This window comes from Eurosta solidaginis, chromosome 2 (genome assembly GCF_040869045.1).
Source record: "Eurosta solidaginis isolate ZX-2024a chromosome 2, ASM4086904v1, whole genome shotgun sequence".
Lineage (NCBI taxonomy): Eukaryota > Metazoa > Arthropoda > Insecta > Diptera > Tephritidae > Eurosta > Eurosta solidaginis.
The window spans coordinates 147,641,301-147,785,479 of NC_090320.1; the positions used below are offsets into that span (position 1 = coordinate 147,641,301).

General features: G+C 37.2%; 1 protein-coding gene across 3 annotated transcripts; it reads right to left on the reverse strand.

Moving 5' to 3' along the window:
* Window positions 1-16,554: 16,554 nt before the first annotated feature.
* Window positions 16,555-89,038, reverse strand: LOC137240273 (uncharacterized). 3 transcript variants are annotated; one of them, XR_010949672.1, is made up of 6 exons: window positions 85,997-89,038; window positions 82,595-82,777; window positions 62,161-62,490; window positions 56,154-62,094; window positions 28,769-29,112; window positions 16,555-26,529 (listed from the first exon to the last, which is right to left on the reverse strand). XR_010949672.1 is itself a non-coding variant. In XM_067766318.1 (6 exons), the coding sequence occupies exon 1, from the start codon at window positions 87,443-87,445 to the stop codon at window positions 86,438-86,440; it is 1,008 nt and encodes a 335-aa protein (XP_067622419.1). In that variant the 5' UTR covers window positions 87,446-89,038; the 3' UTR covers window positions 27,823-28,632; window positions 28,769-29,112; window positions 56,154-62,094; window positions 62,161-62,835; window positions 82,595-82,777; window positions 85,997-86,437. The 3 variants fall into 3 exon arrangements, 1 of the variants encoding a protein (XP_067622419.1); XR_010949671.1 differs by lacking the exon at window positions 16,555-26,529 and adding an exon at window positions 26,666-28,632; XM_067766318.1 differs by lacking the exon at window positions 16,555-26,529 and adding an exon at window positions 27,823-28,632 and having other exon boundaries at window positions 62,161-62,835.
* Between the last annotated feature and the right edge of the window lie 55,141 nt (window positions 89,039-144,179).

Genomic DNA, 144,179 nt, shown 5'->3' on the forward strand with positions numbered 1-144,179 from the left:
TTAGGCATTTACTCGATGTAAACTGTAAGGTAGTCGCTACTCTTTTTTTGAGCGAGATGTATATAAATGTGTTTTATACATTTTCATGGGGTATTTGTGTTTATTTTTCCGACTGTATTTAATTAATTATTTAATTCTCTTTCCAAAAATCACGTTTGCATAAAGTAAAAAAAAGTAGCGACTACCTCACAGTTTACATCGAGCAAATGTCTTAAAATAACAAGTGACGGCTCTTATTATATTTATCCTCTTTGATAACACAGCTAGACCGATATGTCAGCTCTGGGTTTATAAACTATGTTGCCTGGTGGTCGATACCATACCGAGCATACTCCTCACGATTGATCGGCCACTCAACTTCATTACTTCAAAGCGACGAATTGCCTATTATAGTACGCGATTTAAATTTGGACATACTGCAGTCGAATGCAACGTCTGAAGTTACCTTACCCTAATGACTAGTCACGGGTTTTCTATCTTTTCTTTGTTTCTCAATTTACTAAAATATTGCATAAGATCCACTAGTTACATTTATAAATAACAAAAAAAAAAAAACATTTATACTCGTCGTAAATCTAAGCCAAACTCCAACCGTGGATTAGTTCCGATCTCATAGGTAAAATTAAATTTAAAAATAAACTCGGTGGAAAATGTCGTAAACATCCACCTAATCGGAATATTCGTCTTAGATATAAAATTTCTGTAAACAGATTAATAAAGATATTCATTCTCAGCGTGATGGTTATTTTAAAAATCAGTTTTTGAACTGTCGGGGCCTTTCTCAGGTTTTGAAATTTTGAAAATTATTAAAAACCTAAACAGTTCTAGTTCCTGTGGCTATGATGACATTTCTAATTGAATGCTAAAAACATCGCCTTTGAAATTTTGGATATTGTAATACATCTGTTTAACTCCAGTGTCTACTCTGGAACTTTCCTAGAGGATTTGAAATGCGCGATTATGGTTCCATTATTTGAAAAGGGAAGCAAGAGAGACAAAAAAAACTGGAGACCAATTTCCTAGCCGGTTTGAAACCGGTTAAAGCCTAATTATGTCGTTCCTTGAAAGGAAATGCTACTTTAATTCAAAACAGTATGACGTCTTAGAAATCTGTTGTCATTTATCAAAAATTGGATAATAAAAAAAAAAAAACTGCGCGGGTCTTTTCATAGACATCACCAAAGCATTCGACAGGGTTAACCATGTCATCCTAGGTTAGGTTAGGTTAAGCGGGCGTGCGTGGGTATTACCCACACTTCCATTCGGAGACATTTTTTTCAATTGTGAGTGCCCTCAGTAAGTGCAGGGTGGCTGCACATTAGTTTAACCCCATTACCTCCTAGTGGTCCTCAATGACCCACTTGCTTTCCCTGATGAACCCAAGAAGAAGCGAGACGTCCGCCTTCCCAACCTCTACTAGGCTGTCGAAGACCCTGAGCCTTCTTGTTTGAAGCCCCAGACATCGGCAGAGAAAGTCGTAGATCGACTCCTATTCCTCCTCATCCTGACAGCTTCTGTAGAGGGAGCTTGTTGTGATGATAGCAAAGGGAGACATTGAGATGGCTTATAGAAGCCAAAGAGTCTCTACACCCCCGCACGATTTCCGATTTGATCATGTTAGACTCGAAGGCCTAAGTTTTGGCTCTTTGGCTGTCAACAAAGATTGAGAGATATTGAAGCAGTTTTGCTGCTCTGACTATGTCATAGACCTCGGCCTGGAATACACCGCATGTGTCAGAAAGTCAGAATGATTGTCTAGACCTTCCTCCCATTCCTCTGTTGAAGGATATCGTATGTTCTGAACCTGGAAGTCCAAAACCGCTTTGATGTTTTCGGTTTTGGATATTAGGTCGGTTATTCTCCCTTGGTCATATCGGCCAGAATCGTCGCGTGTCCGTGCTTAGCTGATTTCCACATATTGGATTCTCTTAGTATAGAGTTCCTCTTGCGGCTAATCCCTGCACGAAAACTTGTAGAGGCGTCAAGTAAAAGACTGCATTTAGCGCTTCCTGAGGAGCATGCCAGCATTTGTACTTTCCCGATCGTCTGTTGATTTTTCTTTTTGTTTAACGCCTTCTACTAGAACAGAGCTCCATATATTAGTATCGGTCAATGACTGTGCTGTCCATGCCATGAATAACATGTGGTGCTAGTACACAGTTCCGTCCAAAAGCCCCTTTGCAGGTGTAGCATGCTGCTAGAGCTTTCTTTGATCCCATTTCAACGTACCTTCTACATCTTAATTTGGAATCGAACATAATGCCAAAGTACTTGGCTTCCGAAGATAGGCTTAACGTTGTGCCGTTGTGACTGGCTCAGGCAGGGCACTTTGAACTGGTTTGCCTTTTCGGTATGCGTGCTGAGCTTGGTCCATTTGCCAGAGATTGGAATTGCTTCTAATATGTAGATCGATTATTCTCTCCAATGTTTTAAGGATAAAGAATGAGAGGCTTATTGGTCTATAGCCTTTGGCTTCCGAGTGGTTAAGTTTTCTTGCTTTGGGAATGAAAACCACCCGTACATTTCTAAAGGCTTCGGGTACATAACCATCTTGTAGGCATCTTGAGCAGATGCCGTGTAGATGTGGTATCAATCCGTCATAAGCGGCTTGTAACATAGCCGGTATCACACCATCCGGCCCGCCTATTCGTAGGGTTGAAATGATTTTATAGCCCATGTTATTTTATCCCGGTCAACGATGTCCGTGACGTCAGCTTCCGGAGGATATGTGCGAAAAAAAATTGTATATATATATTTTTATATATTTATTTATTAAAACTATTCTTTTCAAGAATATTTCTTTGAATGTAAATTTTTGATACATAAAATGAAAATCTAAAATCATTTTTTCTGTGAATATAAGAAACCATTTCTCATACAAATTTCTTTAAAGTTTATAGCAGCAATTAACTAAACATGTACAATTAAAATTAGTTATAATATAATTTCTCCCTCATTTAAATTAAGATACACCTGTACTTTATCAACTATTAAATAATACGTTTATAATACAACAATTAATAAATAAATAATAACAATAAATTTGAAATTAATAAATTCAAAAATTTATTAATCTCTATCTATTTCTTTGGTATGAATACTTTAAAATTTAAATTTCCTTTTTATATTCGAAGGGTGCATGTTATCTAATTTGTGAAATTTATTTTAGGTTCTTGCTTATGTCTAATCGATTTTGTATAATTTTCATTGGCACAGCACTGTATCAATAAACAGAGGGCACACGGGTTTCAGTTCTATGGGTTTTATTCAAAATTTAAAACTTTTAAATTACAAAACCACGGGCGAACGGTGCGGGCACGATCGGTACGTGATGGTAGTTTTAAGTAAACTGATATATCAAGAGAGAGGTCGGGTGTTGCCAGACGGAGGGGGGTGGACTTAGTCCGAAAATTGAATGATGTCTTCAACATGCTCCCCCCAAAAAGTTGATGCAGTACCGGTGGTTCCTCGCGCACTCGTAGCGCTCCTCCGGCTTCATTGCGAGGAACGCCCGGCACTGCCTTAGCATGTGTCGCTGCCCACATAGCCGGCACTTTTGAATGTCTGTAGATCTGCGGGTCCTATAAATACAAGAAAAGAGAAAAAATATTCGTATTTTTAAGGCATGGGTGAGGGTAGCTTATATATCTTTTCAGATTGCTAGGGGGCATGAAGCAGAGGGTAGGTACCACAGGTAGAGTTGGCATGGCTAGGCAGTTGTTATCACGCACAGTTTTGCAATATTTCGGGTTGTTAGTCCGTTTTGGGTTTTGAGTTCCACAACTCGAACATGGTTATCCGATCCAGGGTGTAAAGTTCGGTGGTAGTAAATCATCCTTTACCACGACTAAATCTTCAACTTGAATATTGCGTTGAGGGCATTTCCATTTGTACCGCTTGTGCAGCTCCTTGGATTACTCGTTCTTCCATCGTGGGCTGCACTGGTGGTGAAGCGTTTTTAGTTTCTGCCATTTATTGACCAGGTTGAGATGCTCTACACTTAGCTCCGGCAATGATAAGAGTGACGCCACGTAGGAAATGCCCTGGGTTTAGGACTTGGGGATCCATTGGATCTTCGGACATAAGGGAGAGCGGTCGAGAGTTGAGGACCGCCTCTATGCGTACTAAGAGGGTAGTGAGCTCTTCTGGTTTCCTGCTACCTTCGTAAAGTGTATCTTGAAACTTTTCACAGCCGCTTCCCATAGTCCACCCATGTGTGGAACGTATGGTGGGATGAATTTCCATGAGAATCCGTGAGTTGCATACTTTTCGGCGACGTCTGTAGCAACTTCCTTGAGGAATGTGGTAAATTCCCTTTGTTGTACGCGTTGTGCGTCGACGAAGGTTTTTCCGTTGCCAGAAAATATCTGATGGGGTAGGCCACGGCGGCCAAAGAAGCGAGCAACGGCTGCGTTCAAGGCGTTCGTTGTGAGGTCAGAGCACACTTCTAAATGAACAGCTTTTGTGGAAAAACAGACGAACACACAAACGTAAGCTTTCACATACGAAGCTCGGCGAAGGGGAGAAGATTTTACCAAAAATGGTCCAGCAAAGTCGACTCCTGTTGTATGAAAGGGTAGGGACTATGTTGACCTCACGGGTGGCAAGGCTGTCATTATCTGCGTTTTCATCTGCTGTTTGTGGATGGTGAAGGTTTTGCAGTGGAAGATGAGCTTTTTGACCTATTGCTTCAAACGTGGAATGTAATACTGTTGCTGTACCATTCGCATCATCAGCTTTTTTCGGCGTGCAGCAGGTTCGAATGAAGGAAGTCCAACAGAAGAGAACAAAATCGAGAGTTTTCGGGTATGATAATTGGGTGCCGCTCATTAAAGCTACATGTGGCATAGATTTATCTTCCGGAAACTTACATGACTCCTGAGTCATCTAAAATGGGGTTTAATATCAGAAGGGTGTTCTTTTTGGGTAAGGGTCCTTACGTTTGAAGCAGCTCGTATCTCCGTAATAATTGCGTTGAGTTTGAATGATGATTTTGATTTTGGCAGCATTCACTTCGGCGTGGGTGAGTTTGAGTGTGGCTGGAACTTTCAGTTTCTTTGATTTCCGGATAAACCGCAACATATAAACCACGACTCTAAGCGCTCGAGAAAACGATGAAAAACTGTGGAGTATATCTTTCTTTTCTTCCTGCAGGCTGTGGAATACCTCCACATGTCGTTGTTCGGGGGAACTGGGTGGTGAGAGTTGTCTTTCGCCACGAAGTTAATGGATTGATAACCCAATTGGGTCCTTCCCACCATAATGGACATTCAAATTAAGTCCTGAGGCTTGCAGCCAAATCCGCTGGGTGGTCATTGCAAAGCCTCGAGTACCCAAATCCGCTGGGTGGTCATTGCAAAGCATTTTGTGCCTGTGTATATTTACGGGTACAAACCCATGAAAATAGGTTTTCATCCCATTTGGTAGCTGCTAAAAGCAAGAACGTTGACAATGCCACTTGGAGGCACGTGCCGGATGTCCTGTTGGCGACATACGTTTTCCAGGTATGGGGTGGTTTTTCTAACCATGCCAGGACGATGGCAGAATCGCACCAGAGAATGAGTTTGTGTTGGGGCAAATTTAGCTCATTTCAGAGCAGTTTCACTAATTTGGAGAGTAAGACTGCTCCACAGAGTTCTAACCATAGAAGACTCACGGTTTGAAGGAGTGCTACTTTGCTTTTAGCAGCTAGCAAATGGGATGAGAACCTATTTTTATGGGTTTGTACCCGTAAATATACACAGTCACAAAATGCTTTTTCCGAAGCATCTGAAATTATATATGTTTGAGATTTTGATGTGAGTGGATCTGTCGTGGGGTGCGCGCATTTATTTATACATTTTCTTTCTTTTTCAACACTAACAAAATGCAATGTTCAGCGTGTAATTCAAAAATCGATCGCGCGAAGGTGGCTAAAGTCGCGTGTGTAGATTGTGGTGGCTTTTTTCATGCTTCTTGTGCCAAGGTCACGGCCGCTGATCTGGATTTTATGAAATTGAACAATATAAAGCATAGATGTGAGCCGTGCATTGTTCTGCGCCGTAAATCGCTACATCAACAGCCATTTCCTGGTGCTGCTTCTGGGCTCTGTTCGGGTGATATAGCGGACGCATCTGCTGTGTCCGGATCGAGCGGTGCGACCACAAAATCGACAAAAACAACACTTAGCCAACCAAAAATAACCACCAACAGCAGCCAAAAAAAAAAACAAACACACAAGATACCCAGCAATAACAGTGACAATATACGTGCAAGTGCAAGTGAACAAAGCAATGTCGTAAATAACAACAACACAAACGCATACGAAACGGAATCAATCCAGCCGTCACAGCAAATACATATTGATGGCGACATAAATAGAAAGGAAATAACTTTACAGTTGCTTTATGACGAAATTGTGAGTCTAAAGGAAGTGAATACCGAGTTTCTAAGCACGGTGAAACAACTCAAAGAGGAAAATCACAAACTGAGCGAGAGAGTATCGAGGCTTGAAAGTGTATTAAACTGGCGTGAACAACAACTACTAAGCAGTGCAGTTGATATTGTTGGCGTACCAGCGCTAACAAGTGATAATGCGAATGAATGCACAAAGCAAATTTTAGGCGCTGCTTTGAACAAACAAACGTGATCCATATTCATTTTGCCTCTACTGAGTTGAAGAGTAAATTTATGTCCCAAAAACGGAGAGAAAGGGGAAATTAAGTTCTCAGCTTTTTGGTGATGGACAGAAAAACACCAATATTTACATAAACGATAGTCTCACTAGCTACAACAGATCTTGATGTCGGAATAACAGATCCCACTATGACTGGTGTATTACTAAGCAGGGCTTGTGCCAAAAACAATAATAACAAGTAAGGAAAGCTAAGTTCGGGTGTAACCGAACATTACATACTCAGTTGAGAGCTATGGAAACAAAATGAGGGAAAAACACCATGTAGGAAAATGAACCTAGGGTAACCCTGGAATGTGGTTGTATGACATGTGTATCAAAGGGAAAGTATTAAAGAGTATTTTAAGAGAGAGTAGGCCATAGTTCTATGGATGGACGCCATTTAGGGATATCGCCTAAAGGTGGACCAGGGCTGGCTCTAGAATTTGTTTGTACGATATAAGTATCAAATGAAAGGTGTTAATGAGCTTTTTAAAAGGGAGTGTGCCTTCGTTGTATATGTGAAAGCGTTTTCGAGATATCGCCATAAAGGTGGACCAGGGGTGACTCTAGAATTCTTTTGTATGATATGGGTATCAAATGAAAGGTGGTAATGAGTATTTTAAAAGGAAGTGATCCTTAGGTCTATAGGTGAACGCCTTTTCGAGATATCGCCATAAAGGTGGAACAGGGGTGACTCTAGAATGTGTTTGTACGATATGGGCATCAAATGAAAGGTGTTGATGAGTATTTTAAAAGGACATGGGCTTTGGTTCTATAGGTGAACGCCTTTTCGAGATATCGCCATAAAGGTGGACCAGGGGTGACTCTAGAATATGTTTGTACTATATGGGTGTCAAATGAAAGGTGTTAATAAGTATTTTAAAAGGGAGTGATCCTTAGTTCCATAGGTGGACGCCGTTTCGAGATATCGCCATAAAGGTGAACGAGGGGTGACTCTAAAATGTGTTTGTACGATATGGGAATCAAATGAAAGGTGTTAATGAGTATTTTAAAAGCGAGTGGGCCTTAGGTGGATAGGTAGACACCTTTTCGAGATATCGCCATAAAGGTGGACCAATGGTGACTCTAGAATGTTTGTACGATAAGGGTATGAAAAGAAAGGTGTTACTGAGCATTTTAAGAGGGAGTGGGCCTTAGGTCTATAGGTGGACGCCTTTTCGAAATATCGCCATTAAGGTGGGCCAGGAAGACTCTAGAATGTATTTTTACGATATGGGTATCAAATGAAAGGTGGTAATGAGTATTTTAAAAGGGAATGATCCTTGGTTGTATAGGTTGACGCCTTTTCGAGATATCGCCAATAAGCGTGGGCCAGGGGTGACTCTAGAATGTGTTTGTACGATATGGGTATCAAATTAAAGGTATTAATGAGGGTTTTAAAAGCGAGTGGCCCTTAGATGTATATGTGAAGGCGTTTTCGCGATATCGACCAAAATGTGGACCAGGGTGATCCAGAAAATCATCTGTCGGGTACTGCTAATTTATTTATATATGCAATACCACGAACAGTATTCCTGCCAAGATTCCAAGGGCTGTTGATTTCGGCCATTAGAACTTTTTCATTTTCTTCTACTTAATATGGTAGGTGTCACACCCATTTTACAAAGTTTTTCCTAAAGTTATATTTGCGTCAATAAACCAATCAAATTACCATGTTTCATCACTTTTTTCGTATTTGGTATAGAATTATGGAATTTTTTCTATTTTTCGTAATTTTCGATATCGAAAAAGTGGGCGTGGTTATAGTCGGATTTCGGCCATTTTTTATACCAAGATAAAGTGAGTTCAGATAAGTACGTGGACTAAGTTTAGTGAAGATATATCAGTTTTTGCTCAAGTTATCGTGTTAACGGCCGAGCGGAAGGACAGACGGTGGACTGTGTATAAAAACTGGACGTGGCTTCAAGCGATTTCGCCCATTTTCGCAGAAAACAGTTACCGTCATAGAATCTATGCCCCTACCAAATTTAAGAAGGATTGGTAAATTTTTGTACGACTTATGGCATTAAAAGTATTCTAGACAAATTAAATGAAAAAGGGCGAAGCCACTCCCATTTTGAAATTTTCTTATATTTTTGTATTTTTTTACATCATATCATTAATGGAGTTGAATGTTGGTTTAATTTACTTATATACAGTAAAGATATTAAATTTTTTGTTAAAATTTGACTTAAAAAAATTTTTTTTTAAAAAGTGGGCGTGTTCTTCATCCGATTTTGCTAATTTTTATTTAGCACATATATAGTAATAGTAGTAACGTTCCTTGCCAAATTTCATCATGATATCTTCAACGACTGCCAAATTACAGCTTGCAAAACTTTTAAATTACCTTCTTTTAAAAGTGGGCGGTACCACGCCCATTGTCCAAAATCTTACTAATTTTCTATTCTGCGTCATAAGGTCAAACCACCTACCAAGATTCATCGCTTTATCCGTCTTTGGCAATGAATTATCGCATTTTTTCCGTTTTTCGAAATTTTCGATATCGAAAAAGTGGGCGTGGTTATAGTCCCATATCGTTCATTTTAAATAGCGATCTGAGATGAGTGCCCAGGAACCTACATACTAAATTTTATCAAGATAACTCAAAATTTACTCAAGTTATCGTGTTAACGGACAGACGGACGGACGGACGGGCGGACGGACATGGCTCAATCAAATTTTTTTTCGATACTCATGATTTTGATATATGGAAGTCTATATCTATCTCGATTCCTTTATACCTGTACAACCTACCGTTATCCAATCAAAGTTAATATACACTGTGAGCTCTGCTCAACTGAGTATAAAAAGTTTAGTTCTTGTTTAACGCAAATAAATTTCGACGCTCTAAACGAACTACTGTGATTTGAGTCATGGGATGAATGTTACTCTGAAAAAGACGTATCCAAGGCATTTAATATTTTTCTGAACATTTTTAACAGACACATTAAATCTGATAGCTTTTCTTTTATCCCTCGCAGATCTGATTTTAAGTTAAAACCAAGGATTATCAAAAAGTTGCTCAAAAAATTCATCTATAAAACAAGCTTGGAAAAAAGTGCAAAAACCACCCATCAAGAGTGCAAAAACCACCCATGTAGAGAACTGAAAAAAGTACACTTTGAGCGTGATAATTTCTATCGAAATGAGTTTAGGTCTTCCTATGGCAATCCAAAGAAGGAATGGAATATCATTAACGGTCTTCTGAATCGCAGTTGTAAAGCTATTAACACATCAATTGTTTTATGTGATGGTAGCGTGAGATTTTCTGATCCTCCAGCAGTGGCAAACCTTTTCAATGATCACTTTCTATCAATAGGGCAATCTGCTGTTTTCGAATCCTCCGCTCTGATACCTGAGTTCTCGAATTCGGGAAATAGTTTTTCGAGCCATTTACTGGCATTGAAGTTTTAAAAACAATTAATTCTCTGAATAACTCTAGATCATGTGGATGTGATGGAATTTCGAATCAGACTCTTAAATATGTGGCACTAAATTTATTTGATATCCTAACGCATTTGTTTAATATGAGTATTTGAGGTGGATCATTTCCTTCAGATTTAAAATGCGCTATTGTCATTCCTTTATTTAAAAGGGGTGACAAAACGGATATAAATAACTACAGGCCTATTTCATTACTGTCTTCAATTCCAAAATTTTTTGAAAAACTGGTTAAAGGTCGAATCCTATCATTTCTTGACAATAATAACTATTTCAGCTCAATGCAATTCGGGTTCAGATATGGGCGGTTAACAGAAGATACCTTGCTGGACTTTTGTTCTTAAATATATAGGGAACTAGACAATAAAAAGAACTGTGCTGGACTGTTCGTTGATATCACTAAAGCATTTGACATGGTTGATCACCAAATTTTATTAGACAAATTGTATTGTGCGGGCTTCCGTGGGTTTATATATAATTGGTTTAAATCTTATTTGTCAGGAAGAATTGAAAAATTAAAAGTTGGAAGTAGTATAAGTAACCCAGTTACAATTAGCTTAGGTGTACCTTAAGGATCTGTATTAGGTCCTATACTATTTTTGATTTCCCTAAATTCAATATTCTCGCTGTCATTGTATGGAAAAGTAACACCCTTCGCTGACGACCTTGCTATCGCTTATGGTTCATCGAACTATTTGGATTTGGTAGCAGGAATGAATAAAGATGTGCATTTGCTAAGAGTGTGGTTTGCAGCACATAAGCTCCCTGTCAGCAAGAAAACGAAGTTGATGTATTTCAATTTGCATTCAAAATCCTCACCTGACATAGCCATTGTATTCCATGCTACTGACTGCAAACGTTTTGTACTAAATAATTTTCTGTTCTGTGTATCGTTTAAAGCTGAAGTAAGCTGTTGCGATAAGTGCTTCACTATTGAAAAAGTAAGCGACTTCCATTATCTTGGTGTTATTGTTGACCAAAACTTGAGTTGGTCTACGCATATTTCTCATTTGAAGTCCTACTTGCGATCTTCCGTTCATTATTTTTACAATTTAAGAAAAGTTTGTTCAAACGAAACACTTAAAACTATTTACTACGCTTTAGTCCACTCCAAGCTCCAATATAGTATAACCTGTTGGGGTGGCGCTTCAGGTAATAAAATCCAGCAGCTTCTAACTATTCAAAAATGGGTCATAAGAAAAATATGTAATGTTGATCGTTTTCACCACTCTATGGAGTTGTTTAGGGATCTGAAAGTTCTTCCTGTTAAGCATATGTACTACCATAAAACCTTAAAGATATTTTTCATTCGCTGTGGGTATTGACATAGCCTGGTCTCGGATAGTTATAACTTGAGGCAAAACTAATATGGACTTGTGTATGTCCCGACCTCTCGAACAACCAACTTCAAAAACTTCTTTACGATCGTTTCTTGTAAAAATTTTATTGCGTTACCTGCATGAATACGTGTCACTAGAAATCTGAATGAGTTTTTGGGAAAGGTTAAATCTTTTCTACTAGAGAAATCACACGAAGACATCAAAATTTTGCTGAACCCTAGCATTTAAAAAAATATATGTACATATTGAATTAATATAATTTATTACTTATTATTTTTAATCAAACTTCACCCCACGCACTATTTTACATTTTTTAAATTCAATTTTATTCGGAGATGGCATTCGATACTAAAATACATATATTATTACAGAATTCCTTACTTTCCTTTCTGTAATTTTGGTTAAGTTAATTTAAGTCGTTACTGTAACATATATGCTGTTTTGAAAGAAAATGAATAAAAAATGAAATAAAATGAAAAGAAATTCCATGCAACTGGATGAGTTTATCGGGGGATATTGCACCTACCTAGGGTTTTTAATTTCTCGGATGTGAGGTAAATTTTCATAGATTGAGGTCTATTTTTGGAGAGTCCCGCGCTTCACGTCTTCGTCCCAATCCATTCCTTCCATCCAGAGTTGTTGCAGCAACATTTTCGCAGAATTTCAGAGTGATTTGCTGACATGTTTCTCAAAGGGAACCTTGCCGATTTTAAAGTTTCGATAACTTGAGTCATGGAGTTCAAAGTTATATTATGACCGCCTGACAAAATATCGTCAACATAAGTTTCATTCAATAAAATATTTTTTGAGAGCGGATATTCGTCTTGACAGTCGTGGGCGAGTTGGTGTAGGGTTCGAGTAGCCAAATATGGCACGCAATTTACACCAAAGGTAACTATTTTTTGTCGAAAAACTTCTATCGGAAGAGTTGGGTGTTTTCGAAAAATGATTCTATGAAAATCTTTATCTTCTTCATGGATGAGTATTTGGCGATACATTTTCTAAATATCGCCGTTGGAAACGAATTTATAAAGTCATTAAGTAATTTTGTAGTATAGGGCCGGTATGAAGCACGTCGTTCAACGAGTTGCTCGTCGCTCGTCGTCCGTTCTCCTAGGGGCTTGGGCATTTTGAGCTCTGGGGTTTGGTTGTGATGGTTGGGGTTTGGGCTGCAAATGGAGTAGTGAATGATGACGCTTTTGGCAATATACACACGTGAAACTAATTTTACATTCGTTCTTGGGGTGTGACGTTGATAAACAGTTTTCGCAATAACTATTTTCTCTCACAAATTTCATTCGGTCTCATACCGATAAATTCCTAAACCTGACGCAAGATTTGACTGCGCGGTATTATAATGTATAATTTGATTACATATTATTGATTACATAATCTACACGAAGCCGTTCTATTGAACTTCGTGTGATATGCATGGGTTCTATTATTGTTAGATTGGGTCGAGTTTTGATTCACCGTTCGTGGTTTAAAACTCAAAAATTGGGTTTTGGCCTTGCCTGGTCGATAGGTCCTTAATCTTTCTACTAACTCGTATCTGCTGGTGACGAATTTATTCATATCATCCCAAAGTGGGAGTTCCTTTCGGGAGCTGAGGGATTGTTTCCATAGTGAAGGCTTTCACTTGGCAGCTTTGATAAGCACAGATAAACGAGGATTGGGTTCCAGTCCGTTGTCGAGATTCCTAGGGTGTTAAGGGTTGACATGCAATTGTTGATTGTGGTCTGCATCTTTTGGATTTGCTCTCCGTTTTCGGGGAATATTGTGGGCAGATTTAACAGCGTCTTGAAGGATAGTCGGTAGCTTGGGAGGGTGACCATCTTGAGCAGTAAACCTCTAATTGGTTACCGTCATATACGAATTCCTGCAGGCATTGGTCGGCAGTGGTAAATTTTTGGGTTTCGTTCGTTGATTTTGGCATTATAAATTAATTTAATTTATCAAAAATGAGAACTTTTATTAAGCTGTGAAATAAAAACAATTTTCCTCAAGTGTTTATTGGGCAAAAAAATTTTTTTTTGGTTTTGAAACCAGCCTAATGCACGATTGGTTCTTTATACGTTCTTGTCTCAGCGCTTCTGAATACAAGTAATATCGGTATATAATGGGTGTTCACTGGGGTGTTTTTTTTTTGGACCAGCCTAATGTATGCTTGTTTCTTGTTATATGTACGTCTCAACGCTTCTGAGTACAAGTTATATGGGTATATACGTATTGCCGGTAAACTGGGGTGTACCAACAATACCTTTTTGTTTGCAAATGCCAATGCACTTGATCTACTGACAAAGTAAATGTATGCAAATATGTGACAGACTATCTTCTTTGGTTGCTTCTTTCATGATGTAGCTACATATGGTCACGCACTTTCTTTGTTGAGGGTGGGTTTTTGGCTTATGCAAAAAGATATACAAGTGCGTGTGGGTATTATGGGTTTATATACTTGTAGATTTGTAAGCAAAAATCATATTGGGTGCACCGGTAAAATAAACTTTAGGAAAAAATTTGGCAAAGTTCGTTGCTATGGGTTTTTTATAAAATATATTTTATGTAATATATGTATATAAGGGTAAATTGGGCAGCGGTGAATTTCACGCTGGAAAATATATATATAGCTCGGGGAATATTACCGAACTAAATGGGTATATACATTAAATATGTATATACGTATATATTTTGATTATTACGTCAATATATGTTTGGAGCAACGAACTTTTTTTTTGGGTTTAGAGCCGGGCAGTAAATTTTCCGTTGATACGGGAGTAAAAATGTATGTATTGAAAAAATAGAAGGGTTTTTTGAAGGGACTGTACCTTTTGGTACCAGTGGGTAGGAAATTGAAATTGTTTGCCGTTTACGCTATATGATGATGGGTTATATACCCAGGGTCCGGATCTTTAGATCGGAGAGGTATATAAATTTTAGATTTGGGTCCGTATTTTAGACGGAGGGAATATATATCTAATATCTAATCTAATATATATTATAAATGGGAAAGTTTGGATGTTTAGATGTTTGGATGTTTGTCCAGACGTTTGTCTTTGTGACTCAATCACGCAAGAAGGGCTGGGCCGATTTGAATGAAATTTTGCACACATATAGCCTAGAAGGATCTACTAGCTATATATTTTTCAAAAGGGGCGTGGTCCCCGCCCCCTAGGAGCAGTTATAATTTAATTATTATATTTTTTCGTCTTTGCGACTGAATCACGCCAGAATGGCTACACGGATTTTGATGAAATTTGGGACACAGACGTAGTCTACTAGCGAAATTTTTTTCGAACAAGGAAAGAGGGGTGGGGGTCCCACGACCCCTTCGAACAATTACTTTATAATAATTTTGACACATTATAACTTTACGTATACTGGCCTTCACCAATATCACAGACTCAAGGGGTCAAATAAATCGAGGGCTTACAAAGTGAGCAGTGACACCCTCCGTCCCCCCCCCCCCTTTATCTCCCTCTGGTGTAAAATCTATAAATTGTTATAACTCAATATACATTTTCTCCTATATCAATAGTTTTTGGTATCTGGCACATACAGATCGAGATCTAGACAATTTTGGAAAAAAAGAGCAGCGGTATTTCTCCTCCCGCCATCCGCCCTACTTCAATTGTTTTTATTAGCACGCTTTTATTAGCTTTACCTGTATATTTTTTTGTAACTCTTCATTCGCTCCAACGCGCCTGCTGCCTTATTAAAATGGTTCTAAAATTAGATTCGCCTTATTTGTAATCCCGTTAGGGTCATATCGAGACCCTTCCGGGATCATTTCTGGATGGTTTTAGGTATCCGTCCGGGATCCCTTCGGGGTAATTTCGGAACTTTTTCGCGACTAATACGGGATTATTTGGGGACCCTTTCGGCATCATTTCTGGATGGCTTTCGGGATCCGTCCGGGATTCCGTCAGCGTCATTTCGGGACTATTAGGGGATAATTTGGGAACCTTTCCGGCATCATTTCTGGATAGTTTTCGGGATCCGTCCGGGATCCCGTCGATGTCATTTCGGTACTATTTTGGCATCATTTGGGGTACCTTCCGGCATCATTTCTAGAAGGTTTTCGGGGTATTTCGGAACTTTTTCTGGACTAATACAAGATCATTTGGGGACCCTTTCGGCATCATTTCTGGGTGGTTTACGAGATCCGTCCAGGATCCCGTCGGGGTCATTTCGAGATTTTTCGCGACTAATACGGGATCATTTGGGGACCCTTTCGCCATCATTTCTGGATGGTTTTCGGGATCCGTCCAGGATCTCGTAGGGTCATTTCGGGACTATTTGGGGATCATTTGGGGTCCCTTCCGGCTTCATTTCTGCATGGTTTTTCGGGATCCGTTCGGGATCCCGTCGGGGTCATTTCAGGGCTTTTTCGGGATCATTTAGGGTACCTTCCGTCATCATTTCTAGATGGTTTTGGGTATCCGTCCGGGATCCCTTCGGGGTCATTTCGGGACTTTTTCGCGACTAATAAGTGATCATTTGGGGCCCTTTCGGCATCATTTCTGGACGGTTTTCGGGATCCGTCCGGGATTCCGCCAGCGTCATTTCGGGACTATTAGGGGATAATTTGGGGAACTTTCCGGCATCATTTCTGGATAGTTTTAGGGATCCGCCATGATCCCGACGGGGTCATTTCGGGATCAATTGGGGTACCTACCGTCATCATTTCTCGTTGATTTTCGGGATCCGTCCGGGATCCCGTTGGTGTCTTTTCGGCACTATTTCGGGATCATTTGGGTACCTACCGGCATCAGTTCTGGATGGTTTTCGGGATCCGAACGGGATCCCGTCAGGTTCATTTCGGCACTTTTTCGAGATCGTTTAAACAAGGTTTTCGGGATCCGTCCGAGATCCCGTCAGGGTATTTTCTGGATTTTCCGAGACTATTTCAGGATCATTTTGGGACCCTTCCAAGATCATTCCTGGATGGATTTCGGGATCTGTCCGTATCCCCTTAGGGTCATTTAGGGATCCGTTCGAGATCCCGTCAGGGTCATTTCGGGACTATTTCGGGATAATTTTTGGATGGTTTTCGGGACCCTTCCGGCATCACTTCTGGATGGATTTCGGGATCTGTACGGGAACCCTTCAGGGTAATTTCGGGACTATTTCGGGATCATTTCGAGACCCTTTAGGGTGCATTTCATGACTTTTTCTGTATTATTCCGGGATCATTTGGGAACCCCTCCGGCATCAATTGATGGTTTGCCGGATCCATCAGGGTAATTTCGGGACCATTTTGGGATTTGGGGACCCTTCCGAGGGTATTTCGGGATCCGTCCGGGATGCCGTAGGAGTCATTTCGAGATTTTTTTTTTACTTTTTGGGGATAGTTTTGGGACCCTTCCGGGATCATTTCTGGATTCGTGCGGGATCCCATCGGGGTCATTTCCGGACTATTTCGCGACTAATACGGGATCATTTTGGGACCCTTTCACCATCATTTCTGGATGGTTTTCGGGATCCGTCCGGGATCTCGTCAGGTTCATTTCGGGACTATTTGGGGATCATTTCTGGATAGTTTCTGGGATCCCTCGAGGATCCCTTCAGGGTCATTTCGGGACTATTTCGCGATCATTTTGGGGTACCCACCGTCATCTTTTCTGGATGGTTTTCGGTATTCGTCCGGGATCCCGTCGGGGTAATTTCAGGATTTTCTCGGGATTTGTCCGTTATCCCGACGGGGTCATTTCGGTACTATTTCGGGATCATTTGGGGTACCTACCGGTATCATTTCTGGTTGGTTTTCGGGATCCGTTAGGGATCCCATCGGGGTCATTTGGGACTTTTTCGGGATCATTTGGGTCCCTTCCGGCATCATTTCTGGAAGGTTTTCGGGATCCGTCCAGGATCCCGACGGGGTCATTTCTGGACTTTTTTGGGATCATTTGGGGTACCTTCCGGCATCATTTCTAGATTGTTTTGGGTATCTGTCCGGGATCCCGTCGGCGTAATTTCGGGACTTCTTCACGACTAATACGGGATCATTTGGGGACCCTTTCGCCATCATTTCTGGATGGTTTTCGGGATCTGTCTGGGATTCTGTCATCGTAATTTCGGGACTATTTGGGGATCATTTGGGGTCCCCTACGGCATCATTTCTGGAAGGTTTTCGGGATCCATTAAGGATCCCATCGGGGTCATTTTGGGACTTTTTTGGGATAATTTGGGGTCCCTTCCGGCATCTGGAAGGTTTTCGGGATCCGTCCAGGATCCCTTCGAGGTCATTTCAGGACTTTCTCGGGATCATTTGGGGTACCTTCCGGCATCATTTCTAGATAGTTTTGGGTAACTGTCCGGGATCCCGTCGGGGTCATTTCGAAACTTTTTCGCGACTAATACGGGATCATTTGGGGACCCTTAGGCCATCATTTCTGGATAGTTTTAGGGATCTTTCCGGGATCCCGTCGTGGTCATTTGGGGACTATTTCGGGATAATTTGTGGTACCTACCGGCATCATTTAAGCATGGTTTTCAGGATCCGTTCGAGATCCCGTCAGTGTCATTTCTGGACTTCTTCGGGATTATTTCGGGATCATTTTTGGATGGTTTTCGGGATCCTTCCGGAAGCCCGTCTGGGTCATTTCGGAACTTTTTCAGGGCTAATATGGGATCATTTGGGGACCCTTCCGGCATCACTTCTGGATGGATTTCGGGATCTGTACGGGAACCCATCAGGGTAATTTCGAGACTTTTTCCGTACTATTTCGGGATCATTTTGAGACCCTTTAGGCGTCTTTTCATTTTTCTGTATTATTTCGGGATCATTTGGGAACCCTTCTGGAATTGAGATGGTTTGCCTGATCCATCAGGGAGATTTGGGGCCCTCCCGGGGTCATTTCTGGATCCGTGCCATAGGAGTAATTTCGAGACTTTTTTGTTACTTTTTCGGGATAGTGTTGGGACTTTCCGGGATCATTTCTGGATCCGTGCGGTATCCCATTGGGGTTATTTCCGGACTATTTCAGGATCATTTTGGGACCCTTCTGGAATCATTTCTGTATGGTTTTCGCGATACGTCGTGGGTCCCCTCGGGGTCATTTCGGAACTTTTTCTGGACTATGTCGGGATAATTTATTAACCCTTCTTGGATATTTTCTGGATGGTTTTTAGGATCCGTCCGGGAGCCCGTCAGAGTGATTTCGGAACTTTTTCGGGACTATTTCGGGATCATTTGAGGGCCATTTCGGTATCATTTCTGGATAGTTGTCGGGATCCGTTCGGGATCCCGTCAGGGTCTTTTCGGAACTATTAGGAGATCATTTGAGGACCTTTCCGGCATCATTTCTGGATAGTTGTCGGGATCCTTTCGGGGTCCCATCAGGGTAATTTCGGGACTTTTTCGGCATCATTTAAGATTGCTTTTCAGGATTCGTCCGGGATGCCGTCAGGGTAATTTTGGGACTATTAGGAGATCATTTGAAGACCTTTCCGGCATCACTTATGGATGGTTTTCGGTATCCGTTCAGGATCCCGTCGGAATAATTGCGGGACTTTTTCGGGATAATTTGGGGTCCCTTCCGGCATCATTTCTGGATGGTTTTTGGGATTCGTCCGGCATCCCGTCGGGGTCATTCGGGACTTTTTCTCGACTAATACGGGATCATTTGCGGGCCCTTTCGGCATCATTTCTAGATAGTTGTCGGGATCCGTTCGGGATCCCGTCAGGGTCTTTTCGGAACTATTAGATCATTTGAGGACCTTTCCGGCACCATTTCTGGATAGTTTTCGGGATCCTTTCGGGGTCCCGTTAGGGTCATTTCGGGACTTTTTCGGGATCATTTAAACATGGCTTTCAGGATTTGTCCGGGATCCCGTCGGGGTTATTTCGAGACCTTTTCGGGGCTAATACTAATAATTTGGAAATCCTCTAGGGGTCGTTTCGTGACTTTTTCTGTATTATTTTGGGATCATTTGGGGACCCTTCCGAGGTCATTTCTGGATCCGTCCGGGATGCCTTAGGAGCCATTTCGTGATTTTTCGTTACTTTTCCGGGATAGTTTTTGGACCCTTCCGGGATCATTTCTGGATCTGTGCGGGATCCCATCTGGGTCATTTCCGGACTATTTCGGGATCATTTTGGGATCCTTCCGGAATCATTTCTGTATGGTTTTCGCGATCCGTCGTGGATCTCATCGGAGCCATTTCGGAACTTTTTCTGGAGTATGTCGGAATAATTTAGGGACCCTTCCTGGATATTTTCTGGATGGTTTTTGAAATCCTCCCGGCAGTGTCGTTGTCATTTCGGGTTTTTTGGGACTATTCCGGGAAATTTTGGAGACCCTTCCGGGGCATTTCTTTCTTTCTTTTTTTTTACTCAATTACAAAAATAAAATGCATTAGACAGAAAACAAAATTTTAAACAGATAGCTTGATAAGCAGGCTAACGTGAATAGCACATATATTTTATTTTCTCCTTGCGGACGGGGCCGCGGGTATAGGCTAGTATATATTATAAATGGCAAAGTTTGGATGTGAAGATGTTTGTCCAGACGTTTGTCTTTGTGACTCAATCACGCAAGAACGGCTGGACCGATTTGGATGAAATTTTGCACACATATAGCCAATAGTCTAGAAGGATCTACTAGCTATATATTTTTCAAAAGGGGGGAGGTCCCCGCCCCTCGGAACAGTTATAATTTAATTATTATATTTTTTAGTCTTTGCGACTGAATCACGCCAGAACGGCTACACGGATTTTGATGAAATTTGGGACACAGACAGTAGTCTACTAGCGAATTTTTTTTCGAACATGGAAAGAGGGGTGGGGTCCCACGACACCTTCGAGCAATTACTTTTTAATAATTTTTACACATTATAACTTTACGTATACTGGCCTTCACCAATATCACAGACTCAAGAGGTCAAATAAGTCGAGGGCTTACAAAGTGAGCAGTGACACCCTCCGTCTCCCTCCCCCCTTCTCTCCACCTCTGGTGTAAAATCTATGAATTGTTATAACTCAAAATAAATTTTCTCCAAAATCAAGAGTTTTTGGTATCTGGCACATACAGATCGAGATCTAAACAATTTTGGAAAAACGATCAGTGGTCCTCTCCTTCTCCCGCCATCCGCCCTCCTTCAGTTGTTTTTATTAGCACGCTTTTATTAGCTTTACCTGTATGTTTCAATGTAACACTTCATTCGCTCCAACGCGCCTACTGCCTTATTAACATGGTTTTATAATTAGCTTCACCTTATTTGTAATCCCGTAAGGGTCATATCGAGACCCTTTCGGGATCAAGTCTGGATGGTTTTCGGGATCGGTCCGGGATCCCGCCGGGGTAATTTCGGGACTTTTTCGGGACTATTTCGGGATAATTTTTGGACCCTTCCGGGATAATTTCTATATAGTTTTCGGGATCCGTCCGGGATCCCGTCGGGGTTATTTTGGGACATTTTCGGGACTATTCTGGAATCATTTCGGGACTATTTCGCGATCATTTGGGGACCCTTCCGGCATAATTTCTGGATGATTTTCGGGATTCGTCCGGGCTCCCGTCGGGGTCATTTCGACACTTTTTCCCGACTAATACGGGATCATTTGGGGACGCTTTCGGCATCACTTCTGGATGGTTTTCGGGATCCGACCGGGATCCCGTCAGGGTCATTTCGGGACTATTTCGGGATCATTTGGGGTACCTTCCGGCATCATTTCTAGATGGTTTTCGGAATCAGTCCGGGATCCCATCGAGGTCATTTCGGGACTATTTCGGGATGACGAGGTACCTTCCGGGACCATTTCTAGATGGTTAGCGGGATCTTTCCGGGATCCCGTCAGGGTCATTTCGGGACTATTTCTCGACTAATACGGGATCATTTGAGGTACCTTCCGGCATCATTTCTAAATGGTTTTCGGGATCCCATCGGGGTCATTTTGGGACTATTTCGGTATTATATGGGGACCTTCTCGGCATCATATCTGGATGGTTTTCGAGATCCGTCCGGGATCCCGCAGGGTCATTTTGGGCCTTTTTCTCGACTAATACTGGATCATTTGATGTACCTTCCGGCATCATTTGTAGATGGTTTTCGGGATCCGTCCGGGATGCCGTCGGGGTTATTTCGGGACTATTTCGGGATCACATGAGGTACCTTCCGGCACCATTTCTAGATGGTTTTATGGATCTGTTCGGGATCCCGTCAGGGTCATTTCGGGACTATTTCTCGACTAATACGGGATCATTTGAGGTACCTTCCGGCATCATTTCTAAATGGTTTTCGGGCTCCGTCCGGGATCCCGTCGGGGTCATTTTGGGACTTTTTCTCGACTAATACGGGATCATTTGAGATACCTTCCGACATAATTTCTAGATGGTTTTCGGGATTCGTCCGGGATCCCGTCGGGGTCATTTCGGGACTATTTCGGGATCATTTGGGGTTCCTTCCGGCATCATTTCTAAATGGTTTTCGGGATCCCGTCGGGGTCATTTCGGGACTATTTTGGGATCATTAGGAGCACCTTCCGGCATCATTTCTAGATGGTTTTCGGGATCCGTCCACGATCCCGTAGGGGTCAATTCGGGACTATTAGAGGATCATTTGGTGTACCTCTCGGCATCATTTCTAGATGGTTTTCGTTATCCGTCCGGGATCCCGTTGGGGACATTTCGGGACTTCTTCGCGACTAATACGGGAACATTTGGGGACCCTTTCGGCTTCATTTCTGGATGGTTTTCGGGATCCCCTCAGGACCATTTCGGGACTATTAGGGGATCATTTGAGGACCTTTCCGGCATCATTTCTGGATAGTTTTTGGGATCCATCCGGGATCCCGACGGGGTCATTTCAGGACTTTTTCTCGACTAATACGGGATCATTTGGGGCCCTTTCGGAATTATTTCTGGATGTTTTTCGGGATCCGTCCGAGATCCCGTCGGGGTCATTTTGGAACTATTTCGGGATCATTTGGGGACCTTCTCGGCACCATATCTGGATGGTTTTCGGGATCCGTCCGGGATCCCGTCAGGGTCATTTTGGGACTTTTTCTCGACTAATACTGGATCATTTGAGGTACCTTCCGGCATCATTTCTAGATGGTTTTCGGGATCCGTCCGGGATGCCGTCGGGGTCATTTCGGGACTATTTCGGGATCACATGAGGTACCTTCCGGCATCATTTCTAGATGGTTTTCGGGATCCGTCCACGATCCCGTAGGGGTCAATTCGGGACTATTAGAGGATCATTTGGTGTACCTTCCGGCATCATTTCTAAATGGTTTTCGGGATCCCATCGGGGTCATTTTGGGACTATTTCGGTATTATATGGGGACCTTCTCGGCATCACATCTGGATGGTTTTCGAGATCCGTCCGGGATCCCGTCAGGGTCATTTTGGGACTTTTTCTCGACTAATACTGTATCATTTGATGTACCTTCCGGCATCATTTCTAGATGGTTTTCGGGATCTGTTCGGGATCCCGTCAGGGTCATTTCAGGACTATTTCTAGACTAATACGGGATCATTTGAGGTACCTTCCGGTATTATTTCTAAATGGTTTTCGGGCTCCGTCCGGGATCCCGTCGGGGTCATTTTGGGACTTTTTCTCGACTAATACGGGATCATTTAAGATACCTTCCGGCATCATTTCTAGATGGTTTTCGGGATCCGTCCGGGATCCCGTCGAGGTCATTTCGGGACTATTTCGGGATCATTTGGGGTTCCTTCCGGCATCATTTCTAAATGGTTTTCGGGATCCGTCCAGGATCCGGTCGGGGTCATTTCGGGGCTTTTTCGGGATCACATCATCATCATCATCATCATCATTTATTGCAAAAATAGTATTAGTGCAATAAGATCTAGGATCTTTTATAGTACAACAAAAAGATATATCGCAATGTAAAAAAGAACAAAAGTCATAACAGAGGGTTATGTATGTTAAATAATCACATCAAACATAGAGACTTATCGTAATTCAATAACAAAACATTGTATACACTCCTACATATTGATGGCGAAAACTCAAGAAGTATAATGGTTTCAACTAAAATGAGCATAAAGAACATTTTTAAAGTTGCTTTTATTTAGACTACTACGTACGGATACTGGAATAGAGTTCCATAGGCGAATGGCATTGACAAAGAATAGCCGTCCAGATGTTAGATAGTTATAAGTTGGTACTATTAGGTTGTTGATTCGAGCAGACCTGGAGAATATTAGCTTATCATATAGGTAACTAGGCTCCTTATGCATGATAAGTTGACAAAGGAAAATGCTGTTCCTAGCTTTCAGATATTCGAAGATTTCACAGCCCAGTAGACTCGCTCTCCAGCTGGATATATGATCAAATCTGGCTAAGCCGAATACATAACGTGTAACATGATTAAATGCTACATCAATTTTATGAGCAGACTGGGAGCTCAGTTTACTGTACACTAGCTCAGAGTAGCAAATGATCGGCATAATCAATTGAAATGCAAGTTTTCTTCTAACATTGACCGGAGTATAAATAGCAGACATTCGTAAGTTTCTTAAGATATAGTATACTTTCTTAACCACCGAATTTACATGATCATCACAGGACAGCGTCGTGTTAATAACAAAACCAAGATTAGTCACTTTTGAAACGAGTTTGAGACATTTACTGGCAACGCGCAAGGGCGGAATACTTGAGAAACTTATTCGTTTTTTAGATATAGGCAACACGTATGATTTCTCACTGTTCATGCATAAGTCATTTTTCCTAGCCCATTCAAATATGGATATTAAGTCATTATTCAATCTTGAGCATAAATCGTTTGTCCCCTCATGATTTCCCGACAAATATAGTTGGACATCATCAGCATATGCATGCATATGAGCATGCTGGCATGCATTAAATATGTCATTAATAAAAATACTAAAAAGTAGTGGACCCAAGATAGAGCCTTGGGGTACCCCTGCCAATAGTGGTTTTAGACCTGAAGTTTCGGAGCCGACTTTGACAAGCTGGGATCTACCCGTCAGATAACTTCGCATGAGCCGCACTGCGGAGTCATCAAAACCAAAATAATTTTTTAATTTTAAGCTCAGCAGGTCATGGTTCACAAAGTCGAAGGCTTTTGAGAAGTCAAGCAGGCATAATAAAGTCAACTGGTTTTTGTCAAAGGGTGCCCTGATGTCGTCCAAAATTATTATGATAGCCGTGGAACAACTGTGCTTTGATCGGAAGCCTGACTGGAATGGTGATAGCAGACTATGTTTGCAAACATGGTCTTGAATTTGTTCCGACAACAATATCTCAAAGACTTTCGAGAGTGCTGGCAAAATGCTGATAGGCCGAAAGTCACTAGGACAATCTGCAAACTTAGTTTTTGCAATGGGTATAACCGTGGCAATCTTCCACATATCAGGGGAGCATGAGGTACCTTCCGGCATAATTTCTAAATGGTTTTCGGGATCCGTCCGGGATCCCGTCGGGGTCATTTCGGGACTTTTTCTCGACTAATACGGGATCATTTATGGTACCTTCCGGCATCATTTCTAAATGGTTTTCGGGCTCCGTCCGGGATCCCGTCGGGGTCATTTTGGGACTTTTTCTCTACTAATACGGGATCATTTGTGATACCTTCCGGCATCATTTCTAGATGGTTTTCGGGATCCCGTCGGGGTCATTGCGGGACTATTTCGTGATCATTTTTAGTACCTTCCGGCATCATTTCTAGATGGTTTTCGGGATCCGCCTGCGATCCCGTAGGGGTCAATTCGGGACTATTTTGGGATCATTTGGTGTACCTCTGGCATCATTTCTAGATGGTTTTCGGTATCCGTCCGGGATCCCGTTGGGGTCATTTCGGGACTTCTTCGCGACTAATACGGGAACATTTGGGCACCCTTATGGCTTCATTTCTGAATGGTTTTCGGGATCCCCTGAGGGCCATTTCGGGACTATTAGGGGATCATTTGAGGACCTTTCCGGCATCATTTCTGGATAGTCTTTGGGATCCATCCGGGATCACGACGGGGTCATTTCAGGACTTTTTCTCGACTAATACGGGATCATTTGGGGGCCTTTTCGGAATTATTTCTGGATGTTTTTCGGGATCCGTCCGGGATCCCATCAGGGCCATTTCGGGACTATTAGGGGATCATTTGGGGACCTTTCCGGCATCATTTCTGTATAGTTTTCGGGATCCCGTCGTGGTCATTTCGTGTCTTTTTCGGGATCATTTGGGGTCCCTTCCGGCATAATTTCTGAATGGTATTCGGGATCTGTCAGGAATCCCGTCGGGGTCATTTCGGAACTTTTTCGGGACTAATACTGGATAATTAGGGGAGCCTTTCGGCATCATTTCTGGATGGTTGTCTGGATCCGTACGGGATCCTGCAAGGGTCATTTCGGGACTATTTCGGGATTATTTGGGGTACCTTCCGGCATCATTTCTATATGGTTTTCAGGATCCGTCCGGGATCCCGTCGGGGTTATTTCGGGACTTTTTATCGACTGGTATTGGATCATTTGGAGACCCTTTCGGCATAATTTCTGGATGGTTTTCGGGATCCGTCCGCGATAGCGTCGGGGTCATTTCATAGATTTTTCTGTATAATTTCGGGATCATTTGGGGATCCTATCAGGTTATCAGCTCATTTAGTTCTTTTTTTTAATCAATTACAAAAATAAAATGCATTAGAGAGAAAACATTTTTTAAACAGATAACTTGATAAGCAGGCTAACGTGAATAGCACATATATTTTATTTTCTCCTTGCGGACGGGGCCGCGGGTAAAGGCTAGTATGGTATATATATTGGGTAACAAAATGCTTACTCAGACATTATTTTATGTGAGCTGTGTGTTACTTGTGGGTTCTGTTGTCGTTTAGCCTATTTGTAATGTGCTCCTCGTTGATATGTGTTTTAATGTTGTTTTGATGTATGTATGTTTATGTAATTTCCCTCAAAATTTTTTTCTCAAACCAAAAACTTTTTTTCAAAAAACTTTATTCTTTAGTTTTTTCCAACTTATCTTCCTTTTTTTCTATTTATATTTTCCAGTTTTTTCTCATAAATTTTCACTTTTTATCGTATATTTTTTTTTTCTTTTTTTTTTGTGCGGGGCTTTTTCAACTCTAATTTTCACCAAGATGAATTTATTTTCTGTAAAAAACGGAATTACCAATCATATTAAATTTTTTTTTTTTGTTTTCAATTTCAAAGAAATTTTTATTTTCTTTTTAAAATGTATTTTTCCTTTTTCTCAAAATTTCCAAAAACTTTTCCTTTTTCAAAACCCTTGTTTTTTTTTTATTTCTTGGCACAAAACTTTATGCTTTGTAAAATTAATTTGTTGCGTTTTTGTCACACCTTAATGTGTTTTAGTTATTTTATATATTTACTAGCAGACCCGGCAGACGTTGTTCTGTCGTAAATTTGGTCTATCTGCATACATTTTAATAAGCTTTTTCCGTCTAACTCTGCCTTCGCCCCTCTACACTTTTTCCTAATCTTTGTATTCACTCTTTCCTCCGTATTTTTCGCTTCGTCTATCTCCATCTTCGTCTCATTATATCTCTTTCTTAGTCTCCTTCTCCTTCTCTCTTTTCGCTTCTCTCAAGTTTTTCTCATTCTTCTTCATATCTTATTGCCAGTCCCAGAGGGTGGTATGTATTTTTTTCCAGTCCCATTTCGAGTCTCAGTCCCAGTCCCACTCCGAGGCTCAGTCTCAGTCACAGTCCTAGTCCTAATCCCAGTCAAAGTCCGTCCTGGTCTACTTCCTGAAAAAAGCATCGTAAATACTAATATAGGCAAATTTATATAACAAATTTCAGGCAATTCAATTTGAAACCCATAATGTAAAAACACTATCTAACCGTTCACGAGCCCACGTTTTGGCCTATATATCTAGACCCTAGTTACCCAGGGGTATGAAAATTACCCTCTACTAAAGCACTTATCAACAACTTTCATTTCTTATCCATATTCTGTAAACACATTCTAGGGTACCCGGGTCCACGTTTTGGCCTATAGCTCGAAACTCTAATCACCCAGGGGTATGAAAATTACTCTCTACTAAAGCACACATCAACAGCTTTCATTTGATATCCATATTGTAAACACGTTTTGGCCTATATCTCGAGACCCTGGTCACCAATAGGTATGAAATCTACCTTTTACTAAAACACTCATCAACAGCTTTCATTTGATACCCGCATTGTATAAACACATTCTAGGGGTGCCCGGGGCCACGTTTTGGGCTATATCTCGAGACCCTAGCCTCCCAGCGGTATTAAAAATACATGTTGGCCGATTTTTAGACCTACTCAATATGTTCATAAAATTTCGTGAGAATCGGTCAAGCCGTTTCGGAGGAGTACGGAAGCGAACATTGTGACACGAGAATTTTATATATAAGATGTATGGGCACTCCCTTTTGTTAAATTTTTAAACCAATTTTGTTTATTTGCTTAAGCACTTCTTTGTTCTTTTTTGTGTCCGTACCGACCGCGTTTTGTTTGTTATGTATTTATATAAAATATAAGTTCTTGTGAAAAATTTTTGTTGTTTGTTTTTTTTTTTTATTTTTACTTTTTTTTTGTTTTTCTTTTGCCGCTGGTTACCTTTTTTTGGCACAAAAGGACCATGTATAATTTTCACTAGCACAGCACTGTATCAATAAACAGAGGGCACACGGGTTTCAGTTCTATGGGTTTTATTTGAAATTTAAAACTTTTAAATTACAAAACCACGGGCGAATGGTGCGGCCACGATCGGTACGTGATGGTAGTTTTAAGTAAACTGATATATTAAGAGAGTGAGCGCGATGGTGGTTGCAGCCACAGCTGAGCTGCACTGCATGCGTTTGGCCCCACTGGGCGGGTGTTGCCAAACGGAGGGGGCGGACTTAGTCGGAAAATTGGATCTTGTCTTCAACAGATTTATAATTTTTAATAAATCCATGTTTGCTTCTTTCAACGCCGTTTTCTCTTTTTTATTTTTTTTTATATAATTTTTTATTTTTTTAATATATTTTCATGTATTGTTCTTATGTTACTTTTTCCAATTTAACTATTATAAAATTCAATTGATTTACTTATTTTATTTTTAATATTAAGAGCATTATGTTCAATGGACATCATTTTTATTTCCTCCAAAACCGGACTATGTAACCCCTCTATATCGGCATTACCTGTATGGTTATTTGATGTAAATAAATGTAACTCAAATAATTTATCTTGGCCGGGCCACAGCTCAGTGATGGTGCTGGTCAAGATATCGTACAGAGAGAAGAAAAAATGTGGTATTAGAATTTAATTTCATACAAGTAACTTTATTAGAAATAAAGATTAATCGCAGTAATTAATATATATATATATATATATATATATTTACAGGTTACCTTGATTTTTGGTGAAGTTGGAAACTGCGGCGGGATACGTCCTTTTTACTTGATTATAGAAAACAAGTGAAGAAAAATAAGATAATAGGTCAATACCGCTTGCCAGTCAAACTGTTTCTTTATTCCAGCGATGTTCATTTGTATAGTTAACATAAACAGTTTCACTGGCACTGTTGACCAATATAAGAAAATATGCAAGGGAGACCTTTTAGGTTTGTAGTTTGGGCTAACATGCCGGCCCTTTGCTACACGCAAGATCGGTTTGGACATATTCCGCCTCTGGTTCGCAGAATTTGCTTAAATAAGCTTAAAATTGGTTTCAGCTCAGGTTCCGTTTGCATTGCCTGAAGTCGAAAATTGAAGAATAATAAATAATAGATACACATGGTTAAATCTCAGTGGCACATTCATTTTTATTATTATGTATATGCATAATCAGTATTTAAAATATTTTTTTTTTTTTTGTAAAAAATATATATTGTATAAAAAAGTATTTAAAATTCATAAATTTTTGTAAAAAATGTATGTATACAAAAAGGTATTTTAAAATACTTTTCGGTAAAAATAGGTATGTAATAAATTCAATTTACATTTGACTTTACAACAAAGTATTCTAATTTATTTTTGTATGTTTATTTAATGGTGTGTTCAGTTTATACTTATATTTAAGAATTCTTTAACACCGGCATATTGCGATGGAACCATTTCGAAAACCGCCAACGTAATCATAATCAGGCAATTTTGTAATGTTATCAAAGGTTTCACCGGGATTCGAACCGTGAATCACATGTTGAAACTGCAGTTGCCTTTAACCACTAGGCTATCCTGCTGGTATTTGTTTTCATGCTTAATTCGTTGTTAGTGTAGAAATGAGAAAAACTGAATTAAGCATGAAAACAAATACCAGCAGGTTGAGCGCCGACCATATGGCCATAGTAGTATAGCGTCATCAATCACAAGACGAACAGACTACATGATTCCCTATCTGCGCTTCGAGGGAGATCTTAAGGCCACAATAGAGGTGGACGGTTGGCGCAAGTGTGCGCAAATGGCGGACGAGGCGAAACATGTGTACACCGATGGTTCCAAAGTAGTGGAAGGAGTAGGGTCTGCGGTATACTGCGCTGATCCGGAAATAAGCAGATCCTACAGGCTGCCGGATTACTGTAGCGTTTTCCAAGCGGAAATATTAGCCGTAGCCAAAGCAGTAGAAACCCTGGAAGAGAATAGCTTAAGCTGCAACCGTGTTAACTTTTATATTGACAGTCAAGCAGCAATTAAGGTAATAATCTCGCGTATCACAGCATCTAAATGCGTGTTAGAGTGTAAGCAGTCTCTGGAGAGAATCGGGACAGGGAGAAGCATACATCTATATTGGGTCCCAGGGCATATGGGAATAGATGGGAATGAAAAAGCGGACGAACTAGCTAAAAAGGGCGCATCCCTTGAGGCTTGCCCCGTAGATGTCCCAATTAGATTGGGCGAGATTAACCGAATGCGAGAGGTACACATGATCGACCAAACGGGAAAGGCGTGCGTTCAAGCGCGGGGATGTAAAGTGTCGAAGATTATGTGTATGTCTTACAACCTTAGACTAACACAGTTGCTTCTATCATTAAAAAGAGAGGACTGTAGACTCATGACGGGTATTCTGACTGGACACTGCATTCTGGCGTCACATGCCTTTAAATTAGGCTTGGTCAGTGATAGCAGATGTAGGAAGTGCGGGTTGGAGGAGGAAACGATCGAGCACGTTCTGTGCTCGTGCCCTGCACTTGCCAGGCTAAGACTCCAGCTATTAGGAGTGATACACCGGTCAGATCTAGAAGCAGCAAGTGGCTTAAGTCCTAGGAAGCTCCTAGTATTTGCCAAGAGGACAAAGTTATTTTATAACATAGGTCCTGGTTTTTGATAGGGTTTTTCAGTTTGGTCGTTAAAACTAACTTCTGGTAACATTACGGACTCAATCAGTCTATGTGAGGTCCTCATGGACCGGCCAGTTCAACCTACCTACCTACACTAACAACACAATTGAGACATTTTGTCTCTATATTAACTTGTGTGCCATGTAGATTTGTTTTTGTAAAGTTCTTCTTCGTTGCGAGTGAGAAGCTTTGTAAACTCGGGCTCAGTTTTATATATTTATGTATGTTTGTTTAATGGTGTGTCCAGTTTATACTTATATTTAAAAATTCATGAGCTTAACACCGGCTTATAATAATTGACTTTCAATTATTATGTTTTCTAAGAGAAACTGAAAAGAAAGAAACATTTACTGGCATATTTCTATGGAACCATTTCGAAAACCGCCAACGTAATCATCATCAGGCAAATTTTTAATGTTATCAAAGGTTTCACCGGGATTCGAACCGTGAATCACATGGCGAAACTGCAGTTGCCCTTAACTACTGGGATGCCCTGCTGGTATTTGTTTTCATGCTTAATTCAGTTTTTCTTTTCCACTCTAACAACATAATTGAGACATTTTGTCTCTATATTAATTTGTGTGCCATGTAGATTTGTTTTTGTAAAGTTCTTCTTCGTTGCGAATAAGAAGCTTTGTAAACTCGGGCTCAGTTTTACATATTTATGTATGTTCGTTTAATGGTGTGTTCAGTTTATACTTATATTTAAGAATTCATGAGCTTAACACCGGCTTATAATAATTGAATTTCAATTATTATGTTTTCTAAGAGAAACTGAAAAGAAAGAAACATTTACTAGCATATTGCGATGGAACCATTTCAAAAACCGCCGATGTAATCATCATCAGGCCATTTTGTAATGTTATCAAAGGTTTCACCGGGATTGGAACCGTCAATCACATGGTGAAACTGCAGTTGCGTTTAACCACTAGGCTATCCTGCTGGTATTTCTTTTCATGCTTAATTCAGTTTTTCTCATTTCTACACTAACAACACAATTGTGACATTTTGTCTCTATATTGATTTGTGTGCCATGTAGCTTTGGTTTTGTAAAGTTCTTCTTCCTTGCGAATGAGAAGCTTTGTAAACTCGGGCTCAGTTTTACATATTTATATATGTTTGTTTAATGGTGTGTTCAGTTTATACTTATATTTATTCATGAGCTTAACACCGGCTTATAATAATTGAATTTCGTTGCGAATGAGAAGCTTTGTAAACTCGGGCTCAGTTTTACATATGTATGTATGTTTGTTTAATGGTGTGTTCAGTTTATACTTATATTTAACAAGTAAGGAAGGTTAAGTTCGGATGTAACCGAACATTACTCCAGTTCGGTGCTGAATTAAAAAGAAAAATGGATTAAAGGTAATGTAAAGTCTTGTCGACTGCTAAAATTACATACCGAAACCACTCCACTTTTTTCTAAAAATATTTTCATAAATGAAATGGAATTTACTTGCATAATATTTCGAAAACCGGTCGGACTTCGTCCACTGTCGTCGAAGGAAAAATATTCTAAATATTTACCTATGAGAAAGGCTACCTAGGTAGGTAGCAATTTTGAGAAATATCGAACCATAAATAAGATTCTTAAGAATATTACAGGCCCTGATCGACTTTCGGTGAAGAAAAGTTCAACAAATACTAACATTGTCAGGAAGAGCTACATGTGTTCAAAATTTCACGAATTTCGCATAAAAATTAATTGTTTCGATTTAAACTACGGATACACTCAGGATTGCTATGAAGTTATCCCGAAAATCTGATCGGAGTAGTTTCGGAGTCCATAAGCCTCATAAATATGTACATACCCTTGTTTCTCCATACATGTCCCGAAACGAGTATCATAGACAGTCTCAACGTGATTGAAGTACATTGGGCCCTCCCAAATTGGATGGGATCCATTCTTCAGATAAATCAAATACTAAACCTTGGGAAACCAGCTAGCTTGGATATTCATATCGTCCAATATCTTTCCTATCGCCAGTACCCAAGATATTTGAAGCCGTCCTGTTTCCTCAATTCCACAGCACCACCACCGCGCTAAATGCAAACTTACCGATAAACTGTGGGCTGAATCAAAGAACCCCCTCCATACAAAGGTACTCGTACTAGACTTAAAAGCCTTACATATAGTCCATAGGGTCCACCCATCCTCGTCGTCTGAATGGTCGGCAGGCATCCGTACATTTCAGGAACTTAACATAAAAACCTAGAATAATTAAACAGGAGGTTCCACGGGGTGGTGTCCTATCCCCGCTTCTGTTTAATTTCTACATATCAAGGCTGCCTTCCCCACCAGAAGGAGTTATTTTCATTTTCTACGCCGCCGACTGCATAATAATGGCAACGGGACCTGGCCCTCTCATAGACGAGTTTGCTTTTAGAATAAACAGCTATCTCCTCAGTCTTTCCAATGTCGGTGAAACTCTATAACAGGGGTCGACTGCTAATACGCATCCAAAAATATCGGGAGAGGCGTTTTGACACATTATATATCCGAATATTATTAATAATACGAAAGAGGAAAATACAAATTTTAACTCGTTCAAAAGATATTAACGAAAAATCGCGAGACTCCGAAACCGGGGTTGGAATCCATACTGTTTTTTGCGCAGAACACGTTTCTGCGTTGGCGACCTTTGGCCACGCTTATAAAAAAATACTCTGGACGATCCACCAATGGGGTAGGATGAACATTAAATCCGGGCAAAATCCCTTTGTCCACACAATTTTTTCCTGTGTACAACAACCACACGAAAATTGCAAACTTTAACTGCAAATATCTCCAGACATAGATTCGATTTTTCTTTTCCGACTTCAAAATACTGTTTTCGAGGTCAATACGCGTCGTTTAACACCTCTCCCGATAATTTGGACGCGTGTTAGCAGTCGACCCCTGTTACAGACTTTTACCCTGAGGAATCACCTCGTGCGACAGGTACTATCGCCGAACAAATCCACGGTCTCTCTTTTAACGACGTTGAAAGCGCAAATATTGGATGTTAACGTTGATTGTGTTACGCCACCGACTGCCAGTCCCCCAAAGATCTTAGGGACAACGTTCGATAACACTCTGACCTTTAAGACGCAGGCCACCGAAATTGTTTACAAAGTACAAAGCTAGAACAAAATGCGTAAGTCGCTAGCCGGCAGCACTTAGGGAAAGGATAAAGAAACCTGGCTAACCACTTACGAAGGCATTGGCCGACCGCTAATGTGGTACGCGGCACCAGTCTGGTCCCCTAGTCTTAAAAACTCTGCCGCGAGATGGCTTGTTATGACACCCTGAATATCGTCTACATATTGAGGCAACGAGCTTAACATAAAAGAGCATTACTAATTATAAGGTAATTCTATACGACAGCATGACACTGCTAATATGCGTCCAAAAATATCGATGAGGTGTCAAAAGATGCGTATTTACATCAGTATTAATAATCCGAAACCGGAAAACAAAAATTTTATCTCTATGTGCAGATATTTGCAGTTGTAGTTGGCGATTGTCATGTGGTTGTGTAATGTTGGTGTACCCACAAAAAAATTGTGAACATAAGTGTTTTGCGCGTATATAGTTTTGGTCTCCAACCCGGTGTTGGACCCACCCAGAGTAATTTTTTATAAGCGCGGCCGATGGCCTTCAATGCAAAAAGGTGTTCTGAGCAGAAATAATGTGGATCCAACCCCCGGTATCGGAGGGACCCGTGGGTAATTTTTCGGTTTTTCGGTAATATCTTTTGAACTAAAAATTTTTCTTCTGAATTCTTGCGGAGTATTAATACTGATGTCAAGACGCGTCGTTTGACACCTCTCTCGATATTTTTGGACGCATATTAACAGTGTTATGCTGTCGTATAGAATTACCATAACTTAATGTGTCTTCGCCACTGGTCATTTTCGGTTGTTTACTTTAGCTCACAACTGCTAAAACCCGACCAAAAATATCGGGATAAGTATCAAAAGACGCGTTTTGATCCCAGGACTACGAATTCGAGAGCGGAGATTCAAAATATATTATTTCTGTCAAAAGTTATTTCCAAAAAACCGAAAAATAGCCCCGGAGCGCTCCGAAACCGGGGGTGGGATCCATAGTATTTTTGCGCAGAACACCTTTCTGCATTGGCGGTCTTCGGCCGCGCTTATAAAAAATTACCCTGGGTGGGTCCAACACAGGTTTGGAGACCAAAACTATATCCGCGCAAAACACTTTTACCCACAGTTTTTCTTGTGGGTACTACAAAATCATCAAAACAACAACAAACACATGAACATTTTTAATTTTTTTGCAAATATCTCCGAAACGAAATACAATTTTGAATTTCCACCTTCGGATTCGTGATCCTGGGTGCAAAGCACACCTTTCATAATTTTTGATAAAAATTAGGTGAAAATATCTCCTCACAGAGTTAAAAGACGCGTAGTTTGACGCCTATCCCGGCATTTTTAGACGCGTGCTAGTAGTCGAGGTTGTATATTTAATCAGTGCACTATTACCGATTCCGGGTAAAATATAAAACTTTTAGATGAAATTTGGTGAGAAAATTTGTGTGCGATTCGTTTATGAAAGCTAACTCCCGGTAAATTATTAGTTATAGTTTTTATCAAAAATTGATTAAATTGGTTGCTTGTTGACTTTTCTTTATTTATTTACATGGGTGATTTGTTTTCATTCAAAAGTCATTTTTTAAAAACTGTAATTCGTTCGAATTAAATCGCATGATTGAAAATCTTAGGGCGTTCACACAACAATAAGGTACATGCGATATGCCAAGGTGTATCAATTATTAAAGATTACTAAAAATGAGCATTAATAAATGCAGAACGAAATGCCCTTCCTGTGGTGGTACTTGGTACATTTGGTGGCGCATTGGCATTTGTTGCTGCTACGGGCTCTATGGCAGATTCAGCATCTAAAACTGTAAAGAAAAAAATACGATAGTACATCGTTTAAAAATTGATTTTTCTTTAACTTACATGTCAAATTCCGTTCCTTAGCGATGTTGTGAAGTACAGCAACAGCAATAATAACATTTTTCGCTGTATCCAAATCTACACGAAGACGTTCGAAAATAGAACGGAATTTCGATTTAATCTGTCCGTTTAGGCATTCTATTTTGCTTCGAGTGGCAATGTGTGACCTATTTTACTTTTCATCAGAACAAAATTAAACATGAATAAATATGCACATTGCCAAGTATGTCGTGATGTGTATACCTCTCTTCCTTTGGTGTTGAAGGATTCCTAACAGGGGTTAACAAAATAGGCGACAAAGGGTATCCTCCATCTCCGAGTAGTACATCATTATGGGAACTTCTCATTCTCTCTAATTTATTTTTTAATTGACACTCGTTCCAAATCCGAGCGTCATGCTTTGAGCCACGAGATCTTGCGACAATATCCAAAAATGTTGCAATCTGCATCACATACGATCTATGGATGTATTTTATATTATATGATTAAAAACACAACAAAGTGAGCAAAAAAAGTTTAACCTGAACGTTTAAGGAATAATACCCCTTTCTATTAAGGTAATGTCCTGCCATCATCACTCCAACATCCTTCGCAGGGCATTTTATCCTAACGTGTGTGCAATCAATTGCTCCAATAACTGCAGGAAACCTGGACACGTTGTAAAACTTGGATTTTACGTCAGCACACTCCTGATTGGATGGATATGCAATGAAGTGTGGCAACAAAAGGGCAATCTTTTTGCACATCTTTTTTATAACCCTTCCAAATGTAGCCTGTGACGATCACCTTAAATGACCAAAATTTGTAAATTCAAGTAACATTCTGCAGAGCACAAATTATAGCACCCACCAATGTCACTTTGGTGAACATTTCTTCCTAAAAATCGCAACGCCGTGAGAACCTGCAGGCTGGCCGAAATTGGAAGTCCCCTGTTATTCAAAGGTTCGTCAATATCCAAAATTTCTATGAGATATAGAACTGTAGCCATATCGAATCGATATCGTTTATAAAAATCGTCTTCCTCCATTTGGAAAGGATCGTACCGCGTCTTGTACACTTTTTCCCTCCTACTTGGGATTGCATCATCTACAATCGCAAAATCCCTCAAAATTCGTTGATTTCTGTCCATTTTTTCACTTTCACTTCAATAATTTCACTTTTATTTTAATTTCTCGTATTTTCGCAAGTATGCAACGCAACTTAAATGTGATTTTAATATTTTAAAATGACGTTCGCGCCATTTTAAAATTAAAACTCCTTTTTAGAGATAAAACAGTGCTTAAGTTGACTATGATAGACTTAAAACAATGTTTAATTTAGAATCATGTTTAAATCGATAAAACTCTATTCTAACTTGACTATGATTACGGGCCTATGTCTTTTATCAATCAAACGTTGTGAACCTAATTTTGCTTGATTGCAATGAAATAAAATTTATAGCGCAGTTAGTTTTTAGTAAGGAACGGTTAAAAAATCCGTTGTTTCATCAGAAATTGATGACAATGTGTTTTTATTTATTTATTTATTTATTTACTAGTCTACAAATTTAACAAATAATCAGACTAAATACAGAATAGTATAAGAACAAACAAAAAACATTGGCAACTTAAAAATATAATGATTACAAAAATATACTGAAATACTATGTATTAAATCATTCAATTGCAAAAACACACAGAGGTATAGGGGTTACACCTTACATATTTAAGGTAGTAAGTAGATACTTTTTAATTCTGAAAATCGGATCGCATGTATCTAAGTTCTTGCAGTGATTATTGAAATCATGACAAATGCCACGAAGTGGGTCATGCATTTCGAAGTTCGATCTGCATATAATTATATGCAGTTGTTGAAAATATCTAGACGGTCTGCCTGGTAATTTGAACTTAATTTCGCCAAGCAGAAGTGGGCTGGCTATCATTCCTCTTAAGAGTTTTACCATAAATAAGACATTAAGCAACTCCCTACGGCTCTGTAATGTAGGCAACTGTAATAGTTTTAACCGGCTGCAGTACGTTGGAAGAATCCTTGACGTGTCCCAAGGCAAGTGTTTCAAAGCAAAAAGCAAAAACTGTTTTTGGACCGATTCCAGCTTATCGCAGTGAATTTGATAACGTGGGCTTCAGATTATCGAAGCATATTCCAATATTGGCCTCACCAATGATGTAAACAGAGTTTTGGTAACGTACGCATCATTAAATTCCTTAGACCACCTTTTCACGAACGCCAAAATACCTTTAGCCCTATTAACGCAAGTTTCTATATGTAACCTAAAGTCAAGCTTAGGGTCCATTGTAACACCTAGGTCTGTACAGTTGGTAACTTGCTTAATAAAATAATCTCCAATCACATACTCATGGGAATTAAAGGTTTTCCGTGTAAAACACATGAACTTACTTCGGGAGATTTAGTGACATAAGGTTAGCATTACACCATACAACTAGGCTGTTCAGATCCAACTGAAGAATTGCTCTATCCTCTGGTGAGCGGATGGGCATAATAAGTTTCACGTCATTCGCATACATCAACGGCTTACAGTGCTTCAAAACACTTGGTAGGTCGTTAATGAATAGTAGGAATAACACTGGCCCAAGATGGCTACGTTGTGGAACACCAGAATTTACATTGATAAATTTGGACCAACAGTTGTTAAAAATAACTGTTTGTTTACGTTTATTCAAATAAGAAGATACCCAAGAGAGAAGTAAAGGAGGAAAGCCTAACCGGTCGAGTTTGTGTAAGAACAGAGAATGGGATACTTTATCAAACTCCTTACTAAAATCTGTGTAAATAACATCAATTTCGCATTTAGATTTATAGCTATTGGATACAAGGGTCGTGAACTCTAGAAGACTAGACACTGTTGACTTTCCCTTACAAAATCCGTGCTGTGATAAGTCAATAACCGAAGATAGACTAAACACTAATTACAAATAACTCTTTCCACTTCAAAGGAAACATCCCTTGCTTCAGGGAGGCATTAAATAAACAAGCTAGAGGTCGATATATGTATTGCGCATAATTTTTTACCACAACTGGTGGAATTTGATCAGGTCCAGCAATGTAAGATATTTTCAGATTATCCCGATGCCAAAGAACATGCTCAGCACTAATAAAAGGAACTAATGCCGAATTCAGTGGGGACAAACTAAATGTATAATCTGACGGAACCGAATCGGATGAACTCGAATAGTTAGATTTGAAATAATCTGCAAACATATTAGCAATTAAGGCATTATCGCTCGAAGTATGATCTTTAAGCTTCATTGTAGAAGGAAACCCTTTAGCTTTTCTTTTCGAGTTAACGAAACTGTAAAACGCCTTAGGGTTAGAAAAAATTTGACTCCTAATCCTACTAATGTACTCTTTATAGCAATTGGTGTTATATTTATGACGTAATATATAGTAAGCAGCATAGGCAGTTATTGTACCAGGTAGCTTGTATCGCTTCAACAAACGCGTCTTTTGGTTTTTCAGATGTTTTAGTTCTTTAGTGCACCAATCAGTTGATGTAGCTGTCGAGGTGTCCGATAAAGGTATGCATTTGTGAAAAATCTCGTGAAGCACATGTTTAAAGTGAGATACGCTCACTTCAATATCCCCGTTGTACTCAGGCCAGATAATTTTTAAAATCTCGCTGATTAGCTCGGACCAATTAGCTTTCCTGGAGAGAAACCAGCGAGGATTCTCAGACGCAACCTTGGACCTATGCTCAGGAAGATCGTGAGATTTGAAATACAAAATAAGAGCAGGATGATAGACATCTTCAGGCAAAGTAAAAGGGTCACATCTATTTACAGAACACCTCGAAGTGTCATCTATTATTCGTTCATTCATACTATCATTAGTGTTGTTAACAGCACCATCATTAATATCGTTAACAGCGACAATTTCGACATCAGTATCAGTAGCCGTAGAAATAGCGTTAACAGCAGAAACAACAGGTACAACAGTACTGAAGAGCCACTGGTAATAGTGACGGTGTTAGCAGCCGTCTTGGTTACATTGCCAATAGCATCAAATTTAGGAGAAGCGCTCACAGGTATAATTGACAGCCACTGTTATCTACAAGTGCACTAGAGTGAGGGGAGCGAGCAGCGAAACATAGGCACTTTGTGTATGGCTGAGTGAGCGTTGGAGTGAGAGGGCCAGTCACCGACAAAGCTTGTGGTATATGCGCGCAATTGTAGCTATATCTGTTCAATGCATGCGCGGCATTGAGCGAACTCACAGCATCATTCAGTGTATTCATTCCCTCAACTATTGTTTCAATGCACTTCGCATTACTGTTGGCATTATTGGTGTAGTTGTTATTGTTTATTGTTTGTTTATTTGCTTTAATTTCTGCCTTAGTTTCGTCAATTTGTGTGCACAAATCCTTAAATCTTAATTCAAATGTAGTAATAATAGATTGAAATCCAGATTTATGGGAAACTAGGACGGTATCGTAGGCTGTTGAAGCCAAAAGGCTTGCAATGGTAGGGAATCGCTGGTGTTTAACTTTCGCTTTAACTTTAACATTCACTTTAACTTTAATTTTAACTTTAACTTTAGCTTTAACTTTAATTTAATTTTAACTTTAACTTTAACTTAACCCCTAACTTTAACTTTAACTTTAACTTTTACTTTAACTTTAATTTTAACTTTAACTTTAACTTTAACTTTAACTTTAACTTTAACTTTAACTTTAAGTTTAACTTTAACTTTAACTTTAACTTTAACTTTAACTTAAACTTTCACTTTAACTTTCACTTTCACTTTAACTTTTACTTTAACTTTAACTTTAAATTTAACTTTAACTTTAACTTGAACTTTAATTTTAACTTCAACTTTAACTTTAATTTTAACTTTAACTTTCACTTTAAATTTAACTTTACTTTTAACTTTAACTTTCGCTTTAACTTTAACATTCACTTTAACTTTAGCTTTAACTTTAATTTTAACTTTAAATTTAACTTTAACTTTAACTTTATCCTTAACTTTAACTTTAACTTTCACTTTAACTTTAACTTTAACTTCAACTTTAATTTTAACCTTAACTTTAACTTTAGCTTTGACTTTAACTTTAACTTTAACTTTAAAGTTAACTTTAACTTTAGCTTTAACTTTAACTTTAACTTTAACTTTAACTTTAACTTTATCTTTATCTTTATCTTTAACTTTAACTTTAACTTTAACTTTAACTTTCGCTTTAAATTTAACATTCACTTTAAATTTAACTTTAACTTTAACCTTAACTTTAACTTTAGCTTTAACTTTAACTTTAGCTTTAACTTTAACTTTAACTTCAACTTTAACTTTAACTTTCACTTTAACATTAACTTTATTTTTAACTTTAACTTTCGCTTTAACTTTAACTTTAACTTTATGATCCGGGGTGGGCGTGAGCTTAGCACCTGCTAACAAGCCAACCTAATATAAACGCACGCAAGTCTTTTTTGTCAAAAATGTCTCATGCACATACAACTTGTATGAGAGCAACTCAAATTGAATTTGCTGCGTGAAAACCTAATTGGATTTCCAATTTTTGTTCTGCGTGACATTTAGATTTGACGTTTGCACACATGCCTTACATTGTCGCAACGCATGCTTATTTGGGTTAGGACAAAAAACGCCGGTTGTTTGCGTGCGCTAAAAAAACGCAGTGCGGTTTTATTAGGTTGGCTTGTAATCGACCATATATGTATTCGATAAGCGATAGCACAATGGCTACTTCGTGAAAATCAACGACAGCTATTTTAGTTTGATTTCGATGGTCGTGCGGTGAGGAAGTGTCGCACGCGCGCTTAAAACAGAGTACCAAAGAGTGCGTGTGACACATGTTAACCGTTCAAGCATTGAAATCAAACTAAATAAATAATTGATTTTGCTTTCGTGCTCGTTACGCGTTCGTGTTTACTAACTCATTCTCAATTTGGTAACCTGCCCACCGCTGATTATGATATAGATCCAATATTATGTATTTGGCCTGTTGCTAACACCGAACCTTTACGAACGTTTTCGAACCTTTTCGAGCCTTTTCGGATCTTTTTTGACAAATATCCGTTACGGTTTTTTTTGATTTAGTCGCCAAGCCCGCGATAAAATCTATGCAATTGCTTAAAAATTGTTTTTTTTCCAAATCAGTTGTTAAATCGTGGATATGTGGTAAAGGATACCGAGTAGTGTAGTAATAAAATTTAGTCTTCAATAGTCTCCAAGGTCTCAAGGTCTCCAATCATTTGGTTCTTTTTTAGGAACGAGATGAAGTGGAGATGCTAGGAGAACTTGAGGGTCTGCATATTCCCGTTTTAACTAAAAATTCAAATTCAGCTTTAGCAATTTAAAATTTGATTGGATCAAGACGTCTGGGTTTCGAAAATGGTAAGACACCTTTTGTTTCAACCGTATGGTGTTCAACTTCTTTAGTATAATCTGGTTCACAGGTAATAGACGGAAATTCGTTAAGTAATTTTGAAAACTTATTATCGACAATAGGAATTTTGAGTGAGAAAATATCAGAAAATCCAGAAGAACCAGCAACTTTAATTTTTGTAGTAGAATCCATTATTTCTTTATTTTTAATATTGAAAATAATTCCGAATTTTCCTAAAAAGTTTGCTCCTAAAGTATGTAAAGGATGTATCAATATTCGCGATAATAAATGGAAATTCAAAATCTCTTATTAAACCTAAATCAATTTTAAGTAGTTTTGTACCGAAAGTTTCAATTGAAGAACCGTTTGCTGCAGTGAAAGTAAGATACGAATTTCTTTTATAAATTTTAAATTTAGAAAAAGGAATAACTGATACAACTGCTCCGGTATCGATAAGAAAATTAAGTTTATTGAATTTATCAAATATGAATAGGCGACGAGTAGGTTTAATACTCGTAATAGTTACATTATCCCTCACCGTCATAATGGATTGTATCAGTTTAAATTTTGATCGGAATTTGAATTATGATTTTAATTAAAATTGCATGCGGGTATAAATTTAAGATCTTTATTCTTAAATTTTTTGTGATACCAACAAGTATTTTGTGTACTGAAATTTCGATTTTTAGAAAAATTTATGGATCTTGAAAAATTTCGAGATTCAGATCTATTTCTTTCTTTAGATCTTGAACGGATTTGTAATTGATTAATATCATTAGAAATTTTATTTAAATTTTGATAAATAGCCGAAATTAATTCAGTTAAATTTTTAATGCTTGTTCTAAAATATTATTATTTATACTCGAAACTACAGGAGATTTGGAAGAATGAGGTTTGTTGATTAAATCAAAAAGTTTGTCAGCCAAAATAACAATTTCATCTCTGTTTTGATTATTACTGGAAGTCAAATGAATTTGTATTTATTGTGGAAATTTACGAATCCACAATTTAAAGAGAAGGTTTGGCTAACAATGGAGTCAGAACCTATAAGAGATTTCATATATCTGAATAATTCAGATGGTGAACGATCACCAAGTTCAGTTTTTGAAAATAATTCTTCTAATCTTTTTGCTTCACTAAGAGAAAATCTTTCGCATAAAATCTTCTTACTTGTATTATATTTATTGAAAAGGACGTGTGGCACTCGGGGACTGCCGCGGTAAAGCTATTGCATATTATCAACTACAATTATAATATTTATGCAACATTTTGTTTTCTTTGATATTAATTCAAGTTTTGTCTTTTATAATAATTCAAGTTAACCTTTTTAAGCGTGGTGACCGATAAGAAAACAAATTTTTTACTTTTATTGAATAAATGAGAAGTTAATATTTAACTTTCAATTTAACTTTAACTTTAACTTTATTTTTAACTTTAACTTTATTTTTAACTTTAACTTTAACTTTCACTTTCACTTTAACATTAACTTTACATTTAACTTTAACTTTATTTTTAACTCTAAATTTAACTTTGACTTTAACTTTAACATTCACTTTAACTTTAACTTCAACTTTAACTTTAACTTTAACTTTAACTTTAACTTTAACTTTAACTTTAACTTTAAGTTTAAGTTTAACTTTAACTTTATTTTTAACTTTAACTTTAACTTCGCTTTAACTTTAACATTCACTTTAACTTTAACTTTAACATTATTTTTATACTCAGTTGAGCAGAGCTCACAGAGTATATTAAGTTTGATTGGATAACGGTTGGTTGTACATATATAAAGGAATCGAGATAGATATAGACTTCCATATATCAAAATAATCAGGATCGAAAAAAAATTTGATTGAGCCATGTCCGTCCGTCCGTCCGTCCGTTAACACGATAACTTGAGTAAATTTTGAGGTATCTTGATGAAATTTGGTATGTGCGTTCCTGAGAACTCATCTCAGATCGCTATTTAAAATGAACGACATCGGACTATAACCACGCCCACTTTTTCGATATCGAAAATTTGGAAAAACCGAAAAAGTGCGATAATTCATTACAAAAGACAGATAAAGCGGCGAAACTTGGTAGATGAGTTGAACTTATGACGCAGAATAGAAAATTAGTAAAATTTTGGACAATGGGCGTGGCACCGCCCACTTTTAAAAGAAGGTAATTTAAAACTTTTGCAAGCTGTAATTTGGCAGTCGTTGAAGATATCATGATTTTGGTGATTTTAATTTATGTAATATTTCCTGGCTTAATAACAACAGGATTCCAGTTCCAATAAATCTGAAGTCAGAAATTGATTTGTTTTTTACGAGTTCACTGTTATCTAATGGGTTTAGACAATGTAACGCCGTATTAAATAGCGATGGAAAAGCGCTAGATCTGGTGTTTTTATCAAGTGACCTTAAGGTTATCTGTAGTGAACACTTTTCTCCTTTTTCCTTAAATTATTTTCACCATAAAGCACTTAATATCATACTTTGAGCGACTTCGTAATGACTTTGATTGCCTTCAAAAATTTTTCGTTCAAGCAGTATATGTTTAAACTTGAATCAGGACTCAAATCTAATCCATCATCTTTCTGGCAGTACATTAATTCAAAAAGAAAGTCAAATGGGTTTCCAACTACCTTTGTGTTTAACAGGTTAGTTTCTGATAACCCACAGGCTTCATGCAATCTGTTCGCTGAATTTTATCAGGGGGTCTTTGAAGTGCACGACAACAAATATCTTCCTACCACGGCTTCATTACCGCCAATATCAACGTTTGTTGTGGACGAGTGTGATGTGACTCTTGCGATTTCGAACCTTAAGTTCAGCACAAAGTTGGATAACGAGGAACTTTGTTCCGCAGTTTTCAAAACTTGTTCACAAGCTTTAGTGGGTCCAATTACCAGTATATTTAACGCATATCTTTCTAACGGCGTTTTTATTGACGACTGGAAGGTGTGTTCTTTACACCCAATTTTTAAATCAGGTGACTGACATAACATTTGTAACTATAGGCCTATAGTGAAACAGAGCACAGTGGCAAAGTTGTTTGATAGTGTCATTCAATCAAAACTTTATCTTCACGTACGTAATATACTTAATCCCTGCCAGCACGGTTTTATGCCTGGTTGATCTACGTGTACTAATCTACTCCTAGTCACGCACGAGGTCGTTAAGGCTGAATGCCAGTCCCAACTTGATGTGATATACACATATTTCTCTAAAGCCTTCGATAAGGTAGACCATGAAGTTTTGTTGCATAAATTAAAAATGTACATATCCTAGGAAGCCGGATATTGTTCTCTTCGACTATCAGTTGGATACTAATGTGATTAATCGTCTGCCAGATATGAAGGACCTGGGTGTGATATTTGACACCAACCTCTCTTTTAATAAACATATCGATTTCATAATCTCCAAATCGTTTGCACTGATAGGTTTCATTCAAAGAAATACTAGGGATTTTAGAGACCCAAATACACTTAAATCTTTGTTTATTGCTCTTGTACGGAGCCGGTTAATATATTGTTCCTTGGTTTGGAGTCCGTACTACGATCTATACTCAGCAGAAATTGAAAGAGTCCAGAGAGTCTTTACGAAATATGCTTTATATAAAACTAACTTCGAAGGTGGTCGTGCGCCTTACATTGGCAGAAGGATGCTTCTCGACCTGCAGTCTTTACATGACCGAAGAATTTGCTGCTCATTACTATTTGTATATAATGTAATTAACCATAATATTGATTGTGATGACATAAAGGCTTTGTTCAATGTTTATATTCCCCCAAGATCGCTAAGATCTAATCGCTTATTTGCTGATTCAGTTAGTAAAACTAATTACTCGTTGAATGAACCCATTAATAGGTGTATCCGCCTTTGTAATAGTTACGCTAACGTTATTCATCTCAATTCAAGTTTTATACGTTTAAATTAAGTTTTTTTACACTATTTAATTAAATTTGTTATATTTATACTTATGTATTAAACTCTCTAGTCTGTAGGACATATAAGTCAGTAGACTGAAATAAATAAATAATAATAATAAATAAAAACATATATATATACGAGTATGTATATGCATATAAAAAGAGAGGGAAAAAAATTTATTGATGAAGACCTATGAAAGGTCACACAAAAATTCTCCACCAAAGCAGAGCGACAAGTTATAGTGAAAAGTGTGTAATTGTGTTTTGTTGTTGCAACGATCCGCAATAAAATCATGCGAACGTATGGTGTTACAGCATAGCAGGGTGTGCAGTGAATTTTTTATTGTGGAAAAATAAAATTTTTGAAAGTTTTTTCTTTTTGTTGTGTGTTTTTTGCTTCGAAAAGCAAAAACTTAAATGCTATATGTTGCATAAGGTTGTCCCGAGCAATCTGAAATTTCTCCTCATTTTGTTTTGTTAGAAAATGAGTAAAAATCCGTTGTGTGATAAGAAAGTACTATGTAGATTAGTATTATATACTTTATTACAGTCAATACCCCCCCCCCCCCCCCCCCCCCACACGCCCCAATCACCATTCGTTGGGAGGAAGGTTGTCTTCCCGTATTACCACCATATCTCCGACTTGCATATTCGATTTAGGATGCTTCTATTTTATCCGTTTCTGTAGTTCCGAAAGATATTCCGATTTCCATCTTCTGCAGAAGTTTTTATGTAACGCTTTGAGTTTCTGCCCGCGATTGACAATTAGGGCAGTATTTTCATCAACGCTGACTTCCACTGGTGCTAATAGATGTCCTCCAATCAGAAAGTGTTCTGGTGTTATAGGTTCAAGGTCAGATGTTTCATTTGAAGCGGGGCTAACAGGGCAAGAATTGAGACAGGACTCCATTCTACATAACAGTGTGTTAAATTCCTCAAAGGTGAATTTGTTCTTTAAGGCCACTTTTTTGAAATGGCTTTCAAAGCTTTTCACTTCCGCTTTCCATTGTCTCCCCATGTGTGGAGCTCCTGCTGTTATGAAATGCCAATTTAATGCCTGATGGGAATATTTTGAGAGCGTTTGGTTTCTTGCATCGGAAAGAAATGCCTTAAATTCCGCTTTTAATGCACGTGATGCACCGACAAAGTTTGTTTCATTGTCCGAATAAATATTTCTGGGACATCCTCGTCTGGCTACGAATCCTGAAAGAGCGACTAGAAACGAGGAAGTGCTCAAATCACTAATGGCTTCTAAATGTATGGCCTTAGTAGAAAATCAACCGAACAGGCAAACGTAACCCTTTGAGATACGACACCCGCGCCCACTGTAACTCTTAATATCGAAAGGCCTTGCGAAATCTACCCGTAAATGCACGCGAAAATGTGGTGCGTTCTTGAGGTAGAATTCCCATAAGCTGGCTTTGAGATCGTTTCTTGAAGATAGTGCAGATCTTACAATTGTGAATTATGGATCGTATCATGGTTTTAACTTTTGGTATCCAGTATTGCGTTTAATGATACGCAGCATTAATTGGTTTTCACCATGGTGAGAAATTTCATGGACAAATTTATCATAAAGACGAGTAAACCTACAATTGTACGGAAGTATTATAGGATGGCGTTCAGATTCGGTAGTATCTTTGGATGCACCAAGTCGTCCACCCATGGGGTGAGAGAAAATATTTCGCTTTTGGATCCAATTGGTGTTTTGAATTGCAAGCTCGAAATTTCTGATCCGTAATGTTGCTTCTGAGAAAGTTTTATTAAGCGGGTCCTTGTAGTTTTGATTCCATCTGAGGAAATTAGATAAGATTCAGGTTGACTACAATCTTTGGCTTTAGAATACGTTCTATGAAAAAAAACCTGAATATGTATGATATAACCCTTCAAGCCCTAGGAAGTTTTGAAAACCTATCGAGAATATCATTGATATGGCTTGAAATTGCCGTTGCATGTACTTGCACGCCTTTTTCTTCAATATTCGTGGTGAAGTTCAAAATTTGTGTTGGCCACTTTTCCTTCTCTTCTTGGAACGAAGAAGGACCCTGTCACCACAGAGAATTGTTGACTAAATCCTTCGCTAGTACTCCTCTACTGGTTAAATCTGCTGGGTTTGTACCTGAATCCACGTGATACCATGATGAACTTCCAACTTTGTCGATGATTTTTGTAATTCGATGCGCAACGAAAATTGACCATGAGCACGGAGGTTTACGCATCCAAACTAGCAGAGTTATCGAATCTGTCCAAAGGTGAATGTTTTGTTGAACTAAATCAAGGTTAGCGTAGATAGATTTGGTTATCTCAGCTAATAATACTGCTCCCCAAAGTTCCAGTCAAGGAAGTGAAATGGTTTTAACTGGAGCTACTCTTGTTTTTGCCAAAAACAGATTCACAAGTATACCGTCGTCGTTTTTCCACTCTTACGTACACGGCTGCACCATACGCTTTCTTGGAGGCGTCCCAGAATCCGTGGCTTTCGACCCTTTCTAGTGGAGAAAAGGCTACCCATCGCGGTATTGGTATTTTGTAGATCTCCTTGTAGGTATTGGTAAAATTTTTCGACTTGTCTAATGTTGAAGGAGAAACGGTTTCATCCCAGCCAGTACCCTCTAACCAGATATTTTGCATGATCATTTTCGCCACGATAATTGTTGGAGCGAGCCACCCTAATGGATCAAAGAGTTTTGCGATAGTAGATAGTATCGCTCTTTTTGTGGGCTCGGTATTCTCTTCTATAGATTTTGCTATGAAGTAAAACTGATCGGAATGAGCATTCTATCTAATACCGAGCGCCTTTACACTACTTGAATCTTCAAATTCTAAGAAATCTTCGCTCAGTAGATGAGCATTAGGAATACCCTGTAATATTTCACTGGAATTTGAAGTCCATTTACGTAATGGAAAACCAGCTGAACTCAAAACCTCGGAAATTTGATCCCTTGCTCTGATTGCATATGCAATCTTGTATGATTATCATCTACTAGGATTTGCCTATACATCTCAATATCGCTATTGAAGACGTATCTAAAAAGTCGCCAGCGAAGAATTAATGTGGGTAGATCAGCCTGAAGCACCTGGACCAGAAAGAAGAACATCGTTCAGGCTTACACCATTTGAAGAACTCGAAGAAACACTTAAAACAACTCTAACTTTGGTAGAGATACTTTCTTCTTTTATTACTGCGTGGTGTGGTAAATAGTAATTATCGACTGCATTGGCCGATTGTATTGAATCTAATTTTGTCATATGCCCCATAGTCTCGTATTTTAGTATGACTCTATTGTATTCTTTCTGTAAATCGAGATTTTTTTTCGCGGGTCTCATTTTTATGTAACTGAGAGCACGTTATCTTAATGATGGACCTAGATCTATCTCTCCTGGGAATTCTGACCTGACGGAAGCGACAAAATGTATCTTCCATCAGAATTCCTCTTGTGCGTTGCTACAATTCCTCACAAAATGTATTTTCTAATGTGGAGGCTTTAGTTTTGGTGTGTCTCCGACCTCTCAAAATGACCTTAGCTGCTTGTCTAACGCCACTTCATTGTAAAAGGATACCCGATTTTGATTGGTTGGACTAGCTGTATCAGCACAACCAGTCACTATCCAACTAAAGACAGTTTCTTGAGCTAAAAGAGTGCTAATAATATCCTTTTTTATACCGTCTAATACGATTTGCCAATAAATATCCCCGCCCAGAACAAGATCAACTGGCTCGTTCATGAAGAAACGTTTATCCGCAAGCACACGTTTATCCGCAGCATCAGGGAATGCTTGTTGTGTTATTGCACTAACATCGCATGTTTGCAAATTACCTGTCAATTTAGGTAAAACTGGAACTAAAGCGTCAATAGAAATTAGTAGGCCAACTGGGCACCGCAAATGAATGGCGCATGCCTCTTTTACCTGCGCAGAAACTGAGTTATTGATGCCCCAAAACTTGAGCATGCATTTTTCGAGTTGATTCTTGGTCTGAGCCTTTCAGTGATAAAAGAGCATTCAGATCCCGAATCTATGCGAGCTCTGGCCGAAAAATCTGTACCATTATAATGAATGTTGGCGCGAGCTGTGCGTAGTAAAACACCTTTACTGGTATTTATAAAATTGGATCTGACTGTAGTTTTTTGCCTTTTTTGTTTTGCAGATTCGTTTTAGGATTGAGCTTGCTTTGAAGTGCACGGTTGCCCATCCGATAAATCTGCAGAATTACTTACCTGTGTAGGTTTTGCCTTACTTGTCAGCAAATGCAGAAGGGTATTATGTCTTAAATGACAGTTGCTGCAATTGTATGCACTTGCGCATTTTGACACTGAATGCCCCGATGACAGACAGTTTAGGCAGAAGTGATTTCGTTTTATGAAAGCAAGTTTTCATTGGTGTTAAAATTTTTGAACTTGGAACACGCATAAATTTTATGATCAATGCTTCGACACATTTTACAAGTGCCTTTAGCTTCACTTGTTTGGAAAGCGCCAAGTTTCTTTGGGGGATGTTCAGAGGTCTGCTTTGAGTTTTATACCTTTCGAGGTTTTGTACTCTTTATTCTTAAACCTGAGACTGATTCTAACGTCTGAACACGATTTGTCAGAAATCGGTCTATACCCGCCCACTTGGAAGTTTCTGTCTTGTCTTCTACGGACTGTTCCCATAGCGAAAGGGTCACATCAGGAAGCTTAGTTGAATATAAATATGTAATAATTGGATCACAGTTCGATATGTCAATATGATGACTCGTTAACTAGGATATGCAACTATTTAGTAATCTTTTTATAGAATTACCGCATTCAGTTTCGACTGATTGAAGGTTGAAAAGAATCTTCAATTGGGTGTTGACTAATATTCTCTTATTTTCATACCTGTCGCACAAATTTTTCCAAGCTACATCAAAACCATCATTCGTCAATTCCCATTCCTTGACGATTTCTCTGGCTTCACCTTGGTTTTTTTGTATCAAATAATATAATTTTTATATTGGCGATAGACTTTTATTTAGAATATAAATGGCCGTGAACATGTCACGAAAAGTTGGCCATGACAAATAATCACCTTTGAATTCAGCAGTATCACAAGGTGGTAAATGCAAATTGCGTGGCGTGGAAGCACCATGGTTTTCCTTCTCTGCCTTCTCAAAATTTTCTGCCAGGTCATTAATTTTTGTCATACATCGCACAAAACAAGTATAGCACAACTTATATTTTTTCTAATTGCCGTAACAATCTTATCGGATATATTTTCGGATTGTAATAACGCATCAAAAGCTTCAGCGAATTTTCAGCGAATTTTTGGAGTGTTCGCTAGTGGCTATGCTTGAAAATTCGTTGTCGAATTCAATAATTGTATCAACTAAGCGGTTATATGTTTCCATATTGCAAAAGGTTTAAAATTCGAAACAATGAATATTTCCGAAAATAATAAATGCACAGAGTCAGTGTTTGTGGAATACTAATATAAGAATTTTATCGTTTTCTTTTCTGGCTAAAGTGTTATGCTTTTTGTACGCCGCGCAAGGGTTTGTTGTTCTATTCTAAAAAACAGGCAACGCCTTTACGGGGGGTTTCGTTCTTTTGTGAAAATTGTTGCCTGCTCGCAACGCAAAGGCGTTACACTTCTACCCTGTATAAAATGGCGATGTGGCAGTGCAACTCTGTGAAACTCTCAATTCGCTCTTAAGTTTCACATATACTCTGTTAATATGAGTGAATATGGTGAGTTGAAATGTTCTTTTTATGTTCAATGTTGAAAATTTTCTGGGGTAGGAGTAACACTATTAAAGCTTTACCATTTACTTAGGCAACAATTTATTTCAGAAAAGAAAACGCTACTAGTTAACGCTTTCCACCAACAAAATCAACCCAACAAATTAAATAAATTTCTGACAAATTTTGTGTAAAGTCGCAACCGTAAATATTTACTTTAAAAGAAATAAACTCAAATTTAATAGTTTTAAAAGTGAAAAAACCGTGAACTTTATGTAAAATATACGTATATATGTGTGAATATATGTTTTAAAAAAGTGATTGGTCGCCAACCTACTATATTTATCTACGTGTGCGTGTATATATGTATGTAGCACAGTATTAATTAAAGCAAACTCAAGTGAAAAGCTGAGCATAAGTTGGAGGAAATGTTTCGTCCACTAAAATGACGCTCAAATTAAATATTTTTGTTTTAAAAGTGAATTGAATGTAAAAGCTGCGTGATTTTTGTGAAACTAACTTTCTTAAATTCAACTGTGGTGAACCAAACCCAAAGGTGAGGTTAATTACACAGTGCAGTGTTGTTGTTGTGGGCTGTTAATAACAGAGAAGTGCAAGTCATATATATGTATAAAGAATTAATTTATTTTTGAAAAATTACTTGCACTTTTCTATTAAATTATTCCCAAACACTGTTTGTACAAATATTTGTGTGCAATAATGCAACACCAAAGATCCTTAAGCCGTGTCAAATATTATTTACCGTCGGCGGCAAGCAATATTTGATGGTCAATGGGATATTTGTACAAATAAAATTTTATTTTGTTTTTGTTTCACAAATCACTCGCGCACTTTTCACTTGCACAACTTTTATTTTAATGTGTACCACTGTAATATACCACGTACCTTGAATTGATGATATTGCCGGTGTAATTTGTTGGTTGAGAAATTTATGTATGTTGATAAAGTTGATATTGCTGGTGCTGATGTTGCCGAAAATAACTCCTCACAAAATAACTCCTCGAAAAATACCAAGTACTATTGTAATAACGGATGTCGCTCAATATAATATTTAAACACTGTGGTTGGTTCGCAAAATGGTCGCTGAGGTAAATAAACGGATTGAATGGACCAATGTCTTGGTCGGAATTTAATTTCATACAAGTATCTTTATTAGGAATAATGATTAATCACAGTAATTAATATATATATATATGTATATATATATATATATATATTAGGCCGGGTCGATTTGTGGTGAGTCAAAAAAAATCGCCTATTGCTCTATGAAAATCATATTCTAGGGATCAAAATAAGAAACTTTGCCGAAGGAATCATACCTCCAAAACGAATTCTGTTGCCCCCCCCCTTTGGGTCGTAGGGGCAAATTTTGAAAATTCCCACTTTGAAATGCCTATGTTTTTTCTTTTTGGAGTTTATTTTTCTCTTTAGAAATTTATTTAGTCAGAACATATGTAAATGAAAAAATGAGTTTAACTTAGTAATAGAAAAGAAATTAAAAAAAATTATTAGAAATTGGCGTTTTTACAACCCCCTTTTAAAACCAAGGCATCACTGTGATGCATTTGCATGTCGTAAATATAGTTGTGTGGGTTTTTTATTCAACCGTTTTAAAAAATGAAGGTATCACTGTGACACAATTGCAGATCGTAAAATTCCTTTTGTTGTTTTTTTTAAGTCACCACAAGATACAGCAGGTAGAATTGAAATTGCCTCTACCCAAAATTTCGACCCAAAGGGCGGACATCAGAATCAGGTTACCTTGTTTTTTGGTGAAGCTGGAAACTGCGGCGGGATCCGCCTTTTTACTTGATTATAGAAAACAAGTGAAGAAAAATAACATAATAGGTCAATACCGCTGGCCAGTCAAACTGTTTCTTTATTCCAGCGATGTTCATTTGTATGGTTAACATAAACAGTTTGACTGGCACTGTTGACCAATATAAAAAAATATACGAGGGAGACCTTTTGGAGTTGGGCTATTGGCCTAAACAAATTTTTTATATTTATTTTTTGAATTCATTATCACAAATTAGTTTCTGAAAATGTCTACGTTGAGATTTATAAAGTCTTAATTTTTCTATTATAGTTTGATTATTCTTCAAAATAATTAGCTTTTGCAAATTTAGAAAATCTATCAATAACAGTTAAAAAATTTTATTTAGAATTTTTATAAATATCCATATGTACAATTTGTTAGATATCAGTTGGTGTTTCCGTTAATTTAAATTTTTTCTTAACTGGTTTTCTATCGTATTTCATCCTACTACAAACAGAAGAATTTTTAATATATTTATTGACTAAAACTTTCAAATTCGGTATATAAATTAATCTTTAAAGTCCCTAATAATTTTCAATTACTCCTGTATGTGCAGTCTCATTTTTATGATAATTATGTATGTATCGTTACATTTCAATAATTTTGTTTTTCAAAACATTATATTTAGTTACTACTATCTAATTCACAAAATAATCTAATTTTACCTTTATCAATATTTTTTAGTAATATATTTTCAAAATTATTATCTAAGTCCAAAGAATTTAGAAATTTATTTGTTTTATTATGTTTAATATCATTTTCTTTTTGTTTATCATCTGTCAATATTATTTGTACTTGAAATCTATTTACTACAGTATCTAATCTAATATATGTAGGTATAAAATTCGTATGCCTCTAGCAAGAACTCCTCCGAAACGGCTAAACCGATTCTCATGAAATTTTGTGAGCATATTGGGTAGGTCTGAGAATCGGCCAATGTCTACTTTTTTTCACTAGGTGGCCAGGGTCTTGAGATCAAAACGTGGACCTGGGTAATCCTGGGATGTGTTTGCACAATATGGGTATCAAATAGAAGCTGTTTATAAGTACTTTGATAGGGGTATTTTTCGTACCCTTGGGTGAGTAGGGTCTCCATATATAGGCCAAAACGTGGACCCGGGTACCTCTAGAATCTCTCGAATGTGTTTATATGATATGGATAACAAATAAAAGCAGTTGATGAGTGCTTTAATAGAGGGTAATTTTAATACCTCAGGGTGACTATCGAGCGATTAGCGCACGCACCTTGAATTTCTTTTTATATATTGAATTTCTTTTTATATATTGAAGTTGTATTTTTTAAATTAATCCCCCTTGGGAACACACCCAAAACCTCGTCTGGGTGGTTGGCAACGCGTGCGATACTCGCTCGCCTGAACGAGCATCAGCTGTCAGTCATGGCTTTTGACATTTTTATTATTCGAATTTTTTCTCATCTCGCGTGTGACGCAAAAAATTGTAAACCCCTCTTGAATTTAAAAGAAGAGCTTATAAAAGTTGAATTTAAAAGTTGTGAACAATAGAATGTAAAGTTCTGCCAATAAGAAATGAAATGATCATTAATATTATAATACTATATATATTTTGTGAAAAGGTTGTGTATTTAACGAAGCACCCTCCGTGTAAACTGCAAACGTGAAACAAATAAATCTTTTGACACCTACTGCTCGCAGGGCGCGAAGGGTTAGTGAAAATTGTTGTATCATAGTGTCTATCCAACATCCCATTCGCCACCGCCACCATTATCAAAGCGCCATAACACCACCACATCATCGTCGACACCGCTGCTGTATTATCCTCACCAAAGTACCACCATCACGTCATCGCCACCACCGCCTCATCCGCAGCCGCCACATCGAGAGAAAGGAAGGTAGATTTATATTGCCAGCCCGCTAAACAAACTTACATTTATTGACTTGTATTCGAAGATTTGTTTCCTTAAATTTTTGGAAAACTTTTTTTTATATCTGTTTAAGTGAGTTGCTCCACTTAAAACATTCTTCCATGACACACGCTCATGTAAAGAGCCTATGAGTATTGCGGTGACTCATGTTTCCGCAGCTTTCCCCACATAAATCACATGTTTGTGCAGAGTGCATCCCTGCATGCACTCGGTATCAATTGACAACCCATTGGAACGGGCTTCCAATGTTGAAAAAGCTATATAAGCGCTGAGCGCTTTTCCACTCCTTTTTTCCATCAATCATCTACAGGACGGAGCATCTCCCGTAACTGCACGGGATCCTTATCAACTATAACTACAATGAACCATACATAAGACCAATTATAATTCCCACTAAATCTCTTTATTTTGTAAAAATTAATTTTTATTGAATCGATATTTTTCCCTTTTCATTAAACTCTTTTGGTAAATATCTATTTTCTTAGATTAATTTCCGCTCCTTTATTAAGCTTAACTAGTATCGCCTGTGGTCGAAATTCGACCAACTTGTATTTTTTTCAACTCACTCTATGCATCCTGTGTTTGGGGTATTGCAATAATGCGTTAATAGTTAAGCAGTGAGTGGAAATATAGCAAACTGGTCTAACTTACTTAAATTTTTCATTAAGACGTCGTAATTTTTATTGTATTTTCTTAAATTTTATACAAAATTTTTAAATGTTATTGTTCAATGCAATATTGAACCTGACAAAAAGAAAATTTGGTTTTTCACTTACGTGAGGTTATCCGGCAAAACGGGCGCACCCTATCGTTTGGTGGCAATTATATTGGTTTGTGTCTCAAGCACAGTAGCAAACTGGCACGGCTGCTGAAATTGGATTACCTTCCTTTTTATTCACCCAATGCACAAAACTCAGAAAGCTCAGGTTTCAATTGTTGTTTAATAAAAACTTTAACTTTACAATATAATTTACAAAGTTTAATTATAATGATTTGTGAAAATTTTTTTGTGTGTCTATATCGTGAAAAAGTAGAGAAGATAGTTTTTTCACTTGCGAACTTGAAGTTAGCTGCATAGCTAAGACGTTGAAAAGATGTGTTCCGTTGGTGCTAACGAATTGGATCCTTTTTATTGGTTGATGGTTTGATAATGTCAAACATACTCCCCGCGTTGCACCAAGTAAAGGGGCAAATGCTTGGTTGCGAAAAAGGCGAAATTAAGTTGTATGTCGTTTTTCTTTAGGTTGAATAACCGAATCTTCTTCTGTTTGATTCACAGGATTAGGAAGTAAACATAGTTTATTTATAGGACGATCTAGAGTTGTGATTGCGGTTTTGACGGTAACTACTCGGGTTAACCCATCGCGACCGGGATGTAGTTTTATGACCTTCCCTAATGGCCATTTCGATGGAGGGTATCTTTCGTCGATGAGAAGGACAATTGAACCAACTTGAACGGAGGTTGTGGGCAGTTGCCATTTGTAACGCGATTGTAGTTGCTGCAAGTATTCCTTTTGCCATTTCTCCCAGAATTGTTCAGTTAGCCGCTTTGTTAGTTGCCAATGTGAAAGGCGAGATTGAGGCACCTGAGTTAAACTCGGCTCAGGTAACCTGACAATGGGTCCACCAACGAAAAAATTACCTGGTGTTAGGTAGTTCATATCACCAGGATCATCCGTAATTCTGCACAGGGGTCGAGAATTGAGCACAGCTTGAATTTGTCGTAAAGCTGTTGTAAACTCTTCAAATGAAAATAAGTAGCTTTTGATGACGCGTTTCAAGTGATGTTTCATTGACTTTACTCCGGCTTCCCAGTGACCGCCGAAGTTTGGAGCAGATGGTGGATTAAAACGCCATTGGGTTCCATCCTTTGATAATAAATGAGATAGGCGAGACATCTCGCTTGATGCTGAACTGAAAAGTTGTTTAAGTTCTTTGTCAGCGCCAATAAAGTTCGTTCCTTGATCACTAGTTAGTGTTTTGCTTACATCGTAGATTCCGGAAAACCGTTTGTAGGCTGCAATGAAAGCTTCAGCTGTATAACCAGTCACTAGCTCAAGATGTATGTACGAGGTAGCCGAACAAATAAAGAGAGCAACATATGCTTTATATGTAGTGGGAGTGCGACCGCGACGTTCTTTTAAGGTGAATGGACCGGCGTAGTCCACCCCGGTATGCTGGAACAAACGAGCACTATTGACTCTCGACGACGGGAGTTGTCCCATAAGTTGTTGCTCGCGTTCAGCTCGATATCGAGCACATACGATGCAGCGAAGGATTCATTCTCGTACCGATCCACGGCCGCCCAAGATCCAGAACCGTTGTCGGAGTAAGGCGGGCGTGGAACTTGTGCCTCCGTGGAGCGCGCGAAGATGGGTGTCTAGAATAATCAGCTTAGCTAAGTTAGATTTTCGTGGTAAAATATATGGATGTTTTGCGTCATATGGTAACGCGGAGTTTTCGAGGCGTCCCCCAACTCGAAGAAAGCCGTCAGAGCCCACAAGTGGATTGAGGTTACGAATGGAACTAGAAGTTTTTGCAACCGTGGTTTTGGTTTGAGATAGAAGCTTTATTTCTTCCTTGAAAGCAATCTGCTGGACGAATTTTATCCAAAATTGTAAGGAATCCTGCATTTCTGCAACTGATAGCCATTTGTCATCGCTGATCATTGGGAATCGGCGAGCCTTGTTCGCGAATCGAAAACACTATGAAGTGACGCGTAATAATTTGGTTAAGTCCGAATATTAGTCGAGTAATACTGATTCGGAATCATCAGTTTTGGTGTGAAATGTGGATTTGTCTTTCCTTTTCCTTGATTCGGTTTCTGCTTGTTGGGATTGAGTGAATTTATTCGTCGGCCAAACCGAGCTATCCAACTTAAGCCACACGGGACCGTGCCACCAGAGTTCGTGTGAATGCAATTGACGAGGCGTCATACCACGTGATGCACAATCCGCGGGATTTTCCTTACCCGGAACAAACCTCCAACTTGCCGTTGGTAGCCTTTCTTGAACGAAGCTCACTCGATTTGCTACAAGGTCCTTCCATTTTGAGGGATGGTTCGTGAGCCAAGTGAGGGTAACTAAAGAATCAGTCCAAAGCCAGACAGAGGCCGATGATAGATTGAACGCATCAATCACGTTATGTGTTAGTCGAGTGAGCAGGACTGCTGCGGTGAGCTCAAGGCGAGGAATTGACATTCTGGAAATAGGAGTTAGTTTGGTCTTTGTTTGAACCAAACTCACTGTAATGTTGTCCTCATGTAAAACTTTAAGGTAGACGACTGCGCTCACGGCTGCGAGTGATGCATCAGAAAAGCTATGAATTTCCACTAAAGCAGATTTAGCAAGACCTAGATGCCGAGGAATTGTGAGAATGTGCAAGTCTTGGAGGCTAGACTCAAAATCCTTCCAAGAGTTTTGTAACGAATCAGGGAGTTGTTGATCCCATTCAAGCTTGTGAAGCCAGAGATTTTGCATGAGAATTTTGGCAGTGACGACTACCGGAGAAATAAATCCTAGAGGATCAAATATTTGCGCAATCTTAGATAAGACGTGACGTTTTGTAATGGTTTTAATATGAATAAAGTTGTTATAAAAATGAAGCTGTCAGGCTCGGGATTCCAGCTTAAGCCGAGGGTTCGAATAATTTTTGTTGATTCAAACTTGATGTTCGTTTCAGTAGCCAAGAGGTTGGGCTCCAGATGCGTGAGGATCGTTGGTTGATTGGTACTCCATTTCTGAAGATGAAATTGACCAGCGTTGCAAAGTTGTATAACTTGGTTGACCAATTCAATGCACTCCTGTATAGTGTCAGCTCCACCGAATTCGTCGTATACGTATCGACCGAGTGATAGCATTGGAGTCGCTAGTGGAAATCGATGTCCTTCGTCAATCACAAGCTGCTTAAATGCTCTTAGGGCTAAGAAGGGTGCACATGCTTCACCATAAGTTACGGTGCGGAGATGGTATTCGACTAACTTCCCATTTGACAACCATAGTATTCTCTGTAAATCCCAATCATCCTGGTGAACCAAGACGCGACGATACATTTGTTTAACGTCAGCCGAGACTACGTATTTGTAACTACGAAAATATTGTAAAACATCGGTAAGATCAGTTTGGAGTTTTTCCCCGGTGTAAACTATGTCGTTGAGTAACTTGCCGCTCATTGTTCGAGCTGAACCATTAAAAACAACTCTTAGTTTAGTAGTCGTACTAGATGGTCGGAGCACACCATGATGAGGCAAATAATATATGATTGATTTAGGTACGTAGTCATCAGGGACTTTGGACATGTGAAGACTGGTTTCGTAATAGTTCAAAAATTCGGTCCGATTTAAAGAAAATAGGATACGAACTGCGTTTGATTGTGAATCGCCTAATGCTGAAACGGATTGTCAACGTACTTTCCAGTTTCGGTGCGTGTGTGCGTCCTTTGGAAATGCGTTTCGCACGCCTCCTCTTCTGGAGTCAACTTAGATCTTAGGGTGGTAACCTCCTCCTGTTGCCAAAACCTTCGGATGAAATTATTTATTTCGTCATCCTGCGAGCAATAATGAACACGGCCTGAAGGCATTGCTGGATTTTCTGCGATTGATCCAGAAAGAATCCAGCCAAAGACTGTAGCCTGCGCGAGCGGAGTATGTATTGGACCTTTCCGAAGACCATTTTGTAAGATTTCGGAGTAGACGTCAGCGCCTAAAATCATATCAATTTTGCCAGGAGTGTTAAATGTTGGGTCAGCAATTTGTAACCCCTTAAGGTGAGCCCATTCTGTGGATTTAGATTCTCTCGACGGTAAAAATGCAGTAAGCTTAGGTAAAATGAATGCAGTAACTGTGCACGCGTGTCGTTTTGTTTGCGATGTGACGCACGTGCTCAACTTGAATTTCTACGAGTGCAGTTGCTAACAAAACATTGGAGCGTTTACAAGCTGCTGCGGTGGGATGGTTGACGACAGCAGCTTCCTCACTACTGTTTGACTGCAAATCACTCGATTGAACGGTTGATGAGTGTAAGTCATCAGAATCTGCTGTCACGTGGTTGACAGTCGATTTGGTAGGTTTTGATGAAACGATGTGTAACAACGTATTGTGGCGTTGTTTACACTTACTGCAGGTTCCTTTTGACGATCAATCCTTTAACACGTGAGGGCCTAAGCAATTAAAACATAGTTGCTTCGATTTAACGAAATCTCTGCGTTCAGTAGGAGATTTTCGTTCAAAGGTTGGGCATTGAATTAGCTTATGATTCTCGGCGCACAAACAACATCGCGATGATGAAGTTGACGAGGTTGTGGCATGACTTTTCGCCTTGTTACTATTTTGCGACTTAACGGAGTCATGACGATCGATGGTTTCAAGTGCAGCAGCACGAGCTTCGATGAACTTGGTGAGAGCTGAAAGGTCAGTTGGGGTTGCGGATGCACCTTGGTCAAGCGCCCATGCTTGACGTGTGGTTGAGTCGAGGCACCGAGTCACAAGGTGGACAATAATGATGTCCCAGGAGTCGACAGGAGCTCCAAGAGCTTTCAGAGTGGACAGGGTTTCGGAGACAGTTGAGAGCAACCCTTGTAACCCCTTTGCAGACGGCTGCGTGAGCTTTTTAATCGTAAATAAGGCTTCAAGTTGAGTTTCAATAAGAACACGTTTGTTCTCATAGCGTGCAACTAATTTATTCCATGCGGGAACGAAGTTATCAGCAGTGATTGCGAAGGTGGCTAGAAGACGCGCTGCTTCCCCGGACAAACTTCGCTTAAGATACTGTAACCTTTTGACATTGTCGAGAATCGTACTCGACCCGACAAGTGAAGTATACATGTCGCTGAAAGATCTCCAATTTCTGAAGTTTCCATCGAACGTGGGAAGAACCAATTCAGGTAATCTTGCTCGGGTGGATAAGGCAGGGGCTACTAAGGAAGTTTCGGCGAGGACAGATCCGTCGTGTGGATTTGCTGCGTTGAAATCAGCAAGCTTTTCTCATAAAAATACCTTTTGTTGATCATAAACTTCGTACATACTAGCGAACACGTTGTTGGTTATGTAGTCGCTATCTTTTATTACCTCAAATTTTAATGCGTATATTGATTCGTGTTCACGTTCAATTCTTTCCCAAGTTTTTTCCAGGTGGTCAAGGCGCGATTGAATTTTAATTTTGGTTAACTCCGCTACAGAGGCTTTAATATAGGCTCAGCGGCGATTTTTAATAATTCAAAACGATTTTGTTGTAATTGGACTTTGGACTCGAGGGACCTGACTTCGGCCATGTTGGGGGAACTAATTTTTCAACAGGAACCGTTGCTTGTGTTCGATTAGCCAGATCAAGATATCCGGCTCGAAGGACCAGCTTGTTCAATGCGTCTCAAGCACAGTAGCAAACTGGCACGGCTGCTGAGATTGGATTACCTTCCTTTTTATTCACCCAATGCACAAAACTCAGAAAGCTCAGGTTTCAATTGTTGTTTAATAAAAACTTTAACTTTAACTTTACAATATAATTTACAAAGTTTAATTATAATGATTTGTGAAAATTTTTGTGTGTGTCTATATCGTGAAAAAGTAGAGATGGTAGTTTTTTCACTTGTGAACTTGAAGTTAGCTGCATAGCTAAGACGTTGAAAAGCTGTGTTCCGTTGGTGCTAACGAATTGGATCCTTTTTATTGGTTGATGGTTTGATAATGTCAAACAGTTATTATAACGTTTTGGTATGGAGCTCCTTAAACAAAAATATAAATAATATGTAAAATCAAAAGAAATTTACATAGAATTAAGGTGAAATTACTTGACATTAAATTGAAAAATAGCTTTTTCCACATCACCCGGGAGGTCCCCGTTGGGGCGCTACCGAAGTTAGGTTTGTGTGCTCGGGTCCCCAGTAGGCCTATATCACCAATGTACATATACATATCGCCCATTTACTTCAATAGTCATAATTCCAAAACACGAACTTTTAGTTAAAAACGAAGAAATGTGCTTAAGGAATTTAGCCTATTTCACGCCACCCCTTAGGTATGCAATTGGCGCTTTACCGAGTTTAATTTTGTATAAATACATATGTAGTATGTATATATGTGTGACACAAATCGAAAATTTTGAATAGAATAGAGGATACCTTCATAAAAAATAAAAATATAAAAAAATTATGTAATGAGAAAGAAGGCAGAGTTTACTAAAAAATTTAAATGAAAGAAAAAAAATAAAGTACTTAAGGTGCGAGAAAATTAGGTGATGTGAATAAACAGTTCCATATAAAAACGCAAAAGTGCACTTAGACTTTTTCCGGGTTTTAGTGTTATCATTGTGGAAATATGAAGATTCAAATATTCGCATATTTAATGTTGAGATTCCCATTGAGATCTATGTACGTAATTAATTTGTATTAAATTTGTAAACACTCAATTTGATGAATATATATGACCATATCTACCATAAAATACCTTCTGTGAACGATATAATACTAAGATATAACAAAGCAGAATAAATTAGAAAGAAAAGAAAAACAAACAAAAACATTGAAATTATTCACGAAAACATATTTACTAAAATAAAATTGATTTCATAATTTTAAGCGACATAAACAAATTAGGATTATGGGATCTAACCATCCGATTAATGGGCATATAATCAAACAAAGTTAGCCTAATAATAAATGTAGTGGGTAATATACTGCCCATGCAATATTTCGACCTAAAATCGAAAACGTTTTTGGGTAGTTTTTTTTTTCGTTTAATATACAACGTGAAATTTTCCGATTCAATCATATTATTTACTTACTTAATTCTCCTGCGAAGACAGTCACATTGTAGCGGTGCAGGGGCTTACGCCGATCGCATATGATACTAATTAGTCAGATGGGAGCGGGGCAACCGCGCTCATCTGACAGATATGGTCGAATGCGATCGGTAACCAGGAACTGTTACCTCCTAATCCAGGGTGTCATGCGTCACCGTGCCCATTGGACTGGTTTGCAGCCAGGAGGTCCACAACACCGGCTGTATTATAACGGCGCCTCCCCAACACCGGGCCGCCTTGGGGAGTAACCATGGCCTTACCGCGTCAAGGGGCTCTGCCGCGGCGGACCAACCCAGTTCCCCAAATTAAAGCATTGACAAAAATGCTTGCCATTTCAAGCAAGTTGTCGTAAGAAAAACATGAACAACAAAAAAACTAACAACAACAACAACAAAAGCACACAAACAAAACGGGCTCCAAGAAGAGCAGCGGGCAGAGAAGCAGTAGGCCACGCACGTACTTCTGGACAGCCTCACGAGAGAGGAAGTAATGCTCTTCTTAGAGCATCAGAGGGATGAATCCCCCTCCAGCACTGGAGTTTACAGAGAACCAGCTCTTAAAACCGCGAACCCCAAGGGCAACACCAAAACCCAAGGAGAGCAGCGCGGGCCCGAAGAGCATTCCAATCAGGAAGCAGAGAAACCCGCGATCCCCAGTGGAGCCCTATCCACTAGTGAGCAGCGCGGGCAAGGTAAAAAAGGAGAGCAGAAGGCGGCGGCAGGCAACAAACCTGCGATCCATGGAGGGCCCAGTACCTCCATTGCGCAGCGCGGGCCGCAAGAGAAAGCAAAAGAATTGACTGCCGGAGAGCGAGAAAACTGACAAAGAGAGGCTACGACGGTGCACCCAAGCACGAAAACCACCACCCTACCAGTCCCTCTAGAGGGACGAGTAGGTCTAGGCGCTCACCGTCGGAGCATGACTCAGGTAGCTGCTCACAGAGCAACTATGGAAAGTCCCAGGAAGGAAAAGTAAAGAGCGGAACCCGGAGGAGTGGAAGCGGCCTAACAGAAGGCACAACAGGGGCAGGCAACCTGCACTTCCACCACTGCCACCACTACCACCACGGGGCAAGTGGGGCTGGGGTAAAACGATATCTCCGATATTTCGAGGAGGGCCTGTCGCCCAGGGAGGCAAGAGCCAGGGCAGATGAGCGCTGGCATGAACTATACCACGGGAAAAGAAAAGCCAATGCCCAAAGAGGAAGAAATGAAGGAAGAAGAGCACAGCCAGCGGCAGCTGACCAGCATGCGCCCGCTCCCGATGAAAAGCGCAGGATCGGGCAAATTACGCCGGAGGAAACTCCAAGTTCTAAGAGGCAACGGGCCCACGCTCCCAGGAACACTGCATCCACGGGCAGGGAGAATCAAGCCAGGGCGACTGGGGTACCCGCTGAGATGGCACCAAAGCAGCAGATATATTCGGAAGCCCTTAGGGGTATCCGAATAGCTGTTCTGCCCAGTAACTACCCAGCGGAGGCCCTAAGTCAAGAGGACCTGACGAATATCCAAGAGCTCAAAATGGACAGAGTGTTCAGGGAATGTGGGCATGCCCTAGTTTTTTGCGGGGTATACTTCCGAGCAGGGCTCCTCCTCGTAGACTGCGAGGACGGGAAACGGTAAAGTGGCTCGTCGAAGTGATACCGACGCTTTAGGGGTGGACAGGGCCACAATTATGCACGAGACGCGGGGATTAAATACCGCCAACGCATAATGTGACTATGTTCCTCCCCAGAAGTGCGGAACGCCCCAAAGAGTTTGCGTTACGGCTCCTCGCCAATCAAAATTAGGGCCTCAGGACGCAGAGATGGCGCGTTATTAATTGTAGCGCAGGGGAAACAGGCCTACGTCTAGACGTGGGCATAGACGAGGAATCGTATCAAGTTAAACGCAGAAACGGACTTAAGCTGCACTATAGGTACGGCCTGGTTCTAGTGAGACCCTGGAGGCAGAGGCAAGCAGGGAAAAATGAGCAGCCGGAAGACAAGGCGGAGGCAGAGGGCACCGACAGAGGCGAGCTGTCGGACGAGAATATGAGGGACGCGAGCACCGATACCATCAGAGCTCGCGAGACCACAAACCCTCCCACCACAGCAAGCAATAAGGACACAATCGTGCAGCCTGGGGATGAACGAGAAGTCCCCACCACACAAGAGCTCTTCGAGGGCTTCGACCCCCAGGAGCTGGAGCTGAATAGACGGGACGAAAGCGAGAGAGGATTGTCGGATGGCGATGATCCGATAAGGCCGGCCGGGCCAAAATGACCGGCACAAGCATAAAAATAGCCCAGATCAACCTCCATCACGCCATTGCAGCCTCGGCTGTACTGATGAGGAGGTTCGCCTCGGATGATCTGGGCATCGCCCTAATACAAGAACCTTGAGCTTACAAAGGACAGGTGAGGGGCCTTAATGTGAGTAATAACGAAGTTATTTGGGATCTCTCACAGCAGAGACCAAGAGCATGTGTAATTCTTAAAGCAAATATTAACTATTTTTGCATTACAGAATTTTTAAGTCGGGATCTGGTGGCGGTGCAGATCGAGGCAAATGTGAATGGAGACAACAACAGCATTGTGCTGGCGGTAGCCTACTTCCCGGGGGACGACAGCACAGTCCCTCCAGTTAACGTGCAGAAGCTAGTGGAGCACTGCAGAAGAGCGAAACTTCCGTTCATATTCATCATAGGAAGCGATGCTAACTCCCACAATACGGAGTGCGGCAGCAGTGATACCAACCAAAGGGGTGAGTGTTTACTAGAATATATAGTCAGCAACGATTTGAATATATATAACGTCGGGAGCAAACCGACGTTTGTTACGAGAGTCAGGGCAGAGGTCCTAGATATAACACTTGGCAACAACCTAACTGAGAATATGATCTCGAAATGGAGAGCCTCAGAAGAACCCTCCCTATCGGATCACAGGATCATAAGGTTTGAGCTGGGTGCTGTATCGGGGCAATCCAGCCCTAAAAGAAATCACAGGAAAACAAACTGGGGCAGCTACAAAAGTATCATAGAGGCTAACGCGGATAGTCTCAGAAATAATAGCAGAAGCACTAACTGTACTGAGTTAGAGGGCAGAGTTGATAGAGCAAATCAGATAATGATAGATGCCTACAACTCCAGTTGCCGAGTCTCCCTAGTTAGGGGTAAGAAGGCAACCCCTTGTAGTCGCATGACCTGAAACTACTAAGAAAGAAAGTCAGGAAACTCTTTAACGGGGCAAGAAGAACCTGAAACTGGGAGGAATACACTCAAAATCTAACAAAGTACAATAAAGAGATAAGGAAAGCTAAGAGGGAAAGTTTCAGAAATTTCTGTGAAGGAATTTCTAGCACACCTGCAGCGGCAAGGCACACAAGGCCCTAGCCAAAGAGCAGAGGGAGATTAACCTAGCGATTATGCTCCCAGACGGTACTTATACCGGAGCGGTGGAGGAGCGAGCGAGGGCCCTGCTACATACGCATTTTCCGGGTGCCTTTCCGCAAGTGCTGGAACGTGTCTTCCCCAGAGTGAAACCAACCCCATCAGACTGGCAATTGGCCAACTCCCTCTTCAGTGAGGCCGGAGTCAGATGGGCAGTGGAATCCTTTGAGAAATATAAATCTCCTGGGGTGGATGGCATCTACCCGGTGCTAATGCAGCAAGGGACACAGATTATCCCACATCTGGCCAGGATCATGAGAGATAGCCTGGCACTAGGATACATACCCATGATGTGGAGAAGAGCAAAAGTGGTTTTCATACCAAAAGTAGGAAAAAAGGACTATTCGCAGGCAAAGTCCTTCAGACCAATAAGTCTAACTTCCTTTGTCTTGAAGGCAATGGAAAAGATATTGGACCAAGAAATTAGATCGAACGCCCTCAAGAGCTGGCCCCTATATCATAGCCAGCATGCGTACAGAGCGGGTAGGTCCACGGGCACAGCTCTGTACCAATTAACATCTGAAATACAGAGGGTGTTCGAAACAGAGGAAACAGTGATTTGCGCTTTCCTTGACATTGAGGGTGCCTTTGACAACACATCTCACGAAAGCGTAAACATAGCACTGCAGAGAAGAGGAATTCAGATGCCTATCCAGAGATGGATTGGCAATCTACTCCGCACAAGAATCGCTGAAGTCCATGTAGGCAACAGCGCAGTTAAGGTTAATACCATGAGGGGGTGCCCTCAAGGAGGTGTTCTATCACCCCTTCTGTGGAGCCTAGTAGTGGATGAACTCCTGCAAAAGCTATCTGACAGTGGCATAAGATGCCAGGGATATGCTGACGATATCGTCATAATTGCAAGGGCTAAATTCGAGAGTACGCTCTGTGACATAATACAGAGAGCATTGAATATTACAAAGGGATGGCGTGCCAGTTTGGGGCTTAACATCAACCCAACTAAAACGACCATCATCCCTTTCACCAGAAGAAGGGCCCTACCAGCCCTGGGAGCAATTACAATAGATGGCGTGGCACTAGAACATGGAACCGCGGTGAAATACTTGGGGGTCATTTTTGACACCAAGCTCTTATGGAAACAGCACTTCGACTCCATGAGAGCTAGGGCCACGAGGTCCATCATGATATGCAAACGTTTAGCAGGCAAATCATGGGGCTGTAGCCCGCATGCGCTAAGATGGATGTATACCATGAAAGTAAAACCTATGATAACATACGGTTCGATAGCCTGGGCATCGAGAACAACTCGGGCGACGACGAGGCAAGCACTGTCAAAACTTCAGCGACTGGCATTTGTATGCATCACGGGAGCTATGCGCACATGCCCTACAGCAGCACTGGAGGCTATCCTCGATCTGAACCCGCTGCATATATCAATAGAGCAGTCAGCCAAGCGAACCCTCCTGAATCTTGCTAAGGAGGGCTCGGGCATAGGTAAAGTCATATCGTCCCAAAACATGGAGGAATTGAGAGAGAAGATCCCAATCTCTCAACTCCCGAGGGATGATATCCTCAAGCAGATAGTCTATGAGAGAAGGTACAAAGTAGAACTGGGAGACAAGGGTACGTGGGAGGAAAGCAGAATTGTGTACATTCATCAGTTAAATAGAATAGTATGGTATACCTATGACTCGAAGACGCCAGAGGGGATTGGATCTGGAGTCATTGGACCCAGAGCCAAGATATCAACGCCTCTGGGAGCACACCCGAGCATTTTTCAAGCGGAAGTATTCGCTATAAACCAGTGTGCTGACCTGAACCTTCAGCGCAAATACTCCAATGAAACAATTGCCATACTCAGTGACAGTCAGGCCGCCCTCAAGGCGATCTCGGCGTCTGAAATAAAATCAGCACTAGTCCTTGAGTGCGTTGAAAAGCTAAATCAACTAGGAGCACACAACAAACTGTTGTTGGCCTGCGTTCCTGGCCACAGGGGAGTGGAGGGAAATGAGCAAGCGGACAGCCTGGCAAGAGAGGCAGCAACGACACGACCTATTGGTCCTGAGCCGTTCCTGCCAGTAGGCCCGCAGGAAATCAGAGGGCATCTACTAGTAAAAGAAAGGGAAAAGTGGGAAGAAAACTGGCGCAATATGCCAGGCCTGAGGCAATTTAACTTACTGCTAGGGGGCTACAACACAACTCAATATGGGGCACTAATGGGCCTGTCGAAAGATAACCTGAGGATCCTAACAGCCATTCTTACAGGACATTGCAGACTGAACAGCCACATGCAGAAGCTGGGCATACTATCGAACAACACATGGCGATTTTGTGATCGATCAGCGGAGACGGCGGAACATATACTCCTGGAATGTGACGCAATCTCCAGACGTAGGGCTAAGTTGTCGGGCTCACCATGGCCGGAGCATTCCCACATCAAATCCCTCAAGCCAGGTGAACTGCTAGGGTTCATCAGAGAAGCCGGATTGGATGAGGTGCTGTGAAGCAGTTGAGGGCACAATAGACCAGTGGTCTAAGTGCGATCCTCAATTAATTATCTATCTATCTATCTACTAACTTAATTGGCGCTTAACCGTCTAAACAGTTATGGCCGTCCAACAAGGCGCGCCAGTCGCTACTTCGCTCCGCCAACCGGCGCCAATTGGTCACACCAAGGGAGTTTAAGTCGTTTTCCACCTGGTCCTTCCAACGGAGTGGGGCCGCTCTCTACCTCTGCTTCCATAGTCGGGTTTCCGATAGAAACACTTTCTTGGCCGGATCATCATCTTTCATTCGCATAACATGGCCTAGCCAGCGCAGCCGCTGCGTTTTAATTCGCTGGATTATGTTCATGCCATCGCCAATGCGTAGAGGTCCATAAATCTTTCGAAGAACTATTCTCTCGAACACTCCCAAAGCCACTTCATCTGCTGTTGTTATGGTCCATGCTTCTGCACCATATAGCAGGACGGGTACGATAAGTGACTTGTAGAGTATGATTTTCGTTCGCCGAGAGAGGACATTACTTTTCAATTGCCTACCTAGTCCAAAGTATCATTTATTGGCAAGATTGATTCTTCGTTGGATTTCAGTGCTGATGTTGTTGCTAGTGTTGATGGTGGTTCCCAAATAAACGAAGTCTTTTACTATTTCGAAATTATGGCTGCCAACAGTAGCGTGGTTGCCAAGGCGCATATGCGCCGACTCTTTGCTCGATGACAGCAGGTACTTCGTTTTGTCCCCATTCACCATCAAACCATCTTTACCGCTTCTTTTTCCAGTTTGGAGTAAGCAGAGCTAACAGCGCGGGTGTTTAGGCCGATGATATCAATGTCATCAGCATATGCCAGTAATTGCACGCTTTTATAGTATATTGTTACAGTGCGGTTAGGTTCTGCAGCTAGTATAATTTTCTCCAGCATAAAATTTAAGAAATCGCACGATAGGGGGTCACCCTGTCTGAAACCTCGTTTAGTTTCGAACGGCTCGGAGAAGTCCTTCCCAATTCTGACTGAGCTGATGGTGTTGCTTAACGCCATTTTGCACAGCCGTGTAAGTTTTGCGGGGAAACCAAATTCAGACATAGCGGCATGTAGGCAGCTCCTTTTCGTGCTATCGAAGGCGGGTTTTTCCAAGATTTGGCGCATTGTGAAAATCTGGTCGATGGTAGATTTACCAGGTCTGAAGCCGCACTGATAAGGTCCAATCAGCCGGTTCACGGTGGGCTTCAATATTTCGCACAATACACTTGAAAGTACCTTATATGCGATATTGGGAAGGCTGATTCCACGATACTTGGTGCATTTTGCAGTATCCCCCTTCTTGTGGACTGGGCAAAGAACACTTAGATTCCAACCGTCGGGCATGCACTCTTCCGCCCATATTTTGCTAAGAAGCTGCTGCATGCACCTTACCAACTCCTCGCCGCCGTACTTGAATAGCTCCGCAGGCAATCCACCAGCGCCCACGGCCTTGTTGTTTTTCAATCTGGTTATTGATATTCTAACTTCGTCATAATCGGGCGGGGGGACATATATTCCATCATCATCGATTGCGGGATCGGGTTCTTCATCTCTTCGCGCTGAATTGCTGCCTACATTTAGGAGAGCAGAGAAGTGTTCCCTCCATAATCTAAGCACTCTCTGGACATCAGTTACAAGGTCGCCGTTTTCGTTCCTACAGGAGTTTGCCGCGGTCTTAAAACCTTCCGTCTGTCGCCGTATTTTTTGGTAAAATTGTCGGGTGTTATTCCTGGTGGCTAGCAGCTCAAGCTCCTCGCACTCACGCCTTTCTGCTTCTGCTTTTTTCTTCCTGAAAAGGCGTCTCGCTTCCTTTTTCAACTCACGATAGCGTTCACACACTCCTCTTGTCGCGCTCGCTTTTAACGTAGCCCTGTAGGCAGCGTCTTTTCTTTCAGTTGCAGCACGGCATTCTTCATCGTACCAGTTGTTTTTTCGTGGTCACCGGTAACCAATTTTTTCCTCGGCGGCAGTACGAAGTGCTTTGGAAATATGCTCCCACTGCTCCTGTATTCCTTCAGGATGAGTTGTGCTCTCAGAGAGCAGGTGTGAGAGTCGAGTTGCAAAATCATTGGCAGTCTGTTGTGATTGAAGCTTTTCGACGTCTAGCTTCCCTTGTTTTTTTCGTTCTTTGGTTTTAGCCGCGTTGAGGCGGCTGCGTATTTTGGCTGCAACGAGATAATGGTTCGAGTCGATTTTAGGTCCTCGGATCGTACGCACATCTAAAACACTGGAGGCATGCCGTCCGTCTATCACAACGTGATCGATCTGATTGCGAGTATTTCGATCAGGAGGCAGCCATGTAGCTTGATGTATCTTTTTATGCATGAACCTCGTGCTGGATATGACCATGTTTCGAGCACCGGTAAAGTCAGCCAGCCTCAGTCCGTTAGGAGAAGTTTCATTGTGTAGGCTGAACTTTCCGACTGTAGGGCTAAAAAACACCTTCTTTGCCCACCCTGGCATTAAAGTCACCAAGCGCGACTTTTATATCGTGACGGGGGCAGCGCTCGTATGTGCGTTCTAATTGTTCATAAAAAGTGTCTTTCACCTCATCGGCTTTCTCCTCTGTCGGCGCATGGGCGCAGATGAATGATATATTAAACAATTTTCCTTTTATTCGGATAGCGGCGAGAGGTTTGTCCACAGGTGTGAACGCCAGAACTTGCCGACAAAGTCTCTCTCCCACCACGAATCCGACGCCGAAACTGCGCTTATTCGTATGGCCACTCCAATATAGTCACAATTTTTGATCTTCTTTCTTCCTTGCTTCGTACAACGCATTTCTTGGATATCGGTGATGTCAGATTTTGCTTTGACGAGGACATCAACCAGCCGGGCATCTGCACCAATCCCACCCTCCAATCAAATTGCATTTAAATAATAATAAACTAAGTTGAAATAAAAGATAATATAATAAAATAAAATAAGAAATATCAAAATAAATTAGTATAAAGGACAATATACAAATTTTAATGTAATATCTTTGTAGCAAATTTATTTATTTTTTGTTCACTATAAGACGTGCTATATCTAAAATGAGCATAAAATCTGGAAATGCAAACAACATTTGGGTCAAATTTGCAATTAATTGTTATAAACAATTCAAGGTCGATAAAAACAAAAACAATTGTTAATAAACCATGAGCACTTGGGAATGTCAAACAAAGTAATTGACAATAAACAAAAATCCAGCATTATCAGTGATTTGCACCATATGGCGCAACACTGAATAAATATAGTTGGTAAAAAGGAATAGAAGTAGCAAATTTTTCAGTCAAACAAACCACCGCTGTATAGCTAAATGGTTAGCGCAGCATGCCTAAAGCGTACTGATGATGAAGGCTTAGCACCCTTCGAAATGGATCTATCTGCGCAGCTATGGCAGGTTGTCTGAAAAATTTTCTACTTACTATTCCAAAAACAAAATACAATTTTTCAAATTAAGAAAAATTATAAAAAAAAAAAATAACAATAATTAGGAAAAAAATTATTGTTCTGGCCTTGAGCTCGAATCGAACCTTGAATCATTTATCAATAGGCCGATAAAAATAAAAACAATTAAACAAATAAATTTAGTGAGTTTGAACAAAAGTTGACTCATTATTTGTGATTTTATTTTTTTTTAAAGCACCTAAAATGAAAAACAAAGAATCTGTTAAATAAAGACCTATGCTTTTACGTGTAATTAAAGTTTGTCCAAAAAATAGGCCGGTTAAGTTATTACTTCTCTTTAAATTTTTTTGTGCGCCAACAATTATTTTAGAACAATTTTTTAAGGATTTTGGTACAGACCAATATAGGTAAGTGGGAAACAATATTTTATTTGAATTGAAAATGAGTGAAGCAGTAGTTCTCTCACCGTTTGGCGGGTATGAATATATACATATGTAGAGATGAAACATGTGAGCAGTGCGACAATGCATTTGAACTGAAAATGAGCGAAGCATTAATTCTCTCACCGTTTGGCGTGTACGAATATATACATATCTAGAGATGACACATTTGTACTCAGGGGGGTTTGTGAACATAATTGGTCCTACAGATGGCAATTTCGATAGTTGCACAGATTTTCGAATTTACAAAAAACTTTTTCTATTAATTATAAACAAATAGAGTAATATTTGTTAACAAAAGCAGGCCTATGCACTGGGGCTGATCCATACAAATCGATTCATATAACTTTTATATGATTTTACGTACGCTAACTATGCGAAACAGCCTGCCAATTGATTGTATGGAAATTTTGTTAGCGTATTAATATATAGATAGTGGGTAATATACTGCCTATGCAATATTTCGACCTAAAATCGAAAACGTTTTTGGGTCGTTTTTTTCGTTTAATATACAACGTGAAATTTTCCGATTCAATCAAATTGCATTTAAATAATAATAAACTAAGTTGAAATAAAGGATAATATATAAGAACTCATGAGCTTAACACCGGCTTATAATAATTGAATTTTCAATTATTATGTTTTCTAAGAAAAACTGAAAAGAATGAAACATTTACTGGCATATTGCTAAGGAACCATTTCGAAAACCGCCAACGTAATCATCATCAGGCAATTTTGTAATGTTATCAAAGGTTTCACCGTGATTCGAACCGTGAATCATATGGTGAAACTGCAGTAGCCTTTAACCAATAGGCCATCCTGCTGGTATTTGTTTACATGCTTAATTCAGTTTTTCTCATTTCTACACTAACAACACAATTGAGACATTTTGTCTCTATATTAATTTGTGTGCCATGTAGATTTGTTTTTGTAAAGTTCTTCTTCGTTGCAAATGAGAAACTTTGTAAACTCAGGCTCAGTTGTACATATTTATGTATGTTTGGTTAATGGTGTGTTCAGTTTATACTAATATTTAAAAATTCATGAGCCTAACACCGGCTTATAATAATGCTAATGCCGTCGGCGCTGCAGTCTCTAATTTACTTTTGCAATCTTCGTCAACCATCCCCAATGAAACAATGCAACCAACATTACCTACCAACGATAATGCCGACACAGCTGAAAATACTAGTGTACCACTGCCTCTCAATAATAGCTTGCCCAGTAGGGTAAACGCCAGCATGCCCAGTGGAGAAAGTTTGCATACATCGAACGAGTTGGAGGTAGCATTTCGCAATAAATGGGTACATTTGTCCTCATTTAGGACTTCGGTTACCGCTGCAAATATCATCGACTATGTTGCGAAGAATGCTGCTATTAATGCGAATGAAATTTCATGTTTCGCTTTGGTGAAGAAAGATGTGGCTCCGGATTCGTTAAAACGTATAACCTTCAAATCGGGAGTACCGCCTGATTATTATAGCAAGCTGTTCGACCATTCGCATCTGGAGTGAACGTGAGACCCTTCCGGAATTTTCTTTAATTGGGGGAATAAGCTCCGGAAATCTATTACCATCCACCCAAGTACCGAGCTCAGTATTATGTCCAAGCATTAAATATTCTCTGTACTACAAGAATGTGAGTGGCATGCGTAGTAAATCCCTCCAGTTTCTTCGCTGCACATCATTTCGTGAATTTGATATTATCGCCATCGCCGAGACTTGACTTACTGAAAATTTTTCATCGTCTGAATATTTCGATAGCTACTACCAGGTTTATAGAAAGGATCGCTGTCCAATCGCATCAGGGTTATCTCGTGTGGGCGGTGTTTTATTGGCTATTAGGACTGACTTTTACAGCAAATGATAACATTGCCTCATGCCAACGGTTCATGTGAACAGATCTGTTTTGCATTAAAATGTCATGTAACAAATCTTTATTTATAGTATTATCCTATATTCCACCCAATAGCAATATAGAATTATATAACGAGCATTTGGATAATTTCGTATACATTATTGATATCGCTAAAGACAACGGTGAAGTAGTTTGTCTTGGTGATTTTAATTTATGTAATATTTCCTGGCTTAATAACAACAGGACTCCAGTTCCAATAAATCTGAAGTCAGAAATTGATTTGTTTTTTACGAGTTCACTGTTATCTAATGGGTTGAGACAATGTAACGCCGTATTAAATAGCGGTGGAAAAGCGCTAGATCTGGTGTTTTTATCAAGTGACCTTAAGGTTATCTGTAGTGAACACTTTTCTCCTTTTTCCTTAAATTATTTTCACCATAAATCACTTAATATCAGTTTTGAATTTTATAACGTTGATCGCGTTACAGTTGACTCATTACAGCAATACGACTTTTTAAAAGCTAACTATTCTGCAATTAGTGATTTTCTAAACTCAGCTGAACACACCAAATAGTTCGCTGTTATCTTATAAAAATTTTCACTTGCTACTAACTCAAGCAATATCAAAATATGTTCCGCTAAAACGCATATCCGCAAATAATAAACCACCTTGGTTTAAAAAACGTTTATGTAATCTAAAAATAAAAAGAACAAAGCCTTTAAATGTTTGAAATTAAGTCAGAACGATAGGGACTTTCAATACTTTGAGCGACTTCGTAATGACTTTGATTGCCTTCACAAATTTTTGTTCAAGCAGTATATGTTTAAACTTGAATCAGGACTCAAATCTAATCCATCATCTTTCTGGCAGTACATTAATTCAAAAAGAAAGTCAAATGGGTTTCCAACTACCTTTGTGTTTAACAGGTTAGTTTCTGATAACCCACAGGCTTCATGCAATCTGTTCCCTGAATTTTATCAGGGGGTCTTTGAAGTGCACGACAACAAATCTCTTCCTACCACGGCTTCATTACCGCCAATATCAACGTTTGTTGTGGACGAGTGTGATGTGACTCTTGCGATTTCGAACCTTAAGTTCAGCACAAAGTTGGATAACGAGGAACTTTGTTCCGCAGTTTTCAAAACCTGTTCACAAGCTTTAGTGGGTCCAATTACCAGTATATTTAACGCATATCTTTCTAACGGCGTTTTTATTGACGACTGGAAGGTGTGTTCTTTACACCCAATTTTTAAATCAGGTGACTGACATAACATTTGTAACTATAGGCCTATAGTGAAACAGAGCACAGTGTTGTTTGACAGTGTCATTCAATCAAAACTTTATCTTCACGTACGTAATATACTTAATCCCTGCCAGCACGGTTTTATGCCTGGTTGATCTACGTGTACTAATCTACTCCTAGTCACGCACGAGATCGTTAAGGCATTCAATTGCCAGTCCCAACTTGATGTGATATACACATATTTCTCTAAAGCCTTCGATAAGGTAGACCATGAAGTTTTGTTGCATAAATTAAAAATGTACATATCCTAGGAAGCCGGATATTGTTCTCTTCGACTATCAGTTGGATACTAATGTGCTTAATCGTCTGCCAGATATGAAGGACCTGGGTGTGATATTTGACACCAAGCTCTCTTTTAATAAACATATCGATTTCATAACATCCAAATCGTTTGCACTGATAGGTTTCATTCAAAGAAATACTGGGGATTTTAGAGACCCAAATACACTTAAATCTTTGTTTATTGCTCTTGTACGGAGCCGGTTAATATATTGTTCCTTGGTTTGGAGTCCGTACTACGATCTATACTCAGCAGAAACTGAAAGAGTCCAGAGAGTCTTTACGAAATATGCTTTATATAAAACTAACTTCGAAGGTGGTCGTGCGCCTTACATTGGCAGAAGGATGCTTCTCGACATGCAGTCTTTACATGACCGAAGAATTTGCTGCTCATTACTATTTGTATATAATGTAATTAACCACAATATTGATTGTGATGACATAAAGGGCAGTATTTTCATCAACGCTGATTTCCACTGGTGCTAATAGATGTCCTCCAATCAGAAAGTGTTCTGGTGTTATAGGTTCAAGGTCAGATGTTTCATTTGAAGCGGGGCTTACAGGGCGAGAACTGAGACAGGACTCCATTCTACATAACAGTGTGTTAAATTCCTCAAAGGTGAATTTTTTCTTTAAGGCCACTTTTTTGAAATGGCTTTTAAAGCTTTTCACTTCCGCTTTCCATTGTCTCCCCATGTGTGGAGCTCCTGCTGTTATGAAATGCCAATTTAATGCCTGATGGGAATATTTTGACAGCGTTTGGTTTCTTGCATCGGAAAGAAATGCTTTAAATTCCGCTTTTAATGCACGTGATGCACCGACAAAGTTTGTTTCATTGTCCGAATAAATGTTTCTGGGGCATCCTCGTCTGGCTACGAATCTTGAAAGAGCGCCTAGAAACGAGGAAGTGCTCAAATCACTAATGGCTTCTAAATGTATGGCCTTAGTAGAAAAGCAACCGAACAGACAAACGTAACCTTTTGAGATAGGACACCCGCGCCCACTGTAACTCTTAATATCGAAAGGCCCTGCGAAATCTACCCGTAAATGCACGCGAAAATGTGGTGCGTTCTTGAGGTAGAATTCCCATAAGCTGGCTTTGAGATCGTTTCTTGAGGATCGTGCAGATCTTACAATTGTGAATTACGTATCGTATCATGGTTTTAACTTTTGGTATCCAGTATTGCGTTCTAATGATACGCAGCATTAATTGGTTTTCACAATGGTGAGAAATTTCATGGACAAATTTATCATAAAGACGAGTAAACCTACAATTGTACGGAAGTATTATAGGATGGCGTTCAGATTCGGTAGTATCTTTGGATGCACCAAGTCGTCCACCCGTTTTCACTACTTCGTCTTCATCAAGATATGGGGTGAGAGAAAGTATTTCGCTTTTGGATCCAATTGGTGTTTTGAATTGCAAGCTCGAAATTTCTGATCCGTAATGTTGCTTCTGAGAAAGTTTTATTAAGCGGATCCTTGTAGTTTTGATTCCATCTGAGGAAATTAGATAAGATTCAGGTTGACTACAATCTTTAGTTTTAGAATACGTTGTATGAAAAAAACCTGAATATGTATGATATAACCCTTCAAGCCCTAGGAAGTTTTGAAAACCTATCGAGAATATCATTGATATGGCTTGAAATTGCCGTTGCATGTACTTGCACGCCTTTTTCTTCAATATTCGTGGTAAAGTCCAAAATTTGTGTTGGCCACTTTTCCTTCTCTTCATGGAACGAAGAAGGACCCTGCCACCACAGAGAATTGTTGACTAAATCCTTCGCTAGTACTCCTCTACTGGTTAAATCTGCTGGGTTTGTACCTGAATCCACGTGATACCATGATGAACTTCCAACTTTGTCGATGATTTTTGTAATTCGATGCGCAACGAAAATTGACCATGAGCACGGAGGTTTACGCATCCAAACTAGCAGGATTATCGAATCTGTCCAAAGGTGAATGTTTTGTTGACCTAAATCAATGTTAGCGTAGATAGATTTGGTTATCTCAGCTAATAATACTGCTCCCCAAAGTTCCAGTCAAGGAAGTGAAATGGTTTTAACTGGAGCTACTCTTGCTTTTGCCAAAAACAGATTCACAAGTATACCGTCGTCGTTTTACCACTCTTAAGTACACGGCTGCACCATACGCTTTCTTGGAGGCGTCCCAGAATCCGTGGCTTTCGACCCTTTCTGGTGGAGAAAAGGCTACCCATCGCGGTATTGGTATTTTGTAGATCTCCTTGTACGTATTGGTAAAATTTTTCCACCTGTCTAATGTTGAAGGAGAAACGGTTTCATCCCAGCCAGTACCCTCTAACCAGATATTTTGCATGATCATTTTCGCCACGATAATTGTTGGAGCGAGCCACCCTAATGGATCAAAGAGTTTTGCGATAGTAGATAGTATCGCTCTTTTTGTGGGCTCGGTATTCTCTTCTGTAGATTTTGCTATGAAATAAAACTGATCGGAATGAGCATTCTATCTAATACCGAGCGCCTTTACACTACTTGAATCTTCAAATTCTATGAAATCTTCGCTCAGTAGATGAGCCTTAGGAATACCCTGTAATATTTCACTGGAATTTGAAGTCCATTTACGTAATGGAAAACCAGCTGAACTCAAAACCTCGGAAATTTAATCCCTTGCTCTGATTGCAGATGCAATCTTGTATGACTATCATCTACTAGGATTTGCCTATACATCTCAATATCGCTATTGAAGACGTATCTAAAAAGTCGCCAGCGAAGAATTAATGTGGGTAGATCAGCCTGAAGCACCTGGACCAGGAAGAAGAACATCGTTCAGGCTGACACCATTTGAAGAACGCGAAGAAACACTAAAAACTACTCTAACTTTGGTAGAGATACTTTCTTCTTTTATTACTGCGTGATGTGGTAAATAGTAATTATCGACTGCATTGGCCGATTGTATTGAATCTAATTTTGTCATATGCCCCATAGTCTCGTATTTTAGTATGACTCTATTGTATTCTTTCTGTAAATCGAGATTTTTTTTCGCGGGTCTCATTTTTATGTAACTGAGAGCACGTTATCTTTAATGATGGACCTAGATCTACCTCTCCTGGGAATTCTGACCTGAACGGAAGCGACAAAATGTATCTTCCATCAGAATTCCTCTTGTGCGTTGCTACAATTCCTCACAAAATGTATCCTCTAATGTGGAGGATTTAGTTTTGGTGTGTCTTCGACCTCTCAAAATGACCTTAGCTGCTTGTCTAACGCCACTTCATTGTAAAAGGATAACCGATTTTGATTGGTTGGACTAGCTGTATCAGCACAACCAGTCACTAAAGACAGTTTCTTGAGCTAAAAGAGTGCTAATAATATCCTTTTTTATACCGTCTAATACGATTTGCGAATAAATATCCCCGCCCAGAACAAGATCAACTGGCTCGTTCATGAAGAAACGTTTATCCGCAAGCACACGTTTATCCGCAGCATCAGGGAATGCTTGTTGTGTTAATGCACTAACATCGCATGTTTGCAAATTACCTGTCAATTTAGGTAAAACTGGAACTAAAGCGTCAATAGAAATTAGTAGGCCAACTGGGCACCGCAAATGAATGGCGCATGCCTCTTTTACCTGCGCAGAAACTGAGTTATTGATGCCCCAAAACTTGTGCATGCATTTTTCGAGTTGATTATTGGTCTGAGTCTTTCAGTGATAAAAGAGCATTCAGATCCCGAATCTATGCGAGCTCTGGCCGAAAAATCTGTACCATTATAATGAATGTTGGCTCGAGCTGTGCGTAGTAAAACACCTTTACTGGTATTTATAAAATTGGATTTGACTGTAGTTTTTTGCCTTTTTTGTTTTGCAGATTCGTTTTGGGATTGAGCTTGATTTGAAGTGCACGGTTGCTCATCCGATAAATCTGCAGAATTACTTACCTGTGTAGGTTTTGCCTTACTTGTCAGCAAATGCAGAAGGGTATTATGTCTTAAATTACAGTTGCTGCAATTGTATGCACTTGCGCATTTTGACACTGAATGCCCCGATGACAGACAGTTTAGGCAGAAGTGATTTCGTTTTATGAAAGCAAGTTTTTCATTGGTGTTAAAATTTTTGAACTTGGAACACACATAAATTTTATGATCATTGCTTCGACACATTTTACAAGTGCCTTTAGCTTCACTTGTTTGGAAAGCGCCAAGTTTCTTTGGGGGATGTTCTTTACTCTTAAACCTGAGACTGATTCTAACGTCTGAAAACGATTTGTCAGAAATCGGTCTATACCCGCCCACTTGGAAGTTTCTGTCTTGTCTTCTACGTACTGTTCCCATAGCGAAAGGGTCACATCACGAAGCTTAGTTGAATATAAATATGTAATAATTGGATCCCAGTTCGATATGTCAATATGATGACTCGTTAACTAGGATATGCAACTATTTATGTCCCTTTGCAATCTTTTTATAGAATTACCGCATTCAGTTTCGACTGATTGAAGGTTGAAAAGAATCTTCAATTGGGTGTTGACTAATATTCTCTTATTTTCATACATGTCGCACAAATTTTTCCAAGCTACATCAAAACCATCATTCGTCAATTCCCATTTCTTGACGATTTCTCTGGCTTCACCTTGGTTTTTTTGTATCAAATAATATAATTTTTATATTGGCGACAGACTTTTATTTAGAATATAAATGGCCGTGAACATGTCACGAAAAGTTGGCCATGACAAATAATCACCTTTGAATTCAGCAGTATCACAAGGTGGTAAATGCAAATTGCGTGGCGTGGAAGCACCATCGTTTTCCTTCTCTGCCTTCTCAAAATTTTCTGCCAGGTCAATTATTTTTGTCATACACCGCACAAAACAAGTATAGCACAACTTATTTTTTTTCTAATTGCCGTAACAATCTTATCAGATATATTTTCGGATTGTAATAACGCATCAAAAGCTTCAGCGAATTTTTGGAGTGTTCGCTAGTGGCTATGCTTGAAAATTCGTTGTCGAATTCAATAATTGTATCAACTAAGCGGTTATATGTTTCCATATTGCAAAAGGTTTAAAATTCGAAACAATGAATATTTACGAAAATATTAAATGCTCAGAGTCAGTGTTTCTGGAATACTAATATAAGAATTTTATCGTTTTCTTTTCTGGCTAAAGTGTTATGCTTTTTGTACGCCGCGCAAGGGTTTGTTGTTCTATTCTAAAAAACAGGCAACGCCTTTACGGGGTGTTTCGTTCTTTTGTGAAAATTGTTGCCTGCTCGCAACGCAAAAGCGTTACACGATGTGGCAGTGCAACTCTGTGAAACTCTCAATTCGCTCTTAAGCTTCACATATACTCTGTTAATATGAGTGAATATGGTGAGTTGAAATGTTCTTTTTATGTTTAATGTTGAAAATTTTCTAGGGTAGGAGTAACACTATTAAAGCTTTACAATTTACTTAGGCAACAATTTATTTCAGAAAAGAAAACGCTACTAGTTAACGCTTTCCACCAACAAAATCAACCCAACAAATAAAATAAATTTCTGACAAATTTTGTGTAAAGTCGCAACCGTAAATATTTACTTTAAAAGAAATAAACTCAAATTTAATAGTTTTAAAAGTGAAAAAACAGTGAACTTTATGTAAAATATACGTATATATGTGTGAATATATGTGTTAAAAAAGTGATTGGTCGCCAACCTACTATATTTATCTACGTGTGCGTGTATATATGTATGTAGCACAGTATTAATTAAAGCAAACTCAAGTGAAAAGCTGAGCATAAGTTGGAGGAAATGTTTCGTCCACTAAAATGACGCTCAAATTAAATAGTTTTGTTTTAAAAGTGAATTGAATGTAAAAGCTGCGTGGTTTTTGTGAAACTAACTTTCTTAAATTCAACTGTGGTGAACCAAACCCAAAGGTGAGGTTAATTACAAAGTGCAGTGTTGTTGTTGTGGGCTGTTAATAACAGATAAGTGCAAGTCATATATATGTATAAAGAATTAATTTATTTTTGAAAAATTACTTGCACTTTTCTATTAAATTATTCCCAAACACTGTTTGTACAAGTATTTGTGTGCAATAATGCAACACCAAAGATCCTTAAGCCGTGTCAAATATTATTTACCGTCGGCGGCAAGCAATATTTGATGGTCAATGGGATATTTGTACAAATAAAATTTAATTTTGTTTTTGTTTCACAAATCACTCGCGCAATTTTCACTTGCACAAATTTTATTTTAATGTGTACCACTGTAATATACCACGTACCTTGAATTGATGATATTGCCGGTGTAATTTGTTGGTTGAGAAATTTATGTATGTTGATAAAGTTGGTATTGCTGGTGCTGATGTTGCCGCAAATAACTCCTCGAAAAATACCAAGTACTATTGTAATAACGGATGTCGCTCAATATAATATTTAAACACTGTGGTTGGTTCGCAAAATGGTCGCTGAGGTAAATAAAAGGATTGAATGGACCAATGTCTTGGCCGGAATTTAATTTCATACAAGTATCTTTATTAGGAATAATGATTAATCACAGTAATTAATATATATATATATATATATATATATATATTAGGCCGGGTCGATTTGTGGGGAGGCAAAAAAATCGCCTATTGCTCTATGAAAATCATATTCTAGGGATCAAAATAAGAAACTTTGCCGAAGGAATCATACCTCTAAAACGAAGTTTAACTTAGTAATAGAAAAGAAATTAAAAAAAATTATTAGAAATTAGCGTTTTTACAACCCCCTTTTAAAACCAAGGCATCACTGTGATGCATTTGCATGTCGTAAATATAGTTGTGTGGGTTTTTTATCCAACCGTTTTAAAAAATGAAGGTATCACTGTGACACAATTGCAGATCGTAAAATTGCTTGTGTTGTTTTTTTAAGTCACCACAAGACACATCAGGTAGAATTGAAATTGCCCCTACCCAAAATTTCGACCCAAAGGGGAGACATCAGAATTCGTTTTAGAGGTATGGTTCCTTCGGCAAAGTTAAAGTAGGTCAATACCGCTGGCCAGTCAAACCGTTTCTTTATTCCAGCGATGTTCATTTGTATGGTTAACATAAACAGTTTGACTGGCACTGTTGACCAATATAAGAAAATATGCGAGGGAGACCTTTTGGAGTTGGCTATTGGCCTAAACAAATTTTTATATTTATTTTTTGAATTCATTATCACAAATTAGTTTCTGAAAATGTCTACGTTGAGATTTATAAAGTCTTAATTTTTCTATTATAGTTTGACTATTCTTCAAAATAATTAGCTTTTGCAAATTTAGAAAATCTATCAATAACAGTTAAAAAATTTTATTTAGAATTTGTATAAATATCCATATGTACAATTTGTTAGATATCAGATGGTGTTTCCGTTAATTTTAATTTTTTCTTAACTGGTTTTCGATCGTATTTCATCCTACTACAAACAGAAAAATTTGTAATATATTTATTGACTAAAACTTTCAAATTCGGTATATAAATTAATCTTTTAAGTCCCTAATAATTTTCAATTACTCCTTTATGTGCAGTCTCATTTTTATGATAATTATGTATGTATCGTTACATTTCAATAATTTTGTTTTTCAACACATTATATTTAGTCACTACTATCTAATTCACAAAATAATCTAATTTTACCTTTATCAATATTTCTTAGTAATATATTTTCAAAATTATTATCTAAGTCCAAAGAATTTAGAAATATATTTGTTTTATTATGTTTAATATCATTTTCTTTTTGTTTATCATCTGTCAATATTATTTGTACTTGAAATCTATTTACTACAGTATCTAATCTAATATATGTAGGTATAAAATTCTTATGCCTCTAACAATAACTCCTCCGAAACGGCTAAACCGATTCTCATGAAATTTTGTGAGCATATTGGGTAGGTCTGAGAATCGGCCAATGTCTACCTTTTTTCACTAGGTGGCCAGGGTCTTGAGATCAAAACGTGGGCCTGGGTAATCCTGGGATGTGTTTGCACAATATAGGTATCAAATAGAAGCTGTTTATAAGTACTTTGATACGGGGTATTTTTCGTACCCTTGGGTGAGTAGGGTCTCGATATATAGGCCAAAACGTGAACCCGGGTACCTCTAGAATCTCTCGAATGTGTTTATATGATATGGATAACAAATGAAAGCAGTTGATGAGTGCTTTAATAGAGGGTAATTTTAATACCTCAGGGTGACTAGCGAGCGATTAGCGCACGCACCTTGAATTTCCTTTTATATATTGAATTTCTTTTTATATATTGAAGTTGTATTTTTTAAATTAATCCCCCTTGGGAACACACCCAAAACCTCGTCTGGGTGGTTGGCAACGCGTGCGATACTCGCTCGCCTGAACGAGCATCAGCTGTCAGTCATGGCTTTTGACATTTTTATTATTCGAATTTTTTCTCATCTCGCGTGTGACGCAAAAAATTGTAAACCCCTCTTGAATTTAAAAGAAGAGCTTATAAAAGTTGAATTTAAAAGTAGTGAACAATAGAATTTAAAGTTCTGCCAATAAGAAATGAAATGATCATTAATATTATAATACTATATATATTTTGTGAAAAGGTTGTGTATTTAACGAAGCACCCTCCGTGTAAACTGCAAACGTGAAACAAATAAATCTTTTGACACCTACTGCTCGCAGGGCGCGAAGGGTTAGTGAAAATTGTTGTATCATAGTGTCTATCCAACATCCCATTCGCCACCGCCACCATTATCAAAGCGCCATAACACCACCACATCATCGTCGACACCGCTGCTGTATTATCCTCACCAAAGTACCACCATCACGTCATCGCCACCACCGCCGCATCCGCAGCCGCCACATCGAGAGAAAGGAAGGTAGATTTATATTGCCAGCCCGCTAAACAAACTTACATTTATTGACTTGTATTCGAAGATTTGTTTCCTTAAATTTTTGGAAAACTTTTTTTTATATCTGTTTAAGTGAGTTGCTCCACTTAAAACATTCTTCCATGACACATGCTCATGTAAAGAGTCTATGAGTATTGCGGTGACTCATGTTCCCGCAGCTTTCCCCACATAAATCACATGTTTGTGCAGAATGCATCCCTGCATGCACTCGGTATCAATTGACAACCCATTGGAACGGGCTTCCAATGTTGAAAAAGCTATATAAGCGCTGAGCGCTTTTCCACTCCTTTTTTCCATCAATCATCTACAGGACGGAGCATCTCCCGTAACTGCACGGGATCCTTATCAACTATAACTACAATGAACCATACATAAGACCAATTATAATTCCCACTAAATCTCTTTATTTTGTAAACATTAATTTTTATTGAATCGATATTTTTCCCTTTTCATTAAACTCTTTTGCTAAATATCTATTTTCTTAGATTAATTTCCGCTCCTTTATTAAGCTTAACTAGTATCGCCTGTGGTCGAAATTCGACCAACTTGTATTTTTTTCAACTCACTCTATGCATCCTGTGTTGGGGGTATATCAATAATGCGTTAATAGTTAATAGTTAAGCAGTGAGTGGAAATATAGCAAACTGGTCTAACTTACTTAAATTTTTCATTAAGACGTCGTAATTTTTATTGTATTTTCTTAAATTTTATACAAAATTTTTAAATGTTATTGTTCAATGCAATATTGAACTTGACAAAAAGAAAATTTGGTTTTTCACTTACGTGAGGTTATCCGGCAAAACGGGCGCACCCTATCGTTTGGTGGCAATTATATTGGTTTGTGTCTCAAGCACAGTAGCAAACTGGCACGGCTGCTGAAATTGGATTACCTTCCTTTTTATTCACCCAATGCACAAAACTCAGAAAGCTCAGGTTTCAATTGTTGTTTAATAAAAACTTTAACTTTACAATATAATTTACAAAGTTTAATTATAATGATTTGTGAAAATTTTTTTGTGTGTCTATATCGTGAAAAAGTAGAGAAGATAGTTTTTTCACTTGCGAACTTGAAGTTAGCTGCATAGCTAAGACGTTGAAAAGCTGTGTTCCGTTGGTGCTAACGAATTGGATCCTTTTTATTGGTTGATGGTTTGATAATGTCAAACATACTCCCCGCGTTGCACCAAGTAAAGGGGCAAATGCTTGGTTGCGAAAAAGGCGAAATTAAGTTGTATGTCGTTTTTCTTTAGGTTGAATAACCGAATCTTCTTCTGTTTGATTCACAGGATTAGGAAGTAAACACAGTTTATTTATAGGACGATCTAGAGTTGTGATTGCGGTTTTGACGGTAACTACTCGGGTTAACCCATCGCGACCGGGATGTAGTTTTATGACCTTCCCTAATGGCCATTTCGATGGAGGGTATCTTTCGTCGATGAGAAGGACAATTGAACCAACTTGAACGGAGGTTGTGGGCAGTTGCCATTTGTAACGCGATTGTAGTTGCTGCAAGTATTCCTTTTGCCATTTCTCCCAGAATTGTTCAGTTAGCCGCTTTGTTAGTTGCCAATGTGAAAGGCGAGATTGAGGCACCTGAGTTAAACTCGGCTCAGGTAAACTGGCGATGGGTCCACCAACGAAAAAATGACCTGGTGTTAGGTAGTTCATATCATCAGGATCATCCGTAATTCTGCACAGGGGTCGAGAATTGAGCACAGCTTGAATTTGTCGTAAAGCTGTTGTAAACTCTTCAAATGAAAATAAGTAGCTTTTCATGACGCGTTTCAAGTGATGTTTCATTGACTTTACTCCGGCTTCCCAGTGACCGCCGAAGTTTGGAGCAGATGGTGGATTAAAACGCCATTGGGTTCCATCCTTTGATAATAAATGAGATAGGCGAGACATCTCGCTTGATGCTGAACTGAAAAGTTGTTTAAGTTCTTTGTCAGCGCCAATAAAGTTCGTTCCTTGATCACTAGTTAGTGTTTTGCTTACATCGTAGATTCCGGAAAACCGTTTGTAGGCTGCAATGAAAGCTTCAGCTGTATAATCAGTCACTAGCTCAAGATGTATGTACGAGGTAGCCGAACAAATAAAGAGAGGAACATATGCTTTATATGTAGTGGGAGTGCGACCGCGACGTTCTTTTAAGGTGAATGGACCGGCGTAGTCCACCCCGGTATGCTGGAACAAACGAGCGCTATTGACTCTCGACGACGGGAGTTGTCCCATAAGTTGTTGCTCGCGTTCAGCTCGATATCGAGCACATACGATGCAGCGAAGGATTCATTCTCGTACCGATCCACGGCCGCCCAAGATCCAGAACCGTTGTCGGAGTAAGGCGAGCGTGGAACTTGTGCCTCCGTGGAGCGCGCGAAGATGGGTGTCTAGAATAATCAGCTTAGCTAAGTTAGATTTTCGTGGTAAAATATATGGATGTTTCGCGACATATGGTAACGCGGAGTTTTCGAGGCGTCCCCCAACTTGAAGAAAGCCGTCAGAGCCCACAAGTGGATTGAGGTTACGAATGGAACTAGAAGTTTTTGCAACCGTGGTTTTGGTTTGAGATAGAAGCTTTATTTCTTCCTTGAAAGCAATCTGCTGGACGAATTTTATCCAAAATTGTAAGGAATCCTGCATTTCTGCAACTGATAGCCATTTGTCATCGCTGATCATTGGGAATCGGCGAGCCTTGTTCGCGAATCGAAAACACTATGAGGTGACGCGTAATAATTTGGTTAAGTCCGAATATTAGTCGAGTAATACTGATTCGGAATCATCAGTTTTGGTGTGAAATGTGGATTTGTCTTTCCTTTTCCTTGATTCGGTTTCTGCTTGTTGGGATTGAGTGAATTTATTCGTCGGCCAAACCGAGCTATCCAACTTAAGCCACAGGGGACCGTGTCACCAGAGTTCGTGTGAATGCAATTGACGAGGCGTCATACCACGTGATGCACAATCCGCGGGATTTTCCTTACCCGGAACAAACCTCCAACTTGCCGTTGGTAGCCTTTCTTGAACGAAGCTCACTCGATTTGCTACAAGGTCCTTCCATTTTGAGGGATGGTTCGTGAGCCAAGTGAGGGTAACTAAAGAATCAGTCCAAAGCCAGACAGAGGCCGATGATAGATTGAACGCATCAATCACGTTATGTGTTAGTCGACTGAGAAGGACTGCTGCGGTGAGTTCAAGGCGAGGAATTGACATTCTGGAAATAGGAGTTAGTTTGGTCTTTGTTTGAACCAAACTCACTGTAATGTTGTCCTCATGTAAAACTTTAAGGTAGACGACTGCGCTCACGGCTGCGAGTGATGCATCAGAAAAGCCATGAATTTCCACTAAAGCAGATTTAGCAAGACCTAGATGCCGAGGAATTGTGAGAATGTGCAAGTCTTGGAGGCTAGACTCAAAATCCTTCCAAGAGTTTTGTAACGAATCAGGGAGTTGTTGATCCCATTCAAGCTTGTGAAGCCAGAGATTTTGCATGAGAATTTTGGCAGTGACGACTACCGGAGAAATAAATCCTAGAGGATCAAATATTTGCGCAATCTTAGATAAGACGTTACGTTTTGTAATGGTTTTAATAGGAATAAAGTTGTTATAAAAATGAAAGCTGTCAGGCTCGGGATTCCAGCTTAAGCCGAGGGTTCGAATAATTTTTGTTGAATAAAACTTGATGTTGGTTTCAGTAGCCAAGAGGTTGGGCTCCAGATGTGTGAGGATCGTTGGTTGATTGGTACTCCATTTCTGAAGATGAAATTGACCAGCGTTGCAAAGTTGTATAACTTGGTTGACCAATTCAATGCACTCCTGTATAGTGTCAGCTCCACCAAGAGCTTTCAGAGTGGACAGGGTTTCGGAGAGAGTTGAGAGCAACCCTTGTAATCCCTTTGCAGACGGCTGCGTGAGCTTTTTAATCGTAAATAAGGCTTCAAGTTGAGTTTCAATAAGAACACGTTTGTTTATTTTTGACTTTAATTTTAACTTTCGCTTTAACTTTAACATTCACTTTAACTTTACCTTTAACTTTAACTTTAACTTTATTTTTATCTTTAACTTTCGCTTTAACTTTAACATTCACTTTAACTTTAACTTTCACTTTAACTTTAATTTTAACTTTAACTTTCGCTTTAACTTTAACATTCACTTTAACTTTAACTTTAACCTTAACTTTAACTTTAACTTTAACTTTCACTTTAACTTTAACTTTATTTTTAACTTTAACTTTAACTTTCGCTTTAACTTTAACATTCACTTTAACTTTAATTTTAACTTTAGCTTTAACTTTAACTTTAACTTTAATTATCTTCTGATTATTGTCGGCCTTAGATTTATAATATAAATTTTAAATATTTAACGAGCTCGAGGCCATATACATATATATTCAGATTAAAACCCGGATAGATTTTATATATATGTATATATTTTATATTTTATTTAGTCGATATTTCGACCTCAATCTGAGGTCATTCTCAAGAACTCTTGGGTGTAGCTTGTCGACAAGCTATCCGGGTTTTAATCTGAATATATATGTATATGGCCTCGAGCTCGTTAAATATTTAAAATTTATATTTAACTTTAATTTTAACTTTAACTTCAACTTTAACTTTAGCTTTAACTTTAACTTTAATTTTAACTTTAACTTTAACTTTAACTTTCACTTTAACTTTCACTTTAACTTTAACTTTTACCTTAACTTTAACTTTAAATTTAACTTTACTTTCAATTTAACCTCAACTTTAACTTTATTTTAAACTTTAACTTTAATTTTAACTTTAACTTTAACATTATTTTTAACTTTAACTTTAACTTTAACATTCACTTTAACTTTAACTTTAACTTTACCTTTCACTTTAACTTTAACTTTAACTTTATTTTTAACTTTAACTTTAACTTTAACTTTAACTTTCACTTTAACTTTAACATTCACTTTAACATTAATTTTAACTTTAACTTTAACTTTATTTTTAACTTTAACTTTAACTTTCGCTTTAACTTTAACATTCACTTTAACTTTAATTTTAACTTTAACTTTAACTTTATCTTTAACTTTAACTTTAACTTTAACTTTAACTTTAACTTTAACTTTAACTTTAACTTTAACTTTAATTTTAACTTTAACTTTAACTTTCACTTTAACTTTCACTTTAACTTTAACTTTAACTTTAACTTTCACTTTAACTTAAATTTTAACTTTAACTTTCGCTTTAACTTTAACATTCACTTTAACTTTAGCTTTAACTTTAACTTTAACCTTAACTTTAACTTTAACTTTATTTAACTTTAACTTGAACTTGAAATTTAACTTTAACTTTCACTTTAACTTTAACTTTAACTTTATTTTTGACTTTAATTTTAACTTTCGCTTTAACTTTAACATTCACTTTAACTTTACCTTTAACTTTAACCTTAACTTTATTTTTATCTTTAACTTTCGCTTTAACTTTAACATTCACTTTAACTTTAACTTTAACTTTCACTTTAAATTTAATTTTAACTTTAACTTTCGCTTTAACTTAACATTCACTTTAACTTTAACTTTAACCTTAACTTTAACTTTCACTTTAATTTTAACTTTATTTTTAACTTTAACTTTAACTTTCGCTTTAACTTTAACATTCACTTTAACTTTAATTTTAACTTTAACTTTAACTTTAACTTTAGCTTTAACTTTAACTTTAACTTTAACTTTAACTTTAACTTTAACTTTAACTTTAACTTTAACTTTAACTTTAACTTTAACTTTAACTTTATCTTTAGCTTTAACTTTAACTTTATTTTAACTTTAACTTTCACTTTAACTTTCACTTTAACTTTAACTTTTACCTTAACTTTAACTTTAACTTTAATTTAACTTTAAATTTAACTTAACTTTCAATTTAACTTCAACTTTAACTTTAAATTTAACTTCCACTTTAACTTTAACTTTATATTTAACTTTAACTTTAACTTTCGCTTTAACTTTAACATTCACTTTAACTTTAATTTTAACTTTAATTTTAACTTTCACTTTAACTTTGACTTTAACTTTAACTTTATCTTTAACTTTAACTTTAACTTTAACTTTAGCTTTAACTTTAACTTTAATTTTAACTTTAACTTTAACTTTCACTTTAACTTTAACTTTTACCTTAAATTTAACTTTTACTTTTACTTTAACTTTAAATTTAACTTAACTTTCAATTTAACTTCAACTTTAACTTTATTTTTAACTTTAACTTTAACTTTAATTTTAACTTTAACTTTAATTTTAACTTTAACATTATTTTTAACTTTAACTTTAACATTCACTTCAACTTTAACTTTAACTTCCACTTTAACTTTAACTTTAATTTTTAACTTCCGCTTTAACTTTAACATTCACTTCAACTTTAATTTTAACTTTAACTTTAACTTTAACCTTAACTTTAACTTTAACTTTATTTTTAACTTTAACTTTAACTTTAACTTTCACTTTAACTTTAACTTTTACCTTAACTTTAACTTTAACTTTTACTTTTACTTTAACTTTAACTTTAACTTTCAATTTAACTTTAACTTTAACTTTAATTTTAACTTTAACTTTCACTTTAACTTTAACTTTAACTTTAACTTTAACTTTCGCTTTAACTTTAACATTCACTTTAACTTTACCTTTAACTTAAACTTTATTTTTATCTTTAACTTTCGCTTTAACTTTAACATTCACTTTAACTTTAACTTTAGCTTTCACTTTACCTTTAATTTTAACTTTAACTTTCGCTTTAACTTTAACATTCACTTTAACTTTAACTTTAACTTTAACTTTAAATTTAACCTTAACTTTGACTTTAACTTTAACTTTAACTTTAAACTTAACTTTAACTTTAGCTATAACTTTAAATTTAACTTTAACTTTACCTTTAACTTTATTTTTAACTTTAACTTTCGCTTTAACTTTAACATTCACTTTAACTTTAACTTTAACTTTTACCTTAACTTTAACTTTAACTTTACTTTTAACTTTCGCTTTAACTTTAACATTCACTTTAACTTTAACTTTAACTTTCACTTTAACTTTCACTTTCAATTTCACTTTTATATTAACTTTAACTTTAACTTTAACTTTAGCTTTAACTTTAACTTTCAATTTAACTTTAACTTTAACTTTAACTTTATTTTTAACTTTAACTTTCACTTTAACTTTAACTTTTACCTTAACTTTAACTTTAACTTTAACTTTAACTTTCAATTTAACTTTAACTTTAACTTTAATTTTAACTTTAACTTTCACTTTCACTTTAACTTTAACTTTAACTTTAACTTTAACTTTCGCTTTAACTTTAACATTCACTTTAACTTTACCTTTAACTTTAACTTTAACTTTATTTTTATCTTTAACTTTCGCTTTAACTTTAACATTCACTTTAACTTTAACTTTAACTTTCACTTTACCTTTAATTTTAACTTTAACTTTCGCTTTAACTTTAACATTCACTTTAACTTTAACTTTAACTTTAACTTTAACCTTAACTTTAACTTTATCTTTAACTTTAACTTTAACTTTAAATTTAACTTTACCTTTAACCTTAACTTTAACTTTAACTTTAACTTTAACTTGAACTTTAGCTTTAATTTTCACTTTAACTTTAACTTTAAATTTATTTTTAACTTTAATTTTAACTTACGCTTTAACCTTAACATTAACTTTAGTTTTAACTTTAACTTTAACATTATTTTTAACTTTAACTTTAACTTTAACATTCACTTTAACTTTAACTTTAACTTCCACTTTAACTTTAACTTTAACTTTATTTTTAATTTTAACTTTAACTTTCGCTTTAACTTTAACATTCACTTTAACTTTAATTTTAACTTTAATTTTAACTTTAACTTTAACTTTATCTTTAACTTTAACTTTAACTTTCACTTTAACTTTCACTTTAACTTTAACTTTAAATTTAACTTAACTTTCAATTTAACTTCAACTTTAACTTTATTTTTAACTTTAACTTTAATTTTAACTTTAACTTTAACTTTCATTTTAACTTTAACTTTAACATTATTTTTAACTTTAACTTTAACATTCACTTTAACTTTAACTTTAACTTCCACTTTTACTTTACTTTGACTTCAACTTTAACTTTAACTTGAACTTTAACTTTAACTTTAACTTTATCTTTAACTTTGATTTTAACTTTAACTTTAACTTTAAATTTAACTTTACCTTTAACCTTAACTTTAACTTTAAATTTAACTTCAACTTGAACTTTAACTTTAACTTTAACCTAAAATTTAACTTTACCTTTAACCTTAACTTTAACTTTAACTTTAAATTTAACTTTAACTTGAACTTTTACTTTAACTTTCACTTTAACTTTAACTTTATTTTTAACTTTAATTTTAACTTTCCCTTTAACTTTAACATTCACTTTAACTTTACCTTTAACTTTAACTTTATTTTTATCTTTAACTTTAACATTCACTTTAACTTTAACTTTTACTTTAACTTTAATTTTAACTTTAACTTTCGCTTTAACTTTAACATTCACTTTAACTTTAACTTTAACTTTAACTTTAACTTTAACCTTAACTTTAACTTTAACCTTAACTTTAACTTTAACTTTAACTTTAACTTTATCTTTAACTTTAACTTTATTTAACTTTAACTTTATTTTTGACTTTAATTTTAACTTTAACATTCACTTTAACTTTACCTTTAACTTTAAATTTAACTTTATTTTTATCTTTAACTTTCGCTTTAACTTTAACATTCACTTTAACTTTAACTTTAACTTTAACTTTCACTTTAACTTTAATTTTAACTTTAACTTTCGCTTTAACTTTAACATTCACTTTAACTTTAACTTTAACTTTAACTTTAACCTTAACTTTAACTTTCACTTTAACTTTAACTTTATTTTTAACTTTAACTTTAACTTTCTCTTCAACTTTAACATTCACTTTAACTTTAATTTTAACTTTAACTTTAACTTTAGCTTTAACTTTAACTTTAGCTTTAGCTTTAACTTTAACTTTAACTTTATTTTAACTTTAATTTTCACTTTAACTTTCACTTTAACTTTAACTTTTACCTTAAGTTTAACTTTAACTTTAACTTAACTTTAAATTTAACTTAACTTTCAAGTTAACTTCAACTTTAACTTTATTTTTAACTTTAACTCTAACTTTAACATTCACTTTAACTTTAACTTTAACTTTACCTTCCACTTTAACTTTAACTTTATTTTTAACTTTAACTTTAACTTTCACTTTAACTTTAACATTCACTTTAACATTAATTTTAACTTTAACTTTAACTTAATTTTTAACTTTAACTTTAACTTTCGCTTTAACTTTAAAATTCACTTTAACTTTAATTTTAACTTTAACTTTATCTTTAACTTTAACTTTTACTTTAACTTTAACTTTAACTTTAACTTTAACTTTAACTTTAACTTTATCTTTAACTTTAACTTTAAATTTAACTTTATCTTTAACTTTAACTTTAACTTTAACTTTAACCTTAACTTTAACTTTCACTTTAACTTTAACTTTATTTTTAACTTTAACTTTAACTTTCGCTTCAACTTTAACATTCACTTTAACTTTAATTTTAACTTTAACTTTAACTTTAGCTTTAACTTTAACTTTAAATTTAGCTTTAGCTTTAACTTTAACTTTATTTTTACTTTAACTTTCACTTTAACTTTCACTTTAACTTTAACTTTTACCTTAAGTTTAACTTTAACTTTAATTTAACTTTAAATTTAACTTAACTTTAATTTTAACTTTAACTTTAACATTATTTTTAACTTTAACTTTAACTTTAACATTCACTTTAACTTTAACTTTAACTTTACCTTCCACTTTAACTTTAACTTTAACTTTATTTTTAACTTTAACTTTAACTTTCACTTTAACTTTAACATTCACTTTAACATTAATTTTAACTTTAACTTTAACTTTCGCTTTAACTTTAACATTCACTTTAACTTTAATTTTAACTTTAACTTTATCTTTAACTTTAACTTTTACTTTAACTTTAACTTTAACTTTAACTTTATCTTTAACTTTAACTTTAAATTTAACTTTATCTTTAACTTTAACTTTAACTTTAACTTTAACTTTAATTTTAACTTTAATTTTAACTTTAAATTTCACTTTAACTTTCACTTTAACTTTAACTTTTACTTTTACTTTAACTCTTACTTTAACTTTAACTTTAACTTTAACTTTAACTTTAAATTTAACTTCAACTTTAACTTTATTTTTAACTTTAACTTTAACTTTAATTTTAACTTAAACTTTAATTTTAACTTTAACTTTAACCTTAACTTTAACTTTAACTTTTACTTTGACTTTAACTTTAACTTTAACTTTCAATTTAACTTTAACTTTAATTTTAACTTTAACTTTCACTTTCACTTTCACTTTAACTTTAACTTTAACTTTCGCTTTAACTTTAACATTCACTTTAACTTTACCTTTAACTTTAACTTTATTTTTATCTTTAACTTTCGCTTTAACTTTAACATTCACTTTAACTTTAACTTTAACTTTAACTTTAACCTTAACTTTAACTTTAACCTTAACTTTAACTTTAACTTTATCTTTAACTTTATTTTTATCTTTAATTTTAACTTTCACTTTAACTTTAACTTTAACTTTAACTTTCAATTTAACTTTAACTTTAATTTTAACTTTAACTTTCACTTTCACTTTAACTTTAACTTTAACTTTCGCTTTAACTTTAACATTCACTTTAACTTTACCTTTAACTTTAACTTTATTTTTATCTTTAACTTTGGCTTTAACTTTAACATTCACTTTAATTTTAACATTAACTTTAACATTAACTTTAACTTTAACTTTAACTTTAACTTTAATTTTAACTTTAACTTTAACTTTCACTTTAACTTTCACTTTAACTTTAACTTTTACCTTAACTTTAACTTTACTTTTAACTTTCGCTTTAATTTTAACATTCACTTTAACTTTAACTTTAAATTTAACTTTAACTTTAACTTTAACTTTAACTTTAACTTTAAATTTCACTTTAACTTTCACTTTCAATTTAACTTTTATATTAACTTTAACTTTAACTTTTACTTTAACTTTAAATTTAGCTTTAACTTTAACTTTATTTTTAATTTAACTTTAACCTTAACTTTAACTTTAACCTTAACTTTAACTTTATCTTTACCTTTAACATTAACTTTAACTTTAACTTTCAATTTAACTTTAACTTTTACCTTAACTTTAACTTTAACTTTAACTTTAACTTTAACTTTAACTTTAACTTTTACTTTAACTTTAACTTTAACTTTATTTTTAACTTTAACTTTCACTTTAACTTTAACTTTTACCTTAACTTTAACTTTAACTTTAACTTTAACTTTAACTTTAACTTTAACTTTAACTTTAACTTTAACTTTAACTTTAACTTTTACTTTAACTTTAACTTTAACTTTCAATTTAACTTTAACTTTAACTTTAATTTTACCTTTAACTTTCACTTTAACTTTAACTTTACTTTTAACTTTAACTTTCGCTTTAACTTTAACATTCACTTTAACTTTAACTTTAACTTTAACTTTAACTTTAACTTTCACTTTCAATTTAACTTTTATATTAACTTTAACTTTAACTTTTACTTTAACTTTAAATTTAGCTTTAACTTTAACTTTATTTTTAATTTAACTTTAACCTTAATTTTAACTTTAACCTTAACTTTAACTTTATCTTTACCTTTAACATTAACTTTAACTTTAACTTTCAATTTAACTTTAACTTTATTTTTAACTTTAACTTTAACTTTAACTTTAACTTTAACTTTAACTTTAACCTTAAATTTAACTTTATCTTTAACTTTAACTATAACTTTAATTTTAACTTTAACTTTAACTTTAGCTTTAACTTTAACTTTAACTTTAACTTTGGCTTTAAATTTAACTTTAACTTTAACTTTGACTTTAACTTTAACTTTAACTTTCGCTTTAACTTTAACATTCACTTTAACTTTAATTTTAACATTAACTTTAACATTAACTTTAACTTTAACTTTAACTTTAACTTTAACTTTAACTTGAACTTTAACTTTAACTTTAACTTAATCTTTAACTTTGACTTTAACTTTAACTTTAACTTTAACTTTAACTTTAACTTTAACTTTAACTTTAACTTTAACTTTAACTTTAACTTTAAATTTAACTTTACCTTTAACCTTAACTTTAACTTTAAATTTAACTTCAACTTGAACTTTAACTTTAACTTAAAATTTAACTTTACCTTTAACCTTAACTTTAACTTTAACTTTAAATTTAACTTTAACTTGAACTTTTACTTTAACTTTCACTTTAACTTTAACTTTATTTTTAACTTTAATTTTAACTTTCCCTTTAACTTTAACATTCACTTTAACTTTAACTTTAACTTCCACTTTAAATTTAACTTTATTTTTAACTTTCGCTTTAACTTTAACATTCACTTTAACTTTAATTTTAACTTTAACTTTAACTTTAACCTTAACTTTAATTTTAACCTTAACTTTGACTTTAACTTTAACTTTAAACTTAACTTTAACTTTAGCTATAACTTTAAATTTAACTTTAACTTTAACTTTAACTTTAACTTTATTTTTAACTTTAACTTTCGCTTTAACTTTAACATTCACTTTAACTTTAACTTTAACATTATTTTTAACTTTAACTTTAACTTTCGCTTTAACTTTAAATTTAACTTTAACTTTAACTTTAACTTTAACTTTATTTTTAACTTTAACTTTCGCTTTAACTTTAACATTCACTTTAACTTTAACTTTAACATTATTTTTAACTTTAACTTTAACTTTCGCTTTAACTTTAACATTAACTTTAACTTTAACTTTAACTTTAAATTTAACTTTACCTTTAACCTTAACTTTAACTTTAAATTTAACTTCAACTTGAACTTTAACTTTAACTTAAAATTTAACTTTACCTTTAACCTTAACTTTAACTTTAACTTTAAATTTAACTTTAACTTGAACTTTTACTTTAACTTTCACTTTAACTTTAACTTTATTTTTAACTTTAATTTTAACTTTCCCTTTAACTTTAACATTCACTTTAACTTTAACTTTAACTTCCACTTTAAATTTAACTTTATTTTTAACTTTCGCTTTAACTTTAACATTCACTTTAACTTTAATTTTAACTTTAACTTTAACTTTAACCTTAACTTTAATTTTAACCTTAACTTTGACTTTAACTTTAACTTTAAACTTAACTTTAACTTTAGCTATAACTTTAAATTTAACTTTAACTTTAACTTTAACTTTAACTTTATTTTTAACTTTAACTTTAGCTTTAAATTTAACTTTCAATTTAACTTTAACTTTAACTTTATTTTTAACTTTAACTTTAACTTTCACTTTAACTTTAACTTTTACCTTAACTTTAACTTTTACTTTAACTTTAACTTTAACTTTCAATTTAACTTTAACTTTAACTTTAATTTTAACTTTCACTTTAACTTTAACTTTAACCTTAACTTTGACTTTAATTTTAACTTTAACTTTAACTTGAACTTTAGCTTTAACTTTAACTTTAACTTTAAATTTATTTTTAACTTTAATTTTAACTTTCGCTTTAACTTTAACATTAACTTTAATTTTAACTTTAACTTTAACATTATTTTTAACTTTAACTTTAACTTTAACATTCACTTTAACTTTAACTTTAACTTTAAATTCCACTTTAACTTTAACTTTAACTTTCACTTTAACTTTAATTTTAACTTTAACTTTCGCTTTAACTTTAACACTCACTTTAACTTTAGCTTTAACTTTAACTTTAACCTTAACTTTAACTTTAACTTTAACTTTAACTTTAACTTTAACTTTAACTTTATTTAACTTTAACTTGAACTTTAACTTTAACTTTAACCTTAACTTTAACTTTAACTTTATTTTTGACTTTAATTTTAACTTTCGCTTTAACTTTAACATTCAGTTTAACTTTACCTTTAACTTTAACCTTAACTTTATTTTTATCTTTAACTTTCGCTTTAACTTTAACATTCACTTTAACTTTAACTTTCACTTTAAATTTAATTTTAACTTTAACTTTCGCTTTAACTTTAACATTCACTTTAACTTTAACTTTAACCTTAACTTTAACTTTAACTTTCACTTTAATTTTAACTTTATTTTTGACTTTAACTTTAACTTTCGCTTTAACTTTAACATTCACTTTAACTTTAATTTTAACTTTAACTTTAACTTTAACTTTATTTTAACTTTAACTTTCACTTTAACTTTCACTTTAACTTTAACTTTTACCTTAACTTTAACTTTAACTTTAACTTTAACTTTAATTTAACTTTAATTTAACTTTAAATTTAACTTAAATTTCAATTTAACTTCAACTTTAACTTTATTTTTAACTTTAGCTTTAACTTTAACTTTAATTTTAACTTTAATTTTATTTTAACTTTAACTTTAACATTATTTTTAACTTTAACTTTAACATTCACTTTAACTTTAACTTTAACTTTACCTTCCACTTTAACTTTAACTTTAACTTTATTTTTAACTTTAACTTTAACTTTCACTTTAACTTAACATTCACTTTAACATTAATTTTAACTTTAACTTTAACTTTATTTTTAACTTTAACTTTAACTTTAACTTTATCTTTAGGTTTAACTTTATTTTAACTTTAACTTTCACTTTAACTTTCACTTTAACTTTAACTTTTACCTTAACTTTAACTTTAAATTTAATTTAACTTTAAATTTAACTTAACTTTCAATTTAACTTCAACTTTAACTTTATTTTTAACTTTAGCTTTAACTTTAACTTTAATTTTAACTTTAACTTTAATTTTAACTTTAACTTTAACATTATTTTTAACTTTAACTTTAACATTCACTTTAACTTTAACTTTCACTTTAACTTTACCTTCCACTTTAACTTTAACTTTAACTTTATTTTTAACTTTAACTTTAACTTTCACTTTAACTTAACATTCACTTTAACATTAATTTTAACTTTAACTGTAACTTTAACCTTAACTTTAACTTTAACCTTAACTTTGACTTTAACTTTAACTTTAACTTTAAACTTAACTTTAACTTTAACTTTAACTTTAAACTTAACTTTAACTTTAGCTATAACTTTAACTTTAAATTTAGCTTTAACTTTAACTTTATTTTTAATTTAACTTTAACCTTAACTTTAACTTTATCTTTACCTTTAACATTAACTTTAACTTTAACTTTCAATTTAACTTTAACTTTATTTTTAACTTTAACTTTAACTTTAACCTTAACTTTAACTTTATCTTTAACTTTAACTTTAACTTTAATTTTAACTTTAACTTTAACTTCAACTTTAACTCTAACTTTAACTTTAGCTTTAACTTTAACTTTAACTTTAACTTTGGCTTTAAATTTAACTTTAACTTTGACTTTAACTTTAACTTTCGCTTTAACTTTAACATTCACTTTAACTTTAATTTTAACATTAACTTTAACATTAACTTTAACTTTAACTTTAACTTTAACTTTAACTTTAACTTTAACTTTAGCTTTAACTTTAACTTTAACTTTAACTTTAACTTTAACTTTATCTTTAGCTTTAACTTTAACTTTATTTTAACTTTAACTTTCACTTTAACTTTCACTTTAACTTTAACTTTTACCTTAACTTTAACTTTAACTTTAATTTAACTTTAAATTTAACTTAACTTTCAATTTAACTTCAACTTTAACTTTATTTTTAACTTTAGCTTTAACTTTAACTTTAATTTTAACTTTAACTTTAACACTATTTTTAACTTTAACTTTAACATTCAATTTAACTTTAACTTTAACTTTACCTTCCACTTTAACTTTAACTTTGTTTTTAACTTTAACTTTAACTTTCACTTTAACTTAACATTCACTTTAACATTAATTTTAACTTTAACTTTAACTTTAACCTTAACTTTAACTTTAACCTTAACTTTGACTTTAACTTTAACTTTAACTTTAAACTTAACTTTAACTTTAGCTATAACTTTAACTTTAAATTTAGCTTTAACCTTAACTTTATTTTTAATTTAACTTTAACCTTAACTTTAACTTTAACCTTAACTTTAACTTTATCTTTACCTTTAACATTAACTTTAACTTTAACTTTCAATTTAACTTTAACTTTATTTTTAACTTTAACTTTAACTTTAATTTTAACCTTAACTTTAACTTTATCTTTAACTTTAACTTTAATTTTAACTTTAACTTTAACTTTAACTTTAGCTTTAACTTTAACTTTAACTTTAACTTTAACTTTAACTTTAACTTTGGCTTTAAATTTAACTTTAACTTTAACTTTGACTTTAACTTTAACTTTAACTTTAACTTTAACTTTCGCTTTAACTTTAACATTCACTTTAACTTTAATTTTAACATTAACTTTAACATTAACTTTAACTTTAATTTTAACTTTAACTTTAACTTTAACTTTAACTTGAACTTTAACTTTAACTTTAACTTAATCTTTAACTTTGACTTTAACTTTAACTTTAACTTTAACTTTAACTTTAAATTTAACTTTACCTTTAACCTTAACTTTAACTTTAACTTTAAATTTAACTTCAACTTGAACTTTAACTTTAACTTAAAATTTAACTTTACCTTTAACCTTAACTTTAACTTTAACTTTAACTTTAACTTTAAATTTAACTTTAACTTGAACTTTTACTTTAACTTTCACTTTAACTTTAACTTTAACTTTATTTTTAACTTTAATTTTAACTTTCCCTTTAACTTTAACATTCACTTTAACTTTAACTTTAACTTCCACTTTAACTTTAACTTTATTTTTAACTTTCTCTTTAACTTTAACATTCACTTTAACTTTAATTTTAACTTTAACTTTAACTTTAACCTTAACTTTAACTTTAACCTTAACTTTGACTTTAACTTTAACTTTAACTTTAAACTTAACTTTAACTTTAGTTATAACTTTAAATTTAACTTTAACTTTAACTTTATTTTTAACTTTAACTTTCGCTTTAACTTTAACATTCACTTTAACTTTAACTTTAACATTATTTTTAACTTTAACTTTAACTTTAACTTTATTTTTAACTTTAACTTTCGCTTTAACTTTAACATTAACTTTAACTTTAACTTTCACTTTAACTTTCACTTTCAATTTAACTTTTATATTAACTTTAACTTTAACTTTTACTTTAACTTTAACTTTAGCTTTAAATTTAACTTTCAATTTAACTTTAACTTTAACTTTATTTTTAACTTTAACTTTAACTTTAACTTTAACTTTAACTTTCACTTTAACTTTAACTTTTACCTTAACTTTAACTTTTACTTTAACTTTAACTTTAACTTTCAATTTAACTTTAACTTTAACTTTAATTTTAACTTTCGCTTTAACTTTAACATTAACTTTAACTTTAACTTTAACTTTAACTTTCACTTTAACTTTAACTTTAACCTTAACTTTGACTTTAACTTTAACTTTAACTTTAACTTTAACTTTAACTTTAACTTTAACTTTAACTTTAACTTTAACTTTAACTTGAACTTTAGCTTTAACTTTAACTTTAACTTTAAATTTATTTTTAACTTTAATTTTAACTTTCGCTTTAACTTTAACATTAACTTTAATTTTAACTTTAACTTTAACTTTAACATTATTTTTAACTTTAACTTTAACTTTAACATTCACTTTAACTTTAACTTTAACTTTAACTTTAACTTCCACTTTAACTTTAACTTTAACTTTAACTTTCACTTTAACTTAAATTTTAACTTTAACTTTCGCTTTAACTTTAACATTCACTTTAACTTTAGCTTTAACTTTAACTTTAACCTTAACTTTAACTTTAACTTTAACTTTATCTTTAACTTTAACTTTATTTAACTTTAACTTGAACTTGAAATTTAACTTTAATTTTAACTTTAACTTTAACTTTAACATTATTTTTAACTTTAACTTTAACTTTAACATTCACTTTAACTTTAACTTTAACTTTAACTTTAACTTCCACTTTAACTTTAACTTTAACTTTAACTTTCACTTTAACTTAAATTTTAACTTTAACTTTCGCTTTAACTTTAACATTCACTTTAACTTTAGCTTTAACTTTAACTTTAACCTTAACTTTAACTTTAACTTTAACTTTATCTTTAACTTTAACTTTATTTAACTTTAACTTGAACTTGAAATTTAACTTTAACTTTCACTTTAACTTTAACTTTAACTTTATTTTTGACTTTAATTTTAACTTTCGCTTTAACTTTAACATTCACTTTAACTTTACCTTTAACTTTAACCTTAACTTTATTTTTATCTTTAACTTTCGCTTTAACTTTAACATTCACTTTAACTTTAACTTTAACTTTCACTTTAAATTTAATTTTAACTTTAACTTTCGCTTTAACTTTAACATTCACTTTAACTTTACCTTTAACTTTAACCTTAACTTTATTTTTATCTTTAACTTTCGCTTTAACTTTAACATTCACTTTAACTTTAATTTTAACTTTAACTTTAACTTTATCTTTAACTTTGACTTTAACTTTAACTTTAACTTTAACTTGAACTTTAACTTTAACTTTATCTTTATCTTTAACTTTAACTTTAACTTTAACTTTAACAGGACGCCGGAGGACTGTCGCCCAGACAGCATGGTTTTCGGAGGGGGCACTCTACAATGGATGCCATAGCAGAAGTTATAGACGCAGTCAAGAAAGCCGAGACAGCGTGCCACAGAGCAAGACCTATAGTGTTGCTGGTCACGCTGGACGTCAAAAACGCTTTTAACTCAGCTAGGTGGGAGGACATGCTTGAGGCACTAGAAAGCACTTTCAAAGTACCGCAATATTTGTTAGAAATTTTAAGGGACTACCTAAGAGAGAGGTATCTAATATATGAAAGTACTCACGGTCAAAAAAAGGTAAAAATAACAGGTGGAGCAGCCCAGGGTTCGGTACTAGGTCCCGATCTCTGGAATATAACTTACGACAGTCTTCTTCGGTTAGACATGCCAGAAAGCACCTTCCTCGTTGCATTTGCAGACGACGTGGCAGCTGTGATAACAGCACCAAGCTGCGAGCTGGCACAGCTAAAATTAAACCAGGTCATGCGTAATGTAAATAGGTGGATGGCTGAGCACGGTCTCCAGTTAGCAACAGCCAAAACGGAGATCGTCATCCTCACAAAGAGACGTATTCCCACTACCAGGAACATGATGGTTGGGGACCAGCCAATAGAAACACTCGCTTCAGCGAAATATCTGGGAGTGAGGTTAGACAGCAAACTCAACTTCTCGGATCACATACGAGGGACCTGCGAAAGAGCTGCGCGCATAATAGCGCAGTTGAGTAGATTAATGGCAAACACAGGTGGCCCAAAACCATGCACAAGGAAGTTGCTTGCATCAGCCTCGGATTCTATACTCTTATATGGTGCAGAAATCTGGGCGGACGCAATGAAATACCGGAAGAACCGAGTCGCCCTCACCTCGGTCCAACGCAGAGGGGCGCTGCGAATATCCTCGGCTTACCGCACGGTCTCAGCTGAAGCTGTCCTGGTCGTTGCGGGAACCATACCGATATATCTTCTCGTTGAGGAAAGAAAAACAATATATGACAACGGATCGCAAGCAAGTAGAGCTGCTGTTGCCATGCAGGCGCGAGAAGAATCGATCCGACGTTGGCAGGATCAGTGGAGCAACAGCATCGTAGGAAAGTGGACTAGGGAACTAATCCCTGAACTTGATCCATGGTTGAAGCGACCGCACGGAGAGGTAGACTATTACCTGACCCAGTTTCTAACGGGACATGGTTACTTCCGCAAATACCTACACAGAATGGGTAAGGTTGATAGCCCGAGCTGTCTGTACTGTGGGGAAATAGACGATGTACGCCACACCTTCTTCGAATGCAGGCACTTCTCCCATCAGCGAAGGAGGGTAGAAGAGGTACTTGGCGACCTATCCCCAGGCAGTGTCATTAATAACATGACCTGTCGAAGAGACAGATGGGATACGGTCAGCACATATGTGAGGCATATACTTACCAGTAAACGAGAAGACGGATGCCTAGCCCATTAGCGTGAGAGTAGCCATAGAGCTCACGTAGCGCGCACCCGTACCCGAAGTAATGCTAAACGCGGTCCCAGGTACGGGGATTTGCGCGGGCCGTGGGAGGTTAGGTTTTAGTGGGTAGGCCTTCATGGCAGAAGGGAGTCCTACACTCGGAGAGTCTCGCAGTGAGGCTTAAATATCCCGGTCAGTGCATAAAGCATTTCCTCCTTCCACGAAACACAAAAAAAAAAAAAAAAAAAAAAAAAAACTTTAACTTTAACTTTAACTTTATCTTTAACTTTAACTTTAATTTAAACTTTAACTTTAACTTTCACTTTAACTTTCACTTTAACTTTAACTTTTACTTTAACTTTAACTTTTACTTTAACTTTAACTTTAACTTTAAATTTAACTTCAACTTTAACTTTATTTTTAACTTTAACTTTAACTTTAATTTTAACTTAAACTTTAATTTTAACTTTAACTTTAACCTTAACTTTAACTTTATCTTTAACTTTAACTTTAACTTTAACTTTTACTTTAACTTTAACTTTAACTTTAACGTGAACTTTAACTTTTACTTTCACTTTAACTTTATTTTTAACTTTAACTTTAACTTTCGCTTTAACATTCACTTTAACTTTAACCTTAACTTTAACTTTAACTTTAACTTTAACTTTATTTTTAACTTTAACTTTAACTTTCGCTTTAACTTTAACATTCACTTTAACTTTAATTTTAACTTTAACTTTATCTTTAACTTTAACTTTGACTTTACAACAAATGTCTCGAAGAAAGAATTTTCCCCACCATATGGAAGACAGCACGACTGGTTCTCATTCCAAAAGGGAAAGGAGATCCCAACTCTCCATCATCCTACCGTCCCCTATGTATGTTGGACACAGCAGGGAAATTGATGGAGAGTCTCCTTAAGCAACGCCTCACCAGAGCGTTACAGGACGCCGGAGGACTGTCGCCAAGACAGCATGGTTTTCGGAGGGGGCACTCCACAATCGATGCCATAGCAGAAGTTGTAGACGCAGTCAAGAAAGCCGAGACAGCGTGCCACAGAGCAAGACCTATAGTGTTGCTGGTCACGCTGGACGTCAAAAACGCTTTTAACTCAGCTAGGTGGGAGGACATGCTTGAGGCACTAGAAAGCACTTTCAAAGTACCGCAATATTTGTTAGAAATTTTAAGGGACTACCTCAGAGAGAGGTACTTAATATATGAAAGTACTAACGGTCAAAAAAAGGTAAAAATAACAGGTGGAGCAGCCCAGGGTTCGGTACTAGGTCCCGATCTCTGGAATATAACTTACTACAGTCTTCTTCGATTAGACATGCCAGAAAGCACCTTCCTAGTTGCATTTGCAGACGACGTGGCAGCTGTGATAACAGCACCAAGCTGCGAGCTGGCACAGCTAAAATTAAACCAGGTCATGCGTAATGTAAATAGGTGGATGGCTGAACACGGTCTCCAGTTAGCAACAGCCAAACCGGAGATCGTCATCCTCACAAAGAGACGTATTCCCACTACCAGGAACATGATGGTTGGGGACCAGCCAATAGAAACACTCGCTTCAACGAAATATCTGGGAGTGAGGTTAGACCGCAAACTCAACTTCTCGGATCACATACGAGGGGCCTGCGAAAGAGCTGCTTGCATAATAGCGCAGTTGAGTAGATTAATGGCAAACACAGGTGGCCCAAAGCCATGCACAAGAAAGTTGCTTGCATCAGCCTCGGATTCTATACTCTTATATGGTGCAGAAATCTGGGCGGACGCAATGAAATACCGGAAGAACCGAGTCGCCCTCACCTCGGTCCAACGCAGAGGGGCGCTGCGAATATCTTCGGCTTACCGCACGGTATCAGCTGAAGCTGTCCTGGTCGTTGCGGGAACCATACCGATATATCTTCTCGTTGAGGAAAGAAAAACAATATATGACAACGGATCGCAAGCAAGTAGAGCTGCTGTTGCCATGCAGGCGCGTGAAGAATCGATCCGATGTTGGCAAGATCAGTGGAGAAACAGCATCGTAGGAAAGTGGACTAGGGAACTAATCCCTGAACTGAATCCATGGTTGAAGCGACCGCACGGAGAGGTAGACTTTTACCTGACCCAGTTTCTAACGGGACATGGTTACTTCCGCAAATACCTACACAGAATGGGTAAAGTTGATAGCCCGAGCTGCCTGTACTGTGGGGAAATAGACGATGTACGCCACACCTTCTTCGAATGCAGGCACTTCTCCCATCAGCGAAGGAGGGTAGAAGAGGTACTTGGCGACCTATCCCCGGGCAGTGTCATTAATAACATGACCTGTCGAAGAGACAAATGGGATACGGTCAGCACATATGTGAGGCATATACTTACCAGTAAACGAGAAGACGGATGCCTAGCCCATTAGCGTGAGAGTAGCCATAGAGCTCACGTAGCGCGCACCCGTACCCGAAGTAATGCTAAACGCGGTCCCAGGTACGGGGATTTGCGCGGGCCGTGGGAGGTTAGGTTTTAGTGGGTAGGCCTTCATGGAAGAAGGGAGTCCTACACTCGGAGAGTCTCGCAGTGAGGCTTAAATATCCCGGTCAGTGCATAAAGCATTTCCTCCTTCCACGAAACACAAAAAAAAAAAAAAAAAAAAAAAAAAAACTTTGACTTTAACTTTAACTTTAACTTTATCTTTAACTTTAACTTTAACTTTAACTTTATCTTTAACTTTAACTTTAACTTTAACTTTAATTTTAACTTTAACTTTCACTTTAACTTTAACTTTTACTTTAACTTTTACTTTAACTTTAACTTTAACTTTAACTTTAAATTTAACTTCAACTTTAACTTTATTTTTAACTTTAACTTTAACTTTAACTTTAATTTTAACTTAAACTTTAATTTTAACTTTAACTTTAACCTTAACTTTAACTTTATATTTAACTTTTACTTTTACTTTAACTTTAACTTTAACTTTATTTTAACTTTAACTTTCACTTTAACTTTCACTTTAACTTTAACTTTTACCTTAACTTTAACTTTAACTTTAACTTTAATTTAACTTTAATTTAACTTTAAATTTAACTTAACTTTCAATTTAACTTCAACTTTAACTTTATTTTTAACTTTAGCTTTAACTTTAACTTTAATTTTAACTTTAATTTTATTTTAACTTTAACTTTAACATTATTTTTAACTTTAACTTTAACATTCACTTTAACTTTAACTTTAACTTTACCTTCCACTTTAACTTTAACTTTATTTTTAACTTTAACTTTAACTTTAACTTTATCTTTAGGTTTAACTTTATTTTAACTTTAACTTTCACTTTAACTTTCACTTTAACTTTAACTTTTACCTTAACTTTAACTTTAAATTTAATTTAACTTTAAATTTAACTTAACTTTCAATTTAACTTCAACTTTAACTTTATTTTTAACTTTAGCTTTAACTTTAACTTTAATTTTAACTTTAACTTTAATTTTAACTTTAACTTTAACATTATTTTTAACTTTAACTTTAACATTCACTTTAACTTTAACTTTCACTTTAACTTTACCTTCCACTTTAACTTTAACTTTAACTTTATTTTTAACTTTAACTTTAACTTTCACTTTAACTTAACATTCACTTTAACATTAATTTTAACTTTAACTGTAACTTTAACCTTAACTTTAACTTTAACCTTAACTTTGACTTTAACTTTAACTTTAACTTTAACTTTAAACTTAACTTTAACTTTAACTTTAACTTTAAACTTAACTTTAACTTTAGCTATAACTTTAACTTTAAATTTAGCTTTAACTTTAACTTTATTTTTAATTTAACTTTAACCTTAACTTTAACTTTATCTTTACCTTTAACATTAACTTTAACTTTAACTTTCAATTTAACTTTAACTTTATTTTTAACTTTAACTTTAACTTTAACCTTAACTTTAACTTTATCTTTAACTTTAACTTTAACTTTAATTTTAACTTTAACTTTAAATTCAACTTTAACTCTAACTTTAACTTTAGCTTTAACTTTAACTTTAACTTTAACTTTGGCTTTAAATTTAACTTTAACTTTGACTTTAACTTTAACTTTCGCTTTAACTTTAACATTCACTTTAACTTTAATTTTAACATTAACTTTAACATTAACTTTAACTTTAACTTTAACTTTAACTTTAACTTTAACTTTAACTTTAGCTTTAACTTTAACTTTAACTTTAACTTTAACTTTAACTTTAACTTTAACTTTAACTTTATCTTTAGCTTTAACTTTAACTTTATTTTAACTTTAACTTTCACTTTAACTTTCACTTTAACTTTAACTTTTACCTTAACTTTAACTTTAACTTTAATTTAACTTTAAATTTAACTTAACTTTCAATTTAACTTCAACTTTAACTTTATTTTTAACTTTAGCTTTAACTTTAACTTTAATTTTAACTTTAACTTTAACACTATTTTTAACTTTAACTTTAACATTCAATTTAACTTTAACTTTACCTTCCACTTTAACTTTAACTTTGTTTTTAACTTTAACTTTAACTTTCACTTTAACTTAACATTCACTTTAACATTAATTTTAACTTTAACTTTCACTTTAACTTTAACTTTTACTTTAACTTTTACTTTAACTTTAACTTTAACTTTAACTTTAAATTTAACTTCAACTTTAACTTTATTTTTAACTTTAACTTTAACTTTAACTTTAATTTTAACTTAAACTTTAATTTTAACTTTAACTTTAACCTTAACTTTAACTTTATATTTAACTTTTACTTTTACTTTAACTTTAACTTTAACGTGAACTTTAACTTTTACTTTCACTTTAACTTTAACTTTATTTTTAACTTTAACTTTAACTTTCGCTTTAACATTCACTTTAACTTTAACCTTAACTTTAACTTTAACTTTAGCTTTAACTTGACATTTAACTTTAACATTAACTTTAACTTTAACTTTAACCTTAACTTTAACTTTAACTTTAATTTTAACTTTAACTTTAAATTTAACTTTAACTTTAACTTTTGCTTTAACTTTAACATTCACTTTAACTTTAACTTTAACTTTAACTTCCACTTTAACTTTAACTTTATTTTTAACTTTAACTTTAACTTTAAACTTTCGCTTTAACTTTAACTTTAACTTTCGCTTTAACTTTACCATTCACTTTAATTTTAACTTTAACTTTAACTTTAACCTTAACTTTGACTTTAACTTTAACTTTAACTTTAAACTTAACTTTAACTTTAACTATAACTTTAAATTTAACTTTAAATTTAACTTAACTTTCAATTTAACTTCAACTTTAACTTTATTTTTAACTTTAACTTTAACTTTAATTTTAACTTTAACTTTAATTTTAACTTTAACTTTAACATTATTTTTAACTTTAACTTTAACATTCACTTTAACTTTAACTTTACCTTCCACTTTAACTTTAACTTTAACTTTATTTTTAACTTTAACTTTAACTTTCACTTTAACTTTAACATTCACTTTAACATTAATTTTAACTTTAACTTTAACTTTATTTTTAACTTTAACTTTAACTTTCGCTTTAACTTTAACATTCACTTTAACTTTAATTTTAACTTTAACTTTAACTTTAACTTTAACTTTGACTTTAACTTTAACTTTAACTTTAACTTTAACTTTAACTTTAACTTTATCTTTAACTTTAACTTTAAATTTAACTTAACTTTCAATTTAACTTCAACTTTAACTTTATTTTTAACTTTAACTTTAACTTTAACTTTAATTTTAACTTTAACTTTAACATTATTTTTAACTTTAACTTTAACATTCACTTTAACTTTAACTTTACCTTCCACTTTAACTTTAACTTTAACTTTATTTTTAACTTTAACTTTAACTTTCACTTTAACTTTAACATTCACTTTAACATTAATTTTAACTTTAACTTTAACTTTATTTTTAACTTTAACTTTAACTTTCGCTTTAACTTTAACATTCACTTTAACTTTAATTTTAACTTTAACTTTATCTTTAACTTTGACTTTAACTTTAACTTTAACTTTAACTTTAACTTTAACTTTATCTTTAACTTTAACTTTAACTTTAACTTTAACTTAATTTTAACTTTAACTTTAACTTTAACTTTAACTTTCACTTTAACTTTAACTTTTACTTTAACTTTAACTTTAAATTTAACTTCAACTTTAACTTTATTTTTAACTTTAACTTTAACTTTAATTTTAACTTAAACTTTAATTTTAACTTTAACTCTTAACTTAACTTTAATTTAATTTAAAAATTGTTAATACATCCCAGAGCACGGGAAAAAAGTTAAAAAATTTATCATAACAATAATAATGATAAAAAATTATTGTTAGGCCTTGAGCACAATTCGAACCCGCGATCTTAACTTTAACCTTAACTTTAACTTTATCTTTAACTTTAACTTTAACTTTTACTTTAACTTTAACTTTAACTTTAACTTTAACTTTAACTTTAACTTTAACTTTAACTTTAACGTGAACTTTAACTTTTACTTTCACTTTAAATTTAACTTTATTTTTAACTTTAACTTTCGCTTTAACATTCACTTTAACTTTAACCTTAACTTTAACTTTAACTTTAGCTTTAACTTGACATTTAACTTTAACATTAACTTTAACTTTAACTTTAACCTTAACTTTAACTTTAACTTTAATTTTAACTTTAACTTTAACTTTAACTTTAACTTTAACTTTTGCTTTAACTTTAACATTCACTTTAACTTTATCTTTAACTTTAACTTCCACTTTAACTTTAACTTTATTTTTAACTTTAACTTTAACTTTAAACTTTCGCTTTAACTTTAACTTTAACTTTCGCTTTAACTTTACCATTCACTTTAACTTTAACTTTAACCTTAGCTTTAACTTTAACCTTAACTTTGACTTTAACTTTAACTTTAACTTTAAACTTAACTTTAACTTTAACTATAACTTTAAATTTAACTTTAACTTTAACTTCAACTTTAACTTTAACTTTATTTTTAACTTTAACTTTCGCATTAACTTTAACATTCACTTTAACTTTAACATTATTTTTAACTTTAACTTTAACCTTAATTTTAACTTTAACTTTAACTTTCACTTTAACTTTCACTTTAACTTTAACTTTTACCTTAACTTTAACTTTACTTTTAACTTTCGCTTTAATTTTAACATTCACTTTAACTTTAACTTTAACTTTAAATTTAACTTTAACTTTAACTTTAAATTTCACTTTAACTTTCACTTTCAATTTAACTTTTATATTAACTTTAACTTTAACTTTTACTTTAACTTTAACTTTAGCTTTAACTTTAACTTTCAATTTAACTTTAACTTCAACTTTATTTTTAACTTTAACTTTAACTTTAACTTTAACTTTTACCTTAACTTTAACTTTAACTTTAACTTTAACTTTCAATTTAACTTTAACTTTAACTTTAATTTTAACTTTAACTTTCACTTTAACTTTAACTTTAACTTTACTTTTAACTTTAACTTTCGCTTTAACTTTAACATTCACTTTAACTTTAACTTTAACTTTCACTTTCACTTTAACTTTCACTTTCAATTTAACTTTTATATTAACTTTAACTTTAACTTTTACTTTAATTTTAAATTTAGCTTTAACTTTAACTTTCAATTTAACTTTAACTTTAACTTTATTTTTAACTTTAACTTTAACCTTAACTTTAACTTTAACCTTAACTTTAACTTTGTATTTACCTTTAAAATTAACTTTAACTTTAACTTTCAATTTAACTTTAACTTTATTTTTCACCTTAACTTTAACTTTAACCTTAACTTTAACTTTATCTTTAACTTTAACTTTAACTTTAACTTTAATTTTAACTTTAACTTTAACTTTAACTTGAACTTTAACTTTAACTTTAACTTAATCTTTAACTTTAGCTTTAACTTTAACTTTAACTTTGGCTTTAAATTTAACTTTAACTTTAACTTTAACTTTAACTTTGACTTTAACTTTAACTTTAACTTTAACTTTCGCTTTAACTTTAACATTCACTTTAACTTCAATTTTAACTTTAACTTTAACTTTAACTTTGGCTTTAAATTTAACTTTAACTTTAACTTTAACTTTAACTTTAACTTTGACTTTAACTTTAACTTTAACTTTAACTTTAACTTTAACTTTAACTTTAACTTTAACTTTAACTTTAACTTGAACTTTAACTTTAACTTTAACTTAATCTTTAACTTTGACTTTAACTTTAACTTTAACTTTAAATTTAACTTTACCTTTAACCTTAACTTTAACTTTAAATTTAACTTCACCTTGAACTTTAACTTTAACTTTAACTTTAACTTTAACTTCAACTTTAACTTAAAATTTAACTTTACCTTTAACCTTAACTTTAACTTTAACTTTAAATTTAACTTTAACTTGAACTTTTCCTTTAACTTTCACTTTAACTTTAACTTTAACTTTATTTTTAACTTTAATTTTAACTTTCCCTTTAACTTTAACATTCACTTTAACTTTAACTTTAACTTTATTTTTATCTTTAACTTTCGCTTTAACTTTAATATTCACTTTAACTTTAACTTTAACTTTCACTTTAACTTTAACTTTTTTTTTTTTTTTTTTTTTTTTTTTTTTTTTTTTTGCGGGGAGGCTGAAAAATGCCTAATGCACCATAATTGCTGCCGTCGCAGCAACCGTGTGTCCGTAGACTAAAAAACAGCCCCGTTCTGGAACCGTCGCCCACCCCGGCACCACTTTCGCATTACTTCAGGGTGGCGTTCCATATTTCTCATTTTTTAAGAGCCTACTGTTGTCCCTGCGTCCAGGTTCCCGCTATTTGCTCTGAGTGTCCATTTAATCGCCACTGCTTCGCATGCGCATTTCTCTGCGCTCCCTCTCAGCAGCCATCAGGCGTGTCATTACTATAAATGCCATTTTGCTCACTGCAGTCCAGCATTCTTTCCTGCTGCACATATGTGAAACTAAATTTCTCGTGGCAGGTTCCTCCCCAAAGACTCCATGCAAGGTGAGTCTTTCTTCGTGGAAACGGGGGCAGTAGAACATGACGTGTTCTGCGTTTTCTAACTCTGTGGTACACATTGGGCAATGAGGATCTTCCTCTATCCTACGCTTCCATAAATACTCTTTGAAACCGCCATGTCCACTCATTATCTGCGTGAGATGGTAGTTCAGTTCGCCGTGCTTCCGCTCATTCCATTGAGCTACGTTCCAAACTAGTGTGAAAGTCCAATGCCCTTTACTCGAGGCCTCCCACCGTTCTTGCCACTTAGCTATTGTTTGTGTCCATGCTCTTTTCTTGTCTTCTTCAGATGGTCGCTCGATATTAGTGTTATACAGATCGGCCATTTCGCTTGCCAGTAAGTCCACTGGGATTTTCCGGGTTAGAACCAGGATCGCGTCGTCGGACACCGTCCGATAAGCACTTGCTATTCTTAAAGAAGCAAGTCGGTACGCTGCTAATATATATTTTTGATGCGTCTGTTTAGATCCATACCACACTGGTGCTGCGTATAGTATTATTGAGCTGGTTACTGTGGACAATAGCTGACGTATAGCTTCGCTCGGACCACCAATGTTAGGCATTATTCGCATAAGTGATCCATTAACTTTGGTAATTTTCTTCCCCACCGCTCTGAAGTGCTCTTTGAAAGTTAACTTAGAGTCAATGTGCACTCCTAAGTATTTTAAGGAATCCTTTGAGGTGATTTGATGATCCCCGACAGTTAAGACTAACTCGTTCGCCGACCGTTTGGAGCTTACTAATACCACTTTCGTCTTTTGGCTAGCCAACTCCAGTCCTGTATTGGTCAGCCATTCCTTTATTCTTGCTACGGCGTCATTACATAATGCTTGAAGCAGGTCCAGTTTCTTGGCCACTACTACCACTGCAATATCATCAGCATATCCCACAATTTACGTGTTTTCTGGTAGATCAATCTTTAGCACCCCGTCATACATTACATTCCAAAGCGTTGGACCGAGAACAGATCCCTGTTGGACGCCTCCTGTGATTTTGTACTCTTTAGCTCCTTGATCCGTGTCAAAAAGAAGTACTCTGTCTTTAAGATAGCTACCAATAATTCTGCGTAAGTAAGCTGGAGTGCCCAAGCTTTGCAGCGCTGCCATTATCTGCATCCAGTTCGCAGTGTTAAAAGCATTCTTGATGTCCAACATAATCAGTGCACAGAACTTCCTTTTATTTTGGCCTCCAGAGATAGCTTCTCTAGCTATATTGACGACTGTTTGTATTGCATCTACGGTGGATCTTGATTTGCGAAATCCATATTGACTATTCGATAAGCCACCTGGTCTTTCTAGAGTCAGCTGTAGGCGCTCACTAATTATACGCTCGAAAATCTTCCCTAGGGAATCCAGCATACAAAGTGGCCTATATGAGGATGGTTGGTCCGGCTGTTTACCACGTTTCAGCAATAGGACAAGTCTTTGTCGTTTCCACGGGCGAGGGAACACGCCTTCTTGCATACAGGCATTAAAAAGATCAGTAAATAATGTAGCCCTAGTTGTAATCGCGGCTTTAAGGGCTATGTTTGTACTTCGTCGGGTCCTGGGGATTTGTTATCAGCAACTCTTTTTGCAGCGTCCAGCACCTCTTGCTCTGTAATTTGCGGAATTTCCGTACTTTCTAGATCCTCGCTTGGATAAGTCCAGCGATCTTGCGCCGGGAAAAGTGTTTCAACAATAACATTCATCAGTATCGGGCACGTAGGTTGCTGTGATATCGGTCCTTTAACTTTGGCCATCACAGTTCTGTAGGCTGATCCCCAAGGATCTAGGTCGACATTATCCAGCAGTTCCCTAAAGCACAACTTCTTGCTCTTTTTTATGGCATTTTTAAGTGCCTTTCTTTGTGCGACATAGGTGCTGTGTAGCTCTGCATATCGTGGTGATGAACGTGCCCTCTGCGCTATTCTTCGTGCTTTGTGGCATTTTCTACGCTCTTCCGCAATTTCGTCATTCCACCAATATACCGGAGCGCGCTGTGCTTTTCCGCGACTTCTGGGCATGGCAGCATCACATGCCATACATAGCAACTTAGTGATTTGAACCGACTGGTCTTCCGCATGCGATTCTCGTACTATGGCGTCCTTCCAGATAATGTCAAATATTTGTGGGTCGAAAAGGTGCTGTTTCCATTTCCTACTTTGTCGATGTCTTGCTGCTACCGTTCGTGGAGTTTCGAGCAGCTCTACGCTAATAGCTTTACGGTCGCTGTGTGTGTAGATGTTGCTTATGGACCATCTTGCTCGTCTTGCTATTTCGCTGCTAGCGAAGGTGAGATCTATAATGGATCGTCTGGTACCTGTATCGAAGGTATATATCCCTGGTTCAAAGAAGCAAGACTTTCGAGGAGAACTCTCCCTCTTTCGTTGGTTCGTCTACTTCCCCACACAGATGACCATGCATTGAAGTCTCCACACACTAAAAGCGGGTGTTTACCTCGTGCTTCAATGGTGATCCCGTATATCATGTCTTCGAACTCGGCGGTGGTCATGCTCGGAGGGGCATAGCAACTGAAGACATATATACCGTTGATTTTTGCCCACGTGAATCCTGCTACCGTTGGCGTCATAATTTCCTGTGGGAGAAATTTCCCTGGTGCCCAAATTGAGGCTTTCCCTGCTGAATCTGAGAGCCAACCCTGCTCCTGGCGATTTTTGTATTGTTCAGAGAGTACCACTATGTCATATCCTCCTTCATAGACTGTTTGGGATAATAGCTCTTGGGCTGCCTCGCAATGGTTTAAATTGAGCTGCAATACCCTCATGAGACAGTAATTTTGCTGCCCTCTCGTTGTGGGCATTTAAAACTGCCTGCTGAATGTTGTCCCCCACATAGCGCGCATTTCGGTGCATTTTCGCAACTTGCAGCCTTATGACCTTCCTGGCCGCATTTCCTGCATAGGCTAGACCTATCTACAGTCTCCTTACATTTCTGAGCTATATGCCCGTAGCCCCAGCACCTATAACAGCGTTTTTCTTGCTTGAGCTCTCTAATTCGGCAGGAAACCCATCCTACCCGGATTCTTTGCGTATTAAGAACCGCCTTGGCATCATCCGCTGTAAGGCTTATAAGTGCCGACTTCGTGCCACTGTGCCCTGTGCGTATGCTTTTTATGGCAGCCACATCTGGAAGTTTGATGTTGCATTGCTGGTGGAGGGCGTTGCAAATCTCCTCGGGCGTAGTAATCTCATCGAGATCTCTGCACTGTAGCGTGACCATTTGGGACTTTGTTATAACTTTAGCCAAGTCCTTTAGTACCGCTTCAATTTCTGCTTGGTACGCGCTTGTTTTCCCATCTTGCGATTTTTTCAGCTCTAGTAACAGCTCTCCTTTCGCCGTTCTTCTAATCGTTTTGACGTCATCACCCAGGGATTTTAATTCGTCGCATCTTCTCACTTTACGCAATATGTCGGCGTACGTCGCATCCCCCGCCTTGGAAATGATGATTGCATCCGGCCTAGCCTTAAGTGATTTTTTCTTGCTCTGCTGCAGTTTCCTCTTTCCGCTCCGTCTTCTCTTGCGTTTCTTGCCGTCGTTTGTGACCACCCACGTGCCCTGGTAAGACATCTTTTAGAGTAGTAGTGGGTTTTACCACGTTGTTCTCCTTGGTCGAGTACGAATTATTCCTCGGTCGCTTTCCTGGGGGTGATGGACTTCTATCCTTGGCGCATTCGCTTGCACGCAATTTATGTTCTAAATCTTTACCTCTAGGGCCGACTCGATGTACAGCACTTTTATTACGGAGGCCAAGCGCTTGATTTCCGCGTGTATATTATTACGCCCTATGAAGAACTGCATCAAGTCCTCAATCGCCTTGCCTAGCTTGGTCATCTTTTTTTCTCCAGGGGGTTTTGCTGATTTAACGCAGCTGATGCCTGCTTAATTAGCTCACTTAATAATGGTGTGCCCGTTTGAGCATTGCTGTGGGAGTTCTTTTTGCAAAGCTTCGGTGTAGCACCCGGCGACAACGCTCCTTGCTTGCTTTCGGCCTCCGCTCCTTTGGGTTTCGTCACCACTTGCGACGAAATGTTAAGGCCCCCAGCCGATGGGCCACGCCCTTCTGGAGAGCGAGCTAGCTTCCTTCCTACAAATGGATTGAACGCCATTTCGTTCTCCTGTGTTTGGTTTTTTATTTTAGTATTGTTGTTGCTCATCATTTATTTAATTGGGTTCCCACTTGAGGCCGCTATCTTGGTCCGAGTGTGCAGTTACCTATATAGATCCCGTGGTTGTCTATGCGAAGGCAGGGAGGCCACGTGAAGGTTGACGCAGTCCCTCATGAAGACTGCGTTCAGAGCCAGATCAGTATTAATCGGGAGGATCTCAACCGAACCTGCACCACCAACTTAATGATGACGGACTTTGAACGTACCCCAAGGCCTGCCAAGGTTTTAACGGGACGGAGACGAATGGAACATTCACCGGAAAGTCATTTCGACGGTGTGTCAAGCCGTGTACTGAGATTTCCGAATGCCACATTCGCCAGTCCTTAACAAACATATCCGAGTCGTTGATTCCAGTATACCTTAATTAAGACCTTACTGGGCTCAGTCTTAATGTGACAATCACCTTAAATTTACAAATAATTTACCTCTTTACCTTCCTGAGTGTGTATTCCACGTCGTATAGTTGCCTCCCTATCTTGGGTAGGTATTCCCTCGAAGCAACCCCGCACTAGGCTGTGGATGCTTAATTCAGGGCGGCATCTACTCGCCCTGCCACTGGAGGTTCTCAGGGTGCTTTAGGCCTTTTAAGCCAAACCCTCCTCACCAGCCGCTCTTGGTCGAGGGCTGCTTATTTGATATTCGCAGCTAACCTAATTAATAGGCCGTTCACTGTCCGCCAGCAGTGACCCCCTTGGCCTGAGCTCAGCCACAACACTCAGTCACTTTAACTTTAACTTTAACTTTCGCTTTAACTTTAACATTCACTTTATCTTTAACTTTAATTTTAACTTTAACTTTAACCTTAACTTTAACTTTATCTTTAACTTTAACTTTAACTTTATTTAACTTTAACTTGAACTTTAACTTTAACTTTCACTTTAACTTTAACTTTATTTTTGACTTTAATTTTAACTTTCGCTTTAACTGTAACATTCACTTTAACTTTACCTTTAACTTTAACTTTAACTTTAACTTTATTTTTATCTTTAACTTTCGCTTTAACTTTAACATTCACTTTAACTTTAACTTTCACTTTAACTTTAATTTTAACTTTAACTTTCGCTTTAACTTTAACATTCACTTTAACTTTAACTTTAACTTTAACCTTAACTTTAACTTTAACTTTCACTTTAACTTTAACTTTATTTTTAACTTTAACTTTAACTTTCGCTTTAACTTTAACATTCACTTTAACTTTAATTTTAACTTTAACTATAACTTTAACTTTAACTTTAGCTTTAACTTTAACTTTAACTTTAACTTTAACTTTCACTTTCACTTTAACCTTAACTTTTACCTTAACTTTAACTTTAACTTTAAATTTAACTTAACTTTCAATTTAACTTCAACTTTAACTTTATTTTTAACTTAAACTTTAACTTTAATTTTAACTTTAACTTTAACATTATTTTTAACTTTAACTTTAACTTTAACATTCACTTTAACTTTAACTTTAACTTTACCCTCCACTTTAACTTTAACTTTATTTTTAACTTTAACTTTCACTTTAACTTTAGCATTCACTTTAACATTAATTTTAACTTTAACTTTAACTTTAGCTTTATTTTTAACTTTAACTTTAACTTTCGCTTTAACTTTAACATTCACTTTAACTTTAATTTTAACTTTAACTTTATCTTTAACTTTGACTTTAACTTTAACTTTAACTTTATCTTTATCTTTAACTTTAACTTTAACTTTAACTTTATCTTTAACTTTAACTTTAACTTTAATTTTAACTTTAACTTTAACTTTCACTTTCACTTTAACTTTAACTTTCACTCTAACTTTTACTTTAACTTTAACTTTTACTTTAACTTTAACTTTAACTTTAAATTTAACTTCAACTTTAACTTTATTTTTAACTTTAACTTTTATTTTAACTTAAACTTTAATTCTAACTTTAACTTTAACCTTAACTTTAACTTTATCTTTAACTTTAACTTTTACTTTTACTTTAACTTTAACTTTAACTTTAACTTTAACTTTAACATGAACTTTGACTTTTACTTTCACTTTAACTTTAACTTTAACTTTAATTTTTAACTTTAACTTTAACTTTCGCTTTAACATTCACTTTAACTTTAACCTTAACTTTAACTTTAACTTTAACTTTAACTTTAACTTTAGCTTTAACTTGACCTTTAACTTGACATTTAACTTTAACATTAACTTTAACTTTAACTTTAACCTTAACTTTAACTTTAACTTTAAATTTAACTTTAACTTTAACTTTAGCTTTAACTTTAATTTTCGCTTTAACTTTAACATTCACTTTAACTTTAACTTTAACTTCCACTTTAACTTTAACTTTATTTTTAACTTTAACTTTAAACTTTCGCTTTAACTTTAACTTTAACTTTCGCTTTAATTTTACCACTTTAACTTTAACTTTAACTTTAAATTTAACTTTAACTTTAACCTTAACTTTAACTTTAACCTTAACTTTGACTTTAACTTTAACTTTAAACTTAACTTTAACTTTAATTATAACTTTAAATTTAACTTTAACTTTAACTTTAACTTCAACTTCAACTTTAACTTTATTTTTAACTTTAACTTTCCAAGCCTCGAAGGGAAGAGCCAAGACGAACTGCTGGAGTACGCGGTATCAGTGCTGCGCGAGATGCAGGAAACCGCTCTCAAGCAGAAGACCGTGTCCAAGGATATAAAAACCGGTATGGCTCTTCTCGAGGAAGCGTTAAGCTGCATGGGATCGTTAAGGGCCCAAAAGGTAGATGAGAGCAGAGAATCGGGCCGAAAAAGCAAGAGGGCACGAACGAGCTCAGATTCCCACTCGGAAGACTTGGAAGCCAAAGAGAAACGAGATGAAAGAACAAATACGCTTTCAATAGGTGAGTCTTGGTCCAATGTAGCGCGCCGGAGGCTGAAACCGCGGGCCCAGCCAGCCAAGCAGGCAACCCCCGTCCAAGCTCCTAAAGCTCAAAAACGGGCGAGAAAGAGGAGACAAGCAGCAACTTTTGTGGTAAAACCTGTGGAAGGCAAAAGCTATGCCCAGGTACTAGGGGCCATACGCGGCCAGCTCCGCCCTAATGACACAGGTACGGTGGTACGGTCAGTACGAAAAACCAAATCTGGTAACGTACTGATTGAAACGGCGCGCTGCAGTGACCAGACGGCCTTCAGAGCAGCTATAGGTAGTGCAGTAGGAGAGGTCGGTGAAGCACAACAGCTCTCCAAGCGGATGAAGTTGGAAGTACTTGGCATGGACTGTCTCACAACTGAAACAGAAATCCAAGACGCAATAAGGAGGGAGGTCGGAAAAGAAGAAATCACTAGACCTCTCCGTGTCGCTGTGTTCGCAGCAAACCAAAGAGAACAGAAAATGGCGGTCGTCGAAGTGGACGAGAATATTGGCAACGCCCTACTCAAAAAAGGTAAAATTCCTATCGGATGGATACAGTGCCGAATCAGACAGCGAGCAGAAGTACAACGCTGCTTTAGGTGTCTCGGCTACGGACACCGGAAGGCAGAATGCAAGGGTCCAGACAGGAGTACCGCCTGCTGGAAGTGTGGGCAAAGCGGCCACAAAGCTTCGGCCTGTACCGCAGCTCCAAAATGTTACCTGTGTAATACACAGAAGCTCGATCATGTCCCTGGATCTGGAGCATGCAGCATTTTTAGAGCGGCACTCGCTATTGCAAAGGCCAAAGTCTCAATTCAATAGTGATTAGTTTTATCCAAGGCAACCTAAACCGGAGCAGACTTGCTGATGAGCTACTACAACAGTTGGTCTTAGACCATAAAGCTAACAGCGTTATCATCAACGAACCCTATAGAGCCCGAAATGATTGGCATATAGACAACACCGGCACCGCCGCAATCTGGATGACAGATGCAAACGCCAATATTGTGAACCGTGTTGCCGGACAAGGCTACGTCCGCCTAACTACGAATAATACCACAATAGTAAGCTGCTACTTGTCACCGAATGATCCCATTCAAACGTTCAGGGACAAGCTTGAACTTATTGAAGACGACCTGAGGGACTTAACTAGTAACCTGGTTGTGGCGGGAGACTTTAACGCAAGAGCCGTCGAATGGGGAATGCCGCAGACTAACACCCGTGGTAGGTTAGTCCTTGAGATGGCAGCCAGGCTCGGTTTGAACGTGCTTAACACTGGTACGACCCCTACATACCGACGGCCAGGCTTTGGATACTTGATCCCCGATGTAACACTAGTGTCAGAAAGCCTGCTGCTGACCGCTGATGGATGGAGAGTCATAGAGGATCTGACTGGCAGCGATCACAACTACATCACTTTCCACCTAAACGATCCCGGTCAGAGGCAGATTCCGAACGGGCCACGCAGAACAAAAGCATGGGACGCATCCAAGGTCGACTCTGCCACGTTCTCCGCATCAGTACTGGGGGATGCCCGACGGATAATCAACAACTCCAGTCCGACGGAAGAGACGGTTGAAAAGACAATGAGCTGTCTTCGCCACGCTTGCAACCTCTCTATGCCACGGAGGGGAGTGTGGAGGGGTAAAAAGCAGGTATACTGGTGGAATAGCGAAATCGCGGAGCTGCGGAAAATATGCCACAAGATGCGAAGGCTAGCAACTCGCGCGCGCGGCAGGCCTGAGGCTCTAGAAAAGTCGGAAGCGTACAAAGGAGCGAAGAAAGCTCTTAGTGCTGCCATTAAGCAAAGCAAGCTTAAGTGCTGGAAAGCGCTTTGCGAGGAAGTGGATCGAGACCCATGGGGGCAGGGATATAAGATAGTAATGAAGAAGTTCCGTCCGCCAAACCAGCTGATGGATGAGAACCAAATAAGGAACTGTGACCTCCGCTGTTTCAAAGGCCAAAGTCTCAATTCAATAGTGATTAGTTTTATCCAAGGCAACCTAAACCGGAGCAGACTTTCTGATGAGCTACTACAACAGTTGGTCTTAGACCATAAAGCTAACTGCGTTATCATCAGCGAACCCTACAGAGCCCGAAATGATTGGCATATAGACAACACCGGCACCGTCGCAATCTGGATGACAGATGCAAACGCCAATATTGTGAACCGTGTTGCCGGACAAGGCTACGTCCGCCTAACTACGATTAATACCACAATAGTAAGCTGCTACTTGTCCCCGAATGATCCCATTCAAACGTTCAGGGACAAGCTTGAACTTATTGAAGACGACCTGAGGGACTTAACTAGTAACCTGGTTGTGGCGGGAGACTTTAACGCAAGAGCCGTTGAATGGGGAATGCCGCAGACTAACACCCGTGGAAGGTTAGTCGTTGAGATGGCAGCCAGGCTCGGTTGGAACGTGCTTAACACTGGTACGACCTCTACATACTGACGGCCAGGCTTTGGATACTCGATCCCCGATGTAACACTAGTGTCAGAAAGCCTGCTGCTGACCGCTGCTGGATGGAGAGTCATAGAGGATCTGACTGGCAGCGATCACAACTACATCACTTTCCACCTAAACGATCCCGGTCAGAGGCAGATTCCGAACGGGCCACGTAGAACAAAAGCATGGGGCGCATACAAGGTCGACTCCGCCACGTTCTCCGCATCTGTATGGGGGGATGCCCCACGGATAATCAACAACTCCAGTCCGACGGAAGAGACGGTTGAAAAGACAATGAGCTGTCTTCGCCACGCTTGCAACCTCTCTATGTCACGGAGGGGAGTGTGGAGGGGTAAAAAGCAGGTATACTGGTGGAATAGCGAAATCGCGGAGCTGCGGAAAATATGCCACAGGATGCGAGGGCTAGCAATCCGCGCGCGGCAGGCCTGAGGCTCTAGAAAAGTCGGAAGCGTACAAAGGAGCGAAGAAAGCTCTTAGTGCTGCCATTAAGCAAAGCAAGCTTAAGTGCTGGAAAGCGCTTTGCGAGGAAGTGGATCGAGACCCCTGGGGGCAGGGATATAAGATAGTAATGAAGAAGTTCCGTCCGCCAAACCAGCTGATGGACGAGAACCAAATAAGGAACTGTGACCTCCAGCTGAATCTCCAGAAAAGTCGTTCTCCTTGCGTGCACGCACGCTATCACGCACAGGCACTACTATTATTTTCAACCACAGATTTTATTTAGTTTACTAGCGTTCTTTTTATTTGTTATATTCCAGTTTTATAAAAAGTACATATGAACATAGTTTTTACATTAGTTTTGGTTTCTTTTATTAAAAATCCAATTACTCGTTTCAATTTAGTTTTTCTTCAACCGCGTTCGCCAAGTCCAAATATATATATCTGCATAAAAAATGATGGCCGCCTTTTTCTTTCTTTTTTGCCGGCCTCCCCGTTTCCAACTTGTTTCAACACCTGTTGTCCATTCAAAATAGACAACAGGGTTGCACCAAGTGGGAAACAGGGTGAAATCATAAGGCTGCTGTTACAGAACATTGTGGATGGCCTGTTTCCCACCCAACTGCCTAGGGAGGGCGGTTACGTTACCTATGAAGATCGCAACGTGGAACCATTCCAAGAAGAAGAGCTTAAAACTGCCGTGCGAACTATGAAACCTAGGAAAGCATCTGGGCCCGACGGAATACCCGCGGAGGCAATTAGACTAGCTGCAACTAACTGCCCAGAACTTATGTTGCACATGTACAACAAATGTCTCGAAGAAAGAACTTTCCCCATCATATAGAAGACAGCACGACTGGTCCTCATTCCAAAAGGGAAAGGAGATCCCAACTCCCCATTATCCTACCGTCCCCTATGTATGTTGGACACAGCAGGGAAATTGATGGAGAGTCTCCTGAAGCAACGCCTCACCAGAGCGTTACAGGACGCCGGAGGACTGTCGCCCAGACAGCATGGTTTTCGGAGGGGGCACTCCACAATCGATGGCATAGCAGAACTTTAACTTTAACTTTAACTTAACTTTAACTTTAACTTTAAATTTAAGTTTAACTTTATCTTTAACTTTAACTTTAACTTTAACCTTAACTTTAACTTTAACTTTAACTTTAAATTTAACTTTAATTTTAACTTTAACTTTAACTTAACTTTAACTTTAACTTTAACTTTAAATTTAAGTTTAAGTTTAACTTTAACTTTAACTTTAACTTTAACTTTCGCTTTAACTTTAACATTCACTTTAACTTTAACTTTAACTTTAACATTATTTTTAACTTTAACTTTAACTTAAACATTCACTTTAACTTTAACTTTAGCTTTAACTTTAACTTCCACTTTAACTTTATTCTTAACTTTAACTTTAACTTTCGCTTTAACTTTAACATTCACTTTAACTTTAACTTTAACTTTAGCTTTAGCTTTAACTTTAAGTTTAACATTCACTTTAACTTTAACTTTAAGTTTAACTTTAACTTTAACTTTATTTTTAACTTTAACTTTCGCTTTAACTTTAACATTCACTTTAACTTTAATTTTAACTTTAACTTTAGCTTTAACTTTAACTTTAATTTAATTTTAACTTTAACTTTAACTTAACCCTTAACTTTAACTTTAACTTTTACTTTAACTTTAATTTTAACTTTAACTTTAACTTTAAGTTTAACTTTAACTTTAACTTAAACTTTCACTTTAACTTTCACTTTCACTTTAACTTTTACCTTAACTTTAACTTTTACTTTAACTTTAACTTTAAATTTAACTTTAACTTTAACTTGAACTTTAATTTTAACTTCAACTTTAACTTTAATTTTAACTTTAACTTTAACTTTCATTTTAACTTTAACTTTACTTTTAACTTTAACTTTCGCTTTAACTTTAACATTCACTTTAACTTTAACTTTAACTTTAACTTTAACTTTAATTTTAACTTTAAATTTAACTTTAACTTTAACTTTAACTTTATCCTTAACTTTAACTTTAACTTTCACTTTCACTTTAACTTTAACTTCAACTTTAATTTTAACCTTAACTTTAACTTTAGCTTTGACTTTAACTTTAACTTTAACTTTAAAGTTAACTTTAACTTTAGCTTTAACTTTAACTTTAACTTTAACTTCAACTTTAACTTTAACTTTAACTTTATGATCCGGGGTGGGCGTGAGCTTAGCACCTGCTAACAAGCCAACCTAATATAAACGCACGCAAGTCTTTTTTGTCAAAAATGTCTCATGCACATACAGCTTGTATGAGAGCAACTCAAATTGAATTTGCTGCGTGAAAACCTAATTGGATTTCCAATTTTTGTTCTGCGTGACATTTAGATTTGACGTTTGCACACATGCTTTACATTGTCGCAACGCATGCTTATTTGGGTTAGGACAAAAAACGCCGGTTGTTTGCGTGCGCTAAAAAAACGCAGTGCGGTTTTATTAGGTTGGCTTGTAAGCGACCATATATGTATTCGATAAGCGATAGCACAATGGCTACTTCGTGAAAATCAACGACAGCTATTTTAGTTTGATTTCGATGGTCGTGCGGTGAGGAAGTGTGGCACGCGCGCTTAAAACAGAGTACCAAAGAGTGCGTGTGACACATGTTAACCGTTCAAGCATTGAAATCAAACTAAATAAATAATTGATTTTGCTTTCGTGCTCGTTACGCGTTCGTGTTTACTAACTCATTCTCAATTTGGTAACCTGCCCACCGCTGATTATGATATAGATCCAATATTATGTATTTGGCCTGTTGCTAACACCGAACCTTTACGAACGTTTTCGAACCTTTTCGAGCCTTTTCGGATCTTTTTTGACAAATATCCGTTACGGTTTTTTTTGATTTAGTCGCCAAGCCCGCGATAAAATCTATGCAATTGCTTAAAAATTGTTTTTTTTCTAAATCAGTTGTTAAATCGTGGATATGTGGTAAAGGATACCGAGTAGTGTAGTAATAAAATTTAGTCTTCAATAGTCTCCAAGGTCTCAAGGTCTCCAATAATTTGGTTCTTTTTTAGGAACGAGATGAAGTGGAGATGCAATAGGAGAACTTGAGGGTCTGCATATTCCCGTTTTAACTAAAAATTCAAATTCAGCTTTAGCAATTTAAAATTTGATTGGATCAAGACGTCTGGGTTTCGAAAATGGTAAGACACCTTTTGTTTCAACCGTATGGTGTTCAACTTCTTTAGTATAATCTGGTTCACAGGTAATAGACGGAGATTAGTTAAGTAATTTTGAAAACTTATTATCGTCAATAGGAATTTTGAGTGTGAAAATATCAGAAAATCCAGAAGAACCAGCAACTTTAATTTTTGTAGTAGAATCCATTATTTCTTTATTTTTAATATTGAAAATAATTCCGAATTTTCCTAAAAAGTTTGCTCCTAAAATAGATGTATCAATATTCGCGATAATAAATGGAAATTCAAAATCTCTTATTAAACCTAAATCAATTTTAAGTAGTTTTGTACCGAAAGTTTCAATTGAAGAACCGTTTGCTGCAGTGAAAGTAAGATACGAATTTCTTTTATAAATTTTAAATTTAGAAAAAGGAATAACTGATACAACTGCTCCGGTATCGATAAGAAAATTAAGTTTATTGAATTTATCAAATATGAATAGGCGACGAGTAGGTTTAATACTCGTAATAGTTACATTATCCCTCACCGTCATAATGGATTGTATCAGTTTAAATTTTGATCGGAATTTGAATTATGATTTTAATTAAAATTGCATGCGGGTATAAATTTAAGATCTTTATTCTTAAATTTTTGTGATACCAACAAGTATTTTGTGTACTGAAATTTCGATTTTTAGAAAAATTTATGGATCTTGAAAAATTTCGAGATTCAGATCTATTTCTTTCTTTAGATCTTGAACGGATTTGTAATTGATTAATATCATTAGAAATTTTTTATTTTTTTTTTATTTTTTTTTCGTAGGCTAGAAAATTATTTTTTTGGGTATGCGTAGTGGAACTTTTTTCCTGAGCCCAAATCCTATCGAAAAATGAATGGCGCGATATCGGTTAATAAATCGACCCAGTCTAATATACATACATATACATATATGACAACAAGTGATGTGCGTTAGTCTAATTCAAACATTTTCGCATATTCTCTCAGCTCTTCAATGTCAAGAGTATACGTTGATCAGACAGGACGTGAAAATATTTCGTCAGTGGACCAGTGGTTCTTTTAAATTACTTTCGGATTCTTAGTTTTGTTATTAATAAACACGAATTTCGTTAACTCCATTTCTTGGTCTCTCTTATTAAAATTAAGCAGCAGTTTTATTCAAATTCACTGAGTTTTGCATTGAATAATTATTATAGATACTAAATCTGCTTTATCTTATTTTTTAGTATATTAATTTACAAATCACATATTTGCTTGTTAGAGCTTTGTTAGTGGTGAGGGTTTTTGTCATAGCACTGATACATTGTGATGATGGTGTTTTTACTTGACCCAGCAGACAAATTATATACGTACATATATCAAATTAAGTTTCATTCCTCAAAAGTAAAATTCGTTCAATCGCAGGATCGCCAAATGTATACAATAATAAAACAATTCAATCTTTTTAAAAAAATTATTTTATTTATTTTAAGCTGAAAGTATTAATAATCAAAAAGTTTGTTTTTTGAAGTAATCAAAAATTTGCATGTTAAAAAGAAAAGGCAATTAAAAAGTTATATAAAAATTAAAGTACAAAGTATATAACAAAATAGTTAACACTATAGTTCCGGTTTATAAAAGTGAAAACACGCATGCACATTTTTCGCGATCGTGATAAATAATTGAAAAAAAAAATATTTAATAATTGGTTTATACAAAAACAAATGGTTACCACGAAAAGTGGTTTACCAACAAAAAATTTCTTACGAGAGAAAAAGGAAGGTGCCACATGTGGTTTAGAAACGCGTGTTGAGGCAGATCCTTCTTTTCCCTTTCTTCCAGACAAGGAAATCTAAACAAAAAAAAAAGTAAGAGGATTTATTTATCCTTAATCAAGAAAACGAAGCAAAGAAAATTCAGAAAAACTAAAAAAAATAAAAATTATCAATATATGTGACCCGGCGTATGAAAAGGTGGCTTATGACTCAAAAAAAAGAAAACTACTAAGAAACTGAAGAAATGCATTGTTTATCTTTAACATTTTTTTGAGTCATAAGCCACCTTTTCATAGGTTGGGTCACATATAGTGAAGTAAAAAAAATTCATGTGTGCCTAAGGATTAGGGTGTGAAAAAATATAAAAAAAAACCAAAGCACACCAAAAAGAAAAAAAATCTAATATTTGGTAAATACCAAAAAAAGGAAAGACTGCGCCAAGAAAATAAAATTATATGTAGGTATGTGCGATGAAAAGTGTGTGGAGTTATTACGGTGTATAGTGTGTTTTTTGGGTAATTGAATATTGTAACAACATGTATATATACACATATTCTCGCCACAGCCCTGCTGACGCAGCAATCCACACCAGCGACCGGCTAAGTATAACTCACCGCTTTTAGTTAGTTGCTCGTGATATGATGTGATGTGATGTGATATGAGGTGATATTTGTGATGTGATATGTTGCCGTACGCTCTGGGTTGATATGATGTGATATGCTATGCTCTCTCTTTGCGTGCGTTTAGAGTTGTGTTTGTGCTTACCGTGTGTTTTGGTTGATTGTTGGAATTGCTGAATGTTGCTTTTACCATTTCCGTGTATGAATGTTTTTGTATCACCAGGTATGTAGAAATGTGGTCGTGGTGTTTTTAAGTGTTGCGTGGTTATTGTTGGTGTGGTTGTTGGGAGCCGCAGGTGTGGTTGTGATAAGCGGGTGTAGTTGCTAATTGAATGTTTCGTAGCTAAGGTGTGCGTGTATCTATTAGGTTGTGGTTGCGAATGTGGATCTGTGGTGTAGTAGCTTATCTGTGTTTCGGTGGTTGGTTGCGAATGCGTGTGGTTGTGAATATGGATATATGCAATCTTTTGGTGTGGATCCGATCGTCTTACTTTTTTCTGGTTTGGACGAATGAGAGTGTTTTATGTAGTACTGTGTGGCTTTCGTGTTCGGTGTGGTTTTTCGTAGATTTTGGTATTTGTGAACCGGTGTGGTTTGGTTGGTGATTTGTGTGCCTCGCGCCGTTGCTGCAAACGAATCTTCCTTACGACTTATCACTTTAAAACTTTATAAACTTTTTTATATATATATGTGGGATTATAATCCGGCAGCACAATTCCATCTGGCAACACAACTTCATCTGACAACGCAACTGACAGAACTTGACGAAGACTATGACAACGAAAAGACGACGACAACTTGAACAAGAACAACGAACAGACAGTTCAGATATAAAAGCCGCCGCGCATAGACACGAAAAACCTTAATATAAGTGTTACAACAAATTTAATAATCTAAAAAACTAAAACTGTATTAAATATATAACTAACAAATATCACATGAATTATTTAAATAAATGCTCATTTATATAAAAACTAAATCGATAATCATTTCTGAACCCACAAGTGGTGTCAGAAGTGGGATAGTTCGCTTAAATTCTTGCGTGTGTGTCAGCTTGTGCGTGCGTGCTGGGAAAGATTTTGAAAATCACGATATTTATTTGTTAAAGTATTGGAACATATGTACGTTTAAATAAACGTAATATGTAATACGCACACTAGTGTCGTGCAAATACAAAATACTTCGAAGTGTATTGGTGCCAAAGCTCAGAATTTGTGTCTAGCTGTACAATTCTGTGCCGTGTTGGAGCTAACGGGGATTCCTAGAACCGTTAACCCAAGCCAATAGTTATATAACGCACATCAACGCTACAGAGTGACGCGGCAGCGAAGCCGAAATTGAAAGTTCGCGAAAACTGAACATCGCAGGGTAGATGCGACAAGTAGTGACATGAGAATTAAAAGGCTATAAAAAGAGTGAATAATAAATACTTTAAACGTCGCTGTGTAGATGCGATGATATTGGAATAAGCGTGGGAGTGAAAAGCAACAGCAGTGCAAATCGCAGAGTAGACGCGATAATTGTTGTCAGCACGCAGAAGGCAAATCAGTTGGTATTGAATGTAAACATCGCTGTGTAGATGCGATGGTATTTGAACTATAGTTGGGATAGTTGACTCATCAACAACGAATTAACATTGAATCAAATATAATGTTGTAAATATCGCAGAGTAGACGCGATTGTGAGTGGGAAAAAACAGCAGTATACAACGCAGAGTAGACGCGGTATAAAAGAAGCATTTAGCAGCAGAACGGACAGCAGATAGCAGCAGTGCACAGGACAGAGGCGAGATCGTAAAAATTCTTCTTCGTATATGTATATTTGTACATATGTACAATTGTAACAGGTATGCCTTAAGTAGATAGAAAGAGACAAATATTTAGTTCTAAAACGCTAATCACTACATTTTCAATAAATATAAAGATATACGTGTGAGAAAATAACTCAGCTGTATTTGTAACAAGAATTCGGAATATTTTAATTTGATTGAAATTGTCGAAGACAAAGTAATTACTAACTTTTGTATAAACCTATATCTTAAAAGATAGGACAGCATTTTGAATTTCAATTACATACTGTAACAACCTATCAATTTTACATTCATTCTTATTGGAACTTTTCGGAAAGAGAGAAAACTAGAGTAAGACTTCTAATTGCAAGTTATATGAAATATATTGTACACTAAGAAGTATAAAAGAGATAAACTTATGAAAAGTATTAAAAGTGCAATTACTAAAGCCCAATTGGAAATTTGAATGCATTGTAAATACAATCTTACAAGAATAATTCAATGTTAACTAAAATCTTATAGGAAAGCTAAAAATAAATATATCTTAAACCAAGTTAGAGTGAAAGTATATCCTATGTGTTCCTTTTGAAGAGTTGGAAAGTACCTATATTTTCTTTCATTATACACAAAATTACATAAACCTATTTATTTACTAATATTAATAAATTCAAATTTATTTAATAACTAGCCTTTACCCGCGGCCCCGTCCGCAAGGAGAAAATAAAATATATGTGCTATTCACGTTAGCCTGCTTATCAAGTTATCTGTTTAAAATTTTGTTTTCTGTCCAATGCATTTTATTTTTGTAATTGAGTAAAAAAAAGAACTAAATGAGCTGATAACCTGATAGGATCGCAAATGATCCCGAAATTATCCAGAAAAATCCACGAAGTGACTCCGACATTATCGCGGTCGGATCCCGAAAACCATCCAGAAATGCCCCGGAAGGTTCTTCAAAAGTTCCCGGAATAGTCCCAAAAAACCCGAAATGACAACGGAACGATTCTAGACTTATCCAGAGAACCACACAGAAAGGATCCCCGAAGGGTACCAAAATGATCCCCAAATAGTCCCGGAAGAGTTCCAAAATGACCCTGATGGGCTCCCGGACGGATCTCAAAAACCATCCAGAAATGATGCTCAAAGGGTCCCCAAATGATCCCATATCAGTCGAGAAAAAGTCCCGAAATAACGAATCCTGAAAACCATCCAGAAATGATGCCGCAAGGTACCCCAATTGATCCCGAAAAAGTCCTGAAATTACCACTACGGGATCCCGGAGGAAACTATCCAGAAATGATGCCGAAAGGGTCCCCAAATGATCCCGAAATAGTCCCGAAAAAGTCCCGAAATGACCCCGACGGAATCCCGGACGGATTCCGAAAACCATCTAGAATGAACACCAAATAATCCCCTAATAGTCCCGAAATGACCCTGACAGGATCCCGGACGGATCCCGAAAACCATCCACAAATGATACCGAAAGGGTCCTCTAATGATCCCGTATTAGTCGAGAAAAAGTCCCGAATGACCCCGACGGGATCCCGGTTGGATCCCGAAAACCATCTAGATACGATGCCGGAAAATACCCCAAATGATACCGAAATAGTTCCGAAAAAGTCCCGAAATTACCCCGACGGGATCCCGGTCGGATCCCGAAAACCATCCAGAAATGCCCCGGAAGGTTCTTCAAAAGTTCCCGGAATAGTCCCAAAAAACCCGAAATGACAACGAAACGATTCTAGACTTATCCAGATAACCACACAGAAATTATCCCCGAAGGGTAACAAAATGATCCCGAAATAGTCCCGGAAGAGTTCCGAAATGACCCTGACGGGCTCCCGGACGGATCTCAAAAACCATCCAGAAATGATGCTCAAAGGGTCCCCAAATGATCCCATATCAGTCGAGAAAAAGTCTCGAAATAACGAATCCTGAAAACCATCCAGAAATGATGCCGCAAGGTACCCTAATTGATCCCGAAAAAGTCCTGAAATTACCACTACGGGATCCCGGAGGAAACTATCCAGAAATGATGCCGAAAGGGTCCCCAAATGATCCCGAAATAGTCCCGAAAAAGTTCCGAAATGACCCCGATGGGATCCAGAACGGATCCCGAAATCCATATAGAAATGATGCCGGAAAATACCCCAAATGATCCCGAAATAGTCCCGAAATTACCCCGTCGGGATCCCGGACGGATCCCGAAAACTATCCAGATATGATGCCGTAAAGGTCCCCAAATGATCCCCTAATAGTCCCGAAATGACCCCGACGGGATCCCGGACGGATCCCGAAAACCATCCAGAAATGATGCCGAAAGGGTCCCCAAATGATCCCAAAATAGTCCCGAATAAGTTCCGAAATGACCCCGATGGAATCCCGGACGGATCCCGAAAACCATCTAGAAATGATGCCGGAAGGTACACCAAATAATCCCCTAATAGACCCGCAATGACGTTGACGGGATCCCGGACGGATCCCCAAAATAATCCAGAAATGATACCGAAAGGGTCCGCTACTGATACCGTATTAGTCGAGAACAATTCCCGAAATGACCCCGACGGGATCCCGTTCGAATGCCGAAAACCTTCCAGAAATGATGCCGGAAGGGACCCAAAATGATCCCGAAAATATCTTGAAATGACCCCGACGGAATCACGGACGGATGCCGAAAACCATCTAGAAATTATGCCGGAAAATACCCCAAATGAACCCGAAATAGGCCCTAAAAAGTCCCGAAATTACCTCGATGGGTTTCCGTACAGATACCGAAAACTATCCAGAAATTATACGGGAAAGGTCCTGAAATGATCCCCCTAATAGTCCCGAAATGACCCTGACGGGATCCCGGATGGATCCCAGAAACCATCCAGAAGTGATGCCGGAAGGGTCCCCAAATGATCCCGTAACAGTTGAGAAAAAGTCTCGAAATGACCAAGACGGGATCCCGAAAACCATCTAGAAATGATGCCAGAAGGTACCCCAAATGATCCCGAAATGACCCCTACTGGATCCCACACGGATCCCGAAAACTATGCAGAAATAATGCCGGAAAGATCCCCAAATGATCCCCTAATAATCCCGAAATGACTATGATGGGATCCAGGACGCATTCCGAAAACCATCCAGAAATGATGCCGAAAGGGTCCCCAAATGATCCTGTATTAATCGAGAAAAAGTCCCGAATGACCCCGACGGGATCCCGGTTGGATCCCGAAAACCATCTAGATACGATGCCGGAAAATACCCCAAATGATACCGAAATAGTTCCGAAAAAGTTCCGAAATTACCCCGACGGATCCCGAAAACTATCCTGAAATGATGTCGGAAAGGTCCCCAATTGATCCCCTAATAGTCCCAAAATGCCCCTGATGGGATCGCGGACGGATCCCCGGACGGATCCCGAAAACTATACAGAAATGATCCCGGAATGGTCCCGAAATATACCCGAAGTAGTCCCGAAATGAACCGGGCGGGATCCCGGAGGGATCCTGAAAACCATCCAGAAATGATTCCGGAAGGGTCTCGATATGACCCTAACGGGATTACAAATAACTTGAAGCTAATTATAAAACCATAAAACCATGTTAATAAGGCAGCAAGCGCGTTGAGGCGAATGAAGAGTTACAAAGAAACATACAGGTAAAGCTAATAAAAGCGTGCTAATAAAAACAATTGAAGGAGGACGGATGGCGGATGGCGGGAGGAGAAGGAGAGAACCACTGCTCGTTTTTCCAAAATTGTTCAGATCTCGATCTGTATGTGCCAGATACCAAAAACTATTGATTTAGGAGAAAATGTATATTGAATTTTAACAATGTATAGATTTAACACCAGAGGGGCGAGAAGGGGGGAGGGGGCGGAGGGTGTCACTGCTCACTGCCCTCGACTTATTTGACCCATTGACTTTGTAATATTGGTGAACGTCAATATATGTAAAGTTATAATGTGTAACAATTATTAAAAAGTAATTCTTCGGAGGGGGCGTGGGACCCCCACCCCCCTTTCCATGTTCGAAAAAAATTTCGCTAGTAGAGTATTGTCTGTGTCCCAAATTTCATCAAAATCCTTGTAGCCGTTCTGGCGTGATTCAGTCACAAAAACGAAAAAATACAATAATTAAATTATAACTCTTCCTAGGGGGCGGGGACCTCCCCCTTTTCAAAAAAATATAGCTAGTAGATCCTTCTAGACTATTGACTATATGTGTGCAAAATTGCATCCAAATCGGTCCAGCCGTTCTTGCGTGATTGAGTCACAAAGACAAACGTCTGGACAAACATCCAAATATCTGTTTAAAATTTTGTTTTCTGTCTAATGCATTTTATTTTTGTAATTGAGTAAAAAAAAGAACTAAATGAGCTGATAACCAGATAGGATCCCAAATGATCCCGAAATTATCCAGAAAAAGCTACGAAATGACCCCAACGCTATCACGGACGGATCCCGAAAACCATCCAGAAATGCCCCGAAAGGGTCTCCAAAAGTTCCCCGAATAGTCCCAAAAAAACCATAAATGAGAGCGAAACGATTCTAGACGTATCTAGAGAACCACACAGAAATGATCCCTGAAGGTGTTCCAAAATGATCCCGAAAAGGTTCCGAAATGACCCTGACGGGCTCCCGGGCGGATCTCAAAAACCATCCAGAAAATATCCAGGAAGGGTCCCTAAATTATCCCGACTAACTCCAGAAAAAGTTCCGAAATGGCTCCGAGGGGATCCACGATGGATCGCGAAAACCATACAGAAATGATTCCGGAAGGATTCCAAAATGATCCCGAAATAGTCCGGAATTGACTCAGATGGGATCCCGCACAGATCCAGAAATGATCCCGGAAGGGTGCAAAAACTATCCCGGAAAAGTAACAAAAAATCCCGAAATGGCTCCTACGGCATCCCGGACGGATCCAGAAATGATCTCGGAAGGGTCCCCAAATGATCCCAAAATGGGCCCGAAATGACCCTGATGGATCCGGCAAACCATCAAGAAATTATGCCGAAAGGGTCCCAAAATGATCCCGAAATAATACAGAAAAAGTCACGAAACGACCCCTAGAGGATCCCCAAATGATCCCGTATTAGCCCCGAAAAGGTCCCGAAATAACCCCGACGGGATCCCGGACAAATCCCGAAAACCATCCAGAAATGATGCCGGAAGGAATCCCAAATGATTCCGTAAAAGTCCCGCATTGATTCCGACGGGATCCCGAACGGATACCGAAAATCATCCAGAAGTGATGCCGGAAAGGTCCTCAAATGATCACCTAATAGTCCCGAAATGACCCTTAAGGGGTCATGGACGGATCCCATAAACCATCCAGAAATGATCCCGATATACTCCCGAAGAAGTCCCGAAATGACCCTGACGGGATCTCGAACGCACCCCTAAATGACCCTGACGGGATCCCGGACAGATCCCGAAATCCATCCAGAAATGATCTTGGGAGGGACCCCAAATGATCCCGAAAAAGTCCCGCAATGATTCCGAGGGGATCCTGATCGGATACCGAAAACCATCCAGAAGTGATGCCGGAAAGGTCCTCAAATGATCACCTAATACCAAAATGACCCTGACGGCATCCCGGACTGATCCCAAAATCCATCCAGAAATGATCTTGGGAAGGTCCCAAAATTATCCCGAAATAGTCTCGGAAAAGTCCAGAAATTACCCTGACGGGTTCCCGGACGAATCCTGAAAGCCATCCTTAAATGATCCCGAAAAAGCCCCGAAATGACCCTGACGGGATCCCGAAAGGATTCCGAAAACTATCCAGAAATGATGCCGGAAAGGTCCTCAAATGATCCCCTAATAGTTCCGAAATTACCGTGACGGGATCCCGAACGGATCCCGACAACTATCCAGAAATTATGCCGAAAGGGTCCGCAAATGATCCCGTATTAGTCGAGAAAAAGTCCAGAAATGACCCCGACGGGATCCCGGACGAATCCCAAAAACCATCCAGAAATGATGCCGGTAGGTATCCCAAATGATCCCGAAATAATCCCGAAATGACCTCGTCGGCATCCCGGACGGATACCGAAAATTATCCAGAAATGATGCCGGAAAGGTCCACAAATGATCCCCTAATAGTCCCGAAATTACCCTGATGGGAGCCCGGACGGATCCCGAAAACCATCCAGAAATGATGCCGGAAGAGCCCCAAATGATCCCGAAAAAGTCCCCAAATGACCCCGACGATATCCCGGACGGATCCCGAAAACCATCCAGAAATGATGCCGGAAGAGCCCCCAAATGATCCCGAAAAAGTCCCCAAATGACCCCGACGAGATCCCGCACGGATCCCGAAAACCATTCAGAAATGATGCCGGAAGAGCCCCAAATGATACCGAAAAAGTCCCCAAATGACCCCGACATACTCCAGAAAAGGTTCCGAAATGGCTCCGAGGGAATCAACGACGGATCGCGAAAACCATACAGAAATGATTCCGGAAGGATCCCAAAATGATCCCGAAATAGTCCGGAAATGACCCAGATGGGATCCCGCACAGATCCAGAAATGATCCCGGAAGGGTCCAAAAACTATCCCGGAAAAGTAACAAAAAATCCCGAAATGGCTCCTACGGCATCCCGGACGGATCCAGAAATGATCTCGGAAGGGTCCCCAAATTATCCCAAAATGGTCCCGAAATGACCCTGATGGATCCGGCAAACCATCAAGAAATTATGCCGGAAGGGTCCCCAAATGATCCCGAAATAGTCCCGAAAAAGTCCCGAAATTACCCCGGCGTAATCCCGGACCGATCCCGAAAACCATCCAGAAATGATCCCGGAAGGGTCTCGATATGACCCTTACGGGATTACAAATAAGGTGAAGCTAATTATAAAACCATGTTAATAAGGCAGCAGGCGCATTGGAGCGAATAAAAAGTTAGATAGAAACATACAGGTAAAGCTAATAAAAGCGTGCTAATAAAAACAATTGATGGAGGGCGGATGGCGGGAGTAGAGTTGAGGACCACTGATCGTTCCTCCAAAATTGTCTAGATCTCGTTCTGTATGTACCAGATACCAAAAACTATTGATTTAGGAGAAAATTTAGATTGAGTTATAACAATTTATGGATTTTACACCAGAGGGGAAGATAAAGGGGGCGGGCGGAGGGTGTCACTGCTTACTTTGTAAGCCCTCGACTTATTTGACCCCTTGAGTCTGTGATATTGGTGAAGGCCAGTATACGTAAAGTTATAATGTGTAAAAATTATGAAAAATAATATCTCGAAGGGGTCGTGGGACCCCCACCCCTCTTTCCATGTTCGAAAAAAATGTCGCTAGTAGACTACTGTCTGTGTCCCAAATTTCATCAAAATCCGTGTAGCCATTCTGGCGTGATTCAGTCGCAAAGACGAAAAAATATAATAATTAAATTATAACTGTTCCTAGGGGGCGGGGACCACGCCCCTTTTGAAAAATATATAGCTAGTAGATCCTTCTAGACTATTGGCTATATGTGTGCAAAATTTCATCCAAATCGGTCCAGCCGTTCTTGCGTTATTGAGTCACAAAGACAAACGTCTGGACAAACATCCAAACATCCAAACATCTTAACATCCAAACTTTCCCATTTATAATATACTAGCCTTTAAGCGCGGCCCCGTCCGCAAGGAAAATTTTAAATATATGGGCTATTCGCGTTAGCCTGCTTATTATCTGTTTAAAATTTTGTCTTCTGTCTAATGCATTTTATTTTTGTAATTGAGTATAAAAAAGAACTAAATGAGCTGATAACCTGATAGGATCCCAAATGATCCCGAAATTATCCAGAAAAAGCTACGAAATGACCCCAACGCTATCACGGACGGATCCCGGAAACCATCCAGAAATGCCCCGAAAGGGTCTCCAAAAGTTCCCCGAATAGTCCCAAAAAAACCAGAAATGAGAGCGACACGATTCTAGACGTATCTAGAGAACCACACAGAAATGATCCCTGAAGGTGTTCCAAAATGATCCCGAAAAGGTTCCGAAATGACCCTGACGGGCTCCCGGGCGGATCTCAAAAACCATCCAGAAAATATCCAGGAAGGGTCCCTAAATTATCCCGACTAACTCCAGAAAAAGTTCCGAAATGGCTCCGAGGGGATCCACGATGGATCGCGAAAATCATACAGAAATGATTCCGGAAGGATTCCAAAATGATCCCGAAATAGTCCGGAATTGACCCAGATGGGATCCCGCACAGATCCAGAAATGATCCCGGAAGGGTGCAAAAACTATCCCGGAAAAGTAACAAAAAATCCCGAAATGGCTCCTACGGCATCCCGGACGGATCCAGAAATGATTTCGGAAGGGTCCCCAAATGATCCCAAAATGGGCCCGAAATGACCCTGATGGATCCGGCAAACCATCAAGAAATTATGCCGAAAGGGTCCCAAAATGATCCCGAAATAATACAGAAAAAGTCACGAAACGACCCCTAGAGGATCCCCAAATGATCCCGTATTAGCCCCGAAAAGGTCCCGAAATAACCCCGACGGGATCCCGGACAAATCCCGAAAACCATCCAGAAATGATGCCGGAAGCAATCCCAAATGATTCCGTAAAAGTCCCGCATTGATTCCGACGGGATCCCGAACGGATACCGAAAATCATCCAGAAGTGATGCCGGAAAGGTCCTCAAATGATCACCTAATAGTCCCGAAATGACCCTTAAGGGGTCATGGACGGATCCCATAAACCATCCAGAAATGATCCCGATATACTCCCGAAGAAGTCCCGAAATGACCCTGACGGGATCTCGAACGCACCCCTAAATGACCCTGACGGGATCCCGGACAGATCCCGAAATCCATCCAGAAATTATCTTGGGAGGGACCCCAAATGATCCCGAAAAAGTCCCGCAATGATTAGGAGGGGATCCTGATCTGATACCGAAAACCATCCAGAAGTGATGCCGGAAAGGTCCTCAAATGATCACCTAATACCAAAATGACCCTGACGGCATCCCGGACTGATCCCAAAATCCATCCAGAAATGATCTTGGGAAGGTCCCAAAATTATCCCGAAATAGTCTCGGAAAAGTTCAGAAATTACTCTGACGGGTTCCCGGACGAATCGTGAAAGCCATCTCTAAATGATTCCGAAAAAGTCCCGAAATGACCCTGACTGGACCCCGAAAGGATCCCGAACACTATCGAGAAATGATGCCGGAAATGTCCTCAAATGATCACCCAATAGTTCCGAAAAGACTCTGACGGGATCCCGAACGGATCCCGACAACTATCTAGAAATGATGCCGAAAGGGCCCGCAAATGATCCCGTATTAGTCGAGAAAAAGTCCCGAAATGAACCCGACGGGATGCCGGACGAATCCCAAAAACCATCCAGAAATGATGTCGGAAGGGACCCCAATGATCCCGAAAAAGTCCCGCAATTATTCCGACGGGAATCTGAACCGATACCGAAAACCATCCAGAAGTGATGCCGAAAAGGTCCTCAAATGATCACCTAATAGTCCCAAAATGACCCTGAGGGCATCCCGGACAAATCCCGAAATCCATCCAGAAATGATCTTGGGAAGGTCCCAAAATGATCCCGAAATAGTCTCGGAAAAGTCCAGAAATTACCCTGCCGGGTTCCCGGACGAATCCTGAAAGCCATCCTTAAATGATCCCGAAAAAGCCCCGAAATGACCCTGACGGGATCCCGAAAGGATTCCAAAAACTATCCAGAAATGATGCCGGAAAGGTCCTCAAATGATCCCCTAATAGTTCCGAAATGACCGTGACGGGATCCCGAACGGATCCCGACAACTATCCAGAAATTATGCCGAAAGGGTCCCCAAATGATCCCGTATTAGTCGAGAAAAAGTCCCGAAATGACCCCGACGGGATCCCGGACGAATCCCAAAAACCATCCAGAAATGATGCCGGTAGGTATCCCAAATGATCCCGAAATAATCCCGAAATGACCTCGTCGGCATCCCGGACGGATACCGAAAATTATCCAGAAATGATGCCGGAAAGGTTCACAAATGATCCCCTAATAGTCCCGAAATTACCCTGATGGGATCCCCGACGGATCCCGAAAACCATCCAGAAATGATGCCGGAAGAGCCCCCAAATGATCCCGAAAAATCCCCAAATGACCCCGACGATATCCCGGACGGATCCCGAAAACCATCCAGAAATGATGCCGGAAGAGCCCCCAAATGATCCCGAAAAAGTCCCCAAATGACCCCGACGAGATCCCGCACGGATCCCGAAAACCATCCAGAAATGATGCCGGAAGAGCCCCAAATGATCCCGAAAAAGTCCCCAAATGACCCCGACATACTCCAGAAAAGGTTCCGAAATGGCTCCGAGGGAATCAACGACGGATCGCGAAAACCATACAGAAATGATTCCGGAAGGATCCCAAAATGATCCCGAAATAGTCCGGAAATGACCCAGATGGGATCCCGGAAGGGTCCAAAAACTATCCCGGAAAAGTAACAAAAAATCCCGAAATGGCTCCTACGGCATCCCGGACGGATCCAGAAATGATCTCGGAAGGGTCCCCAAATGATCCCAAAATGGTCCCGAAATGACCCTGATGGATCCGGCAAACCATCAAGAAATTATGCCGGAAGGGTCCCCAAACGATCCCGAAATAAAACAGAAAAAGTCACGAAACGACACCTAGAGGATCCCCAAATGATCCCGTATTAGCCCCGAAAAAGTCCCAAAATGACCCTGACGGGATCCCGAAAGGATTCCGAAAACAATACACAAATTATCCCCTAATAGTCCCGAAATGACCGTGACGGGATCCCGACAACTATCCAGAAATGATGCCGAAAGGGTCCGCAAATGATCCCGTATTAGTCGAAAAATGTCCCGAAAGGACCACGACGGGATCCCGGACGGATCCCGAAAACCATCCAGAAATGATGCCGAAAGGGTTCCCAAATGATCCCGTATTAGTCGCGAAAAAGTCCCGAAATGACCCCGACGGGATCCCGGACGGATCCCGAAAACCATCCAGAAATGATGCCGAAAGGGTTCCCAAATGATCCCGTATTAGTCGCGAAAAAGTCCCGAAATTACCCCGACGGGATCCCGGACGGATCCCGAAAACCATCCAGAAATGATGCCGGATGAGCCCCAAAATGCTCCCGAAAAAGTCCCCAAATGACCCCGACGAGATCCCGGACGGATCCCGAAAACCATCCAGAAATGATGCCGGAAGAGCCCCAAATGATCCCGGAAAAGTCCCCATATGACCCCGACGAGATCCCGCACGGATCCCGAAAACCATCAAGAAATTATGCCGGAAGGGTCCCCAAATGATCCCGAAATAAAACAGAAAAAGTCACGAAACGACCCCTAGAGGATCCCCAAATGATCCCGTATTAGCCCCGAAAAAGTCCCAAAATGACCCTGACGGGATCCCGAAAGGATTCCGAAAACAATACAGAAATGATGCCGGAAAGGTCCTCAAATGATCCCCTAATAGTCCCGAAATGACCGTGACGGGATCCCGACAACTATCCAGAAATGATGCCGAAAGGGTCCGCAAATGATCCCGTGTTTTCGGGATCATTTGGGGCTCTTCCGGTATCATTTCTGGATGGTTTTCGGGATCGGTCCGGGATTACGCCGGGGTAATTTCGGGACTTTTTCGGGACTATTTTGGGACCCTTCCGGGATCATTTCTGTATAGTTTACGGGATCAGTCCGGGATCCCGTCGGGGTTATTTTGGAACATTTTCGGGACTATTCCGGAATCATTTCGGGACTATTTCGCGATCATTTGGGGACCCTTCCGGCATCATTTCTGGATGGTTTTCGGGATCCGTGCGGGATCTCGTCGGGGTCATATGGGGACTTTTTCGGGATCATTTGGGGGCTCTTCAGGCATCATTTCTGGATGGTTTTCGGGATCCGTCCGGGATACCGTCGGGGTCATTTCGGGACTTTTTCGCGACTAATACGGGATCATTTGGGAACCCTTTCGGCATCATTTCTGGATGGTTTTCGGGATCCGTCCGGGATCCCATTAGGGTAATTTCGGGACTATTAGGGGATCATTTGGGAACCTTTCCGGCATCATTTCTGGATAATTTTCGGGATCCGTCCGGGATGCCGACGAGGTCATTTCGGGACTATTTCGGGATCATTTGGGATACCTACCGGCATCATTTCTGGATGGTTTTTGGGATTCGTCCGGGATCCCGTCGTGGTCCTTTCGGGACTTTTTTTCGACTAATACGGGATCATTTGCGGACCCTTTCGGCATAATTTCTGGATAGTTGTCGGGATCCGTTCGGGATCCCGTCACCGTCATTTCGGAACTATTAGGGGATCATTTGAGGACCTTTCCGGCATCATTTCTGTATTGTTTTCGGAATCCTTTCGGGATCCCGTCAGGGTCATTTTGGGACTTTTCCGAGACTATTTCGGGATCATTTTGGGACCTTCCCAAGATCATTTCTGGATGGATTTCGGGATTTGTCCGGGATGCCCTCAGGGTCATTTTGGGACTATTAGGTGAGCATTTGAGGACCGTTCCGGCATCACTTCTGGATGGTTTTCGGTATCGGTTCAGATTCCCGTCGGAATAATTGCGGGACTTTTTCGGGATCATTGGGGTCCCTTCCGACATCATTTCTGGATGG

What these genes read in the sequence shown, in the direction of transcription:
- LOC137240273 (XM_067766318.1), bottom strand. Translation starts at nt 87,445, where the DNA reads ATGGGACAACTCCCGTCGTCGAGAGTCAATAGCGCTCGTTTGTTCCAG.